This window comes from Pristiophorus japonicus, chromosome 4 (genome assembly GCF_044704955.1).
Source record: "Pristiophorus japonicus isolate sPriJap1 chromosome 4, sPriJap1.hap1, whole genome shotgun sequence".
NCBI classification, from domain to species: domain Eukaryota; kingdom Metazoa; phylum Chordata; class Chondrichthyes; family Pristiophoridae; genus Pristiophorus; species Pristiophorus japonicus.
The window spans coordinates 270,948,860-271,093,038 of NC_091980.1; the positions used below are offsets into that span (position 1 = coordinate 270,948,860).

General features: G+C 45.4%; 1 protein-coding gene across 2 annotated transcripts; it reads left to right on the forward strand.

Moving 5' to 3' along the window:
• The first annotated feature begins 235 nt into the window (after window positions 1-235).
• Window positions 236-57,104, forward strand: snapc1b (small nuclear RNA activating complex, polypeptide 1b). Of its 2 annotated transcripts, none has more exons than XM_070879473.1 (10): window positions 236-396; window positions 7,871-8,035; window positions 21,783-21,942; window positions 32,808-32,948; window positions 33,342-33,449; window positions 33,692-33,847; window positions 38,517-38,576; window positions 47,081-47,143; window positions 50,728-50,854; window positions 55,555-57,104. In XM_070879473.1, the coding sequence occupies exons 2-10, from the start codon at window positions 7,908-7,910 to the stop codon at window positions 55,581-55,583; spliced, it is 972 nt and encodes a 323-aa protein (XP_070735574.1). In that variant the 5' UTR covers window positions 236-396; window positions 7,871-7,907; the 3' UTR covers window positions 55,584-57,104. The 2 variants fall into 2 exon arrangements, with proteins under 2 accessions (XP_070735574.1, XP_070735575.1); XM_070879474.1 differs by having other exon boundaries at window positions 21,867-21,942.
• The last annotated feature ends 87,075 nt before the right edge of the window (window positions 57,105-144,179 follow it).

Consider the following 144,179-nt stretch of genomic DNA (forward strand, 5'->3'; position numbering starts at 1 on the left):
GTCGCATTTACTTTGATTTATATATTTTGCTTCATTTAGCTTTTGCTGTTTGTAAATGCAATTTATTTGACCTTTTTCTAAAAAAAATGGTGCTAGTTTTTTTGTGTCCTGCTTCAAATGGGAGTGTGTTTTGTTTTCCTTTGATTGATTGTTTTGACAATGATCAGTGTTGTGAGTTTTATTTTGCCCTGCACTCCCTCTGTCGGCCACAAACGGCACTGCGCTTCCAGTTTTCGGTCCCTCCGAGGTGCCGTAGCCTAGTGACCATTTGCGGCACCGGGTTGCCTGGAGCCGGAGCCGGAGCCTGGCCCTGAGGCGGCTGGTCAGTGCCCGGTGATCACGGGCCAGCGGGAAAGCAGCGGGCCCAGGGTGGCCGAGGCTCTGCTGCATTTGTTGGTAGGTAGCCCCGGCCTTTCGCAGTTGTGAATCCGCGGCCCGGGCCTGGCACGATTTCTACTTTGGAAACTTTAAACAAAGAGCTTATTGGTGCACACAGCTGGAAATGTTGCTGTTAAACTCTACATAATGTTAGCACTGTGCAGCAGGGTATTAGCAGACTTGTGCAGCAGGGTATTAGCAGACTTGTGCAGCAGGGCCTTGTGTTAGCAGAGCCTTGTGCAGCAGGGGCTTGTGTTAGCAGAGTCCTGGCCCCAGAGCAGCCTTCGCTCTCCAAGAAACCCAGTTGCAATCTTCAGTTTGCAGTTAAGATCATTTCTTGAAGGCAAACGTGGATGCTGGTTTCATTTTTTTGTGATCTGTCTAATTACATGGGCACGCATGCTTTTTGTTTCAGCCTAGGTGACTGGTAATAAATGTGATGGTTCGATTGTTTTTGGACATGCATAACGGTTTTGAATAAAGGTGAATACACAGGTTAGTTAGCATCTGTGGAGAGAACCGGCAAGCTAAAGTTTCGCATGTGGAGTCTTACATAGAAATTTATAGCACAGAAGGAGGCCATTTCGGCCCACCGTGTCTGCGCCGGCCGACAAAGAGCCGCATGGCCCTTGGTCAGCAGCTCTAAAGGTTACATATAAACCTATGAACAATGATATTTGAAAGGCAAAGAGCACCCAACCCAACCAGTCCGCCTCACATAACTGCGACACCCTTTATGCTGAAACATTCTACACTCCATCCCAACCGGAGCCAGGTGATCTCCTGGGAGAGGCAAAAACCAGATTAAAAACCCAGGCCAATTTAGGGAGAAAAAATATGGGAAAATTCCTCTCCGACCCATCCAGCTGTGGCTTAACCAAAGTATTATACAATTTAAGCATAGCCTCTGTGCTCTTATATTCTATGCCTCGACCAATAAAGGCAAGCATTCCGTATGCCTTCTTAACCACCTTATCCACCTGGCCTGCGACTTTCAGGGATCTCTGGACAAGCACTCCAAGGTCCCTTTGTTCATCTACAGTATTAAGTGACCTACCGCTTAATGTGTATACCCATTCCTTATTAGCCCTCCCAAAGTGCATCACCTCACACTTCTCTGAATTAAATTCCATTTGCCACTGCTCTGCCCACCTGATCAGTAGATTGATATCCTCCTGTAGCCCACGACTTTCCTCTTCATTATCAACCACACAGCCAATTTTAGTGTCGTTTGCAAACTTCTTAATCATACTTCCTATATTCAAATCTAAATCGTTGATATAATACCACAAAAAGCAAGGGACCCAGTACTGAGCCCTGCGGAGCCCCACTGGAAACATCCTTCCAGTCACAAAAACATCCATCAATTATTACGCTTTGCTTCTTGCCTCCAAGCCAATTTTGAATCCAACTTGCCACTTTGCCCTGTATCCCATGGGCTTTAACCTTCATGACCAGTCTACCATTTGGGACCTTATCAAAAGCCTTGCTAAAGTCCATATATACTACATTGAACGCAATACTCTCATCGACCCTCTTGGTTACTTCCTCAAAAAATTCAATCAGGTTAGTTAAACGCGATCTTCCCGTAACAAATCCGTGCTGACTGTCCCTAATTAATCCTTGCCTTTCCAAATGCAGATTTATCCTGTCTTTCAGGATTTTTTCCAATAATTTTCCCACCACTGAAGTTAGGCCCTGTTGTCGTCTTCACGATGCTCAGTGTTGAAGGGCCTGCACCTCCTATGTTTCTATAGCCAAAGCTAATAAGGGATATGGGCTAAAGGTGGATATATGGAGTTCGGTCGCAGATCAGCCATGATCTCAGTGAATGGTGGAAAAGGCTCGAGGGGCTGAATGGCCTACTCCTGTTCCTATGTACCTGAAACATTAACTTGTTTGTTTTCTCCACTGATGTTGGGTGATCTGCTAAATATTACAAGCATTTTCTGATTTAAAGTATCCACAGTATTTGGCTTTTTATTTGGAACAATGACAAGAAATGAAGTTGGATGGCATGCACATGACCTCAGTGCTCAGTTTAGATTTGGAAATCCTATTGTGCCATTTGCAGACATGACCGGGAAGATGCAAGGAGGATGTTTCCTCTGGCTGTGGAGTGTAGAACCAGGGGTCACAGTCTCAAAATAAGGGGTTGGCCATTTAGGACTGCGATGAGGAGAAATTTATTCACTTAAAGGGCTGGGAATCTTTGGAATTCTCTACCCCAGAGGGCTGTGGAGAATCAGTCATTGAGTATATTCAAGACAGAGATCGATTTTGGATATTAAGGGAATCGAGGGATATGCTAATAGGGCGGGAAGGTGAAGCTGAGGATGATCAGCCACGATCTTACTGAATGGCACAGCAGGCTCGACGACCCAAACAGCCGACTCCTGCTCTTATTTCTTGTGTTCTTACGATAGCCATTTTTATATTGTAAATCCCTGTCTCTAAAATGGAGTGTGCTAATTTGAATACATTATAGAATACTCACTGGAGTGGAGTTAATCTACAGGACAATCGAGAAATTGTTCAACCTCCGATACCTCCAGTCTAATTCCAAGGTTGTTCCAACCTCTTGTCTTTGAATTACAATATGCAGATGACACTTGCATTTGCGCACACTCTGTGTCCGAGCTCAAAACCACCGTTGACCCCTTCACTGAAGTATATGAGAGTCTGGGCCTTACATTAAACATCTGTAAGACAAAGGTTCTCTACCAACCTGCACCCGCCACACAGTACAGTTCCCCGATTATCAAGATCCATGACAAGACCCTGGACAACGTGGACCTCTTCCCATATCTTGGGGGCCTACTATCAGCAAGGGCAGACATCGATAACGAAGTCCAACACCACCTTCAGTGTGCCCAGGGCCGCTTGAGGAAAAGTGTTCGAGATCTCAAACCCGGCACCAAGCTCATGGTCTACAGAGCAGTAGTGATACCCACCCTCCCATGTGCTTCAGAGACATGGACTATGTACAGTAGGCACCTCCGCAAAGTCCTGCAAATTCACTGGCAGGATAGATGCACCAATGTTGGCGTTCTCTCTCAGGCCAATATCCCCAGCATCGACCACGCTCGATCAGTTATAGACGGGCTACATTGTCCACATGCCCGATACTAGACTCCCGAAACAAGCACTCTACTCTGAGCTACGTCATGGTAGACGAGCCCCAAGAGGGCAGAGAAAATGCTTCAAGGACACCCTCAAAGCCTCCTTGAAAAAATGTAACATCCCCACCGACACTTTTGAATCCCTGGCCCAAGACCGCTGAAAATGAAGGAGAAGCATTCGAAAAGGCGCCGAACACTTCGAGTCTCTTTGCCGGAAGCACGCGGAAGCCAAGTATAAACAGTGGAAGGAGCGAATGACAAATCACCCACCCATCAGTCACCTTGGAACTCATTTTAGTGTGGCAGCAAGTCATCTCGACTCCGGGGGACCGCGTCAGAGATATAGAATTGTTGCTTTCAGTGATCAATGGATGGTGCTGATTAAATGTCTTTCCATTTTTCTAAGTGTTGGTGGGGTCAGGCAAAGGCATACCTTTCGTTTAACTTTCAAACTTGAAGTGACTAATATTGGGATTTAAACCAAAGTCCCATCACTTGATAACTTTGTGCTGTCTGATATGTTAATTAACATGAGTTCCCAACACATTCTCTGGCCATAACTTTGATCAATGAGATGTCCTTGATCAGATCTGAGAATGTGCCCAATATCAAATAGCATGGTCACATCCATCCTTATCTTTCACTTAACATAAGAACATAAGAAATAGGAACAGGAAAAGGCCATACGGCCCCTCAAGCCTGCTCCGCCATTCAATACGATTGTGGCTGATCTGATCATGGACTCAGGTCCACTTCCCTGCCCGCTCTCCATAACCCCTTATTCCCTTATCGTTTAAGAAACTGTCTATTTCTGTCTTAAATTTATTCAATGTCCCAGCTTCCACAGCTCTCTGAGGCAGCGAATTCCACAGATCCACAACCCTCAGAGAAGAAATTTCTCCTCATCTCAGTTTTAAATGGGTGGCCCCTTATTCTAAGATTATGCCCCCTAGTTCTAGTCTCTTCTATCAGTGGAAACATCCTCTCTGCATCCTTCTTGTCAAGCCCCCTTCTTGTCAAGCCCCCTCATAATCTTAGACGTTTCGATTAGATCACCTCTCATTCTTCAGAATTCCAATGAGTAGAGGCCCAACCGATTCCACCTTTTCTCATAAGTCAACCCCCTCATCTCTGGAATCAACCTAGTGAACCTTCTCTGAACTGCCTCCAAAGCAAGTATATCCTTTCGTAAATATGAAAACCAAAACTGCACATAGTATTCCAGGTGTGGCCTCACCAATACCTTGTAAAACTTGTACAACTGTAGCAAGACTTCCCTGCTTTTATACTCCATCCCCTTTGCAATAAAGGCCAAGATTCCATTGGCCTTCCTGATCACTTGCTGTACCTGCATACTAACCTTTTGTGTTTCATGCACAAGTACCCCCAGATCCCACTGTACTGCAGCACTTTGCAATCTTTCTCCATTTAAATAATAACTTGCTCTTGGATTTTTTTTCTGCCAAAGTGCATGACCTCACACCTTCCAACATTACACTCCATCTGCCAAATTTTTGTCCAGTCACTTAGCCTGTCTATGTCCTTTTGCAGATTTTGTGTGTCCTCCTCACACATTGCTTTACCTCCCACCTTTGTATTGTCGGCAAACTTGGCTACGTTACACTCGGTCCCTTCCTCCAAGTCGTTAATATAGATTGTAAATAGTTGGGGTCCCAGCACTGATCCCTGCGGTACCCCACTGGTGACTGATTGACAACCTGAGAATGAACCATTTATCCCTACTCTTTGTTTTCTGTTCGTTAGCCAATCCTCTATCCATGCTAATATACTAACCCCAACCCCGTGATCTGTTATCTTGTGCAGAAACCTTTTATGTGGCACCTTGTCAAATGCCTGCTGGAAGTCCAAATACACGACATCCACTGGTTCCCCTTTATCCACCCTGTTCGTTACATCCTCAAAGAATTCTAGCAAATTTGTCAAACATGACTTCCCCTTCATAAATCCACGCTGACTCTGCTTGACCAAATTTTGCTTTTGCAAATGTCCTGCTACTGCTTCTTTAATAATGGATTCCAACATCTTCCTAACCACAGATGTTAGGCTAACTGGTCTATAGTTTCCTGCTTTTTGTCTGCCTCCGTTTTTAAATAGGGGCATTACATTTGCAGTTTTCCAGTCTGCTGGGACCTCCCCAGAATCTAGGGAATTTTGGTAAATTACAGCCAATGCATCCATTATCTCTGCCACTACTTTTCTTAAGACCCTAGGATGCAAGCCATCAGGTCCAGGGGATTTATCCACCTTTAGTCCCATTATCTTACTGAGTACCGCCTCCTTTGTGATTGTGATTTGAGTCTTTACTTTGAATTGGTAGTGATACTCAGACTACATTGTGACGAAGTAAGGTGTTCCATCTTAAGTGACAAGCTGGGCAGGCAAACAGCATATGTATGAATTCTGCATCTGGTTGCTGCATCATATTGTAATAATGATTAGGAAAAGGGGAGGTGCAACGAGACCTGGGTGTCATGGTTCATCAGTCATTGAAAGTTGGCATGCAGGTGCAGCAGGCAGTAAAGAAGACAAATGGTATGTTGGCCTTCATAGCTGGGGGATTTGCGTATAGGAGCAGGGAGGTCTTACTGCAGTTGTACAGGGCCTTGGTGAGGCCTCACCTGGAATATTGTGTTCAATTTTGGTCTCCTAATCTGAGGAAGGACATTCTTGCTATTGAGGGAGTGCAGCAAAGGTTCACCAGACTGCTTCCTGGGAGAGACTGGATCAACTGGGCCTTTATACATTGGAGTTTAGAAGGATGAGAGGGGATCTCATAGAAACGTTCAAGATTCTGACGGGACAGGTTAGAAGCGGTTAGATTGTTCCCGATGTTGGGGGAAGTCCAGAACCAGGGGACACAGTCTTAGGATAAGGGGTAGGCCATTTAAGACTGAGATGAGGAGAAACTTCTTCACGCAGAGAGTTGTTAACCTGTGGAATTCCCTGCCGCAGAGAGTTATTGATGCCAGTTCATTGGATATATTCAAGAGGGCGTTGGATATGGCCCTTACGGCTAAAGGGATCAAGGGGTATGGAGAGAAAGCAGGAAAGGGATACTGGGGGGGATGATCAGCCATGATCTTACCGGATGGTGGTGCAGGCTCCAAGTGCTGAATGGCCTACTCCTGCACCTATTTTCTATGTCTATGTCTATGGCAGACATTTTATGTCACCCAATGTCAAAACACTCAAACTTCCAGCAGTGGTTACTAGGTAGGAAACCTGAGTTAGTTTATTTTTGTTCTCCTCCTTAACCCAGAGACACTAAGGCCAGCGAACCTAACATGGACCTGCAATTGAATGTGAACCCTTCTTAATTGACTGGCTCAGCCACGCCTTGCTTTTACCATTGACAACTGCCCTGACCGATACGAACTGACTTGGCACAATCTGCCATTGAACCTTCCTGGACTGTGTGGCTCAGCTACACATTGGCTAATAAGCTTGTTGAACCACTGAGATTTCACCATGTTATTTTAAAAAGTAGGTAATTAGCTACTCGTGTTTTGCACAAACAATGGCCTGGAAATCCCGGCCTCCCCAGATCCACACTGAGTGTGTACGGACCCGGGAAGGCATCGCAAAAGCCGGTTTTCAGTGCGCTATGCGCATGCGCTGAAAACCGGCTTTTTTGATCTGTCAAGTTTCTGGCTTGACAGATCTTCCGTATCTTGGGCGCGAGGACATTCGCATGGGCAAGATTGCGGTATTTACCCATATTTTGCCCAGCAAATGTCCTCAAAACTCTTGCGCCTGATAAAAGCAGGCACATAGCCTACTTTTACAGGTGTGAGAGTTTTAAAACACACACAAACATCATAAAATAAAATTAAAAAAACACTTTTATTGTTTAAAAACCCTCCCCACTGCGGTAAGTTTATTTTAAACCATAATTAAAAAAACTTTTTTAAATCGGGAAAATATTTTTTTTTATAAGACATAGATAACTTTAATTTAAATTAATGTTATATATGTGGTGCATTTTTTATTTTTTTTAGTGTTTTGGGTATTTGGGGGGGTTTCTCAATCATAATGGGAATCCATCTTACGGAGTTCCCATTATTATGAATGCGTACATACTGTTCCTGAATTTGCTGCCTAGAGCCATGTGACTGTAGCTCCAGCTCTGCGGACATCCTGATGTGCACATGCTGCGTTGCGCAGTCAGTGGAGGCCTCAGGACCAGGATCTCTCGTGGGCACATCAGCTTCAGGTAAGTGCGCATCTTTTTTAACTTTTTTAGCCGATCGCCCGCGGGAAGCAGCTGACCGGGATTTCTAGGCCAATATGTTCACTGTTCCTCCCCCCCGCCTTAAATGTATCTTATTTTGATCTTTGTTTGCCTGCAGACTATCTTTGACTGAAGTCTTTGCAGAAGAGGAAACCATGTCATTGACAGTTGGCTTGAAGACTGATTTGGAGAGGTTGCTGTTGCACTTTCAGCAGACTGAAAGTGTGCGGTATGAGGAGTTCTCGGCTATCTGGAGGGACATGAAGTTCTCCACTATCTTTTAGTAAGAACCTTTTTGTTTTCTTGAACAATTCTCTCCCCTGAATGCATTGACTGCTGCTGGGCTATGCTTCCAAAGATGTTTGTTATCCACCAGTGTCTTGCCCAAATGACCTGTATTCATGTGTGAGCTAACGCAGTGACTGTTGACAGTCTATATAAGTGCATGATGCATCATCTCTGAGCCTGATCCAGTTCTCCCCTGATCATTCATGAGCGCATTCCAGAAGCGGTCAGGAGGTGAAGCGAGCTGATTTTTGTGCTGCCTAGATCAGAGGCTGTGAGGCCAGGTGCTCCTGTTGATTTCTGGATTCTTTTCCCTCAATCTGGTTCAGTGAAATCACTGAGTCGAATACCGATTGTGCTTTAAACAAAGCAAGCTTTTATTTAAAAAGCAAATCCCGATCGGGGACCTTATCAGACAGAAGGAATGCAACTCTGATAGATCGCACTCACTTCCTACGGACAAAGTGACGTTACAATGTAAAGGGACGATGGTTATACATTTTCGGTAAAAGATAACAAGATACAATTAGAGTGACATCCTAGTTCAGCCTATCCTCTTTGATCCCTCTTTCCCTTTGTCCACTTATAAGCCGACCTAAGTATGGTCTGATTTTAAACAAAGACCTTCTGTTAATGTTTCAGGTTAATAACATGATCTAATAAGACCTTGAGGTTTTTTGCAAGCTGTGGGGTTTTTTTTTTCAAGCTGTGTTGGTATTGTAACATTTTGCAGTCTCGAGTCTGAGATTTTCATGGCTATTCCTCCATGAATTCTTTGTTAGCTGATACTGTCCATATATAATTCCCACGTTCTCAACTTCAATGTCTCTATACACTTTCAAACATTCACATTCCCCCCTTTTATCATTCCATGATTACACTTAGGATATTTTGCTGATTAAAAGAGTTCGGTTTTCCCGTCTCTCTTCTCAGGTCACCGTTGGTGTAGCTGGCTGTCTATCACTACGGGTAAAAGTTCAAACTGGTCTCCTCGGGACCCATGTTCCAATTAGGATGCCAATGGTCTTGTTCAGCTATGGAGAAGAGGAAATCTGGAACAGAAACAGGAATTAGAATAACCAGTAAAATAGGTTCGTTAGAGGGTGGTGAGCTTGCAGTGGTGCAGGTGAACCCAAGCAGTTTTCCCCTCAACCTTGGCTGCAGTGGGGATAGTGAGTAACACCTGAAAAGGCCCCTCCCATCGTGGCTCTAATCCCTTCCGAATCCATTTCTTAATCAGGACATACTTCCCAGGTACCACGAGGGACGATTCGGGTAAAACTGGGAGGTCGAGGTGAGCCTCTCGAACCTGGTTGTGAGCTAGTCGCAGAGCCTGAGTCAGAGAAAGAACATAGGTGGTCATCAGTCGAGCTGAGATACCATAAGTAGGAACAATTTCCCTCATTAACACCTTAACAACAGTTTGAGCCTTATTGTCCAGGGTAGGGTAGGCTTCAATCCATCTGCTAAACACATCTACTATTACTAACACATATTTGTAACACTGAACTTTTTGCAACTCAATGTAGTCCAACTGAAATGTCTCAAAGGGACCTTCGGGTAGGGGCGTTTTACCCCAATCACAGGGGACTCCCTTCCCTGGATTATGTTGCTGGCAAACCAGGCAACGACTACTGATGTTCTGGGCGAGCGCCTGGAGTCTAGGGTGCCACCAAGTAGCCAAAAGTGTGTCACTCGTGGTCCTTGCTCCACAATGAGTAGCAAAATGCATACATTCAATAACCCATAGAGCCAACTCGTCAGACATGCAAGTCTGTTCCGCGGGAGTGGTCCAGAGTTTAGAACCATTGTCATAAGTACATCCATAATTTTTCCACAACAGTTTTTCTTTTTCAGGAGCGTCCTCCTGTGCTTTAATAACATCTTGGATGGTTGACATTGGTTTTTCCGAGGCTAACTTATCCTTTGCAGGATTTTTAGTCTGATTCATCATTTTGGGCGCTACCATCTGTTGGTCACGAGAGGCCTGTTTAGCCTCTTTGTCAGCACAGTGGTTCCCTATATCAACCGGGGATTTTCCGGTGGTGTGGGTGGTACTTTTAACAATGGCAATGTGCTTGGGGAGCATGAGGGCTTGCAACAAATCACATACTAGTTGCTTATGGGATATCTCATTCCCCTGTGAGGTTAGGAATCCCCTATTTTTCCATAATTGTCCGAAATCATGGGCCACCCTAAAGGCATACCTAGAGTCGGTATAGATATTGACTTTGAGGTCTTTGGCCAAGATACAGGCTCGGGTGAGGGCGAATAGTTCAGCTTGTTGGGCAGAATAGGCAGTTTCAAAGGCGGTAGATTCCAAGACCTGATTCTCCTGGTTTACTATGGCGTATCCTGAGATTCGTGTACCTTCTGGATTAATAGAAGAACTTCCGTCAACATACATAATGCAGTCTGGATCTTCCATTGGTACATCAACTAAATCTTCCCTGACTGATGAGACCTCTTGAATTAAAGATAAACAATCATGACTGGGTTCTTCCTTCAAGGCAACGGGGTCTATTTTGGAAGAGTAGTAGGCAACAGGCCTATGCTTATCCCCGTGTTTCTGAGTAAAGACAGCAGTAGCACAGTCTTTCAGGATTGTACAATACAGTTGAAAGGGCCGGTCGTAGAGGGGTCGGCCCAAAGCCGGAGCTTGCAGCAGGGCTGTCTTTAGTTCCTTAAAGGCTTGGACGTCTGCGGTTTCTATTTCAAAGCTGCCTTCCTTATTTGTATACGGGGTGAGGTGCTTAGTCATCAGGGCAACATTAGGGATCCAGGATCTGCAGTAATTGATCATCCCCAACCACTGGCGCATTTGTTTAGCCGTGCTAGGGACTGGAAACTGGCAAATTGGTTCAACTCGGCTAGCCTCCAAAGCTCGGTGGATACTTGGTATTGCCTGTGATTTCAGCGGGTACTGTCGGATAGAGGGCCAGTCCACATTGCCCTGCACTGGGATCTCAATCGGATCAATGGGAGTATAACCCACTTGAGAGGGGTCCTCTGCCCACACATGAGGATCCACATAGTCAGGTATGTCAGAGCCAGTATGATGCTGCAGAGTCGTTAAGACTTTCTCGGGGTCCCCGTGGAATTGGACTGTTCGGCCATGTTTTACAATTTGCACATCCTGGCTGGTAGGGTCAGCCTCGTCTATAGCCTGGCGCACCATAACTCCAAAATCTTTAGCGTGGTGGGGAGGTAATACTTCACGAGTAATATGTGGTGCCACCGTTGGGGGCTGTTCATCTACCTTCCCTTCCGGTCCAGTCACTCTAGCCCTTAATAGAATTTCCTTCACTTCCCCTTCGTGATCCTGATAAAAGTTCTGCAGGTCCTGATTCCACTGGGATCGTATGCTAGGGTCACGTGATAGGGTGCCTGCGGCAGGTCCAGAGACCACCACTGAGGGGTTCTAGTGGTATAATACTGCCGCTTAAGGGTTCCTTGTTTTACAATAAACCCATCATCTCCACACTCCAAATGCAACTGGAATTTGCAGAGGAGGTCTCTAGCCATCAAGTTACAGTCCAGATTGGTTGTGATAACAAATCGATGTTCCACCGATTCTTCCTGGTAACCCATTTTAACCGGTTCTGACACCGGGAATGTAGAGACTTGTCCCAGGAATCCTGACAGTCCCTGTGTTTCAGTGAAGGCGGGGAGTTTAAGCTTTGATTGTACAGAAGACATGAAGGCTCCCGTATCTATGAAGAAGGGTTGTCACTCATTCCGAATTTTTAACAATATCATTGGTTCGTCATCCGGGGAGGGTCCCTGCACAATCAAGCTACGTAGTCAATACGAATCGGGGGACGGTTGGCCAAAGGGGTTGTTCTGGGAGAAGTTAGTGTAAGATCCCCGTCCTCTTTCCCCCCTTGCCCCCCTCCTCTTCCTCCTCTTCCTTTTTCGTGCTGACGGGAGGGACAATTTCTATTCCAATGTCCTTCTTGCCCACAAATAAAGCATCCATCTCGTCTTTCCCAGCCCCGATCTCTTCCCATACCAGGCTGGGGACAGTAGGGCGGTCTGTAATTAGCAGGGCCCGGGCCATTTGGGTGTTTGGTATAACCGTATCCCTGTTTATCCACCCAACCCTGCACGCAACACTGCGGTTCCATCTGGTATCCCCTTGGGTCGGGTTTTGGTCCTTCCACCCGAGGCGGCTCTTCCTTTCTAGTGACGTATTCAGTCTTGACCCGGGTTGGGAGCGCACCTCCCCCCTCTCCTTTCTTTTCCTGCCAATAATATTTAACTGCCCTTTCCATCTGGGCTTTACTGTTATCTGCCCAATTCATATTATTTGTCCGGATAGCGTGAGCAACCGAATAGGGCAGGCACTGAAGTAGGATAGCGCAGAATTGAGGAGAATCCTCTCCTGCCCTGAAGGCATTATCTCCTGATTGACTTCCGTATATTTCAATAAATCTTTCCATGAATTCATTGGCAGTTTCTTCTCGTTTGGGTTTAGTTTCTAATACTGCGGCCATACTGATGGGCTTCTGAAGGGTCGTGGTGAGAGCATTAAAGATAGCGTTTAGGCAATCCTGGACATCGTTAGGGTGAGCAACCAACAATGCATCATGAGTAGCACATCCTAGGTGAGTTAGAAATCAGGCATGCTCAGTTGGGCTCAGGGTTTGCTTTACCAGGGCCCACAGGTCCCTTGATTCTGCATTATATCCATGCATGTCAAGGTCACTCCGTGAAATCGGAGGTCAGGGTTAAGTTGGGTTTGTGGATCCCTTTCAGCTTATTTATCTTAGTCTTTTAACTCTTCAGTTTGTTTTGTTTGAGTATCTATTTCTTTATTGTATCAGGCAAGTATTATTACATAAGCTAGTTCTGTTTTTATTTTTATTCTTACTATCGCACCATTCCTCTCTTAGGTGAGTCTTTTTTCTATTAAGAAATCCAAATTAATAATGTTCAGTATGAAATGGCTGTCAATGGAAAGGGTTAACTCCTTTACAGGTTTGTAAGAAGACCTGATGTCATTACGTGACTTCACGTAACCATTTGAAAAAAAATCTTATCAGGAAAGGCAGCATTTGATTAAACTCCAATATTTTTTAACTTCTTATTCAAGTACTTGCCAAAGATATTTTTTTAATTGATTTAAAACGAGACCACACATTTTTAATAGCTATTTGTTTACTGAAATTCAATTTCGTCATCAGCCTCGGTCAATGCAAAGCCAACCATTTTAACTACATAGTCTATCGATACCTTTCTCAGAGGTCCCAGTGGAACTCTGAGTACGTTTGTCGTGCGTGCACTCTTTCTTTAAGACGTCTACGGTTTTTAATATGTTCTCCTTCTGTCAATGAAAGCCGTAATTTAATGGAGTTTTTCTGCCAACTCGACAGGAGTGATGCATTTTTTTTCAGACTGCAATGGAACTTTTCTCATAATTTAAAATCTCAGAACATTTTTTTTTTCTTTCAGCACCTATTTAGTACGTTACTTCTTCTCTTTTTCATCTTTTCCATAACTAGAGGGAAGTCTGGCACGTAGGCTGTGGACTGCTTTTCGTTATCTCAATTGTTCCAGCCTCAAGGTCGTGTTATTTAATATAATATTTTTTTTGAATCCTTTTGAATCCATCTCAGTTGTTTTGCTGTGCCTTCTCTGAATGTTTTCTTTCAACAAGTAAGTAATCATGTCAAATCCTTTTTTAACCACTGGGACCATGTATTTTTTTCTTTTTTTTTATACTCAACAAACCTATCCTTTGTGCATTTCCTGGCTCCGTAACTTATCATCCGAATATACTTAATTCAATAAGGTTCACACTCTTAAACTTCCCACATACAGGACAACACTACGAAGGGTTAAAAAAACTTTTTTTCTCTTTGGAAAAGTGGGTGGAGCTAAAACAAACCACAACTCCCCGGCTTTTTTTCCACAGTAAAAATCACACAAGCATTTCTCATTTAAAACAGACGTTCACAAGAGTCTCTCTTCTTTTCTATTAATTGTTTTGGCCGGCTCTATTTTTGGATCCATGACCTTTCAGGGAATTCGTAGTTTTATCTAAATTACCCATCCTGTGTCGCCGCACGTTGGATCAGGGTCCTAATTAGTCCTGATTGTCTCCACGTCGCCCCATGGTGGTTTCAGTTATCTTACCCAGAGCCTAGGTGGACCAAGTGATATACAAGATCGACGCCGTACCTGGCGTAAGTACAATTTAAAATTTACACAGTCCCGCGGCTTAATTTTACGCAATTCCCTAACCTCCGCGTTTCCCTACACGGTTCGCGCGATTCTCTCTCTCTCCGCGTTGCCGCGCGGTTTTACTTGGGCCTCGAACCCACACAGACACTGGGCCTCGAACCCTGGTAGACTTACCTATTCTAACCTATCTTTCCGAGTCGCCGCTTGGTTTGTGTCACCGCGCAATTTCCCTATCTCTATCCCTATTCTAAGTTTGAAAGGTATTCACCAGATTGTCCTGGATCTCGTTCAGACACTACCTGAGAACCAGCGAGTGGCTAAACTTTCCTCAGACGTTTGAAACCGGGGGAAACTGGAGCAGTATTGAAAGTATACTTACTCCAGTGGCCACTTTCCCCTTGTCTCGTCCAAGGCTAGTCTGGCTCTTAATTCGCAAGTTTTTGGCAGTCGTCCTTTGAGATCCCACTTCTGACACCAAATGTTGATTTCTGGATTCTTTTCCCTCAATCTGGTTCAGTGAAATCACTGAGTCGAATATCGATTGTGCTTTAAACAAAGCAAGCTTTTATTTAAAAAGCAAATCCCGATCGGGGACCTTATCAGACAGAAGGAATGCAACTCTGATAGATCGCACTCACTTCCTACGGACAAAGTGACGTTACAATGTAAAGGGACGACGGTTATACATTTTCGGTAAAAGATAACAAGATACAATTAGAGTGACATCCTAGTTCAGCCTATCCTCTTTGATCCCTCTTTCCCTTTGTCCACTTATAAGCCGACCTAAGTATGATCTGATTTTAAACAAAGACCTTCTGTTAATGTTTCAGGTTAATAACATGATCTAATAAGACCTTGAGGTTTTTTGCAAGCTGTGGGGTTTTTTTTTTCAAGCTGTGTTGGTATTGTAACATTTTGCAGTCTCGAGTCTGAGATTTTCATGGCTATTCCTCCATGAATTCTTTGTTAGCTTATACTGTCCATATATAATTCCCACGTTCTCAACTTCAATGTCTCTATACATTTTCAAACATTCACACTCCTGCCACCCAGTTACAATTAGCTAACTCCACACAGACCAGCTATTGAACCTGGAATCTTCTCTGTTGAATGGCTCAGCCACACTATGATAGAATAATACAGCACTGAAGGAGGCTATTCGACCTATCGAGTCGGCGCCGGTTCTTTTAGAAGAGCAATCCAGTTAGTCCCACTCACATGCTCTTTCCACCTATCCCTGCAATTATTTCACCTTCAAGTATTTATTTAATTCCCTTTTACTAACTGGGACTCCAGGGAAGCTCCAAGAGCCCATTTGTATTATCAGCAAGTAACCAGCTTCTCAAAAGTTCAAAGATTGTTGTGTATTAAAAATTGTAGTTTTTATATAATCAAATTTAAAAGCACCAAAACCTTGAACTTTTGCTGCTGGTGTAGTGTAAAGTCAGGATTTGATATTGATATAAAATTAATGTAAATATATTGGCCTTCATTAAATAGGTATCCATTTGGATATCCAAGTACAGTAATTATGGGCACAAGCATTTTGGTTATGATACTGGACTAGCAACCCAGAGGTCAAATGTTCAAATTTTGCCATGACGAGTTGTGAAATTGAATTCAGTGAATCTGGTCATTTGTAGGCTAGCACGAGAAAGTGACCATAAAAGCTGTCGGATTATTGTTAAAATCCAATTGGTTCACTGACGTTCTTCAGGAAAGGGAACCTACCCATTTTGTAGGTTTTAAGGAGCATCTTAATGGAGGAAAGAGAAGCGGAGAGGTTTAGACAGAATTCCAGAGCTGGGGGCCTAGGCAGCTGAAAGCATGACTGCCAATAGTAGAGCAATTTAAAATGAGTAAGAGGCCAGAATTGGAGGAGTGTAGATAACTCTGCTGATTATAAGATGACACTGAAATACATTTATATGTCATTACAAATATCGTGCACACCTTCTTGCATCACTGTTTCCACTATATAAATGTGAATATAAATGTCAAATTTTCTCCGATAACACAATGTTAAATGCGCTTTATAAAGGCAAGTTGATGTCGTTGAATAAGACTTTACAATTTTACAACTTTTTTTTACTGTTGCCCTTTTGTATTAGTGGCTGGCTTAGAACTATTAAAACAAAATGCAAGAGCTTCAAATTTGAATACAGTGTTCCTGAAAACTTGTCAGTGACAAAACTCAATGGCAGTGCACCAGGAAATTTATTTTGCAACAAACTATAGCATTTAAGGCTGTAGTGCTTCAGTACTTTCTCAAAGCCATGACTCCATTTTCTAGGGATAAGAAAGTGGCAGACCAGGAATGTAGGTTACCATCACCATCAAATGGTTCATCTCTGACTCTCACCTTTCCTTCCTTGACTCCTCTTTCTCCATTTCTGGGGATAGGCTATTGACAAACATTCACTAAGTCCACAGCTACCTGGACTAAACTTCCTCCCACCCCGCTTCCTGTATGGACTCCATTCCGTTCTCCAAATTTCTCCGTCTCCGTTACATTTGCTCTGATGACACCACCTTCCATATTAGTGCTTCCGGTATGTCTTCCTTTTTCCTCAAACGAGGATTGACCTCTACCATGCTAGACATGGCCTTAACACTGTCTATTCTATTTCCTGCACTTCTGCTCTCGCCCCTTCCCCTCCTGCCCAGAACCATGATGGGGGTTCCCCTTGTTCTCACCTTTCATCTCACCAGCCTCCACGTTCAACGGATCATCCTTCGCCATTTCCGCCACCTCCAGCGTGATCCCACCACCAAAGGCATCTTCAGCCTCCTCTCCCCTCTCAGAATTTTGAAGGGACCACAATCTCCACGACAGCTTGGTCGACTCCTCAATCACCTCCAGCAACCCCATCCCTTCCCACGGCACCTTCCCGTGCAAGCGCAGGAGATGCAATACCTGCCCTTTTCCCTCCTCCTTTCCCACTGTCGAGGCCCCCAAACAAACCTCCAGGTGAACCAGCGATTTACTTGTACGTCTTTCAATTTGGTGTACTGTATTCGCTGCTCACGATGCGGTCTCCTCTACAATGCGGAGACCAAATGCAAATTGGGTGACCGCTTTGCAGAACACATCCATTCAGTCTGTAAGCGGGACCCAGAGCTTCCTGTCATTTTAAATCTCCGCTCCACTCCCACTCTTATTTCTGTGTCATTGACCTCTTAAACTGTTCTTAGAATCATAGAAATTTACAGCACAGAAGGAGGCCATTTCGGCTCATCGTGTCCGTGCCGGCCGACAGAGCTATCAGCCTAATCCCACTTACCAGCTCTTAGTCCGTAGCCCTGTGGGTTTCGGCACTTTAAATGCACATCCAAGTATATTTTAAATGTTGAGGGTTTCTGCCTCTACTTTCAGGCAGTGAGTTCCAGACCCCCACAACCCTCCTGGGTGAAGACATTTCCCCTCGTACCTTTTCTAAACCTCCCCGCAATTACTTTAAATCTATGCCCCCTGGTTGTTGACCCCTCTGCCAAGGGAAACAGATCCTTCCTATCCAGGCCTCTCATAATGTTATACACCTCAATCAAGTCTCCCCTTAGCATCCTCTGGTCCAAAGAAAACAGACCCAGCATCTCCAATCTTTCCTCATTGCCAAAATTCTCCAGTCCAGGCAACATTCTTGTAAATCTCCTCTGCACCCTTTCCAGTGCAATCACATCTTTCCTGTAATGTGGTGACCAGAACTGCACACAGTACTCCAGCTGCGGCGTAACCAGTGTTTTATAAGTCCAAGCATAACCTCCTTGCTCTTGTATTCCATGCCTCGACTTATAAAGACAAGTATTCCATATAACTTCTTAACCACCTTATCTATCTGGCCTGCTACCTTCAGGGATCTGTGGACCTGCACTCCAAGGTTCCTTTGTTCCCCTACACTTTCCAGTGTCATACGATTTAATGTGTATTCTCTTGCCTTGTTCGACCTCCCCAAATGGCACTTATCCGGATTGAATTCCATTTGCATTGTTCTGCCCACCTGACCAGTACATTGATATTTGTCTGCAGCTTTCTTCACTATTAACCACACAGCTTATTTTAGTGTCATCTGCAAACTTCTTAATCATGCCCTCAACATTTAAGTCCAAGTCATTGATATATACCACAAAAGGCAAGGGACCTAGTACTGAGCTCTGTGGAACCCCACTGGGTACAGCCGACCAGTCACAAAAACACCATCAGACATTACCCTTTGCTTCCTGCCTCCGAGCCAATTTTGGATCCAACTTGCCACTTTGCCCTGGATCACATGGGCTATTACTTTTGTGACCAGTCTCAAAAGCTTTGCTAAAATCCATATACACTACATCATATGCACTGCCCTCATCGACCCTCTTGGTTACCTCCTCTTAAAATTCAATCAAGTTAGTCAGACACGACCTTCCCTTGACAAATCCATGCTGACTGTCCTTGATTAATCCATGTCTTTCCAAATGAAGATTTATCTTGTCCCTCAGGATTTTTTCCAATAATTTTTCCACCACCGAGGTTAGGCTGACTGGCCTGTAATTATTCAGTCTATCCCTTTCTCCCTTTTTAAACAAAGGTACAACATTAGCAGTCCTCTGGCACTGCACCTGTAGCCAGAAAGAATTGTAAAATTATGTTATAGCTTCTGCTATTACCTCTTTTGCTTCTGTTAACAGCCTGGGATAGATTTCATCCAGGCCTGGGGATTTATCCACTTTCAAAGCTGCTAAGCCCCTTAATACTTCTTTGTCACTATGTTTATCTCAACTAATATTTCACACTTCTCCCTCATTGCAAAATCTGTATCACCCTTCCCTTTTGTTAAGAGATGCAAAATATTCATTAGGAATCCTACCCATGTCTTCTGCCTCCACACACAGATTTCCTTTGTGATCTCTAATAGGCCCCACTCTTTCTCTAGTTATCCTCTTGCTGTTAATGTATTTATAAAACATCTTTGGGTTTTCCCTGATTTTACTTGCCAACATTCTTTCATGTTCTCTCTTTGCTTTCTTGATATTAAACCCCTGCACTTCTTATACTCCTCCTAGAGTTTGTGCTGTGTTGAGTTCCTGGGATCTGTCATAAGCTTCCCTTATTTTTCTTTATCTTACCCTGTATGTCCCTTGACATCCAGGGGCTCTAGATTTGTTAGCCCCACCTTTATTTTTTAAGGGAACGTACTTGCTCCGTACCCTCAGGATCTCCTCCTTGACTGCCTCCCATTACTCTGACACTGATTTACCATCAAGTAGCTGTTTCCAGTCCACTTTGGTCAAATCCCATCTCAGCTCAGCAAAATTGGCTTTACCCCAATTGAGAACTTTTATTCTTGGTCCCACTTTGTCCTTTTCCATAACTAACCTAAATCTTACTGAATTATGATCACTAGCACTAAAATGCTCTCCCACTGATGCCCCTTCCACCTGCCCCTCTTCATTCCCCAAAACCAAGTCCAGAACCGCCCCCTCCTTTGTTGGGCTTGTTACATACTGGCTAAAGAAGTTCTCCTGCATGCATTTTAGGAATTCCACACACTCTGTACTATTCACACTACCTTTTTCCCAGTTAATATTAGGTTGTTGAAATCCCCCACTATTACAGCTCTATAGTTTTTGCACTTTGCAGCAGTTTGCCCACATATTTGTTCTTCTATCTCCCTCTCACTGTTTGGAGATCTATAGTACACTCCCTGTAGTGTGATCGCCCCTTTTTTGTTCTTTACTTCAACCTATATGGCCTCATTTGATGACCCGTCCAACATATCATCCCTTCTCACAGCTGTAATTGTTTCTTTAATCAAAACTGCAACCCCCCTCCTTTTTTTATCCCCCTCTCTATCCCGTCTGAAAACCCTGTAACCAGGAATGTTGAGCTGCTATACCTGCCCTTCTTTCAGCCATGTCTCAGTAATAGCTATAATATCGTACTCTCAAGTGTCAATTTGTGCTCTCAGCTAATCTGCTTTATTCCTTATACTCCTTGCATTGAAGTATATACCATTTAGTATTGCCAAACTCCCTTGTTGTTTATTTTCCAGCCTTTGTTTCCTCTGTCTTCCAAATTAACTTTCTACTAATTCTTCTCTGCTGCCCAATTCCAGCGGTCCCAATGCCTCCGAAATTTAAAGCCCTCCTGCCTGCACCAACTCTCCAGCCACGTATTAATTTCTCTCTCCTTTTTCTGTACTCACTAGCACGTGGCACCGGCAGTAATCCGGAGATTGCTACCTTTTGAGGTCCTGCTTTTTAATCTCTCTCCTAGCTCCCTAAACTCTGCCTGTAGGACCTCATCCCTGTTTCTCCCTATGTCATTGGCACCGATATGAATCACGACCTCCGCCTGTTCTCCCTCTTTCCCCCGCCCCCCCCTCAGAATGCCCTGCAGTCGCTTGGTGACATCCTTGACCCTGGCACCAGGGAGGCAACATACCATCCTGGAGTCACGTCTGCAGCCACAGAAATGCCTGTGCTCCCCTGACTATTTGTGTCCCCTACCACTATTGCTCTTCCATTCCTCTTCCTCCCCCCTGTGCAGCTGAGCCACTGGTGCTGTGGACTTTGCTCTGGCTGCACTTCCCAGAGGCACCATTGCCCTCACCAGCACTCAACAGAATACTGGTTGGAGAGCGAAATGGACTGCCTAGTACTCCTCCTCTTCTGCCTGGTGCTCACCTACTTCCGCCCTGCCTGCACATTCTTAAGCTGCGGGGTGACCACCCCTGAAATGTGCTATCCACGAAATTCTCAGCCTCGCGGATGCACCGCAGTGACTCCAGCCGCCGCTCAAGCTCAGAAACGCGGAGCTCGAGTTGCTGCAGCTGACGACACCTCCTGCACACGTGGTCATCCAGGCTGCGCGAAGCGTCCAGGACTTCCCATAATCCACAGGATGTGCAATCCACGGTTCCAATGAAGCTCGAGGAACAGCACCTCATCTTTCTTTTAGGCACTTTACAGCCTTCTGGACTCCACATTGAGTTCAACAATTTCAAACCCTAACCTCTGCCTTTATTTTATTTTATTTTCTCTCTTTCCCAAGGCAGCTGTTGATGATTCTGCCATCTCCATTTACACCCTATCTAGACTCATCTTTTGTTTCTTAACTGGTTCCATTACCATCTCCTTTTGCCTTGCAAGAAACCAGCATCCCTTTTGTCTCTCAATCTCTTCTGCCTTCCACCCTATCACAGACCTTCCCTTTTGTTCTGTTCTCCCCTTCCCCCTTGCCCTGCCCCTACACTTGCTTAAAAATCTGTTGCATCTTTAACTTTTTCGGTCAACGACCTGAAACGTTAACTTTGTTTCTCTCTCCACAGATGCTGCCTGACCTTCTGAGTATTTCCAGTATTTTCTGTTTTATTTCAGATTCCAGCATTCACAGTATTTTGCTTTTGGATGTAGGTTACCATGTCAGTTTTAAGCATGTCCCATGAGATTGCTGTATCCTTGTACTAGTTTGGTTTTGGGATGGTGCTGAATAATTTGTAGATTCACATATTGGTGCATGCACATTAATTTGGAATCCATATGAATCTGTAAAGTGATGGCATAAACATTTTTTTTTCCAGTGGAAAAATGACAAAAACTGACAGCAGGAAGTTCACCAGGGAAGCATTAGCCCTGGCAAGTCAATACTTTTTCCCCCCTTACAGCTTTCAGATCCGGTTTGGAGGCTTGTACCTTCTTTACGGACTATACAACACACAACTTTGTCAACCTAAGGAAAAGGTAAGCGCAGCATGATCCGAGTAAAGTTTGTTGAGTGACTGTTTTTTTTGCTACTTGTTTGATTATTCCAAAATGTTAAATATCACTGGAGATTCATAGCTTTATTTCACCCCCTCCGGCTATCAAAGGTACTTTAGACATGGGGGGGGGCCGAAATTGCCCCTTTCTATAAGAGCCGTGATCAACTCAGAGGCAGCCACGGGTCATAGAAACATAGAAACATAGAAAATAGGTGCAGGAGTAGGCCATTCGGCCCTTCTAGCCTGCACCGCCATTCAATGAGTTCATGGCTGAACATGCAACTTCAGTACCCCCTTCCTGCTTTCTCGCCATACCCCTTGATCCCCCTAGTAGTAAGGACTTCATCTAACTCCCTTTTGAATATATTTAGTGAATTGGCCTCAACAACTTTCTGTGGTAGATCTGGTTTGTGTACAGTAATTCATGACATCGTCTGTATCATCATAGACAGTCCCTCGGAATCGAGGAAGACTTGCTTCCACTCTTAAAATGAGTCCTTAGGTGGCTGAACAGTCCAATATGAGAGCCACAGTCCCTGTCACAGGTGGGACAGATAGTCGTTGAGGGAAGAGGTGGATGGGACAGGTTTGCCACATGCTCTTTCCGCTGCCTGCGCTTGATTTCTGCATGCTCTCGGCGATGAGACTCGAGGTGCTCAGGGCCCTCCTGGATGCACTTCCTCCACTTAGAATGGTCTTTGGCCAGGGACTCCCAGGTGTCGGTGGGGATGTTGCACTTTTTCAGGGAGGCTTTGAGGGTGTCCCTGTAACATTTCCACTGCCCACCTTTGGCTCGTTTGCCATGAAGGAGTTCAGAGTAGAGCGCTTGCTTTGGGAGTCTTGTGTCTGGCATGCGAATGATGTGGCTTGCCCAGCGGAACTGATCAAGTGTGGTCAGTGCTTTACTGCCGGGGATGTTGGCCTGGTCAAGGACGCTAACGTTGGTGCGTCTGTCCTCCCAGGGGATTTGTAGGTTCTTGCGGAGGCATTGTTGGTGGTATTTTTCCAGTGACTTGAGGTGTCTACTGTACATGGTCCATGTCTCTGAGCCGTACAGGAGGGCGGGTATTACTACAGCCCTGTAGACCATGAGCTTGGTGGCAGTTTTGAGGGCCTAGTCTTTAAACATGCTTTTCCTCAGGCGGCCGAAGGCAGTGTTGAATCTCGTCGTCAATGTCTGCTCTTGTTCTAAGAGGCTCCCGAGGTTTAGGACGTGGTCCACGGTGTCCAGGGCCGCACCATGGATGTTGATGACTGGGGGGCAGTGCTGTGCAGTGAGGACAGGATGGTGGAGGACCTTTGTCTTACGGATGTTTAGCGTAAGGCCCATGCTTTCATACGCCTCAGTAAATACATTGACTATATCCTGGGGTTCAGCCTCTATGTGCGCAGGCGCAAGCATCGTCCGCGTACTGTAGCTCGACGACAGAGGTTGGGGTCGGTAAGGACTCACCGCTCGGTCGGCGCGGAGGGACCGCCATTTTACAAATTGCCCTCGTGGATTTTCCCGGCGGAGAACGTCTCCGCTCTGCCCGTGTTGTCGACCCCTTACCGACCGGGTCGACCCCCTTTCCACCCTGCATGGGAAGTTGCCCCACGGAAAATTGCCCTGTGGGAATGGATCGCCTGCCGCTTGGTGCCCCAGTGTGAAGCTGTGTTTGGCTGGGCGGCATGTCTGCCACGGCCACCATTTTATTTTAATTAACTGCCAGGTCGGCCCGACACCGATGCCACGGGTTCGGCCAGGCTCTTTAACTAACTGAAGGGGAGGGTCGTTGTGACGCGTCAGCACGATGCGACACGTTCATGTCACATAGAAACATAGAAAATAGGTGCAGGACGAGGCCATTCGGCCCGTCGAGCCTGCACCACCATTCAATATGATCATGGCTGATCATTTTTGCAACTTTAGTACCCCTTTCCTGCTTTCTCTCCATACCCTTTGTTCACTTTAGCCGTAAGGGCCACATCTAACTCCCTTTTGAATATATCTAACGAACTGGCCTCAACAACTTCCTGTGGTAGAGAATTCCACGGGTTCACAATTCTCTGAGTGAAGAAGTTTCTCCTTCTCTTGGTCCTAAATGGCTTACCCCTTACCCTTAGCTTGTGACCCCTGGTTCTGGACTTCCCCAACATTGGAAACATTCTTCCTGCATCAAACCTGTCCAATCCCCTCAGAATTTTATATGTTTCTATGAGATCCCCTCTCATTTTTCTAAATTCCAGTGAATATAAGCCTAGTCGATCAAGTCTTTTTTTCATATGTCAGTCCTGCCATCCCGGGAATCAGTCTGGTGAACCTTCGCTGCACTCCCTCAATAGCAAGAATGTCCTTCCTCAGATTGGGAGACCAAAACTGTACACAATATTCAAGGTGTGGCCTCACCAAGGCCCTGTACAACTGCAGTAAGACCTCCCTGCTTCTATACTCAAATCCTCTCGCTATGAAAGCCAACATGCCATTTGCCGCCTTCACCACCTGCTGTACCTACATGCCAACTCTCAATGACTGATGTACCGTGACACCCAGGTCTCGTTACATCTTCCCTTTTCCTAATCTGTCACCATTCAGATAATATTCTGCCTTCCTGTTTTTGCTACCAAAGTGGATAACCTCACATTTATCTACATTATACTGCATCTGCCATGCATTTGCCCACTCCCCTAACCTGTCCAAGTCACCCTGCAGCCTTTTAGCATCCTCCTCACAGCTCACACTGCCACCCAGCTTAGTGTCATCTGCAAACTTGGAGATATTACATTCAATTCCTTTGTCTAAATCATTGATGTATATTGTAAATAGCTGGGGTCCCAGCACTGAACCTTGTGGTACCCCACTAGTCACTGCCTGCCATTCTGAAAAGGACCCATTTATTCCTACTCTTTGCTTCCTGTCTGCCAACCAGTTCTCTATCCACGTCAGTACATTACCCCCAATACCATGTGCTTTAATTTTGCACACCAATCTCTTGTGTGGGACCTTGTCAAAAGCCTTTTGAAAGTCCAAATACACCACATCCACTGGTTCTCCCTTGTCCACTCTACTAGTTACATCCTCAAAAAATTCTAGAAGATTTGTCAAGCATGATTTCCCTTTCATAAATCCATGCTGACGTCTTCAGCTATGGCCGTTCCGAAATGCCCGCACATCCATCCCGATGATGACACCACATCTGTCAAGCTCCAAAAAAAAACTCGTGCTGAATTTCCCAGGATTGCCCACCGCAGGCATTGGGACGAATGGAGCACTTAAAAATCGGTTGTTGCGCCCCATTTCAGGCGGAGGGCATTTTCTGCCCTCTGGTGTTTCCACTTGTGGGGAAGACCAAAACGAGGGGAAATAAATATAAGATAGACACTAATAAATCTAATAGGGAATTCAGGAAAAACTTCTTTACCCAGAGAGTGGTTAGAATGTGTAACTCGCCAGCACAAGGAGTTGGTGAGGCGACTATTATAGATGCATTTAAGGGAAATCTTGCTAACCCACGAGGGAGAATGGAATACAAGGGTTCATAGAAGCATAGAAATTCACAGCACGGAAGGAAGCCATTTCGGCCCATTGTGTCCACGCCGGCCGACCAAGAACTATCCAGCCTAATCCCAGTTTTCAGCTCTTGGTCTGTAATCCTGTAGCTTACGGCATAATGGGCCCAAGTTTCCACATGATTTGCGCCTGATTTTTAGGAGCAACTGGTGGAGAACGGACTATCTTAGAAATCGCAATTCTCCACATTTTTTTTTCTGCAGTTCTAGTCAGGTAGAACAGTTCCACTTTGGAACAGAATTTTTTCTTCAAAAGGGGGCGTGTCCGGCCACTGACGCCTGATTTGAAAGTTTCCACAGTGAAAACGTACTCCAAACTAAAGTAGAATGGTGCAAGTGAAGATTTTTGTAGAACTGAAAAAACCTGTTCTACACATTAAAAAATCAGGCGCAGGTTACAAATTAGGCGTCCAGAACGAGGTGGGGGGGGGAGGGGGGAAGGGAAGTCATTAAATTCTATAATAAATCCTTATTTATACTTATACAAATATTATACAAATAAATCCAACCTGAATAAACATTTATAAGCAAAGAAAAGATTAAATAAACCATCTTCCTACCTGTGTGAAAGTGCTTCAGGCAGGCCTTTCGGGACCGAAGGCTGAACGGGCCGGCCCGAGACCTCGGGCAGGGCCCGTCCCCAGCACCAGATTTACAGGTAGATGGCGTTGGGTTGGGGAGGGAGGGACGGATGGACGGACGATCCAGTCCGGAGAGGTGGGGGGGGTGGCGGGAGGTCGGGTCCAGTCGGGGGAGCAGGAACAGAAGTGCGGGTCGGGTCCAGTCGGGGGTGGGGGCGGAGCGGGAACAGGAGCGCGGGTCGGGTCCAGGCGGGGGGGGGGGAGCGGGTGTCAGGTCTGGTCCGGAGGCGGGGGGGGGGGTGAGGGTGTCGGGTCTAGTCCGGAGGCGGGGGGGGGGGTGAGGGTGTCGGGTCTAGTCCGGAGGCGGGGGGGGGGTGAGGGTGTCGGGTCTAGTCCGGAGGCGGGGGGGGGGTGAGGGTGTCGGGTCTAGTCCGGAGGCAGGGGGGGGGTGAGGGTGTCGGGTCTAGTCCGGAGGCGGGGGGGGGGTGAGGGTGTCGGGTCTAGTCCGGAGGCGGGGGGGGGGTGAGGGTGTCGGGTCTAGTCCGGAGGCGGGGGGGGGGTGAGGGTGTCGGGTCTAGTCCGGAGGCGGGGGGGGGGTGAGGGTGTCGGGTCTGGTCCGGAGGCAGGTGGGGAGCGGGTGTCGGGTCTGGTCCGGAGGCAGGTGGGGAGCGGGTGTCGGGTCTGGTCCGGAGGCGGAGGGGGGGGTGAGGGTGTCGGGTCTAGTCCGGAGGCAGGGGGGGAGCGGGTGTCGGGTCTGGTCCGGAGGCAGGGGGGGTGAGGGTGTCGGGTCTGGTCCGGAGGCGGGGGGTGGGTGAGGGTGTCGGGTCTGGTCCGGAGGCAGGGGGGGAGCGGGTGTCGGGTCTGGTCCGGAGGCAGGGGGGGAGCGGGTGTCGGGTCTGGTCCGGAGGCAGGGGGGGTGAGGGTGTCGGGTCTGGTCCGGAGGCAGGGGGGGAGCGGGTGTCGGGTCTGGTCCGGAGGCAGGGGGGTGAGGGTGTCGGGTCTGGTCCGGAGGCGGGGGGGGGGGGTGAGGGTGTCGGGTCTGGTCCGGAGGCAGGGGGGGAGCGGGTGTCGGGTCTGGTCCGGAGGCGGGGGGGGGGGGTGAGGGTGTCGGGTCTGGTCCGGAGGCGGGGGGGGGGGTGAGGGTGTCGGGTCTGGTCCGGAGGCAGGGGGGGAGCGGGTGTCGGGTCTGGTCCGGAGGCGGGGGGGGGGGTGAGGGTGTCGGGTCTGGTCCGGAGGCGGGGGGGGGGGGGTGAGGGTGTCGGGTCTGGTCCGGAGGCAGGGGGGGGGGTGAGGGTGTCGGGTCTAGTCCGGAGACAGGGGGGGAGCGGGTGTCGGGTCTGGTCCGGAGGCGGGGGGGGAGCGGGTGTCGGGTCTGGTCGCGGGGTGAAGCAGGAGCTGGCCGTGGGAGGAGCCTTATTCACGCAGCCCCAGTGAGGCCATTCAGCCAGGGCTAGGGGCTGTGTGCTTCGGGCCCCTCCCACACAGTTCGGCGCCTGGAGCTACTGCATTTGCGTGCCCACTGTAGCGCGCATGTGCAGAGGTCCCGGCACTGTTTTCAGCGCAGGGACCTGGCTCCCCCCCCCACAGCTCTTGCTGGCTGCGCTGAGGGCCAGAGGACCTGCAGGGAGTAGGAGAATACCGAGGATTCTTTTAGGCGCACTTTGTCCACTCGACTGGAAACATCCTCAAAAAATTCCAGAAGATTTGTCGAGCATGATTTCCCTTTCACAAATCCATGCTGACTTGGACCTATCATGTCACCTCTTTCCAAATGCGCTGCTATGACATCCTTAATAATTGATTCCATCATTTTACCCACTACCGATGTCAGGCTGACCGGTCTATAATTCCCTGTTATCTCTCTCCCTCCTTTTTTTAAAAAGTGGGGTTACATTGGCTACCCACCACTCGATAGGAACTGATCCAGAGTCAATGGAATGTTGGAAAATGATTGTCAATGCATCCACTATTTCCAAGGCCACCTCCTTAAGTACTCTGGGATGCAGTCCATCAGGCCCTGAGGATTTATCGGCCTTCAATCCCATCAATTTCCCCAACACAATTTCCCGACTAATAAGGATTTCCCTCAGTTCCTCCTCCTTACTAGACCCTCCGACCCCTTTTATATCCGAAAGGTTGTTAGTGTCCTCCTTAGTGAATACCGAACCAAAGTACTTGTTCAATTGGTCTGCCATTTCTTTGTTCCCCATTATGACTTCCCCTGATTCTGACTGCAGGGGACCTACGTTTGTCTTTACTAACCTTTTTCTCTTTACATATCTATAGAAACTTTTGCAATCCGTCTTAATGTTCCCTGCAAGCTTCTTCTCGTACTCCATTTTCCCTGCCCTAATCAAACCCTTTGTCCTCCTCTGCTGAGTTCTAAATTTCTCCCAGTCCCCAGGTTCGCTGCTATTTCTGGCCAATTTGTATGCCACTTCCTTGGCTTTAATACTATCCCTGATTTCCCTTGTTAGCCACGGTTGAGCCACCTTCCCTTTTTTATTTTTACGCCAGACAGGAATGTACAATTGTTGTAGTTCATCCATGCGGTCTCTAAATGTCTGCCATTGCCCATCCACAGTCAACCCCTTCAGTATCATTCGCCAATCTATCCTCGCCAATTCACGCCTCATACCTTCAAAGTTACCCTTCTTTAAGTTCTGGACCATGGTCTCTGAATTAACTGTTTCATTCTCCATCCTAATGTAGAATTCCACCATATTATGATCACTCTTCCCCAAGGCCTCGCACAACGAGATTGCTAATTAATCCTCTCTCATTACACAACACCCATTCTAAGATGGCCTCCCCCCTAGTTGGTTCCTCGACATATTGGTCTAGAAAACCATCCCTTCTGCACTCCAGAAAATCCTCCTCCACTGTATTGCTTCCAGTTTGGTTAGCCCAATCTATGTGCATATTAAAGTCACCCATTATAACTGCTGCACCCTAATTTCCTATTTGATGCCCTCCCCAACATCACTACTACTGTTTGGAGGTCTGTACACAACTCCCACTAACATTTTTTGCCCTTTGGTAATCTGCAGCTCTACCCATATAGATTCCACATCATCCAAGCTAATGTCTTTTTTCTAACTATTGCATTAATCTCCTCTTTAACCAGCAATGCTACCCCACCTCCTTTTCCTTTTATTCTATCCTTCCTGAATGTTGAATACCCCTGGATGTTGAGTTCCCAGCCCTGATCATCCTGGAGCCACGTCTCCGTAATCCCAATCACATCATATTTGTTAACATCTATTTGCACAGTTAATTCATCTACTTTATTACGGATACTCCTTGCATTAAGACACAAAGCCTTCAGGCTTGTTTTTTTAACACCCTTTGTCCTTTTAGAATTTTGCTGTACAGTGGCCCTTTTTGTTCTTTGCCTTGGGTTTCTCTGCCCTCCACTTTTCCTCATCTCCTTTCTGCCTTTTGCTTTTGTCTCCTTTTTGTTTCCCTCTGTCCCCCTGCCATATTAGTTTAACTCCTCCCCAACAGCACTAGCAAACACTCCCCCTAGGACATTAGTTCCGGTCCTGACCAGGTGCAGACCGTCCGGTTTGTACTGGTCCCACCTCCCCCAGAACCGGTTCCAATGCCCCAGGAATTTGAATCCCTCCCTGCTGCACCACTGCTGAAGCCACGTATTCATCTGCGCTATCCTGCGATTCCTACTCTGACTAGCACGTGGCACTGGTAGCAATCTCGAGATTACTACTTTTGAGGTCCTACTTTTTAATTTAGCTCCTAGCTCCTTAAATTCGTTTCGTAGGACCTCATCCCTTTTCTTAACCTATGTCGTTGGTACCAATGTGCACCACGACAACTGGCTGCTCTCCCTCCCTTTTTAGAATGTCCTGCACCTGCTCCGAGACATCCTTGACCCTTGCACCAGGGAGGCAACATACCATCCTGGAGTCTCGGTTGCGGCCGCAGAAACGCCTATCTATTCCCCTTACAATTGAATCCCCTATCACTATCACTCTCCCACTCTTTTTCCTGCCCTCCTGTGCAACAGAGCCAGCCACAGTGCCATGAACTTGGCTGCTGCTGCCTTCCCCCTGATGAGTCATCCCCCTCAACAGTACTCAAAGCAGTGTATCTGTTTTGCAGGGGGATGACCACAGGGGACCCCTGCACTACCTTCCTTGCACTGCTCTTCCTGCTGGTCTTCCATTCCCTATCTGGCTGTGGACCATCTGCAAACTTCTTGGTCATACCCCCAACATTGAAGTCCAAGTCATTGATATATACAACAAAAAGTAAGGGACCCAGCTCAGCCCTGTGGAACCCCACTGTATACAGCCTTCCAGTCACAAAAACACCCATCAACCATTACCCTTTGCTTCTTAGCTCCAAGCCAATTTTGATCCAACTTGCCACTTTGCCCTGAATCCCATGGGCTTTAACCTTCATGACCAGTCTACCATGGGAGACCTTATCAAAAGCCTTGCCACAGTCCATATATACTATATTGTATGCACTACCCTCATTGAATTTTTTGAGCAGATAACCAAGAGGGTCAATCAGGTTAGTCAAACATGATCTTCCCTTAACAAATCCATGCTGACTGTCCCGAATTAATCCTTGCCTATCCAAATGCAGATTTATCCTGTCTTTCAGGATTTTTTCCAATAATTTTCCCACCACTGACATTGGGCTGACAGTCCTGTAATTACTCTGCCTATCCCTTTATCCTTTCTTAAACAAGGGTACTACATTAGCAGTCCTCCAATCCTCTGGCACCATGCCCATATCCAAAGAGGACTGGAAAATGATGGTCAAGGCCTCTGCTATTTCCTCTTTTACTTCGCTCAACAACCTGGGATGCATTTCATCCGGGCATGGGGACTTAGCTACTTTCAAAGCTGCTAAACCCCTTAATACTTCCTCACTCGCTATATTTATTTCATCCAGAATATCACACTCCTCCTCGATAGCAGTATCTGCATTGCCCCTTTCCTTTGTGAAAACAGATGCAAAGTATTCGTTAGGAACCCTACCAACATCTTCCACCTCCACACAAAGATTACACTCATGGTCTCTAATAGGCCCTACCCTTTCTTTAGTTACCCTCTTACTCTTAATATATTTATAAAACGTCTTAAGGTTTTCCTTAATTTTACTAGCCAAGAATTTCTCATGCTCTCTCAGCATTCCTAATATCCTTTTTAATTTTGCCTCTTAACTTTCTATATTCCTCTAAAGATTCTAAAGTATTTAGCTGTTGATATGTGACATAAGCGTCCCTTTTTTTCTTAATCCTCCACTGTAGACATCCAGGGGGCTCTAGAATTATTTTTCCCAGCCTTTTTCTTTAAGGGCACATGTTTGGCCTGAACCTTTCGGATCTCCCACTGTTCTGACACCGATTTACCCACAAGTAGCTGTTTCCAATCCACCATGGCCAAATCACTCCTTAACTTAGCAAAATTAGCTTTTCCCCAATTTTGAACTTTTATTGCAGACCTATTCTTGTCCTTATCCATAACCAACTTGAATCTGACTGAATTATCGTCACTGGCACCCAAATGCTCCCCCACTAATACCCCTTCAACCTGCCCAGCTTCATTCACCAAAACTAAATCCAAGACCGCCCCCTCTCATGTTGGACTTGCTACATACTGACTAAAAAAGTTCTCTTGAATGCATTTCAAGAATTCCACACCCTCTATACTCTATACACTAAATTTGTCGCAATCAATATTTGGATAGTTAAAATCTCCTATTATTATCCTATGATTTTTAGACTTCACAGCAATCTGCCTACATATTTGTTCCTTTATCTCCCTCCCACTGTTTGGGGGCCATATAATACTCACCCAGTAGTGTGATCACCCCTTTTTTTTATTTTTCAATTCGACTCATATGGCCTTAGTTGATGATCCCTCTAACATATCATCCCTCCTCACCGCTGTAATAGTTTCTTTAATCAGTACTGCAACCTCTTTTCCCCCCCCCCCCCCACCTTTTTACCCCCCTCTCTATCTTGTCTAAAAATTCTGTAGCCAGGAATATTGATCTGCCAAACCTGCCCCTCTTTCAGCCATGATTCTGCAATGGCTATAATGTCATACTCCCAAGTGTCTACCTGTGCTCATAGCTCATCCGCTTTATTCGCTATACTCCTTGTATTAAAGTATATACCATTCAGCACAGGAAGACCTCCTTGCTTACTACATACTAAACCCTGTTTCCTCTGTCGCACAGATTCGCTTACTAGATTCTTGCTATCCAACTTCTGCTTTATTTCCCTTTTGAATTCATTCTCAGGTTCCCATCCCCCGCCAAGCTAGTTTAAGCTCTTCCCAACAGCACTAGCAAAACTCCCCGCGAGGGTATTGGTCCCGCCGATGTTGAGGTGCAACCCATTTGATTTGTACAGGTCCCATCTCCCCCAGAAGCGGTCCCAATGCCTCAAGAATTTAAAGCCCTCCCTCCAACACCAATTTTCCAGCCACATATTCATCCTCTCTATCCTTCCATTTTTATACTCATTAGCACGTGGCACTGGTAGTAACGTGGAGATTGCTACCTTTGAGGTCCTACCCTTTAATTTTCTTCCTAGCTCCCTAAATTCTTCCTGTAAGACCTCATCCCTCATTTTACCTATGTCGTTGGTCCCAATATGGACCTCGACCTCTAGCTGTTCACCCTGTTTAAATTATGTTTATATAATGAACAGTTAAATCTATATTATCTGCAGATAAGGATTGCATTGAAGGACTGGGATGAGGTGCAAAGTTGCCAACAGGAAATGGTGAATGCAGAACATTTTGATGCTGTGTATGTTCTGAAAAAACTCCTAAATGACAAAGCCTTCCATTTCACAGCAATGCCAACGTTGGTAGGTGCTAATTATTGAATTCTAACTGAGGTTCTGTTGGGCATCAAAGCTTGGCAATTCTGTACAGTACTATTGAATGAACATTTAAATGAACGTATCAAATTTTTTGAATTTAATGGAGGCATCTACCCACATCAGATTCATCTGTTAATTAAAATAGCGCACAGAGGAGTTGGTACGGAAGTGCTAAGTCTTCATTTATCATATGGTGTAATTTTTCAAGCTGCAATATCCTGCTGTAGATCTTTGTAATATTGCTACTTTCACTGATTCCTTTTTCGAACTGGACAAAAATCTCGGCATATAAAGATGTAAGAATGAATGTCCTTTTCATATGACGATAGCACTTGTCAAAACTGATATGAGAACTTGCTTTGAAAATGTTTTTTTCAGCTTGCTTACAATAAAAAGAGGAAAAAAATGCCCAATGACTCTGTTAACGAGAACTTCCGGGAGAAGTCTAATCTGGTTTCTGAGCTTGTTACTGCTGATGCTTTGGAGGTAAGGCTGTACTGGAGATTTCGGTTGAAAACTGTTGGTGACTGAGTTCTGAATGTCACCGTGGTGTAACTGATCTCGTGCTGTATCCACATTCACACATGAAACATGGGCAGTTGGCTGAGGATGACAGCACCTGTGAAACCCTGGGGGAGAAAACTGTCAGAGGGGAAGGATTTTTTTTTTTGTATTTTGAACAGTGACGTTAGAATGCATTTTTCCCCTTAAATCTATGTCTTTTAAAGGAAATAATGAATGTCCATGAGCACTATCAAACAATGAAACGCATGATCTCTGCAAACAAAACCCAGCTGGACAAGGCATTAAGCTTAATTCGCGGAGACTTCGTGTCTGATTTGAAGAACATAATGGTGGAATTTCAGCAGTGGCAAGAGAATAAGGTAAAGTTAGTTTTGGAACTGTATGCAACGTGAGGCAATTTTAATGCATGCTTGTGATTCAGTGCAAGGTGCATTGACCTTGAGATTACGGCTCACACCCCACCGTAGGCAATTAAGTCCCTACAGGAGAGCCTGGTCTCCAGTTGTCTCGGACCCCCTTGCCACTGGACTAAGACCTTGCTCTGCTAAGCCCGTGTGGTAGCCAGTGTGCAACGACCACCCCATGTTAAAAGCACTCACGCACAGGCATCTTCTACCCTTCAAAAAATTAATTCCCGTATCGGACTGTACAGTCACCTGAGAACTCCTTTTTGGCGTGGAAGCAAGTCTTCTCGATTTCAAGGGACAGCCTATGATGATGATGATGCATTGAAATTGATTTGAAATAAACAAGACCACTTAGACTGAATTCATACCTGTGTTTTTATGACTTGAACATTCATGGGTGCAGAACTAGAAATTCATATACAATTTGTTAGTGACTTTAAAAGCAATTCTAAGACTTTAGAGCATGGGTAAGAAAGAAAATGTAATAATTCTTTACTCCTTTGTAACCCCCACCCCCATCCTGTCTCATTCTGCTGTTCAGGGTTGCCAGGTGACCTTCCTGTTGGGGTCTCCTTTTTTATTACCCCCCCCCCCCCTCCCCATCCCATTACTTTGTACAGTTCATCAGATCCTTGTAATGATGCCATTGCTTATGAATTTGCCTGATTGCTCAGTGACGCATTGCCTGGTGAACCATACAGCCCGTGAAAAGTCCTAGACTCAACTGCTAATGTGCACTGAGGTAGCTAATCTCACCTGGCAACCATCTTCAGCCAGAAGTGCCGAGTGGATGATTCATATCGGCCTCCTCCTAAGGTCCCTGCCTTTACAGAAGCCAGTCTTCAGCCAATTCGATTCACTCCACGTGATATCAAGAAACAGCTGAACGTGATGGATACAGCAAAGGCTAACATCCCAGCTGTCATGCTGAAGACTTGCGCTCCAGAACTAGCCTCTAGCCAAGCTGTTCCAGTGCAGCTACAACACTGGCATCTACCCAACAATGTGGAAAATTGACCAGGTATGTCCTGTCCATGCAAAGTAGGACAAATCCAATCCAGCCAATTACCGCCCCATTAGTCTACTCTCAATCATCAGCAAAGTCGTCAACAGTGCTATCAAGTGGCACTTACTCACCAATAACCTGCTCACTGACGCCCAGTTTGGGTTCCGCCAGGATCACTTGGTTCCAGACCTCATAATATGCCTTGGTCCAAACATGGACAAAAGAGCTGAATTCCAGAGGTGAGGCGAGAGTGACATCAAGGAGCCTTAGTAAAACTGAAGTCAATGGAAATCAGGGAAAAACTCTCTCCACTGCCTGGAGTCATGCCTAGTACGAAGGAAAATGACCTCCAACCACCACAACCAATCATCTCAGACCCAGGACATCGCTACAGGAGTTCCTCAGGGCAGTGTCTTAGCCCCAACCATCTTCATCTGCTTCATCAATGACCTTCCTTCCATCATAAGGTCAGAAGTGGGGATGTTTGCTGATGACTGCAGTGTTCAGTGCCATTCGCAACTCCTCAGAAAATGAAGCCCGCATGCAGCAAGACTTGGATGGCATTCAGGCTTGGGTTGATAAGTGGCAAGTAACATTTGCGCCAATGACTCTCCAACAAGCGAGAATCTAACCACCTCCCATTGACATTCAATGGTATTACCATCGCCGAATCCCCTGCCCATCAACATCCTGGGGGTCACCATTGACCAGAAACTTAACTGGACCAACCACATAAATACTGTGGCAACAAGAGCGGGTCAGAGGCTGGGTATTCTGTGGTGAGTGTCTCGCCTCCTGACTCCCCAAAGCCTTTCCACCATCTACAAGGCACAAGTCAGGAGTGTGAGGGAATACTTTCCACTTGCCTGGATGAGTGCAGCTCTAACAACACTCAAGAAGCTCGACACCATCCAGGACAAAGCAACCCGCTTGATTCTCACCCCATCCACCACCTTCAACATTCACTCCCTCCACCACCGGAACACCATGGCTGCAGTGTGTACCATCTACAAGATGCACTGCAGCTACTCGCCAGAGCTTCTTCAGCAGCACCTCCCAAACCCACGACCTCTACCACATAGAAGGAGAAGGGCAGCAGGCGCATGGGAGCATCATCACCTGCAAGTTCACCTCCCAAGTAACATGCCATCCTGATTTGGAAATATATCGCCATTCCTTCATCGCTGGGTCAAAATCCTGGAACTCCCTAACAGCACTGTGGGCATACCTTCACCACACGGACTACAGTGATTCAAGAAGGTGGTTCACCATCACCCCCTCAAGGGCAATTAGGGATGGGCAATAAATGCTGACCTCACCAGCGAAGTCCACATCGCATGAACAAATTTTTTTTTTTTTAAATGAAGTGCTGCAGTTGGCGGTAGTGTAGGGAAAAACTAGACCAGTCATAAAAACTATCCGGTGATCCCTGCTGGCAGATGCTCAGGTGCAAATGTCGAATGAAGAGAAGATAGTGCCAGGCTAGGTTGCTGAGGTTTTTAGTTGAACAACCTGCAGGTATTAACTGGGCTGACACATGGAGTGACCATTTAAGTGAGGTAGTGGAGAGCTGCAGCTACTGTTGAAATATCCTCCAGCATGTGTCACACGGCCAGTGATGGGTGATGATTAGAGTGAGCGGAAAAAGGTTTGCTGACTATTGCATATTAGTTATTATCAAATGTATAATTTGTTAGTGACTTTAAAAGGAGGACCTGCTAAGACTTTGGGGCACGGGTAAGAAAAAAAATTGGATAGGGACCCAGTTAGAACAACGGTACATAGTGGGGGAAAAAAAGTAACGAGGATTAGATTTTATTCTTTGTTACATTCCTTCTATACTTCATTTTAGCACTGGAAGCAGTTCTGCAATATAAGTGGGGTATTGAACATTCATTCTTTGTAGAGGTGATATTGAGCATGTCGAAATCAGAGGCTTAATCCGTTTTGAGCTTTGATGTGGGGTATCCTGTTGGCCCAAGGTGAAATGGGCATATAACTTTACAGTGGGGAAAAATGTTGAAACAAATATGCAACATAAGATTGATAATGTATGTGAAAGTAGTCTCTAAGGCTAGTATTTGATAGTTTTTCAGTGACAGTGTTATTGATGAGTTCTTTCTATAATCCCAGTAGGCAATCTGCCAGCTGCCAAGAGGTTGGACGAAATGTAGCATTTAGACTGATGAGGTTGTGTCAAGTGCTTAAACCATTTGAGGCACTACAAGCTGATCTTAATGCTGCCATTCATGCCTGTGTGTTTACAGTGAAACTTTGATCAATTTCTACAGAGAAAACTTTGAATTGAATAAGGTTGTTTAACGGCAGTACAGCATTCTAGACCTTGTTCTGTGTTGAGCGTTCAGTACCATCAATCTGCTTGTGCTCTGAGTGCCGTGTTGCACAGACTCCAATGTTTTTAAAAAAAAAACTGAAATATTTTAACTGTCTCCCTGATTTATGGAGTTGCTGCATCTATGTTTGTTTTTTTTCCTCTTCCCTGTTTTTCTCCATTCCTGAGAGTCCACACATGCGTGCACTTCCCTTGATGCCATTCTTCGTGTCTGAGCATCAACATTTTGTTGGCAAGCTATTCAACCATGGGAGGGCGTCAGATTCTGCCCTTGCTGCATGTCCATCATAGCAAGTAAGCCAACCTACATCTCGAGGGAATAATGTTCCCTCAATATTAGCACGGGGGGGAGCTGTTGGTTCAAATGGTTGGCTTCGGGATGGATGGATATGAATGAAGGTCTTTCAGGTCTCAATCAGGATTGAACCAGGTTAAAGATCCTGAATAAAAACCCTGCCTAACTTGTCCTCTCTCTAGCTCTAGAACTCTTGAGGCCCACATTAGCATCCCTAATGCAACTTGTATTATTTTCACATTACTTTTTTTTTAAAGTATAAGAACACTGCATAGGTGAAAGATTAACATCCCCCCCCTTCCCACTTGTCCTTATAGCCTGCTCTTGTCAGTAACTGAACTGCCACTATTTTGGATCAATTTGATTTGTAAAACTGGTGAATTATAGGCATGCACCTACTTTCACCTATTTAATTTGCTCAGAATAAAAAAAGTTGTAGATTGTCGATGCTTAATAAAACGACATAAAAGAGCACCATTTGTTGTGCTGTATAATTGCAGTACTTTGTTACATGTGCTGACATTGTAGAAACGCGCTTGCATTCCACAAGATGCCCGACAGTTAAAAGGTGTAGTGCCAAATACAGAATTTACTGGTCCTGTATTTTGGATTTGTGGCTGTATTCTGTTTCACTGTACACTATTTTTATTGAGTGTCTTTCCTGATGCATTGATGTTGAGAGAAGTTTCTAATTTTTGGAACATAGGAATATCTTTAGTGCCATGATCTAGCAAAATACATGCAGGTGGGGGATCTGCAAATTCTTTGACTCCTGCTTTCACATTGTAGCAAGTCTATCCATGTTTGCTGTAGTCCTGATTTGTCTTTCTTTAATCTTGGAAGACAGACAAACTTTCCGATTCTATTTGGTCTTGTTGTCTCATAAATGTTCAGGAATTTCAGATGAACCATTTCTGATTATTTAAGGAAATCAAATAATACAGTTCCTTTCGCTAAAATGTTACAGAATACAAAGTTGGGTGACCAACCAGGAGTCTCCGAAGATGACGAATATAAAGACCAAAAGGTGAGATCAGTGCCACTAACATAATGACCTTGGTGCTTGTGCTGAGATTTCAGATGACTCTGATTTCCATTTACCCTTTGATCACACTTGGTATCTGTAAATCTGAGACTTTAATGCATTGATTTCTGGAATTGTGTAGCTTTGCCAAAGTTTTGTATAGTTTCTTTCTCACAGTAGAAATGTTATAAGGATAGTAAATTATTCATGAACCTTTGGCGTGCTGCATATCTGGAAATGAAAGTCGTACACAGTGCATTGTTTAAACCTGCCCAGTTTTATATATTTATATATTAGGAAGAAAATACATTTGCAGAGTTTTTAGTCTTTAACAGATTGCCAGTAAATCAGAATTATATTTGTTTCTCCTAGGCTGTACTGTAAATTCACTGATGTAGGACTGTTTTTTGTTTCTTGGTTAGGAGTTAAATACACCCCCTTGCACCAACTGTCCAATTTTGTTTGACATTTTTGGTCATGCAGAAATAGTCTTGTGTTGACTTTGTAAAAAATGTTGTTGCTTGATCTTTCATGACCATTCAGAACTGAGATTAATTTTAGCTAAAAGCAACAGTATGTAAGTCTTGTGCTTCCCATCATGCACTTGATAAACTACTTTAAATCATAAAAATTTACAGCACAGAAGGAAGCCATTTGGACCATCATATTAGGGGAAAAAGCAACCCAGCCTAATCCCACTTTCCAGCTCTTAGTCTGTAGCCTTGTAGGTTACAGCATTTCAAGTGCACATCCAAGTACTTTTTAAATGCTATGAGGGTTCTGCCTCTACCACCCTTTCAGGCAGCGCGTTCCAGACTCCCACCAACTTCTGGGTTTAAAAAAAAAAGTTCTCCAAGTCCCCTCTAATCCTTCTACCAACGACTTTAAATCTATGCCCCCTGCTATTGACCTCTCTGCTAAGGTCCTTCGTATCTACTCTATCTAGGCCCCTCATAATTTTATACACGTCAATAAGGTCTCCCCTCAGCCTCCACTGTTCCAAAGAAAACAAACCCAGCCTATTCAATCTTTCCTCATAGCTAAAATTTTCCAGTCCAGGCAACATCTTCATAATTCTCCTCTGTACCTTCTCTAGTGCAATCATGTCTTTCCTGTAATGTGGTGACCAGAACGGTAAGCAGTTCTCTAGCTGTGGCCTAACTAGTGTTTTATACAATTCTAGCATAACCTCCCTGCTCTTGTATTCTCTGCCTCGGCTAATAAAGTATCCCATTTGCCGCCTTAACTGCCTTATCTACCTGTCCTGCTACATGCACTCCAAGGTCCCTCTGTTCTTCTACATTTCTCCACATCCTACCGTATATTGTGTATTGCCTTTCCTTGTTAGCCCTCCACAAATGTGTTACCTTGTACTTCTCTGGATTGAATTCCATTTGCCACTTTTCAGCCCAGCTTACCAGTCCTTTTGATACCTTCCTGCAGTCCACAGCTATCTTCCTCACTATCAACTACATGGCCAATTTTTGTATCATCTGCAAAGTTCTTAATCATGCCCCCTACATTGAAGTCTAAATCGTTGATAGATACCACAAAAAGCGTGGGACCTAGTACTGAGCCTTGTGGAACTGGACTGGAAATGGCCGACCTGTACAAAATCGCATGCAGTTCCATGCGAAATGAAAACTGAGCTCCACAGCAAAATGAAAACTGTTGAGAACAATTCTATAAAGCAATCTATGCCTGACTGTTTCTAGTGTATAATGAATGGCGTAACAACAGGATGTAACTGGAGACCATTGTAACGAGGACAAATGGCAATCACAATCATCATCGGTGGAATTAAGTTTCTAACTTTGAATCATAAATGCAAAAATACAACCTCCTTTTATAGAAGTGGATCAGTTGGAGTAGTGAACAGTCCATTTAGTTTTGATGCATTGTTTTTGATTTCATTTAACTTGTCTTTGTTGTCCTCAAACGCCACAAACTCTGTTCTCTAGCCACCGACTCCATCACTCTCCCAGGCCACTGTCCAAGGCTGAAGCAGACTATTTGCAACTTTTGCATTCTGTTCCTCTCCCATCAAAAAGACTGCCTACTTCCAGCTCCGTAATATTGCCTGTCTCTGGCCCTCCCTTAATCTATCTGCTGCTGAAACCCTTATCTGTGCTTTTGTTACCTCCAACTCCAACTATTTCAGTGCTCTCATGGCCAGCCTCCAATCTTCCCCCTCGATAAACTTGAGCTCCTCCAAAACTCTGCTGCCCACATCCTAACTTGCATCAAGTCCCGTTCACCCATCACCCCTGTGGTGTTTTGGGCTTTACAATGTGACCATCGGTTACACTACAGACTGACATAGTAAAAAATAGAAGATTGGTTTTATCTGAGGGAATTGGGATAGATCATGTATTTCTAACAAAACTTAATATAAAACACTTGCGATAAAACACTTGCAACAAGTCCCGTTCACCCATCCTGTGCTCGGTGACCTACATCAGATCTTGGTCCACCAACGACTCGATTTTAAAATTCTCATTCTCGTGTGCAAAATCCCTCCGTGGCCTCACCTTTCCTTATCTCTGAATCTACCAGTTTTAGCCTTAATGGATGAAGAGAGGGGGAAAGAACAAGGCAGTGAAATTAATAAGTGTATCTGACTCTGATTGAAGGACTAATTGATACTTCAGACACTTGATAAATGTGAAAACAAAAAAACTAGAACAAATTTGCATTAGCAGAGAGCTGAGCAAAACCCATAATTCATAGATACAGTATTGCTCTCAGCTTGCTGAATTCTGTTTAGTCTGTGGTGAATCCAAGAACATTAGATTTGCAGCAGACCAACGATTGGTTCCAGGCTATGAATGCTCACTGCCTTATTTGTTTCTCTGAGCCGTGGAATTCATTTAAGTTACAAATGCCTTGCAGAAGTGGTTCTGCAGTGTTCGCTCAGATCCTTACTGCTGTAGGAACTGTCCTATTTATATTGTCAGTGGATTGAGCAGCCACTTGCGCAGTTGCTTTACTGTTGTAGCTGGTGATTATATATTAGTCTGCCATAATGTTACCAGTGGCTGGGAAAGGTTCCTACAGCTAGTTGCCATCAGAGGTGTCCCTGCTTTTGTAGTTACCTATGTGCAACCAAGCTCTGGAGGTGACTGGATCACCTTGTTCATGTGGACACAGTCCGAGGGACTGGACTACTCTCCGAGGGGCTGGCTTTCTCTCCAGGGCAAACTTAATCAGTGTTGGGTCATAACGATTTGACGTGCTCACACAAAATGCAACGTTCTCGCCACATTGCTGCGTGCTGGCCCATGTTTTATCGGGAGGTGCAGTTGAAGATTATCAGGTCATCCCTTCGGCCAGGGATAGGGGTGGCGAATATTGGGTCGCCCTTCGCCCAGGAATAGAAACATAGAAAATAGGTGCAGGAGTAGGCCATTCTGCCCTTCGAGCCTGCACCACCATTCAATATGATCATGGCTGATCATGCAACTTCAGCCCCATTCCTGCTTTCTCTCCATACCCCTTGATCCCCTTAACCGTAAGGGCCACATCTAACTCCCTTTTGAATATATCTAATGAACTGGCTTCAACAACTTTTTGTGGTAGAGAATTCCACAGGTTCACAATTCTGAGTGAAAAAGTTTCTCCTCATCTCGGTCCTAAATGGCTTACCCCTTATCCTTAGACTGTGACCCCTGGTTCTGGACATCCCCTATATCAGGAATATTCTTCCTGCATCTAACCTGTCCAATCCCATCAGAATTTTATATGTTTCTATGAGATCCCCTCTCATTCTTCTAAATTCCAGTGAATATAAGCCTAGTCGATCCAGTCTATTTTCATATGTCAGTCCTGCCATCCCGGGAATCAGTCTGGTGAACCTTTGCTGCACTCCCTCAATAGCAAGAATGTCCTTCCTCAGATTAGGAGACTAAAACTGCACACAATATTCAAGATGTGACCTCACCAAGGCCTCGTACAACTGCAGTAAGACCTCCCTGCTCCTATACTCAAATCCTCTCGCTATGAAGGCCAGCATGCCATTTGCCGCTTCACCGCCTGCTGTACCTGCATGCTGACTTTTAATGACTGATGTACCATGACACCAAGGTCTCGTTGCACCTCCCCTTTTCCTAATCTGTCACCGTTCAGATAATAATCCGCCTCCCTGTTTTTGCCACCAAAGTGGATAACCTCACATTTATCTATATTATACTGCATCTGCCATGCATTTGCTCACTCGCCTAACCTGTCCAAGTCACCCTGCAGCCTTTTAGCATTCTCCTCACAGCTCACACTGCCACCTAGCTTAGTATCATCTGCAAACTTGGACATATTACACTCCATTCCTTCGTCCAAATCATTAATGTATATTGTAAGTAGCTGGGGGCCCAGCACTGAACCTTGCGGTACCCCACTAGTCACTGCCTGCTATTCTGAAAAGGACCCATTTATTCCTATTCTTCGCTTCCTGTCTGCCACCCAGTTCTCTATCCACATCAATACATTATCTCCAATACCATGTGCTTTAATATTGCACACTAATCTCTTGTGTGGGAGCTTGTCAAAAGCCTTTTGAAAGTCCAAATACACCACATCCACTGCTTCTCCCTTGTCCACTCTACTAGTTACATTCTCAAAAAATTCCAGAAGATTTGTCAAGCATGATTTCTCTTTCATAAATCCATGCTGACATGAACTGATCCTGTCACTGCTTTCCAAATCCGCTGCTATTACGCCTTTAATAATTGATTCCAACATTTTTCCCACTACAGGTGTCAGGCTAACCGGTCTATAATTCCGTTTTCTCTTTCCCTCCTTTTTTAAAAAGTGGGGTTACATTAGCTACCCTGCAATCCATAGGAACTGATCCAGAGTCGATAGAATGTTGGAAAATGACCACCAATGCGGCCACTTCCTTAAGTACTCTGGGATGCAGCCTATCAGGCCCTGGGGATTTATCGGCCTTCAATCCCATCAATTTCCCTAACACAATTTCCTGACTAATAAGGATTTCCTTCAGTTCCTCCTTCTCGCTAGACCCTCGGTCCCCTAGTGTTTCCAGAAGGTTATTTGTGTCTTCCTTCGTGAAGACAGAACCAAAGTATTTGTTCAATTGGTCTGCCATTTCTTTGTTCCCCATTATAAATTCACCTGATTCTGACTGCAAGAGACCTACATTTGTCTTCACTAATCGTTTTCTCTTCACATATCTATAGAAGCTTTTGCACTCTGTTTTTATGTTCCCGGCAAGCTTCCTCTCATACTCAACTTTCCTCCTAATTAAACCCTTTGTCCTCCCCTGCTGAATTCTAAATTTCTCCCAGTCCTCAGGTTTGCTGCTTTTTCTGGCCAATTTATATGCCTCTTCCTTGGATTTAACACTATCCCTAATTTCCCTTATTAACCACGGTTGAGCCACCTTCCCTGTTTTATTTTTACTCCAGACAGAGATGTACAATTGTTGAAGTTCATCCATGTGATCTTTAAATGTCTGCCATTGCCTATCCACTGTCAACTCTTCAAGTATCATTCGCCAGTCTATCCTAGCCAATTCACGTGTCATACCATCGAAGTTACCTTTCTATAAGTTCAGGACCCTAGTCTCTGAATTAACTGTCACTCTCCATCTTAATGAAGAATTCTACCATATTATGGTCACTCTTCCCCACGGAGCCTCGCACAACAAGATTGCCAATTAATCCTCTCTCATTACACAACACCCAGTCTAGAATGGGCTGCTCTCTAGTTGGTTCCTCGACATATTGGTCCAGAAAACCATCCCTTATACACTCTAGGAAATCCTCCTCCACTGTATTGCTACCAGTTTGATTAGCCCAATCTATATGTAGATTAAAGTCACCCATGATAACTGCTGTACCTTTATTGCACACATCCCTAATTTCCTGTTTGATGCCATCTCCAACCTCACGACCACTGTTTGGTGGTCTGTACACAACTCCCACTAGCGTTTTCTGCCCTTTGGTGTTCCGCAGCTCTACGCATACAGATTCCACGTCATCCAAGCTAACATCCTTCCTTACTATTGCGTTAATCTCTTTAACCAGCAACGCTACCCCATCTCTTTTTCCTTTCTGTCTATCCTTCCTGAATATAGAATACCCTGGATATTGAGTTCCCAATCTTGGTCACCCTGGAGCCATGTCTCCATAATCCCAATTACATTATATCCGTTAACAGCTATCTGCGCAGTTAATTCATCCACCTTATTGTGAATGCTCCTCGCATTGAGACACAGAGCCTTCAGGCTTTTTTTAAACACTCTTTGTCCTTTTAGAATTATGTTGTAGTGTGGCCCTTTTTGATTTTTACCTTTTGATTTCTCTGCGTTCCACCTTTCCTTATCTCCTTTCTACCTTTTGCTTCGGCCCCCATTTTACCTCCATCTGTCTCCCTGCATAGATTCCCATTCCCCTGCCATATTAGTTTAAACCCTCCCCAATAGCACTAGCAAACACTCCCCCTAGGACATTGGTTCTGGTCCTGCCCAGGTGCAGACCGTCCGGTTTGTACTGGTCCCACCTCCCCCAGAACCGGTTCCAATGTCCCAGGAATTTGAATTCCCTCCATCTTGTACCATTCCTCAAGCCAAGTATTCATCTTAACTATCCTGCTATTTCTACTCTGTCTAGCACGTGGCACTGGTAGCAATCCTGAGATTACTACCTTTTGAGGTCCTACTTTTTAATTTAACTCCTCGCTCCCTAAATTCAGCTTGTAGGACCTCATCCCGTTTTTTTCCCATATCGTTGGTACCTATATGCACCATGGCAACTGGCTGTTCACCCTTCCCCTCCAATATACTCTGCAGCCACTCCGAGACCTCCTTGACCCTTGCACTAGGGAGGCAACATACCATCCTGGAGTCTCGATTGCGTCGCAGAAACGCCTGTCTATTCCCCTTACAGTAGAATCCGCTACCACTATAGCTTTCCCACTCTTTTTCCTGCCCTCCTATGCAGCAGAGCCATGAACTTGGCTGCTGCTGCCTTCCCCTGATGAGTCATCTCCCCCAACAGTATCCAAAATGGTATATCTGTTTTGGAGGGAGATGATCGAAGGGAGCCCCTGCACTACGTTCCTTCCACTGCTCTGCCTAATGGTCACCCATTCCCTATCTGCCTGAGTAACCTTTACCTGCGGTGTGACCAACTCACTAAACGTACTATTCACAACATCCTCAGCATCGCAGATGCTCCAGAGTGAGTCCATGCACAGCTCCAGTGCCGCAATAGGGGCGGCGAGCATCGGGTCCGGCTCACCGCCTGCAGGACACGCTGGGAGGGCGAGGAGCTACTGCGCATGCGTGCAGCACTGTTTTCGGCGCAGGGCTGCAGCTCTGCCCCCCACTCCACGAGAAACGCTGCACCAGGACCCGGGACACACAACAGAGCGGCCCGAATCATTAGTACGTTTTTTAGCACCGTTTTGAGCGCACAAAGTCGGCACATCTCGGGAGAGTGCGCTGGAAAAAGGGGTTGGGGAAATTTGGGCCCTAGGTTAATTAGAATAAATGAAAACAGTTAACCTGTAACTGGGGAGCAAAATGTATTCATTGAGGTTAATCTCTCCTCTCGGCATATAATTAATGTGAAGTATTTTAAACCAGTATTCTAAGCATCCAAGGTTGCCAGGATATGCCTTTCTTGCTGAGAATTGTGGGTAGAGCAATGTTGTCCAATACATTACCACATGTGACTCATTGGAAATCTTGATTCGTAACCAAAAAATGAGCAGTCGACACCATCGTTGGGCATGCGATCTCTACTTGTATTCATAAGGCGTGTGCATATGTACTTTAACCTTTTTGTGCATTATTTGGTAAAATGGTAAGATGAAAATCAGAATGTGCAAGTGTTTTTTGATTATTGAGTGCTTTACTTTCTTGGTTACTGAATTTTACTGAAGTAAATATACACACAGTACATTTACATTTACCTGTTTTGTGGGAGTGTATGTAAGATGTTTTTGACTAAAACGGTGTCATTATAGCCACACCTTTAGCTAGTCAGCAATTTCCATTGGACAACACTGCAATAGAAGGTACAGAGTTATTGCATGGAGCTCTCCCTACAATATCAGCTTCATTTCACAAACAAATGCTGTTGTGTTACATTGTTGCACCTTATTACTTTTAATACTAACTGAAGATCTTTAGGTTTACTGATCCATTTGTTTGCGGGAGAACTGGATGTTAAAATAATTGTACATTTATTGAGATTCTGGCTTGAATTGTATCTAAAGGCAAATTCTCCTTTCTGAAATCAATGTCCCAAAGCCTACGTAGTGTTGGAGCTAAACTGAGCTAGAATCTTACAACTTTAGCAATGTTAACCAAATGTTTGTGTTTATTACAATACATTTTAATGTTAAAACATAATAGAAAAATCTAATATAGCTGAACAAAAAGGACTGCGATTAGTAATACCTGTACCACTTTGCTCTAGTTTGTATTCTTTAAGCATGAAATGTAATTTAGAAAGTGGTTAAAATGGGTGTTTTTTTTTATACAGGGTGCCAATCGTGCACAGACCCTCGCAGAGATAAAGTCAAAATCTTACAATTCTGCAGTCAAGGTCTGTATACCAAATATTCATTTTTATTAATTATTTGGTTATCTTTTATTACTGACAATTGATAAGGAATGATTGCAGAAGCTAATGTTTAACTTTACTAGATAGAGAACTGAAGGCCTACTCTTGGTAGGTAGTGATGTAAACTTTGCTTTAGAAGACCCGAGTATTACTGTGCATTTCTTATCAAAGCCTGTTAGATGGGTAAGCGGGTTGAAGTCCTGGTGTGGCACAGAATCACTCAGTCCAGGTTTGATCCCTGGTCTTTGCTGAGCTAGCTGATCTCAATTGGCTGGAGTAGAACAGTGCAATTAGCACTGTCCCTCGATAAAGGAAAAGTTGACCAGAGTTCCCGCTTCTGAAGAATATCCATTTGACGCCTGTGGTTGTGTGCCTGTGCTTGAACAGGTGAGGACATGGTTCAGCTTGGATGTGATGGTTCTCAGAATCTAATGAGCCTGCTAATACTCGTTATGCAGGCTTGCACTTGACGACTGATCACTAATAGAAGGCACTAGAGGGTTGCTATTAGTACAGCCGAGTGCCATTTTTGGGGAGATAATTGAAAGCTAGGTGGGGGAAGGGAACAATAATGATTTTAAGGTGCATGATTTAAATCAAAGTGATTGTTTCCAGACATCATTTAAAGCATTTTAGTTAAAGAAATGATGCATTTAATTTTGGTGAAATTGTGCTTTACATATTGCCACTCGTTCAAGATATATTATGCAGATTGTCCACAATTATTTGTAGGCATAACTTTTCATGTAATTACATGACTAGAGTACAACAGAGTGATTATTACTTTGCACCAAATGTTTACTCAAAGGAAGGGGATACTGGACCGGTATTGCATTATTAGCAGGACACAGTGAGGTAGAAATTGGTATGCTTTGCAGCAGTTTTTGGGCTTAATGTAGGCACAAACTGTACCAATTTAGCATGGATTTTCAGCATTTAGCCCTACCACTGGTTTTTCGGTGGTATTTCGGTGCTATTTAAAAATCATTTTTTACCACCGAAATAGCACTTTCACTCAAAGCCGCTATTTTCATCAAACATGACCGGTGGTGGAGCTAACTATTTCATATTTTTGATTGTGCAATACTCAAAGTAAAATGGGTGATATTTTTGTGGGTGGTAAAAATGGTGGCACAGATTGAGCGTCCAAAACCCAGAGTTCCGGAATCTTCCAGACTCCGGCACAATCTGTGGTAAGGTCATCCGGACTCAGTAAAATGTTACGGAATCCGGACCTGTCGACCCTGAGCCTCGCTGCTGCCTGACCCCGTGGGGGCACCTCGCGCCCTTACCTCAGCGGGGCCACGCTCGATGACAACATCCTTGGATTCGGGACGCTCAGCTGTATTGATGAATTTACCTCTGGTGGTAATTTTCAGTGGTATTTCGGTGTGGCGTCATGGCCACAGGTAAAAGAAGTGCAGCGTGGGGACTGATGTTGTAGTTCTTGTTGTTGTTTAATTGTTGCAAAAATTTTTAAATCTAAGTTTAAAAAATGATTTATTTATTGATTTTTACTTTTTTTAAAGTTTACAACATTTTATAAAATTTTGTTAAACCTAACCATTCTTGTACTGTGTCTAACTTTTAGAAAATGAAGGGTAAAACTCAACGTTAGAATGGGCAGTAAAGGTGAAACTTAACTCTCTCTGTTCAAACAAAGCGTTGATTTGTGAGCTGCTGATGTCCTCAATGTCCTCAAATTTTCTTAAATATCCTTAACGTCCTCCAATTTTCTCAAATAATCCACTTAAAGCCTCAAATAACCTTAAAATCTAACTCTGAACTCACATAAAGATGACTGTGTAAAACTCCGTCTTCTCTCATGTGGAATGAACTGCAGCTCCATTTTTTAAAATGGCGTCCATAGCACTGGATTAGATCAGATAAGACTGCACTTTTCTCTGCTAATTTAGGCCAGTGGTAAAAATGGTGGTGTTGATGAGTTTACCTCTGGTGGTAATTTTTGGTGGTATTTCTGTTGCACACTTAATGACGACATAAAAACGGCAAAAAAATCAGATTGGTATTTTTTTTTACCATCAGTGGTAAATCACTGATGAATTTAACACCAGTGGTATTTTGGTGCTAAATTATGAAATCGGCAATATTTCGGTGATAATCTGCGATGAATTTACCACCGGTGGCATTTCTGGTGGTAAATGATCGGGAAAAAAAGACACAAATCCATCCCATAAGAAGGAGCAGGAGTAGGCCATCGGCCCTGCAAGCCTACTCCACAGTAGGACTGCTTACACCAAATCTATTTGGTGCACTGCTAAATTTGGGGCTCCATTTTTTTTTTGCATATCCTGCCAATGCCTAAAACAAATTGGGCTCCTTGAATATGTTTAAGACCTAACGTCTGTTAAAGGGCTTCTTTACAAAAATAATCACCAATTTAGGATTTTTCAGTGACTTCCTCCCTTCCCCGCCACTCCCCCTGGATGGCAACTACAGATAGGTTTATTTTTGGAGCTGAGAGTTGCAGGAGTGCTCCCCCGACCACAGTCCTAGCTATCATCCAATCCACTCCCAATGCTCGATCAAAGCTGCTTCCTAGAACTTACCTGAGGGCCAAACAATCAATCCTGGAGAAGGTAGAACTGCCGGTGGTGCCGACAGCTCGTCTGGAATATTAAAGGCTCAATTTCAGGCCTGCCACCTATCTCTCTGTTCGGTAGGGTTCCCAACCCTCCCGCTTTAGACAAGAGTCTACTGGAATGGGCGATTGGTCTCCTGAGTGCTGCTGCTGGTGACTCTGGAAAAATGGGCCTTGTATGTGTGGTTCGCGCATGCTTAGTGCGCATGCGTAGTACCCCAGCTGTTGTGGCTTTCAACCAAACCGCATTGTCTGAGCCCTGCTGGTCTCACTGCTGTTCGGAACACATTGCTTCATTGTGAGGATGACTGCATAGGGAGGGAGGGAGAGAGGGACTGATGGGGAAGAGAGAAAGAAGCAAACTGCGGGAGGTAAATGCAATAACATTTGCAAACAGTAGGCAAATGTCTTGTCATTAAGCACCATGTACAGTGTCACGTGATCGAATGTCGTGGCAAAATGTCATATGGTCAAATATCCAGGAGTTGGCAACCCTACTATTCAGGTGTAAGATGCTTGAAGCACCAAGCTTTGGCCCAAACATGGGATCAGACTAAGTTCTACCCCAATACCTTTTGCAGCATTGAGTTCCTTGCAATACCCGCTGGCATGTTGCAGGCTAAATGCAGCTTTTTTCAGACCATGAGTTGTGAAATTCTAAGACGATACTGACCTGTAACTACTTTTTTCTTTTTACATCGCAATCTTCACCTGTATCTGTACATTCTGGTCTGTTGTTATCTATTTCTGTAGGGTGGTACTGCAAGTCCAGAGACTGGCCTGGAGTAAATCATTTACTTGGGATTCTATTCTTGATGCTTAAATGCACTTGCTTAGGATTTAATTTCTTGGCGCATGTCCTTTTACATTGACATGAATATAAAACAGTGTTGTGAGGGGTTGAATTATTATTTGTTAAAAGCTAAAGTCTTTAATTTAAAAAAAAATATTGTTTTATATGAAGGTATCTAGATCCAGACGGCATCGACAAGTAAAAGTGGAGTCTTCAGGATCTGGGTCTGATTGGGCAAACGTGAATAAATCCTCAAGAAGTAAGAATTCATCAGTGAAAAAGCACAGCAGTAAAAAAGGTGATTTTCAAAGTATTCAATTGGTGTGTGTGGGTGTGCGTGCGTATGAGAGTGCAGTATGCGTGAGGTGCGCGAATGTGTACGTGTCCAGTCAAAAGTGTAAGCAGCCATTTGCAGATCATATGAATGTGATAGCTTTAACTAACGTCTGAAAATTACTGCGGCAAAATACTGTGGAAATCAGAACAAAAGGTCATCGACCTGAAACGTTAACTCTGTTTCTCTCTCCACGTATGCTGCCTGACCTCCTGAATATTTCCAGCATTTTCTGTTTGATAAGCAGCAGTAATGTTGGAATGCTAAATAGTTTAAAGCTCAGCGAAACTATGTGGCCTTCCCAGTAAACATTACTTTTAGACTTTTCACTACTGATGATGATGGGGCAAGTGACTGTCCTAATTCAGGAATAGATCTGTCTTTGCAGGTTGGGATTCTTCTCACTAGATCTGGATAACCTAACAAACTAATGCCCTAATAAGGTAGGGTGGTTCGAGGCAAACGAGCATCAGGGAGCTTGTCAGTGTTCTGTTGATTTTAGTTGGTTAAACTCCAGCTGTAACCCCTTGCACACTTGGGGTCCCTAAGCCTTGCCTACTGCTGACCACTATAGGTTCTCTGGTATAGTGAGATGACCCTACTGGTCAATATTGTGCACTTTATCTGGCAAATTGAAGCTATTGTCAGTTTGTCAGTAGTTTAGTTTCTGCACATTGGGTCTCGATGTGTGTGCACTTAAAAATAAAAAAAACCCTGAGATAGTTATTGGAGACTGAGAAATAAACAAACAAAAGGTGTTTTTACTGCGAACAGATTATTAAAATTATAAGATCAAAGTCAATTTAGGAAGGTCATTTGGCCCATCTTATCTCATCCATTTTCCCCATTGTGTCAGTTAATTGACCCTTGAATGAGCCCAAAAACCATGCAAAATGTTGATCACTCTGTTTTTAAACTTTGATTTCACCAGTTTACAAAAAGGCCAACTACAAGTCCAAGGGGAGAACTAAAACTCATTGATTGTGGCAGTTGTATATTAGCACCTCTTGTTCTATTAATTGCTTATAGTGCCATGGGTTTATCTTGTCTATTCCATTTAATATCCTGTTCAGTAGTGTCCACTGTTGAATAAGATATTAGAATAGCCCAGTTTTCCTTATAAACTTGTTTCCAATCCAGTGGGATCTTGTCAGCATTCAATGACTCTCAGCACTTCACATACTTGATTTATTGTCTCTAGGATTTGATTCTCTTTACCACACAAATATTTATCCACTTTTAAAACCTAATTATGGATTCTGTTTCCACCAGTTTCTGATTGGACATTCTATGTCCTAACAATTTTTTTAAAACCCTCAGTCACTCCACCTAACCTCTTCCCTTTGTTCTTTTGATAAATTTACAGGATGATGACTTTTTACAATACTGATGGAATCACTCACTGATCTGATGCTCAGTGTAGACTCTCCAACAGAATACAGTATACATTAGATATTTGCGATATCCCTTCTCATTTCATGCAGTAGAATTGGTTGATCTAACTGAATTATGTACTGTCATGGTCATTGAAGATTCCATTAAAGTAACTCTATATTGTCTGACATCATGCAGCTGAGGGAAATCGAGTGGTTACCTTGGAAACCAGGACCAGCAAGCTATGCATGCAAGTGATGAGTACAGACCCTAGATTTAGAATATTAGTTGGGAGGGGAAAGAGCAGGAGAACAAATATCTGTTTTGTATCATTGTTATATATTCACCGATCTTCCCCTCTTCTCTTTTTTCCTTGCCGCCCCCCCCCCATAAAGGCTATTATTCAGCTATGTCTCTCATTCAAGACCTGTAAACCACTGTGTGTCTTTATATCCCCGATATCTGGCGATATAGCAAGCTTAAGGGTTGAATAGACATTTTATCACTAGTGTGCTGAATATGTCATTAACTTTCTTGTGATCTTCTGAATCTCTAAGTGGTTGAATAAATATTCAGATTGTGGCTTAAGATATAAACCATGGAGGTTTATTGAAAGTAACAGCTAAGCAGCAGCAAAAACAATACTGCAGATTGCAGAACATAACTATTCCTTGTCAAACATAGAAAATAATAGACTCGACTCTTCAAAAAAAATCTGCATTTATATAGTGCCATTCACAAACTCCGACATCCCGAAGTGCCTTACCACCAACAAAATATTTTTGAAGTGTAGTCACTGTTGTAATATAGGGAAATGCAGCACTCAATTTTCACACAGCATGGTCCCACAAACAGCAATGAAATAATGATCGAATTATTTGTTTTTTGCTGTTGGTTGAGGGATAAATATTGACCAGGGTACCGGGAGAATTCTGCTGTTCTTCGAATAGTGCCTTGGGATCTTTTACATCTACCTGAGGGGGCAGATGGGGCCTCGGTTTTATGTCTCATCTGAAAAATGGCACCTCCAACAGTGCAGCATGCCCTTGCTGACCGTGTACCCAGATTAAGTGCTCAAGGCTCTGGTGGGACTTGAACCTACAACCTTCTGAGCCAAAACTGAAACTTCATGGATATTTAGTACTTGATACAAGATTGCTCTCCTTGACAATAAGTAATCTGTTACTCGGAGAGAAAAAATCTACGCTGACACTCCAATGCAGCTGCACTGTCAGAGGTGCCGTCTTTCAGAACTCCCACACGGCAAGCATGCCCAAGGTGGGCAGTGGAAATGTTTCAAGGACACCCTCAAAGCCTCCTTAATAAAATGCAACATCCCCACTGACACCTGGGAGACCCTGGCCAATGATCGCCCTAAGTGGAGGAATTGCATCCGGGAGGGCGCAGAGCACCTCGAGTCTCGTCGCCGAGAGCATGCAGAAAACAAGCACAGGCAGCGGAAGGAGCGTGCGGCAAACCAGTCCCACCCTTTCCTTCAACGACTGTCTGTCCCAACTGTGACACAGACTGTAATTCCCATATTGGACTGCTTAGTCACCTAAGAACTCACTTCCTCAATTTCGAGGGCCTGCCTATGATGATGATGATGATGATGCACTGTTGGAGGTGCCGTCTTTCGGATGAGACGTTAAACCGAGGCCTCGTCTGCGCGCTCTCAGCTGGACATAAAAGATCTCATGATACTATTTCGAAGAAGAGCAGGGGAGTTCTCCCCGGCGTCCTGGCCAATATTTATCTCTTAATTAACATAACAAAAAACAAATGATCTGGTCATTATCACATTGCTGTTTGTGGGAGTTGCTGTGCGCAAATTGGCTGCCGCATGTCCCACATTACAACAGTGATTATACTCCAAAAGTACTTCATTCTCTGTAAAGCACTTTGCGATCCAGTGGTCGTGAACTGTGCTATATAAATGTAAGTCTTTGCATTACAAAAATGGTGTAATAGCAAATAAAACGCCATCTTATTGACCGTGAGATTGTTCTAGTTAGCTCCAAATCTGTACAAATGTAACTCTATTCCCCACTTGTAGCGCATTTCTAGGGGGTGTGGCATGTTCCCCTGTAAAAATGTTTTAGTTCATTTTAAACACTTTATGCTTGAACTGATTTTTAACTTTTTTTTAAAATTAAAAATCTATAACAATTCGAGCTTCAGCAGACCAACTAGACTTGGCTTCCCCAAAGCTCCCAGCTGCCCTTTCTTCTTTATCCCTCCACCCATCCAAATAAAACAATGCCTCAGGCTTCTTCACCTTCCTCCCTTCCCCCAAGACCGCTAATCCCTCTTTCCCAAGTGCCACTTCTGAATTCTTGCTGTTTGTGATTGGCACTGTATGCTGTGAGCAAGAGTTCCAAATCTCCTGTTTGGAGGATTTTGCTCCACGATCGCTGACTGTGTCCACAGAATGCTGGCTGTCCACATGTGGCATGTATGGTTTATTTGTTCTATCCCTGGCAGACAGTCGGCCAATCTGCTCCCAAATCACTGCTGTGACACCAGTTGCTGAGAGGTACGAGAGAGCAGACAGGACTGTCTTCCCCATTCTTGGTGCTCCATGTGCTGCTCTGTTCAGTTAGCTGCAGCAGCTTTAATGACAATTACCGGATCTTCATTTATATGCTCCTGTTTCAACCATGCAACGAGTTCACCCCAAGTTAAGACCAGCATTGTGAACCTGTGGAATTCTCTACCACAGAAAGTTGTTGAGGCCAGTTTGTTAGATATATTCAAAAGGGAGTTAGATGTGGCCCTTACGGCTAAAGGGATCAATGGGTATGGAGAGAAAGCAGGAATGAGGTACTGAAGTTGCATGATCAGCCATGATATTGAATGGTGGTACAGGCTCAAAGGACTGAATGGCCTACTCCTGCACCTATTTTCTATGTTTCATGACTGGAGGTGGAAACCCTAGGAATTAACTTGTTTATTTCCTATGCAATGACAATTGTTGAGGGATGAATGGTTTTGGGTTTGTATACAGACTGAAAATCCAACTCTGGGGGACTGCACGCACTTTGTTAGGTCACTGCTGAGATTATTTATTTAGCAAATAAGCTTTCTATGGTCCTCACTGCAATACTTAGACATAGGAGTCAGCCCATCAATTTATACCATTTAAGGAGATTCTGGTTGGGATTACAGAGGCCTAATGGAGTTGAGGCCGAAGATCTTATTGAATGACAGAGCAGGCTTGAGGGGCCATATGGCTTACTTCCCCTAATTCTTATGTTCTTGTGTTATAATAAAGTTCTGTTTGTTTGTAGATTCTCCACCATCCAAGAGGAGACGATAATAATGAAGATAGTGTTGAAAAGTGGAAATAGAATAACTTGAGCTAATACAATTAACCTTTGCACCGTCTGCAGTTCCAATGCTGTGGCCAAGAGCGAAGCTACCCTTTGTTAAAACCAAATGGATCAAAGCACCAAGCCTGAACAGTGGTTTTCTAATTCAGTAATGCACAGTAAAATGCTATTGTTTCTTTTTCAGTAAAAATGAATCAATACCAATTCCTTGTGTTTTCTGGTTCTATGCATTTTGCAACAAGCCTTGAATTGTGCCCAAGTATTGAATTGTAAAAAGGTGCTTAATTTGTTTGTAAGCCCTGTACATGTGATGCATGGGTTCTGTTCAGTATTAAATATAGTAAAGTATGATTGGCATACTTTTGATTTCTCATCACTTCTGATTTTCATCACTTGGTATTTGGACAACCTTATGGAGAAGTGTTATTTCTACTCATCTGTTTCTGTGGTATTATACTTATCAATGCATTGCTCCTTGCTGATCAATACAAGGCTTTTTGAAACTTTATTTTGGATGTGTACAAATTGCTTTTGGGGTGTTTCAAGCCAATGTGTCCAAGCTGATTCTTGAAAACCAAAACTAGCACATCACTCCAGCTGACCCAGTGTGGTCACTGTGGTCTTGTATCTTTGCTCACTTTAGCATTATTCCATCCTGTGCATGCAGTGCTGTGCTCAACTATAATAGCATCTCTTTTAGTCAACCCTTAGCACATGCAAGTGGGCTAGCTCACACTGGCCCACATTTTTAAAAAGGTTCAGTATCAGCAACTAACATTTTAAAAATGACCTCCCTCTCCTAAGCTGTAGCCCCTTCATACAATTTTGGTACGTAAGAGTCAGTGTGTTATAATGAAACATGCAATACAACTTTGAATTTCAGTAGATTGGTCAACATTTCAGATTAAAATTGATGCACATTTATACAACTGTATATGTATTTATTGGGCTGCATAATAAGCCAGTAAGATTGAGATAATGTAAATGATATTTCCCAATACTGTTGCAATCCATTTGTTACTGTAATGCAATATACTTTTATTGATTTTTAAAAAAAAATTGTGTGGGTAGATGTCTTGGCAGAGAGCAGTTGTTGCCACAATTGTAATGTGCATTGAACAGTGATATGGACATATGGCATGTGTGTCATCCTATTTCTCCCCCCCCCCCCCCCCCCGGGCCAATCCCCACTGCTCCATCTTGGTTTCAGTTCCTACATTACAATAGTGACAGTACTTCATTGGCTGTAAAATGCTCTGGGATGTCTGGTGGTTGTGAAAGGCGCTATATAGATGCAAGTCTTTCTTTCCCTCCCTCCCTCCTTCCCTCAATCCATCTGTCCTTGTTTCAGTTTATACTTGATTGATTTTCCTTCCAATTCTTAAATTGTAAGTAGCTGTAACTGCTGCAGAAAGAATATACAATGTGATAAACTTCTGAGACTGAAGCAAAATTGAATCACCGTCTTTTAATAAAATCAGCAGAATGCATGACCGGTTTACAAGAAATAGTTTGCAATCTCTCAAACATTTGTTCGGTGGCGTTATGTCCATCCGGTTACAGATGGTAAGGTTAGGAGAAATGGAACTCCCTGCCTCCTCTCCCTCCCTTTGAACACATGAGACACTTACAGGTCAGGTATCATGCAATCCGAGGCCGAGTAAAGCTCCCTGTGCTGTGCCCCAACACCCTCTGCTTGAGAAGAATATCCTCAGCTGCACCAGTTTGACATTTTTCTTTTTTCTTAAATCCAACCTTGTTGAGTGAGATTGTACTTCTGCACCAGTCAGTCATTTTTATGCTGTGTTCTCGTGCTTAATAGGAAGTGGATGGCGGCTGTTCAAAATGATTTAACTCTAGAATTTTACTGTTACACAAAGAGATGTTCATTACATCAGTTTGCACTGGATTCAAACTCATTCTAACTCGCTTCACTCCCTGCTATTCTTAGTCTATCAAATATTTCAATGCACCGCCTTGACTCTCCTAAATATGAATTCCTGAATATGTTTACATTTATAGCATTGTTTACAACTTAATTTTGTGATGCGACAAGCTACTAGTTTATTTTTACTGTGACCTAAATTGTCTATAAACATTTTTGCAGTTGAATGAGAACATTGTAGCATATGGGTTTTTTGTTTTTAACAACTAATTGCCTCTGCCACTTCCAGCAGTGTTTAATAATGTAGTCATGGTTACCACTTTCAATTAGTGATTTATTTATTTGGTATATCGAGGTGCAGTCAGTGACAACAGGAACAACACCAGGTGCCCCTCGAATGTGGTGTGTTGGTTGTGGAAGCACAAAGCAGGGGAGCAATTGTACCAGCATGTTGGAGAATCCCAATAGCCCTGGTTTAACAAGTGATTACATTTGCACTGGGGTTTTCAGTTAACAAGGGTTGGTATTTCAGGTGACAGTACTGTGGGGAATTATTGTACTGTACAGTCCAGCTGCTGCTATTCTGTGCTGGTCTTTATGGGTTGTTGCAGAAGGTTGAGGTCCACCTGTAGTAGCTCTTGTTCCTGACATAAACATAGAGGGTTGGCTTAAATAAGGCAACAACAACAACTTGCATTTATATAGCCCTTTAACACTGTCTACAGCAAGCCAAAGGAGGATGACCAAAATCTTAGACAAAGAGGTGGGTTTAAAAGAGGAAAGGTGGAGAATCGGAGGTATTAAGAGGGGTCACAGTCTAAGAATAAGAGGTAAGCCATTTAGGACCGAGATGAGGAGAAACTTCTTCACTCAGAGAATTGTGAACCTGTGGAATTCTCTCCCACAGAAAGATGTTGAGGCCAGTTCATTAGATATATTCAAAAGGGAGTTTGATATGGCCCTTATGGCTAAAGGGATCAAGGGGTATGGAGAGAAAGTAGGAATGGGGTACTGAAGTTGCATGATCAGCCATGATATTGAATGGTGGTGCAGGCTCGAAGGGCCGAATGGCCATCTCCTGCACCTATTTTCTATGTTTCTATGAATTGTGGACTGAGCGCTTAGATGGCTGAAGGCACACTTGTCAATGACTGGGTAAAGGAAGGGGCAAGCCAAAGGGGCCAGAGTCGGATGAATGGAGAATTTGGGGAGGGGTTGATTCTAGGGCAGGAGGCAGTTGCCAAGGTAAGAAGGGGCGAGGCCGTCAAAAAAATTATACATGCAGATGAGAATGTTAAATTTACAGGCATTGAGAGAGCGGGAGCCAAAGTAGGCCAGCGAGGATAGGGCTGATTGGGACTTGGTGGAGGATAGGAGGCGGGCAGTGAAGTTTTGGATGAGAGGCTGGCCAGAAAATTATTGGAATTGTTGCGTCAAATAACAAAGGCTTGGATGAGGGTTCCAGAACACATGGGCTGAAGTAGGCGTGGAATTGGGCTAAACATCATGTTCTGTAAAATGATGGCAATGGTAGTTAACCTCAAAATGATGCAATGTGTGTCTGTGTTTCTGATTGATTCTCAATGTGTTTTTGTAATGCTGGTATTGAACGGATGTGACATGCCTTTGAATGCTGTAACGCTATTCAATGTACGGTAATACTCCTGCACACAATGTATGTAGAAGGATAAATTTAAGTGCAAGGATTTTTAGACCGAATTTTAACATCAAAAAGTGAGTGAGTTTGGGAGTGGGTGTTTAAAAGCGCTGAATTTGACAGCAAAGCCGGCTTCTGCAATTAACTGGAGCACGTTCGGCTGCAAGCGAGAAACCCCCTCGGGAGCGGCGGGGCAGCTATTTAAAGCGGTTAACAGGCTATTCCCAGCCTTTTTTACCTGGGGTTTGAACTTTTATTGTGTCCATGGCGTCCCTGGGCTTCCTCAACCTCGCCGGTGAAAGCAAAGTGCGGGCAGAACAGCAAGTGAGGGGGCTGAACGTGACAGTCAAAAATCCCATAAATACTGAGCCCTCACGCCTGCTTCCTGAGGAAGGGAAACTTGGTCTGAGAGTTTGCTTTCAGGAATTTGCAGATGATTTATGCAACTTTGGCGGTCATACAGTTCACTGGAGGAATGTGCATCTAATCTCCAATTTACATCTGTCATATGTCAGATCAGCATGGGTGCTGTTTCAACTGTTTCACCTTGGATCTCAGATGAGGACCAAGATGACCACTAGCAGCAGCAGCCTTGTTCTTCCCCACCTGCCGCTCCACAGGGGAAGAGGGCTGAGCACGGGTGAACCTTGGGTGATACTCCCAACAAACCGTATATAGGCAGAGAATCAGCTTCCTGGACATGACTGAACACTAGTGCCTCAGGAGGCACAGGCTATCGCATCAGCTCACGACAGACATTTGTAGCCTGCTGGAAGAAGTCCGGCTGCTAATTGGACCTTGTTAACTCAGGTTAGCAGTGGCTGTCAAAGTGACCACTGCCCTGGAGAGCTACCACCGATTCTCTCTGCCTCTCCCGAATGTTCTGTACTTTCTTCTACAAGGAGGGAAACGAGACCTTTTTGAGTGAGACTCATTGAAACATAGAAAATAGGAGCAGGACTAGGCTATTCGGCCCTTCGAGCCTGCACCACCATTCAATAAGATCATGGCTGATCGTTCACCTCCGTACCTCTTTCCTGCTTTCTCTCCATACCCCTTGATCCCTTTAGCCATAAGCGCCATATCTAACTCTCTCTTGAATACATCCAATGAACTGGCATCAACAACTCTCTGCGGTTGGGAATTCCACAGGTTAACAACTCTCTGAGTGAAGAAGTTTCTCATCTCAGTCTTAAATGGCTTACCCCTTATCCTTAGACTATGTCCCCTGGTTCTGGACTTCCCCAACATCGGGAACATTCTTCCTGCATCTAACCTGTCCAGTCCTGTCAGAATGTTAGGTGTTTCTATGAGATCCCTCTCATCCTTCTAAACTCCAGTGAATACAGGCACAGTCGATCCAGTCTCTCCTCATATGTCAGTCCTGCCATCCCGGGAATCAGTCTGGTGAACCTTCGTTGCACTCCCTCAATAGCAAGAATGTCCTTCCTCAGATTAGGAGACCAAAACTGTACACTCTATTCCAGGTGAGGCCTCACCAAGGCCCTGTACAACTGCAGTAAGACCTCCCTGCTCCTATACTCAAATCCCATCACTATGGAGGCCTTCTTCACCACCTGCTGTACCTGCATGCCAACTTTCAATGACTGATGTACCATGTTACCCAGGTCTCATTACACCTCCCCTTTTCCTAATCTGCCGCCATCCAGATAATATTCTGCCTTCGTGTTTTTGCCACCAAAGTGGATAACCCCATATTTATCCACATTATACTGCATCTGCCATGCATTTGCCCACTCACCTAACCTGTCCAAGTCACCCTACAGCCTCTTGGCGTCCTCCTCACGGCTCACACCGCCACCCAGCTTCGTGTCATCTGCAAACTTTGAGATATTACACTCAATTCCTTCAATTCAATCATTAATGTATATTGTAAATAGCTGGGGTCCCAGCACTGAGCCCTGCGGCACCCCACTAGTCACTGCCTGCCATTCTGAAAAGGACAAGTTTATCCCGACTCTCTGCTTCCTATCTGCCAACCAGTTCTCTATCCACATCAGTACATTACCCCCAATACCGTGTGCTTTAATTTTGAATACCAATCTCTTGTGTGGGAACTTGTCAAAAGCCATTTGAAAGTCCAAGTACACCACATCCACTGGTTCTCCTTTGTCCACTCTACCAGTTACATCCTCAAAAAATTCTAGAAGATTTGTCAAGCATGATTTCGCTTTCATGTAAGTGGAACGGATGGATGGGCAACATCTGTAGAGGGTGACTATGAGAAGCAGCGTGACATTGCATTAAGATGAAGTGAGTGTCAGTGGTGGATGGTCAGATGGGGATGTGAGTAGGTGCATAGAGGGAATGATGGGTGTACCTGCAAGGTAGATTGGTGTGAGCAGTGCTGTGCAGGAGTAGGCTTGGGAAGGCAGAGTGATGGGGTTGGGGTGACACACACACATTTGGATGTGGCATTGTACTTGCCTTTCCTGACTGCCTGAGGTCATTAAATTTCTTCCTGCACTGTATCCAGATACTCGCCACCACACTCCTGATGCTCACTTCTGGCGCTATCTCCAGTCATGACTTTTTGGTGTCTGAGGCTGGCCTCTTCCTCCCGTCAGTAGGGAATAGGACCTCCCTGTGGTCCTAACTCCTTGTAGCAGGAGTTCCAGGGAGGCATCACTAAATCTAGGGGCAGATTTCAGACACTCAGACTGCACTTCTTTTTCTGCAATAAAACCAATCCCTCTACAAACAACCCATTCTCCCATCAATGTCTCTCCAACCTTCACCTGTCATCTTTGCAGTGCTCCTTTAAGTACCTGCACTGAATTGGACTCGTGCAGTGACGTCATCACGACGGCTCCTGTTAATTGGTTTGGAAACCTGGAAGTCAGATGCAAATGCAGTGGCTTCGTTAAAAAGCCACTGCAAAATGCGCTGCTTAAGCATCCGGGTTCGCCCATTGCCATTGAAAGGTAAAAATTCCGGCCTTGGTGTTTAGTCTAGTCGTACCTAGGGTGCAGTTATTTTGTCAGTTTTGTGTTACTGCAAAATGGTTTCCACTTCACAGCAATGCAAAGATGACAATATAACTCTGGAGTTAGACTCCATTCTGATTCCAGTGTAGAGAGTGGGTGACCTCCACAAGATCATCTCTACTACATGGGCCTGACACCACATGTAGTACAATTGAAGTGCAACATCAAACTGGGTCCTCCAGAGTATTTTATAAATTTATGCAAAGTTTCTATTATTCTTCTCAAAAGTTCTATTGGGTTAGCCAAACCATATGGACTATTTCTAATTGGTCCTTGACCTTCTAAGTATTTATTTAATTTATCTCCAACTTCGATCTTGTAATTTTCCTACTACTGATGTAAGGTTAACTGATCGACACTTATGCCTTCTGAGCAGAGGTTTAACGTGCCACCTTCCATTCCTTTGACATAGCTGGTCTAAAGAGTTTTGCAATACCATGGTTAATTCCTCTGCTACTTCCTCGCTAATCTCCTTATTCTGGGTGCATATTACTGTATGGTCCTGTATATTTATTTAGCACCCTCAGCCTCAGTTTCTTTGTTAATGTGTGATCTATTGACTATATATTGTTTTCGTACTCCCTCTTAGCTTTCACAATGACTTTTGTTTCCTATTGTAGATTATGGTATTTTTCACAACTCTGTTCTGTGTCACTAGCCATTTTGAACCTAATCTGTTTATTTGCGCACAGAGCAATGATCCTGGAAATTGCCTCTCTTTTCCCTCTTTGGAATATTATCAGACTGTATTATATCAGGGTTGTGTCATGTATCCTACATGGTTACTGCTTGTACTATTACAGGGTGTGCCACCTCAGTGCGAGACTTGTAGGTTACCTGTACAGGTGTGCCAGGCCTAGTATAAAAGGCAGGCCACCAGGTGTGATCCTCACTCTGGAGTTAGCAATAAAGGACTAAGGTCACTACAGTTCAAGTACAACACATTGCCTCGTGGAGTAATTATCAGAGCATCCAAAGACATAACAATTGGCGACGAGATTACGGACCTTCACGCGAAAATGGCTAACCTTGGTACCGATGGTGATGATTGGAATGCCTTTGTGGAGAGGCGCGACCATTTCTTCACAGCAAACGACCTGGCAGGCGACAATCCGGCCACACTGGCTGATAAGTACAGAGCTATCCTGCTAACCAGTTGTGGGCCCACTGTCTATGGCCTCATTAGGGACTTGTTGGCACCAGCGAAGACAACGACCAAGAACATCTCAAGCCCAAAGCGAGCATCCTCACAGCCAGACACCGGTTTTACACCAACCAACGGCCTGAAGGCCAGGAAATTGCGACATATGCTGCAGACTTCAGGAGGCTGGCGGCACCGTGTGATTTCGGCAACCACCTCACCGAAATGCTGCGGGATATCTTTGTCATTGGAATCAGCCATGAGGGCCTTCTTCATAAGCTACAGTCTGCGGATACCACAGTCACACTGCAGAAGGCCATCTCGTGAGCCAAGCAATCATGACCTCGATCTGTGGCTCTTGGCAGATGACTCATCCTCGGGACTCAAACCCGGCAAGTACTGTGCATAGAGTGGCACCTTTTAGAGGCTGGACTGTAGAACGTGAACCTCCTCACGGAAGTGAGAACAGGCCCCGAGTGCCTTAACTCAGAGTCCGCAGAGGGGGGCTAACCGAGTAGCTCCATGCTGGCATTGCGGAGGGAATCACAGGGCTCAACAGTGCCGCTTTAAAGACTGTGTGAAAAGGCTGCAGCATAAAGGGCCTGCTCCAGCGAATGTGTAAAAGAAATATGACTCACTGTGTTAATGAAGAGTCTGCAGATGGCCATGAATCAAGTGCGGATTATGAAATGATAGCCAAAGAGGCAGCCCAGCCCCACGATGAGGTATATAGCATGTTTACCTGCACCACCGAGCGTTCCTCGTTGAGGATGGAAGTCAAGATAAATGGCGTTCCAGTGTTCATGGAAGTGGACACGGGGGCGAGCCAGTCAGTAATGAATCAAGAAGCCTTTGAGAGGCTATGGGACAATCAAGCTGAACGACTCAAGTTGGTCCCGGTTCAGGCAAAGCTGCTCACCTACACCAATGAACTTATCCCAGTCATTGGTAGTGCGGATGTAAGGGTATTCCATGATGGCACGGTGCACAGGTTACCTCTGTGGATTGTTGCAGGTGGTGGACCAATGCTACTCAGAAGAAGGTGGATGGAAAAGATCCGTTGGAGTTGGAAAGATTTCATCCCTCCAGTGATCGACGTCCTCCGCACTTAGAGGCAAAGCAATCCCTCACTTGAGGGTGGACCCAGCACCAGAGATCAGACCAGCACAGCATCCCAGGCACAGACCGCTCAGCACAACTGCGTGGAGATTATCCAGCCGAGACGACCTGAACGCACCTTCCAGGCTCCAGTGGCAGGATTCTGGAGGAAGAAAATCGGATCCAAAGGCAACTTCCCAGCTTCGGTGGCAGAACCAGGGGGGAAGAGGATCACTGCAATCGACATCGTGTATGGAGGAAAGATGGCACCCAAACCACGAGGTGAAGCGTTGAAGGAAAAGATGGCGGCGGCCAGACCACGAGGTGTAGCGCTGATGGAGCAACACGTGGCATCAAACAAAGAAGAGGACTGGGGGTAAAGATAGCAAGGCTCTCTTAAAGGAGGCCTGCAACTCACCACACTTCGAGACAATTCCACACTCTCAATCAATGTAAGAGCAACTGAGTTAGATATAAAATGTGTAATTGATGATCAGAGCTGTCTACATGCAATAAGCAAAGAAAAGTCACCCGATCGCGATTGGAGCTACTGGTTATTTACTATGAGTAATGAAACGTTGTGCGATGTATACAGTCAATACAGCGGGCAGGCACCCCTCGGGAGCACACAGGTCCAACGAGCTACCCAATGTAGTAGCCTGCATCCCTGGGACCAGAGTTATGCACCATGGAGTGTGGCCACAAGCAGCCAATACATACAAGCTGCAGAGCAAGCGATCTCAGAGGGCAACGGCACCGGTATCGATATCCTGCCCCTGATCGGCTCCACCTCTCGGGCAGCGAATGGCACCAACCACCATGAGCTTGAAAGGGAAGACTGCGCTAAGGCGCAGCTCCCAGACCCTACTGCCACCAAGGCTACACCCGGGAACGAAGGGTCACCCGCAACGGTTCTCCCAAATGGGACCGGGACCAGCCAGGATCCCAAACCAAATAACGCTCAGGCAAGCGAGTCAGCAGTTTCCTGTGCACTGCCAGACGACTGCTCCTCAGGGAGCAGCAGTGACGTAGGGTGCAAGGAAAGGGCAGGGAGTTCACAGGCATCTATGAACCTGCCCAACGCTAGGAGCAAAGGCCCCAAAAGCAGGCACCTTGAGTCAACTGGGTTCTCACTGCCAGCACTGGGCACCGCACCACCTCCAGACTACCTGGACACTATCCAGCAGTTCTGGTACTAGTTTGTCCTCACACACCAGTACTGATTCCAAGTATATATCAAGTATGTACCTCACCAGTCAAATGTACTTGCCTCATAACTGTACCACAAAGGTAATGATGTAAATGCAATTTTTTTTTCTGGACTTGAATGTATATGAATGTAATGAGCCACCGACATAATCTATATGTGGGTGTGAGGGCGGGGGGGCGGGGGGAGAGAATGGAGTGGCCATGGATGCACAAAAAGAAACCACCAGCACCTCCACTGCCAACAAAACACCACCTACTCACCTAAAATGGAAACGCCCCTTCAAGGATCAACCAGATAGAGCTAAGCCCAGAGCACAGTCAATGCATGAAGGAGATTTGCACTAAAGACTTAGGGGAGAGTGATGTCGTGTATCCTACATGGTTATTGCTTGTACTATTACAAGGTGTGCCACCAGGGGGCACCACAGTGGGAGACTTGTAGGTTACCTGTACAGGTGTGGCAAGCCTAGTATAAAAGGCAGGCCACCAGGTGTGATCCTCACTCCGGAGTTATCAATAAAGGACTAAGGTCACTACAGTTCAAGTACAACACATTGCCTCGTGGAGTTATTATCAGAGCATCAAAAGACATAACAGGTTGCACTATGTTTTTCCAGTTAACTTTTCCTACTAACTTACCCAGATTAAATTCTCTTGCATTCTACTGTTTTTGACACTTTTTTCCAATTATAATTGCTCCTCATTAATTTTTCTCTTGCCTTCATATTGCTGACTACTGCACTGGTTTATTATGCAGAACAAAGGCCAGTATTGTATCTTTCCTTTCAGTGCTTGTTATTTATTAACTCGGATTCACTTGGGCCTTGTTTAATAACTACTATTCAGGGCTATAGCTATATTATTTTCAAAGTGGGAATTAGTCTTATAAGGGCCCAAAGGATATGTGGTTCCTTTCCCAAAGTATCTGTACATGTAACTGAACTGGATGTTTTCTATGCAGCAGAAATCATCCTGCACCTCTCCGACGTTTGAAGCTGCTTCTTTGTATTGTATTGTGGTTATGTTTATAGCTGTAGTTGTTGCAGCTAATCTTTATGTTTTAACTTTTTAGTTTTAGGCTTTTCCAAGCCAGCAAAATTTCAGTGACCTCCTTAAGCCTTGTCTTGCACTGTTTAATAGGTTTGTCCGAGGGGACTTCTAAGATGAAAAATCAATGCTAATGTGTTTACATAATGCAATAGCTGCCATACGATGTAGAGTGCAATTGTGGGGTTTAACTGTGTGTAAGTGCAGGAACTCTGCAGCATTCTGCATGGTAACGCTGTAACACAATGTGCTGCTGCTATCCCTTAAATTCAGTTGTGTATAATTCCTGAAAATAGTGAAAGGAGCATTATTCTGTCATGGAAAGCTCGAAACCACATTTGCTAACATTTCATGTGAGTGTGCTGGTTGCTCACACAAGCACTTCTGAATTCGGGTCAAGTAAAGGCAGAGCAAATGTGTTGTGTAGAGGTAGGTAATGAGCCACACTGCATCATCTTGTTTATTTCAGCTGTGCGGAGGATTATATTTGTTGGGAGATCATTGCAATTTGTTTAGAAAGGATAGGTGGTAACCAATACGTATTGCCTCAATATAAAAGCAACTGCAAATCTGAAGCAGAAACAGAAAATGCTGGAAATTTTCAAGACTGAGAGCAATGCATTTTTGTTAGGTAAGAGTATCAAAGGTGGGTAAATAGAATTGAGGCACACATCAGCCATGATCTAATAGAATGGTGGAACAGACTTGAGAGCCTGAATGGCCTACTGCTGTACCTATATATGTGCACAGTAAAACCACTTTGTGATACGAAATGCATTGTTCTAAAGTTTGTTCTTTGTGTTTGAGAGGATGTTGGAGGTCAGCTTTCAGTGGGACAAAGTTCCCTTACTGCCTCCTTACTTATCTGCTGCCTCCTTAAGCAGACCTTTTCTGAGACATTCTAGAGGAAGCAGCATGGTCTGCAGACTCTGCGGAAGGGAACCTCCTAGTTGTTCTCCTTTGGTGTAGCCTTATCCTGAGTGTGTTTCTCATTTCCTCTTCCTCTATCATAAGGATATATATATATATATGGAAATGTTCATAGTGAGCCCACATTAAGGGCTCCATGACAGAAGGGTGGGAAGGAAAAGATCTCTCTCTCTGAAACTGTTGACATGCAGTTTGCAAAAACTAGCTTTGAAAAATTAGCTTTTAAGTCAAAGCTGATATTTCAGACTGATTATAGACAATCAGAACCTATAAGCTCAGCCACCTCCTGGTTTGACAACTTATGTAGGTGGCCAATCCTCCTTTCCCACAGGCTTTAGTTAAGTCTAGTGAAAACCGAGCCTAAACTTTGCCCGATTTGTCTTATCATTTGCATACAGCCCCCACTTTTAGATGAGGGGGGAGTAGTGGGTGGGTGGATGCAGCTTCTACAGCAACCACTTCAACTGGAATTTATTGTGTATTTTAGAACAGATTTGGCTCTGCTATATCTGACTCACATCAAAATAAATTATTTATTCTATCTAGTTCTGATGATGGGTCTCCAGCAGAAGCATCAATCTATCCTTTTTCTTTTCATATAATGAACCTGCATATTTCCAATTTAAAATTCCTAGTGAGAATATAAATCCACTGGATTATTTTAGCCTCAAATACTATACCATGTTTGCCCAATAAATTAAAATCATTGCACCAACGCTCTTCTCGATCTTCCTTGCTGCAATGCTCCATCTCGCCCTCAGTAAGCTCCCCGCTAGAGTGGAGCTAATCGACAGAACAAACGGCAAACTGTTCAACCGCCATCGCCTCCAGGCCAGATCCAAGGTCATCCCCTCCTCTGTCATTGAATTACAGTACACAGACGACACTTGCGCCTGCGCACACTTGGAGGCCGAACCCCAAGCCATCGTCAACACCTTCACCGAAGCATACGAGAGCATAGGCCTTGCACAAAACATCCGTAAGACAAAGGTCCTGTACCAACCTGCCCCCGCCATGCAGCACTGCTCTCCGATTATCAAAATCCACGACGAGGCCTTGGACGACATGGAACATTTTCCATACCTCGAGCCTAGTGTCAACAAGGGCAGATGTCGATGACGAAGTCCAACACCACCTTCAGTGTGCCAGTGCAGCCTTCGGTCGCCTGAGGAAGAGAGTGTTTGAAGACCAGGACCTCAAACCTGGCATGATCTACAGAGCAGTAGTGATACCCACCCTTCTATATGCTTCAGAGACATGGACTATGTTCAGCAGGCACCTCAAAGCACTGGAGAAGTACCACCAATGTTGCCTCCGCATGATCCTGCAAATCCATTGGCAGGATAGGTGCACCAATGTCTGCGTTCTCGCTCAGACCAACATCCCCAGCATTGAAGCATTGACCACACTCGATCAGCTCCTTTGGACGGGCCACATTGTCCGCATGCCCGATATGAGACTTCCAAAACAAGCACTCTACTCGGAGCTCCGACACAGCAAGTGAGCCCCAAGTGGGCAGAGGAAATGCTTCAAGGCCACCCTCAAAGCCTCCTTGAAAAAGTGCAACAACCCCACTGACACCTGGGAATCCCTGCTCCAAGACCACTCACAGTGGAGGAGAAGCATCTGGGAAGGTGCTGAATACTTCAAGTCTCTATGTCTGGAGCAAGCTAAAGCCAAGCGTAAACAGCAGAAGGAGCGCATGGCAACTCAAGCACCCCACCCACCCATTCCTTCAACTGTCTGACCCATTTGTGACAGACACTGTAGATCCCACATCGGACCCATAATTATGTCACCTGAGACCTCATTTTTAGTGTGGAAGCAAGTCATCCTCAACTCCGTGGGATTGCCTAAGAAAATGATTAATATCAACTTTCATTCATATAGCTCTTTTAACAGAGTAAAACATCCCAAGGCACTTCAGAGATGCATTATCTACAAAATTGGACATCGAGCCACAGAGATTTTAGGACAGGTGACTGAAAGCCTAGACAAAGGGGTAGGTCTTAAGGAGCGTCCTAAAGGAGGAGAGAGAGGCAGAAAGATTTAGGGACACAATTCCTGAGCTTAGGGCTTAGGTAGTTGAAGGCACCGCTGTCAATGGTACAGCAATGGAAATCGAACATGAACAAGAGGTCAGAAATCTTGGAGGTTTGTCAGCTTCTGTTAATGAAGTAGAGATTAAATGTAATGTGGCTGAAATATTTTTGTCAGAGCAGTTGTTCTATTCGTTACACTGTGGTGAAATTTATTTTACATTGGCATTACACAGAATTTTACAGCACGGAAACAGGTAATTTGGCCAAACTGGTCTATGCTGGTGTTTATGATTCACATGAGCTTCCTTGCACTGTACTTAATTTATCCCCATTGACATATCCTTCAATTCCTTTCTCCCTCATGTGCTTATCTAGCCTCCCATAAATGCATCTAAGTTATTCGCCTCAACTACTTCTTGTAGTAGACAGTTTTACATTCTCATCACTCTCTGGGTAAAGAAAGAGGTTTTTTCTGAATTCCTTATTGGATTTTTTGGTGACCATTATATATTTATGATCCAGAGTTTTGGGACTCTCCCACCAGTGGAAACATTTTCTCTATGTTTAAATTGCTAAAGACACATCTATCCCAAGGGCTTGTGAACCAGGTTTTTCTGGGTGTGGGTGAATATTTGCTATCACAGATGGAGAGCACATAATTCACTGTAGAATAAAGCTTCGGCTCTTTCTCAACAATACGAAGCACTAGGATACAGCTCTGGACTTGTCAAATACTAGATATCATAGGAACTGGAGTAGGCCAGTCAGTCCCTCGAGTCTGTTCCGCCATTCAATGAGATCATGGCTGATCTGTATTCTAACTTGGCTCCATATCTTTTTTTTTACCCTAGTCTAGCAGAAATCTATTGATCTCAGATTTAAAATGATTAATTGAGTTAGTATCTGCTGCTTTTTATGAGAGAGACCACTCTTTGTGTGAAGAGGTATTTCTTAACTTCTCCTGAATGGCTTGGCTCTGATTTTAAGGTTACGTCCCCTTGTCCTAACCCTATCAATTCCTTTCAAAATTCTAAAAACCTCAACCAAATCACCCTGTAACCTTTTATATTCCAGGGAATACAAGCCTAGTTTATTTAATCTCTCCTCATAATCTAACCCTTGGAGCCCTGGTAACATTCTGGTGAATCTGCACTACACTCCTTCCAATATATCCTTTCTAAGATGCGGTTCCCAGAACTGTACACAGTACTTCAGATGTAATCTAACCAGGGCTTTGTATAGCTGTACCAAAACTTCCTTCCCTTTTATATTCTAGCCCTCTAGTTATAAAGGTTAACATTCCATCAGGCGTATACTAAGGCATTTAGGGGATTCTGATGTAGATTTGAGCCATCTGCATATAAAAGGGGAAGCTAATCATTCAGATGATACTAAAGGCAACATTTGTTCAACGATACAAAGATAGTTTAATACCTTTATTCTCACTGTACAGCTTCCAGTCACATACATCTGAATTCACAGCAAAAATATTAAAATGTAAAGCTGTCCTGGATAAAATATAGTTTTTGAAAAATTTAATATTACACATTTCCTAAGTTTCTATTTGTTTCAAAGGGAAAGGGAGTGATTAGAACTTAAAACAGCCTGCAGGAACGTGAAGTGAAAGGATGCAGTAACAGGTTCCTACCACTGATTGAGATTCTTTTTGAGGAGTTTAAGATGAGTTGATATAAATAAACTGGCCAGCTGGTCAGGCAGCATAGGATGTGTGGAAGTCTTCATACGGTACTTCAAAACAATATGCAGGCGTGAATGCATGTATAGGAAGAGAACTGGGAACTATTGCTGTGAATAACATTTGATTCCACATTGATGAGAATGAAATATATTTAAATGGCCAACTAACAGATGGCAAGTCTGGTTGTTGAATGCCTGTGAGATACTTCTTGTCCAACAATGCAACCGCATCATTTTAATTAGGTTTAGAATAACATTAAATATTTGCATTTAACGTCTTTCACATCCTCAGGACATCCAAACACTCTTTACAACCAATGAATTACTGTTTTGAAATGTAGTCACTGCTGTTTTGTAGTCGAATGTAAACACCTGCAGCCATGGATCACTAAAGGGCCAAATGACAATCTTAACCCAGCGCCGTTCCTTGTGTTACTATTCATCACATGAGAATATCAATGAAGAGAGAAAGGAGATCGGACGAAAGAGATTGGTGCTGACTGGAGTGGGAGGCGGAGCTCGAGATATTGCAGAGATCGCAGTGTTGCTCGGGGGGGAAGCTGTTGGAAAGCGGCTGCTGTGTACCTGGGATCTGACTGAGGAATTTCCATCGAGTAGCGGGTGGACCGGAGGTGCCCAGATTATGGCGACAGATAGTAAGTGACCAGTGTGCAAAGTCTATAAATGTGAAACACAAGTGGGGTGCAGCTGTTATCTGATGATTTCAAACATCCATCCTTAGTAAGATGTGATTAAACCAAATGCAACAATAAAAACGAATCAGATAGGTGCTGGGTTGCAGGAACCACTTTGAAGATTGCAGCGACGGTTAGCGAAAGCCCTGAAGATATTGTGCGGATATGCACGTCTATCTTGCTGCATTTGAATATCGGGAGCTTGCAATTGAGACAATGCAACTGTTGGTAAGACATGGGGGATCGTTTTAGAAATTGTTGGCAGAACCGATAATTTGATGTAATATTGTGCAAATTATAGATACTGGACCGCCAAGCACTTTGTCCTAGGGCGATGAAATCAAATGAGTTGCGTGCAGTGCAAGGATGAACTAAGACTAAAAATGAATGGCAGAGTTTCTGTTATTGCATTGCAGAGGAATGAGTGGCAGTTATCGACCAACACCCTGTACTGCAATAGTCCACCAGCTCCAGCCTACACAACGTTTATTTCCTGAATTTTAATTTGGAGCGAGTTCATCTGTGTGTGGGTGGGCGTGTGTGTGTACCTTCCCTTACCAAACCTGCATTCTGTGGGACGACTAATTAAACTCTCTCAACTATGTAATGGTGTAAATGTACCGTTGGAGGATTATTTTGGTGCCCACAAATAGCTTAAAATAAAGTTACCTAGGAGTGCAGAACAAAGTTATAGTGAACAGAAGTTTGCTTTCAACCAATCGCCGTACATTAGATGGATAAGTTACACACCAATATGTCTGATAAATCTCTGAAGGATTTGAGTTCCTCACCACTCCACTGGAGGAAAGGAAATGATATCTCGTCACCTTAATAATGAAAAATGGCTGCAGCCTTTAACCAAAATGACTGGTACAGTCTATTCAGGTGCCTCATTCATCTACTGTGATAAACTCTAGGTGACCTCTGTAAGTTGGAAGATGCCTTTTTGTGTTTTTGCCAAACATGATGAGTGAGTTCCTTTTGTGATAGCCAGCTTTTCTTTGCAATCTGTCCGGCAGTTGCTACCAGATGGGAGAAAGGAATAGAAGGGTATGCTGACAGGATGACAGGAAGTAAATAGAGTGGGAAGAGGCTCATGAACAAACGGCCCCTTTCTGTGCTGTTAATTCTATGTCGGAGTGAGAGAGAGAGGTGTTTGAAGAATCACTGTTGAAGTGAGCACTCTTTAGGAAGCCTTTCAAGGCATGTAACAAGGCAACATAGAAATTGCTAGATTAAAAAAAAAAGGCCCACCTGGTCGGCCTTCCACCATCCTGATAGTTCCATGAATCTGAGGCAGGAAGTTCTAAAGCCTGGGGCATAGTGGCTGAAGGAACAACTGCTGATGTTAGAGCAGAATGAGTGGGAATGAGACCTAAGCCAGTGTTGGAGGAGGGAGGTGTGAACAGGGATATACGGTCAGAGACGATTACAGAGACCGGGAAAGGCAAACCCATGAGGAAATTTGAAGGTGAAGACGAGAATCGTAGTCAATTCTCTCAGGCACGGGGAGCCAATGGAACTTGGTAAGAATGGGGGTGATGGGATTATGAGTGCAATTCAAGCCATGGTGTTCTAGATCATTTCTGCTTTATGAAGGAATAAAGTGGAAAAGCATTGGAAAAGTCCGACCTGAAGATGGTGATGGTGTGGATTAGTGTTTCATTGGGAGAGGTAGCGGTTATGGTGGGCCAAGTTTCAGTGGTGAAAGAAAGTAGTCTTGGTGATAGATTGAGGTGGGGAAGGCCATTGAGCAGAGTGCCGAGGTCTTAGTCTGAGGTGACTTACTTAAAGAAACTGTCATGGTGGTTAATATAAGTGATATCATCATCATCATCATCATCATAGGCAGTCCCTCAGATTCGCGGAAGACTTGCTTCCACTCTTAAAATGAGTTCTTAGGTGGCTGAACAGTCCAATACAAGAACCACAGTCTCTGTCACAGATGGGACAGATAGTCGTTGAGGGTAAGGGAGGGTGGGACAGATTTGCCATACACTCTCCGCTGCCTGTGCTTGATTTCTGCATGCTCTCGGCGATGAGACTCGAGGTGCTCAGCGCCCTCCCGGATGCACTTCCTTCACTCAGGGCGGTCTTTGGCCAGGGACTCCCAGGTGTCGGTGGGGATGTTGCACTTTATCAGGGAGGCCTTGAGGGTATCCTTGTAACGTTTCTTCTGCCCACCTTTGGCTCGTTTGCCGCGAAGGAGTTCCAAGTAGAGCGTTTGCTTTGGGAATCTCGTGTCTGGCATGCGAACTGTGTGGCCTGCCCAGCGGAGCTGATCAAGGGTGGTCAGTGCTTCAATGTTGGGGATGTTGGCCTGGTCAAGAACATTAACGTTGGTGCGTCTGTCCTCCCGGGGATTTGTAGGATCTTGCTCAATGGACCAACGATGTCTCTGCAAGATCCTATAAATGATAATGGTGCTTTTGGAAGACCTCAAGAACTAGCCATAAAATTCAGTAGACTATTAACTATTTCATATAACTACATTTGTAATCCAGTTAGCACCATTATAAGCTCAGAATCAATGATGACAGTGAAAGTAGCTGCTACTTAGTGTAAATCTACAGAATCTAAATAATGCAATATAAGCAATAGCTGCAATGCAATGCTAATAATAACATTCAGTTTCCAACACTACAACATGTAGTTTGCAGAGTTCAGAGTAGAGCTGGTGTACTTTTAGATTAAGTTTCTAACTTTGATTCGCAATTGCAAAAATACGACATCTTCTCAATCAAAACGGATCAATTGGAGCATTGAATAGTTCAGTTAGTCTTGATGATGAGTTGATTTTGGTTTCGTTAAGAGTTGTCTTTGTTGTTGTCCTCTTTTCTCCCGAAAATCTTTTAGGTGAACTACTACTTCAAGCGATTAGACCGATATGGCAAATAAATCCATTGTCATCAATGAGATGATTCAGGTAGAAAAGCCACCTGTACAATTATAGATACCAAAGTATTAGTATAATAGCAAAACTTTAGTTTTGTTTTGATAATTTCAAGTTGGATCCAAAATGAGCTCCGAGGCAGGAAACAAAGGGTAATGGTTGATAGATGTTTTTGTGACAGGAAGGCTGTTTTTAGTGGGGTTCTGCAGGGTTCAACACTAGGGGCTAGAGTTTCCTCATTTTTTGCATGCTTAACGCCCATATATCGCCCATTTTGCCACAAAATGAAAACTGTCGGGCATTTTTCGGAAACCTATCGCCAAGCGTTATTTTCCCCATGTGCGTAACGCTGGGAAACAATAATACCGCCTGCCCACTTTCTTTTGGGCGGAATCATCAGAATGGGCGAAATCAACGGCCACAATATCACCCAGCGTTACTTTCCGCACTGAATTAATGTCGAGATTCAATAATACCACCCATTTTTTTTTGTCGTAAAGAGCACATTTGGCGAAACTAACGCCCAGCAGATCGCCCACTGTCACTTTCACCACCTCGCACACATATCGCCCACAATATCGCTCGCCCAAAAAAACGCCCAGAAAAAATGGAACTGTTCTGAACTAAAGCCATCAGAGTGGTTACCATTTTTAAGATTGCAGGTCGCTTCATTCAAAAGGCTGCTTCAACTTCGGCGAAGTTTGCATTGACTCTGGAGTTCTTCTCCGGTGAAGTGACCATCTCAACAGACATATTTTAAGACTCTGGACTATTGGAGGTTTACTCCAGGTGTATTTTAGTGAGGAAATTATTGCTTCTGATCAATCGCTATTATACTTTCATTGCAATGGGGCCAGCCATTTCTCAGCCTGCATTGATTAATATGCAGATGCTGCAGAGTTTAGATGGCTCAATGTGTGATGCACATCATTATGTCCCCAATTTAAGACGTGCAAGAATGAGGAGGAGGGCTAGACCATACACACCCGACACATACAGAGAAAAGAGGTCTTACCTCGACGTGTCTGACTACACCTGCCTTCGGAGACTGCGCTTCTACAAGGTGATGATCAATGAAATATTTGAGCTCATCAGGCCACATATGCAGCCTGCCATCAGGACATCAGTGTTGGTTGAGGTCAAGGTCACCGCTGACTTTCTACACGTCCAGTTCCTTTCGTGCCTCTGCGGTCGAGATTTGCCCTCTGCCTCACTATGCCACCCTTTGCTGCATTAGACAGGTCACAGAGGCCCTGTACACGAGAAGGATGGACTTTATTGGCTTCCCCATGATCATGGAGGCTCAGACTGACAGGGCTGGAGCATTCTACCACATTGCTAAGTTCCTCAGGGTGCAGGGACCTATACGGTGCACTCACATCGCCATGCAGCCACCTTCTCAGGACCCGGAGCGTTTTCGTAACAGAAAAGGATTTCACTCCCTTAAGATCCAACTAGTTGTTGACGACAATCAGATCATAATGGCAGTGAATGCCAAATGCCCGGGCACCTTCGATGAGGCTCACATCCTGTGTGAGAGCGCTGTCTCTGACATCTTTAAGAGTCAGCCACAAGGACAATGCTGGATGCTTGGTGATAACCGATATGGCCTAGCCACCTGGCTAATGACCCCCATGCATGACACCCACACCGAGGCCGAGAAGTGATACAACCGGAGCCACAGAGACACACGCAATGTGGTCCACAAAACAATAACTGTGCTTAAGCAGCGCTTCAGATGTCTGGACCACTCAGGAGGGGAGCTACAATACAACCCTGAGCAAGTAGGTAAATTTGTAGTTGTATGCTCCATGCTGCACAATCTGGCTATCAGGAGGGGCCAAGAATTGCCAGAAGGGACTGATGCTCCACCTCAGGAGAGAGAGGAAGAGCATGACGAGGGGCTGGACGCTGACCTAGGGTCAGACAATCAGGCTGGCTATGCAACCATGTCCACGACCCCCTCCAGACCGCAGGAAAGGGCCCGTGGTGGCTACATAGCTGCAAGACTCTTACATAAGGAGCTGATATCTGAACAATTTGCCTGAACGAACGTTGCTGAGAGTGACAACGCTAACACAGTGTGCTGTGTGTGTGCAGCTCGTACATCAATGGTGTCCATCACCTTAGTGCCAGTTAAAGTTTACGTTGATTGAAGTTAAGTTTTATTTAACCCTTTCATGTTAAGGAAACACCAGAGTGTAATGGTCCAGCTATCTGAGACAACGTGCAACAAGGTTATGGTCAATAACAAAAATTTTATACCACCATTGGTCTGAAATCATAAGTATCACAGGCAAAAACCTCGCCCACACCTCATTTTTTCCACCATTGACATCAATCAAATGTTCAACATGTCCAGCAACACAGAATACAAAGGCAAAGCAGGAGGGTGGTCCCCTCCCCTCATACATTACAACAAATTGCATACACCCAGATGGAGACATAACACAGCCATCACCTGCGGACATGCAACTCATTTTCCTTTCCCCCTCCCCTTCTTTTCCCCACCTCTACCCCTTCCCCTCCTTGCTCCACGGAGCCTGGCCGAGGAGCTCTTCAGGCGGTGCCTCATTGGGGGGGGATGAAGGCAGAGGCGGTGGTGGTACGGGAGTGTGGGGTGCCGAGGAGGCAACATTCTCTGATGCAGAAGCAGGATCTTGGTCCTTGTTCTTATCTGTCGTTCGTAGTGCTGGTGCGGAACCTAGGGGTGGAGTGCCGTGCTCTGGGACCACTGGGAGGCCTGTGCTATCGCATCCAGGGCCTCCGCCATCCGCACAATGTACACAGTCATGGTGGCCATCTGTCGGGATATGCCCCCCAATGCTTTGATGAGCTGGTCACCAATGTCTACAGTCCTCCTGGACAACTGTACCATCTCTCCGCTCTCATGTGGCGCTTGTGGATCTGATCTGCCGCGTCCACGAGGCCTTCGCGGGGTTGGCGCTGTCCTGGGGACAAATGGGGTGCCCTGTGGCAAGATGTTTGGGGCCAATACCTCCGGAGTGGAGGCGGGAATGACCGGAAGATCACTAGATGGCCTTCGGGTGGAATGGCTTTTGGAGTGTCGCGATGCAGGTTCCTTGAAGTCGGCGCTCCCATCCATAGAGAACAGACCCAACGGATTGACGGGCGAGAATCAGAGCTCCTCAGCAGATGTAGGATCGTCCGGTGAGTCCAGCCCCGTGTCCCCACCTCCTGGCCTCTGTGGTCTTGCCTGGGGCCATGCTGCTGGCTGAGCTGCAAAACACAAATGAGGTTATTAGAGGAGAAAGGGGTGCTAGGGTCACAAGGTGAGACCAGCGCTACACACAGCATATGCATGACAAAAGCAGCATCGCTATCAAGATCATCACAGACATCACATTTCATGACCATCAACACATTTGTATTCCAATGATTTTCATTAGGCCAGCATTATTTCTAGGACAATTTTAGAAATCATCTATCATATATGATTGTTCGGATAAGAGTGGGTGTGACATCTATTGACTTTACATCACGCAATGGTGTAAACATGTGGCATCACTTCAGGGTCTGCAGATGCTTCCGTGGCTGTCCGGGTCTACTTCCCCACGAGTGCGAGCACCCGCTCCTCCGCCTTAGTGATGTCGCTGGGGACTGGTGGCCCCCCACCCGTTCGTCTCTGCACGGACCTCATCGTCGGTAGCTTCTTCTGTAAAAGATGACAGGACGACATGGCATGAGATCATTGCGTGACTGATATAACACATAACCGACAGATTTAATCATGCTTATTATGATAATTATCATTCTTTACCTAAAGACGTGCACCATGACCACAGGCTTTGAGTAAAACATTCCCGGTAAAAGTAAAAGACCTCACATCTGATGTTAGTCGCTTATGACTGTTGCAAAGCAAATTATATAAATACATAAGTACATATAAATAAATGTAATACTTACTCTTGCAGATCGCACAAGGTCGTTCCACCGTTTGCGGCATTGATTGCCCTCATGCACCTTGTTGATCGCCGGCGAGACCACCTCTGCTATCTTGGCCCATATCTTCTCGTAGACCTTTGGGGTGGGCTTCCCACGTCCTCCCTGTGTCAATCATCCCAGCGCAACTCGACATCCTGCAGGAGGGAGGCATTTGCCTTGTCTGAGAATCTCCTCGCTCTTTTGCGACCTCCAGTGTGCTCCTCTCCCACCTCACTGCTCTCTCCAGCATCAGTCTCCACAGCGTGCTATGATGCCTCCTCCTCTCCCTCCATTATAGGCCAAATTTAGGCAAATATGTGGCTGGTAACGGCTAATTTTTGTTTCCCTATTTGCTGTGAAGCTCTAAAGTCTTCCTCCTTCCTGCCAAAGCAGCCACATCAGACCCAGACACGCCTTCAGTCCCTCTCAGCTCCCTCTCTCTGTCTCCTCTTCTGCGCATGTCATGATGACCCTTTAACTTCCTGAATCGCGGGAATCGAGTGTTGCCATGCCGTTGCTAAGGATGGCGACACTTTACGGCAGAAGGTCAGCGAGATTTAATGCTACCGCCCATTTCATATCGCTCGCGGTAACGCCCAATTTAAAAAATGGAGACTAGATGCTTTGACAATGGACGAGAAGCCGGTGATCTGAAAACCCATTTTTACTGCCCACGCCGGAATAACGCCCATTTTTGGCCGATAAGCACAAAAGTGTAAAATCTAGCCCAAGGTCCCTTGTTTTTTTGTGGTATATGTCAATGATTTAGACTTGAATGTAGGGGGTATGATTAAGAAGTTTGCAGATGATGCTAAAATTGGCTGTGTGCTTGATAATGAAGAAGAAAGCTGTAGACGGCTGGAAGATATTAATGAACTGCTCGGGTGGGCAGCACAGTGGCAAACGGAATTCAATCCGGAGAAGTGTGAGGTAATGCATTTGGGGAGGGCTAACAAGGCAAGGGAATATACATTAAATGGTAGAACACTGAGAAGTGTAGAATGACAAAGGGACCTTGGAGTGCATGTCCACAGATCCCTGAAGGTAGCAGGCCAGGTAAGGTGATTAAGAAGTCATATGGAATGCTTACCTTTATTAGCCGAGGCTTGTCCTCCTTGTGCTTCTAAGTAGTAGATGTCGCAGCTTTGGGAGATACAGCTGAAGAAGCCTTGGCGAGTTGCTGCAGTGCATATTGTAGATGGTAAGCACTGCAGCCACGGTGCATGGTGGTGGAGGGAATGCATATTTAAGGTGGTGGATGGAATGCTAATCAAGCGGGCTGCTATGTCCTGGATGGTGTCGAGCTTCTTGAGTTTTGTTGGAGTTGCACTCATCCAGGCAAGTGGAGTAATGCATCACACTTCTGACTTGTGCCTTGTAGATGGTGGAAAGGCTTTGGGGAGTCAGGTGGGATACTCGCCGCAGAATACCCAGCCTCTGACCTGCTCTTGTTGCCACAGTATTTATGTGACTGGTCCAGTTAAGTTTCTGATCAATGGTGACTCCCAGAATGCTGATGGTGGGGGATTCGGCGATGTTGAATGTCAAGGCGCGGTGGTTAGACTCTTGCTTGTTGGAGATGGTCATTGCCTGGCACTTGTGTGACGCAAATGTTTCTTGCCTATTATCAGTCCAAGCTTGAATGTCGTACAGGTCTTAGAACATAAGAACATAAGAATTAGGAACAGGAGTAGGCCATCTAGCCCCTCGAGCCTGCTCCGCCATTCAAAAAGATCATGGCTGATCTGGCCGTGGACTCAGCTCCACTTACCCGCCCGCTCCCCATAACCCTTAATTCCCTTATTGGTTAAAAATCTATCTATCTATGATTTGAATACATTCAATGAGCTAGCCTCAACTGCTTCCTTGGGCAGAGAATTCCACAGATTCACAACCCTCCGGGAGAAGAAATTCCTTCTTAACTCGGTTTTAAATTGGCTCCCCCGTATTTTGAGGCTGTGCCCCCGAGTTCTAGTCTCCCCGACCAGTGGAAACAACCTCCCTGCCTTTATCTTGTCTATCCCTTTCATTATTTTAAATGTTTCTATAAGATCACCCCTCATCCTTCTGAACTCCAACGAGTAAAGACCCAGTCTACTCAATCTATCATCATAAGGTAACCCCCTCATCTCCGGAATCAGCCTAGTGAATTGTCTCTGTACCCCCTCCAAAGCTAGTATATCCTTCCTTAAGTAAGGTGACCAAAACTGCACGCAGTACTCCAGATGCGGCCTCACCAATACCCTATATAATTGCAGCAGGACCTCCCTGCTTTTGTACTCCATCCCTCTCGCAATGAAGGCCAACATTCCATTCGCCTTCCTGATTACCTGCTGCACCTGCAAACTAACTTTTTGGGATTCATGCACAAGGACCCCCAGGTCCCTCTGCACTGCAGCATGTTGTAATTTCTCCCCATTCAAATAATATTCCCTTTTACTGTTTTTTTTCCCAAGGTGGATGACCTCACACTTTCCGACATTGTATTCCATCTGCCAAACCTTAGCCCATTCGCTTAACCTATCTAAATCTCTTTGCAACCTCTCTGTGTCCTCTACACAACCTGGTTTCCCACTAATCTTTGTGTCATCTGAGTAGCTTTCTTACTGTAAGAGTTTGTGTCAGCGTCTGTACATGAGCTGAAAATAAAGCAACTGGGGTCCCAGTCATTTCCCTAATTCCCTAAATATGTGGCAGTCTATGGGTTAAGAAGTTAGATCCAAAAGCCTTTTATAATAATTGGCTACTGTTCAGCTCATCAGACTCTTGGACTGAACTCAAAGTTGTATAAGTAACCAATCAAAGTTAAACCAGTGAGTGTTCAGATAGCTACAGATCAATCAGTGGTGGGATTGGGGAGATCTCAATTCTACCAAGGAAACGACCAAATATCTCCCCATTTATTGTGCACTGCTTTGTAAAGCACATTGTACAGTACATTCAGATATAGAGTAAAGCTTCTTATACTTTGCCACAGCAGTGTACCTTAATTTCAGATGTCCCTTACTTAACCAATATGATTTGTTCTATTTTGCCTGTCAGCCTTCTTTATGAGGCTGACAATTTGTACAGGATTGTTGGCCATTTAGTATTGTCAACCTGTACACCCCTTTCATGCAGAACCTTGCTAAAGGGCAGAGGGAGTATTTTCAACCCATCAGTTTAGCCTGAATTTTAACCGAGGTCCTAGAGTATGTTAACTCAAATCAAACTATTCAACACCATCATTATATAAAAGGAGCAAGGGACTCAGATCTCTCGAATATTTGGGGTACGGTAGCATAGTGGTTACGTTACTGGACTAGTAAGCCGGAGGCCTGGATTTATGATCTGAAGACCAGAGTTCAAATCCCAACCACGCCCACTGGGGAATTTAAATTCAGTTAATTAAATAAATCTGGAATAGAAAGCTAGTATCAGTAATGGTGACCATGGAACTACTGGATTGTTTTAAAAACCCATCTGGTTCACTAATGTCCTTTTAGGGAAGGAAATTTGACGTCCTTACCCGGTCTGGCCTCTATGTGACTTCAGACCCACGGCAATGTGGTTGACTCTTAACTGCCCTCAGAAATGGCCTAGCAAGCCGCTCAGTTGTACAGGTGTGACATCCGAAATCTGGAAACCTCGGGACCGAGGCCGTTCCGGATTCTGGGTATTTCCGGATTTCGGAACGTCTTTGCCTGGGCCGAGGTAGGTAGGGGAGGGGAGGCCGAGACGGGTGAGTCCAGATTTTGGAACATTTTCCGATTTCTGGATTACTCTGCCACGGATTGGCCCGGTGTCCGGATTCGGAACATTCTGAATTTCGGAACTCCGGATTTCGGACGCTTAAGGCAATAAATGCCGGCCTTGCCTGCAATGCCCACATCCTGTGAATGAATAAAAAAGTTTAAAAACTCATCAAAGAGAGTTCAAAGACTGAAAACCTATGCCCTTTGTGTTTAATTGTGGAAGACTGGCAAGGTGATTCAAAGCAGGACCAAACACAAAAACTCAACAAAGTACCAAACAATCTAGAGTATGAAAAATTGGCCTTGAAAATTTGCCTTCCTTACCCCTGATCTGGTGTGCATGATGCATTTGCTACTCCCTTTAGTCTTTGCTTCACATTCAACACGTTTCATACTATGGACAAGAATGACATCCGTTGGATTTGTTCAGATCTAAAGCACAGTGCTTCAAAACCTGAAACTTCCATCTGTGCCGAATAAATGTCTTGGGCAATGAAGCAAGTTGTGTTGCCTTGAGACTGAAGTACATGAACATGCTCCATCAATAGACAACGAGGTAAGCCACTTTCCTGGCATTTTAACATATTGATATCAAGGTTATATATTCTGGTGCAGAGCAAATAAGATGGAAAGATAAACAATGGGGAATTTTCCAAAAAGCAAAATATGGCTTAAAATATTTTTTGATCTTTACTGGTTGAAGTGAAACATTTAAGGAATGGTGCTCTGTTTTGATGCGTGCGTACTTTAAAAATAATTGAATTCTATTTTCCACTCTTTTATGCCTGGTAAAATGATTGGAATTGTTATTTTGCGTTCCTTTCTTACAGCATGCGCCATTAGTTTGTGGCTGTGAAGGAATTTCTGTATTGCTAAGATGCTTTCTGTAAGTTCAATTGTCGAGGGGCTTGCGTGTCGATGGTAGGTGCTCCAGCTTCGAAACATTGCTTCACGAGCATCTGTCTGAGCAGCTATACAAATGTTCCATTCAACTGAGTGTTCAAGATGTGTCTGTGCTCATTTCAAGAGTATTTTCCATCTGTGTCTGTCTGAATTCAGGATGAAACTACTTTTGCATGTGGTCTATTTTGCCTTAATCACAGACCGAACTGAAGTGATTTGAGATACAGAAGACAATTCAGAGATATTTTTGAAAATACAAATTCTGATGGGACCTTTGAGGAGGGAGGAGATGGTCTGCCCCACCTCTATTTTTTGGCCATCAGATATGGCATGCTTACCTCCTTACCAAAGCAGGGGGGCGAAATTCAGTCACGCCACGTTTGGGGGTGGTAACCAAGGGGAGGTGAGGTGAGTCGGTGCGGAATGGCTGCCGAGTTGTGGCGGACTGGCCGACGTTTGTGGATATCTGCCCCGCTCCCCCCCACGTCTGCCCCGTTCCTGCAGATGCGCTGTTAATGACGTCATCAGAGCACGCGCACTGCCACGGACCAACTCCGGAAGGTAGATTCACCTCAAATAGTCTTCCGGCCGCCTGTCGGTGCTAACGACAGGTTTTTTGAGTCGGTACACTGTGCTTGCTCAAGACCGCCAGCAGCCTTTAAATGCATGGTGTGTGTAGCAGCATTCTTATCAGCAAGATTTTTGGGGACTTTTCCAAACAGCGGGATTGAGTCATATTGGGCCAGGCTCTTCAATTTCTACAACAGAGAGGATTTTTTCAGACTTTTCCAAACATTGCGAGTTGCCTTGTTGACAGCAGGATTGAGTTATAGTGGGAGAGGCTCTTCAAACTCGACAACTGAGAGCCATGATTGAGGAGGCTGGGCTTGCAGAGGATAACTAAATGGGGTCAGTGCTGCCAGCGGAACGCCTCCTGCACACTGTACGTGGCAGGGAGGCACGCAGGAGAAGGTGGCGCCGGCTCCAATGACTGGAGAGGCTGCAGGCAAGGGACGCAGCACACATGGCTGAGGAACATGCAGTAGTCCATGGAAATGGCAGCAGAGCTGAACATAGAAACATAGAAATTAGGTGCAGGAGCAGGTCATTCAGCCCTTTGAGCCTGATCATGGCTGATCATTCAACCTCAGTACCACTTTCCTGCTTTCTCTCCATACCTCTTGATCCCTTTGGCCGTAAGAGCCATATCTAACTCCCTTTTGAATATATCTAACGAACTGGCCTCAACAACTTTCTGCGGCAGAGAATTCCACAGGTTAAGCACTGTCTGAGTGAAGAAGTTTCTCCTCATTTAAGTCCTAAATGGCTTACCTCTTATTATTAGACTGTGACCCCTGGTTCTGCAACTCCCCAGCAACGGGAACATTCTTCCTGCTTCTAACCTGTCCAATCCCGTCAGAACTTTATATGTTTCTATGAGATCCCCTCTCATGCTTCTAAACTCCAGTGGATACAAGCCCAGTTGATCCAGTCTCTCCTCATATGTCAGTCCTGCCATCCCGGGAATCAATCTGGTGAATCTTCGCTGTACTCCCTCAATAGCAAGAAAGTCCTTCCTCAGATTAGGAGACCAAAACTGAACACAATATTCCAGGTGAGGCCTCACCAAGGCTCTGTACAACTGCAGTAAGACCTCCCTGCTCCTATACTCAAATCCTCTAGCTATGAAGGCCAACATGGCATTTGCCTTCTTCACCGCCTGCTGTGCCTGCATGCCAAACTTCAATGACTGATGCACCATGACACCCAGGACTCGTTGCACCTCCCCTTTTCCTAATCTGTCACCATTCAGATAATATTCTGTCTTCCTGTTTTTGCCACCAGAGTGGATAACCTCACATTTATCCACATTATACTGCATCTGCCATGCATTTGCCCACTCACCTAACCTGTCCAAGTCGCCCTGCAGCCTCTTAGCATCCTCCTCACAGCTCACATCGCCACCCAGCTTAGAGTCATCTGCAAACTTGGAGATATTACATTCAATTCCTTCATCTAAATCATTAATGTATATTGTAAATAGCTGGGGTCCCAGCACTGAACCCTGCGGCACCCCACTGGTCACTGCCTGCCATTCTGAAAAGGACCCATTTATTCCAACTCTCTGCTTCCTGTCTGCTAACCAATTCTCTATCCACGTCAGTACATTACCCCCAATACCATGTGCTTTAATTTTGCACACTAATCTCTTGTGTGGGACCTTGTCAAAAGCCTTTTGAAAGTCCAAATACACCACATCCACTGGTTCTCCCTTGTCCACTCAATAGTTACATCCTCAAAAAATTCTAGGTGATTTGTCAAGCATGATTTCCCTTTCATAAATCCATGCTTACTTGGACCGATCCTGTCACTGCTTTCCAAATGCACTGCTATTTCATCTTTAATAACTGATTCCAACATTTTCCCCACCACTGATGTCAGGCTAACCGGTCTATAATTCCCTGTTTTCTCTCTCCCTCCTTTTTAAAAGGTGGTGTTGCATTAGCTACCCTCCAGTTCATAGGAACTGATCCAGAGTCGATAGACTGTTGGAAAATGATCATCAATGCATCCACTATTTCTAGGGCCACTTCCTTAAGTACTCTGGGATGCAGCCTATCAGGCCCTGGGGTTTTATCGGCCTTCAATCCCATCAATTTCTCGAACACAATTTCCTGACTAATAAGGATTTCCTTCAGTTTCTCCTTTTCTCTCGACCCTCGGTCCCCTAGTATTTCTGGAAGGTTATTTGTGTCTTCCTTAGTGAAGACAGATCCAAAGTATTTGTTGAATTGGTCTGCCATTTCTTTGCTCCCCATTATAAATTTACCTGATTCTGACTGCAAAGGACCTACGTTGGTTTTCACTAATCTTTGTCTCTTCACAAATCTATAGAAGCTTTTGCAGTCAGTTTTTATGTTCCCTGCAAGTTTCCTCTCATACTCTATTTTCCCCCTCCTAATTAAACCCTTTGTCCTCCTCTGCTGAATTCTAAATTTCTCCCAGTCCTCAGGTTTGCTGCTTTTTCTGGCCAATTTCCTTGGATTTAACACTATCCTTAATTTCCCTTGTTAGCCAGAGTTGAGCTACCTTCCCCGTTTTATTTTTACTCCAGACAGGGATGTACAATTGTTGAAGTTCATCCATGTAATCTATAAAAGTTTGCCATTGCCTATCGACTGTCAACCCTTTAAGTATCATTTTCCAGTCTATCCTAGCTAATTCACATCTCATACCATCGAAGTTATCTTTCCTTAAGTTCAGGACCCTAGTCTCTGAATTAACTGTGTCACTCTCCATCTTAATAAAGAATTCTACCATATTATGGTCACTTTTCCCCAGGGGGCCTCACACAACAAGGTTGCTAATTAGTCCTCTCATTACACAACACCCAGTCTAGGATGGCCAGCTCTCTAGTTGGTTCCTTGACATATTGGTCTAGAAAGCCATCCCTAATACACTCCAGGAAATCCTCCTCCACTGCATTGCTACCAGCTTTGTTAGCCCAATCTATATGTAGATTAAAGTCGCCCATGATAACTGCTGTACGTTTATTGCATGGATCCCTAATTTACTGTTTGATGCCATCCCCAACCTCACTACTACTGTTTGTTGGTCTGTACACAACTCCCACTAGCGTTTTCTGCCCTTTGGTATTCCACAGCTCTACCCATACAGATTCCACATCATCCAAGCTAATGTCCTTTCTTACTATTGCATTAATTTCCTCTTTAACCAGCAACGCTACCCCACCTCCTTTTCCTTTCTGTCTATCCTTCCTGAATGTTGAATACCCCTGGAGTTTGAGTTCCCAGCCTTGGTCACCCTGGAGTCCTGTCTCCTTAATCCCAATTATATCATAATCGTTAATAGCTGCCTGTGCAGTTAATTTATCCACCTTATTACGAATACTCCTCGCATTGAGGCACAGAGCCTTCAGGCTTGTCTTTTTAGCACTCTTTGTCGATTTAGAATTTTGCTGTAATGTGGCCCTTTTTGATTTTTACCTTGGGTTTCTCTGCCCTCCACTTTTACTATTCTCCTTTCTATTTTTTGCTTCTGCCCCCTATGTCTCCCTGCATAGGTTCCAATCCCCCTACCATATTAGTTTAACCCCTCCCCAACAGCACCAGCAAACGCTCCCCCTAGGACATTGGTTCCGGTCCTGCCCAGGTGGAGACCATCCGGTTTGTACTGGTTCCACCTCCCCCAGAACCGGTTCCAATGTCCCAGGAATTTGAATCCCTCCCTCTTGCACCACTCCTCATGCCACATATTCATCTTAGCTATCCTGCTATTCCTACTCTGACTAGCCCGTGGCACTGGTAGCAATCCTGAGATTACTACCTTTTGAGGTCCTACTTTTTAATTTAACTCCTAGCTCCCTAAATTCAGCTTGTAGGACCTCATCCCATTTTTTACCGATATCGTTGGTACCTATATGCACCACGACAACTGGCTGTTTGCCCTCCCGCTCCAGAATGCCTTGCAACCGCTCCGAGACATCCTTGACCCTTGCACCAGGGAGGCAACATACCATCCTGGAGTCTTGGTTGCGACCGCAGAAGCGCCTATCTATCCCCCTTACAATAGAATCCCCTATCACTATAGCTCTCCCACTCTTTTTCCTGCCTTCCTATGCAGCAGAGCCACCCACGGTGCCATGAACTTGGCTGCTGCTGCCTTCCCCTGGTGAGCCATCTCCCCCAACAATATCCAAAGCGGTGTATCTGTTTTGGCGGGAGATGACTGCAGGGGACTCCTGCACTGCCTTCCTACTCCTGCTCTGCCTGATGGTCACCCATTCCCTATCTGCCTTTGTAACCTTTACCTGCGGTGTGACCAACTCACTGAACGTGCTATCCATGACATCCTCAGCATCGCACATGCTCCAGAGTGAATCCATCCGCAGCTCCAGTGCCGTCATGCGGTCTAACAGGAGCTGCAGCTGGATACACTTCCTGCACACATAGTCATCAGGGACACTGGAAGCATCCCTGATTTCCCACCTGGCACAGGAGGAGCATGACACGGGTCTGGGTTCTCCTGCCATGACTTAACCCTTAAAATAACCTAATTTGGCAACAATGCCAAAGGGTTCTTACTGACAAGATATGGAAAAAAGAAAAACTATTCACCCAGCCAATCATTTACCCTCTTGGCTGTGACGTCACACTTTGTTTTCATTTCCTCCCAGGTCGGGGAGTCAGCACTGGTGGAGAAAACAAGACAAATTAACACCTCCCGCTCCCACTTGCCCAAACTTTCCCACTTATCAAACTCTTACCTTTGCACTCTGACCTGCCGCTGCACTCCGAGCAAGTCTGCAACAATCCAAAGAGGTGCCCCAGGAAGGACCTCGGGAAGGGCCTGCTGTCAGGGGGAGGCTCAGGTACGCAGACCCCCAGCACAACATTGTGGGGCAGATGGACAGGAGGCAGCATGCATAGGAGGCAGAGGCTTGCCAGCAGCAGGCTGCAGAGGGTGAGGACCAACAAGAGCAGGAGAGAGAAGGCAATGAGGCATCTGTGAGAGGAAGACGCCTCCATAGACGTGGTGGCAGAAGGCCTTTTTGTCAAAGGGTCCACAGACAGCAGTTCTCGTACATGACCTGATGGATGACCAGTATCTCCGGAGACTGCAATTCTGCAAGGATATCGTGACAGAGCTGTGCAATCTACTGCAGCCTCAAACAAGGTTGAGGACAGCTCTAACCGTTGCATAAAAGGTCACCATGGCACTCAATTTCTACGCAACTAGATTTTTTTCAAGCTGCAGCAGCAGACATCTTGAACATCTCCCAGTTCGCCATGCATAGCTCCATCTGTCAGGGTACAGATGCTCTGTTTAAGAAGAGGGAGTACATATCCTTCCCGATGAACAGGGAGAAGCAGGTGGGGCTGCGACCAGATTCGTGAGGATAGCGGGCTTCCCCAGGGTTCAGGTTGCCGCAGACTGCACCCACGTGGCATTGAGGGCACTGCAGAACAATCCCGAAATGTTGCGTAACCACAAGGGATTCCACTCCCTCAATGTCCAGCTGGTGAGTGACCACCACTGCAAAATCATGGCAATTGATGCCCGGTATCCTGGCAGCAGCCACGATGCTTTCATCCTGCGCCAGACCAGTGTGCCCAGCGCGCTTGCTGGGCCAAACTAAGATTGCGGCTGGTTCCTTAGAGACAAGGGCTACCCACCGTGCACTTGGCTGCTGACTCCCCTTCGTCACCCCAGGACTGCAGCATAGCAATCATACAATGATTCGCTTTCAGCCACCAGGTGCATCATTGACCCGACCATCGGAATCCTTAAGTAGAGGTTCCATTGCCTGGATTGCTCCGGAGGGGTGCTGCAGTACTCGCCTGAGCAGGTGTCCCCATGCGTGGCCATGTGCTGCATGCTTCACAACCTGGCAATCATGAGGGCACAACCATTGGAGGACGAGGCAGCAGTACCACCTGAGGACGAGGACCAGGAGGAGGAGGAGGCGCAGGAGCATGAGTGCAGCAGGAGGAGGAGGAGGTGCCCGAGGAGGACCAGGATGCGGGTCGCAGGAGGCGGCGTTACCATCCAGACCCTGCAAGGGAAATCCTAAACTGTCTCATTGCTGCTCGTCTGCGCTGAGTTGATGCACACTTTAGCCTTCAGACTCCTCCACGCTCCTGACCACTTGCAACAGGCTCTCGGGCATCCTTGCCACTGCCTCCAACATCTGAGAATACATAGCCACCACCCTTCTTTCATAAGCCCCAACATCGATGGGCTCGTCTGTACTCTGCAGCAGAACCTGCGCGCGAAATCGCCCCCCCCCCGGAGAAATGGGTCGGTAAGCCCTCACCGCTCGGTCGGTGTGGAGGGGCCGACATTTTGAAAATTGCCCTCCATTATTTTTGGAGCGTTGTATGGGACCACCCTGTCCATCTTCCCGCGCCATTGGGCAGGCGCTGACCCCTTACCGACCGGCGGCGATCCCCTTTCCACCCCCCGTGGGAAATTGCCCGCAGGAAATTGCCCCGCGGAAACGGATTGGCCGCCACTTGGTGCTCCCGACAGCTTTCCCCGGCGGGAAGATTCTTGTGGCTGGGCGGAGCACTGCCGCGGCTGCCATTTTGTTTTCATTGTCGGCGCTGATGATTTGGAGCGATGGCCGTTCCAACCCGCCGGCACTTCCGCCCTGCTGATGATCCCATTTGGTCCGAAAATGGTGTCCATCCCGTTGCAAAAAAAAAAATAAAGAGCTGAATTTCGCCGGACTGCATAGGGTGGAGAAAACACATTAAGAAACGGTAAGTATGCCCCGTTTGGGGCGGAGTCCATTTCGGCCCATGGTGTCCTGGCCAACATTCATCCCTCAACAACCACTGCTAAAATAGATTATTTATTTCATTGCTCTTTGTGGGACAAATTGGCTGCCATGTTTGCCTACATAACAACAATGACTATACCTCAAATGTACTTCAATAGCTGTGAAGAGCTTTAGGTCGCCCTGACGATGCTATATAAGTACAAGATCTCTCTTAATCTCTGGATTACAAGATTGTTGCATCCATCAGTTCAGATCAGTAAAATCAGTTAAGTTAAAGCTGCTTTGAAGTGTGAATGGAATCTGTCTAATGTGGGTTGAAATCTTGTCAATTGGAGCAAACCAAGCAATGTTTATTTTTATAATGTATTTGTTCGTTGGATGTGGGTGTCACTGGTAAGGCCAGCATTTATTGCCCATCCCTAATTGCCCTTGAGAAGGTGGTGGTGAGCCACCTTCTTGAACCGCTGTTCTTTGGTACAACTGAATGGCTTGCTGGGCCATTTCAGAGGGCAGTTAAGAGTCAACCACGTTGCTGTGGGTCTGGAGTCTGGGACCAGACTGGGCAAGGATGTCAGCTTTCCTTCCCTAAAGGACATTAGTGAACCTGATGGATTTTTACGACAATCTGGTATTTTCATGGTCACCATTACTGATACTAGCTTTTTATTTCAGATTTATTTAATGAACTGTATTTAAATTCCCCAGCTGCCATGGTGGGATTTGAACTCACGTCTCCCGATTATTAGTCCAGGCCACTGGATTACTAGTCCAGTAACATAACCACTATGCTACCGTACCCTATGTTTATGCAAATTATCAATCTCAACCCATGTCTTGCAGCTATGGTTTGCAAAGGTGGTTGATATTGTTCAACTGTTCATCAGTATCTGACCAAACAGTCTTTAAAGGAAGTGTTTGCGATTCACAGGAATTGAGAACATATTAACAAGCACAGTTTGCATATTAATGATTCAGTTTGTTTTCCTATGGAGCACAGGGATTAATTAAATTCCGTAACCTTGCGCTTTTGTAATTTTCCCTTTGATCTCAAGTTCCATTATAAGAATTCAAAATTTCTTGGTTGGCTTTTTGGATTAACTACTTGTGAACTGTTTCTAGACTTCTACTACCATTGGACTGTTCAATATCGTGCCAATATTGACCGCTACTGTAAACAATTGTATTTAATATTAAACCCACTTAGTAGTTCAGCCTCTTTTTGTATTTACCTGGTGTCAGTCAAAAAGAGCGAGTTGGTTTGGGAGTGTGTGGGTGGCTAAACGTGTGGAAATTGACAACGTGTTGGGAAGCCGGCTCCACCTGCATTTAATTGGAGTGCGTTCGGCTGCATGTGACAAACCCACTCGGGAGAGGCAGGTTGCCAATCTCAATGTTTAGAGGTAATTAATGGCTTTTTTAAAAAAGGGGTTTTAGATTTTAACTGGCTGCATAGGTTTCCCGGGCTTCCTGGACCTCGCCAGCAAGGACAGAGCACAGCGGCAATTGAGGGGGCTGAACAAAATCCCATAAATACTGAGGCCTCACGCCTGCTTCGTGCCAGAGTGAAAGACATTTGTTCACAACACATGTTCCAAGAATTTGCTCTCAGTACTTTTCAGGTGATTTCTACTACATTGGAGGTGAATTCCACGACTTTGGAAATTTGTCCGTCTGATCTCCACTTTCCATCTGTCATATATCAGATCAGCATTGTCATGTATGTAACCTTCATGTAACAACACTGCAATACTGTATATACTTGAGAAATGCACACATTGACCACAGGGGGTGAACTTGTGGGAGACACTCCTCACCTGGTCATCCAGGTATATAAAGGGAGGTCCCACGCAGGGTCATCACTTCTTGGTCCTGTTAATAAAGGTTCAGGTCACAGAGTGACCTTGTCCATAGAATGTGCCTTGTGTGGATTTGTGGTATTGTGTAAGGACTTTACAGTGGCGACGAGAAATGGGAATCAACGACCCACGAGAATGGCCACCAGCAGCACAGAGGAACGGTACTGTGTTGGTGAGGACTGGGACAATTTCATTGAGAGGCTTCAGCAGAGCTTTGTCATGAAGGACTGGCTGGGAGATGCAGCGGCCGACAAGCGAAGGGCTCATCTACTGACCAGCTGTGGATCTAAGACTTACACGCTCATGAAAGACCTGCTAGCACCTGAGAAGCCGACGGACAAAACCTTTGAAGAGCTCAGCAAGCTAATCAGTGAGCACCTAAAACCGCCGAGCAGCATACACATGGACCGACACAGATTTTATACCCACCGACGTTGGGAAGGACAGAGCATACCGGACTTCATTGCGGACCTCCGGTGCTTGGCCAGCCTCTATAAGTTCACAGGCGCCTGCAGCGGGGAGATGCTAAGGGATTTCTTTATTGAGGGCATCAGTCATGCCGGGATTTTCTGAAAGTTAATCGAGACCAAGGACTTGACCCTGGAAGTGACGGTGTTGCTGGCTCAGATTTTTATGGCGGGGTAAGAGGAAACCAAGATAATATACGCGCGCAACTCTGACTCCAACGTGGTGATGGATCAGGGGGTCAATATCATAAATGCGACTCAGAGCCCAGCAGGCAGGCAAGGGCAGTTTGACACACCCCAGGCAGCAATAGACCCTAGAACAGGTTTTCAACACAGACAATGGCAGGCTGAATGGACATTTACGCCCCCCGCAGTGGACAATGCGTTCTGGGATGGGGCCATTGACATCCACTAACAGGGTGCTCAAGAGCAGTCAAAGGGACAATCAGCGAGGAATGCCTGGTAACAGCTCTTTTGTTCACAACAATGGGAATCTCAGTTCATGCTGGAGGTGTGGGGGCAGACATGCTGCCAGGACTTGCAGATTTCAACAGTTCGCCTGCAGAAATTATAACCTCACTGGCCATTTAGCCAGAATGTGCAGGAAGCCTGTGACCAGGCTAATTTACGAGGCGGATGAATCAGAAGAGGTGTCTGCGAGGCAGGATGACGCGTGGGGCAAATCAAGGGACGCTGAAGTTCAGCGGGTTCATGTGGCAAACATTCACAGCTCATATACCAAAATGCCACCTATGATGATGAAGGTCCTATTAAACGGCATCCCGGTACGCATGGAGCTGGACAAGAGGGCCAGCCAGTCACTCATGAGCGTTCAACAATTCGAAAAGCTATGGCCACTCAAAGCCAGCAGATCCAAATTAGAATGCATTGAGACTCAATTACGGAAGTACACCAAAGAAATCATTCCAGTGCTAGGCAGTGCAATGTTAGCTGTCACACACAATGGATCAGTGAACCGACTGCCGCTCTGGATTGTCCCAGGCAATGGTCTCGCACTGTTGGGGAGGAGCTAGTTAGCTGAGATGAATTGGAAATGGGGGGATGTGCACGCAGTGTCATCTGTGGAGCGAAGTTCATGCTCACAGGTCCTACAGCAATTTGAGTCGCTATTCCAACCTGGCGTCGGGACTTTCAAAGGCACTAAAGTAGTGATACACTTCACCCCGGACGCCAGACCAGTGCACCACAAAGCCAGAGCTGTGTCGTATGTGATGCGGGAGAAAATTGAAAGCGAATTGGACTGTTTGCTGAGAGAGGACATCATCTCGCCCGTTGAATTCAGCGACTGGGCGAGCCCCATTATTCCTGTATAAAAGCGGATGGCTCGGTCAGGATCTGTGGCGACTACAAGGTCACTATCAACCGGGTGCCCTTAAAAGACCAATACCCGCTTCCGAGAGCGGAGGATCTTTTTGCCACACTGGCAGGCGGCAAGCTGTTCACCAAGTTGGACCTCACTTCAGCCTACATGACCCAAGAACTGGCCGACGAATCCAAACTACTGATCACAATCACCACGCACAAGGGACTGTTCGTTTACAACAGGTGCCCGTTTGGCATTCGATCAGCGGCCGCGATCTTTCAAAGAAACATGGAAAGCCTGCTCAAATCCATTCCTGGAACGATCGTATTCCAGGACGATATCCTCATCAAAGGTTGGGGCACCGAGGAACACCTCCACAACCTGGAAGAGGTGCTACGCCGACTGGACCGGGTAGGCCTGCGACTCAAGAAGCCTAAGTGTGTGTTTTTGGCTCCCGAAGTCGAGTTTCTGGGCAGGAGGGTTGCTGCAGACGGGATTCAGCCCACCGAATCCAAACAGAGGCGATTCGACGAGCGCCCAGGCCCTGCAACACATCAGAGTTGCGTTCATTTCTGGGACTCTTGAACTATTTCGGGAACTTTCTGCCGAACTTAAGCACATTGTTGGAGCTGCTACATGTGCTCCTGCGTAAGGGTTGCGATTGGTTTTGGGGGGACTGTCAAGAACGGGCTTTCAATTGGGCGCGTAACCTACTCTGTTCAAATAAGTTGTTGACCCTGTACAAACCCTGTAAAAAAATTGGTTCTGACATGTGATGCATCGTCCTATGGGGTTGGGTGCATGTTGCAGCAGGGCAATGCTGAGGGGCAACTCCAACCTGTGGCTTATGCCTCCAGGTCGCTCTCTCAAGCAGAACGTGGATATGGGATGGTTGAGAAGGAAGCACTCGCATGTGTCTATGGGGTGAAAAAGATGCATCAGTACCTTTTTGGCAGGAGGTTCGAATTAGAAACGGGCCACAAGCCGTTAACATCCCTGTTGTCAGACAGCAAGGCTGTCAATGCCAATGCGTCAGCTCACATACAGCGATGGGCTCTCACGCTGGCTGTGTATGACTACACCATCCGGCACCGGACGGTCACCGAAAATTGCGCTGAGGCGCTCAGCAGGCTTCCATTGGCCACCACTGAGGGGGCAGCGGAACAAAGTGCTGAGGTGGTCATGGCCGCTGATGCCTTTGACAGCGCAGGCTCCCCCATCACAGCCCGCCAGATCAAAATCTGGACCAACAGAGATCCCTTCCTATCTTTGATTAAGAAATGTGTCCTGACTGGGGATTGGCGCCAGCACACGGAGCATACACTGAGGAGGTCAGACCATTTCACAGGCGGATGGATAAGCTCGCCATCCAAGCCGACTGTCTACTATGGGGCAGCCGGGTAGTCGTGCCCCAGAGGGGCAAGGAAGCTTTCATCAGAGAACTCCACAGCGAGCACCCAGGCATCGTGCTGATGAAGGCCATTGCCCGGTCACACGTTTGGTGACCGGGAATTGATTCAGACCTGGAACACTGTGTTCGCAGGTGCACGACGTGTGCTCAGCTGGGCAATGCCCCCAGGGAGGCCCCGCTCAGCCGTGGCCCTGGCCCACCAGGCCATGGTCACGCATTCACGTAGACTACGTGGGCCCGTTCATGGGGAAAATGTTCCTCATTGTTGTTGATGCGTACTCGAAATGGATCGAGTGCATCATTTTGAATTCGTGCACGGCATCCACCACTGTGGTGAGTCGCCGTGCGGTCTTTGCGACCCACGTTTTGCCGGACATCCTTGTTAGCGATAATGGCCCATGTTTCACTAGCTACGAATTCCGGGAGTTCATGTCGGGTTAATGGCATCAACCATGTCAGGACAGCACCGTTCAAGCCAGCCTCCAATGGTCAGGCGGAACGTGCGGTCCAAATCAACAAGGCATGCTCAGGATTCAAGGACCCTCCCTTCAGTGCCGCCTATCGCGCCTCCTGCTGGCCTATAGGTCCCGACCGCACTTGCTCACGGGGGTCCCGCCCACGGAGCTCCTTATGAAACATACACTTAAAACTCGGCTGTCCCTCATTCATCCTGTCTTGTTGAAGGCAAGCGCCAGTCCCAAAATGAGTACCATGACCGTAATTCAAGGGGGAGAAGTATAGAAATTGATGACCCAGTATTTGTTCTCAATTGGTGACCCAGTATTTGTTCTCATGGAATACAATGTCGGAAAGTGTGAGGTCATCCACCTTCGGAAATAAAACAGTAAAAGGGAATATTATTTGAATGGGGAGAAATTACAACATGCTGAGGTGCAGAGGGACCTGGTGGTCCTTGTGCATGAAACTCTTTTAGAGTCGGAAAGTGTGAGGTCATCCACCTTCGGGAAAAAAAACAGTAAAAGGGAATATTATTTGAATGGGGAGAAATTACAACATGCTGAGGTGCAGAGGGACCTGGAGGTCCTTGTGCATGAATCCCAAAAAGTTAGTTTGCAGGTGCAGCAGGTAATCAGGAAGGCGAATGGAATGTTGGCCTTCATTGCGAGAGGGATGGAGTACAAAAGCAGGGAGGTCCTGCTGCAACTGTACAGGGTATTGGTGAGGCCGCACCTGGAGTATTGCGTGCAGTTTTGGTCACCTAACTTAAGGAAGGATATACTGGCTTTGGAGGGGGTACAGAGATGATTCACTAGGCTGATTCCGGAGATGAAGGGGTTACCTTATGATGATAGATTGAGTAGACTGGGTCTTTACTCGTTGGAGTTCAGAAGGATGTGATCTTATAGAAACATTTAAAATAATGAAAGGGATAGACAAGATAGAGGCAGAGAGGTTGTTTCCACTGGTAGGGGAGACTAGAACTCGGGGTCACAGCCTCAAAATACAGGGGAGCCAATTTAAACCGAGTTGAGAAGGAATTTCTTCTCCCAGAGGGTTGTGAATCTGTGGAATTCTCTGCCCAAGGAAGCAGTTGAGGCTAGCTCATTGAATGTATTCAAGTCACAGATAGATAGATTTTTAACCAATAAGGGAATTAAGGGTTACGGGGAGCGGGCGGGTAAGTGGAGCTGAGTCCACGGCCAGATCAGCCATGATCTTGTTGAATGGCGGATCAGGCTCGAGGGGCTAGATGGCCTACTCCTGTTCCAAATTCTTATGTTCTTATGTTCTTATGTAAATGGCTTGAATGTACTGTAATAGACAAAGAGGAGAATAGGGTCATCATGATTAAACTTAACAATGAGCAGATATGCCGCAAGCATCTGGACCAAGTAAAAAAAAAAGGTTCAGCATGGACTCTGAGGAACCGGAGGAAGATCATGAGATGGTATTCACACCACCGCCAATGAACGAGCAACAAGAACATTCAGCAGCATGCACAGTGCCTGCGGTCAGCCCAGACAGGCCGGAATCACCACAGGGGACAGATACGCAGGTCAAGGCTCAACAGCCAGAGCCCCAACTGCGGCGCTCTATGAGGGAGCGCAGACCACCCGAAAGATTTAACCTGTGATCCCAATAAGACGTTGGGGGGAGGTGATGTCATGTATGTAACCTTCATGTAACAACACTGCAATGCAGTATATACTTGAGAAATGCACACATTGACCACAGGGGGTGAACTTGTGGGAGACACTCCTCACCTGGTCATCCAGGTATATAAAGGGAGGTCCCACGAGGGTCATCACTTTTTGGTCCTGTGAATAAAGGTGCAGGTCACAGAGTGACCTTGTCCATAGAATGTGCCACGTGTGGGTTTGTGGTATTGTGTGAGGACTTTACAAGTATGGCTGTCGCTTATGCTGTTTCAGCTTGGACCTCAGACGAAGACCAAGATGAACAGCAGCAGCAACACCACCAACAGCAGCACCTACAGGAGCAGCAGCAGCCTTCTTCTCACAGACCTGCCGCTCCACAGGAGAGGGGTGGAGGGGGGTGAGCACAGGGGTGAACCTCGCAGGAGGCAATACACGCAACACCGTGTATATGGGCAGAGGATCAGCTTTCAGGACATGTCTGAACACCAGTGCCTCAGGAGGCTCAGGGTGTCACGCCAGGTCATGGCAGAAATTTGCAGCCTGCTGGAACAAGACCTCCTGCCAAGTGGACCTGGTGGCCATGTGGTCTGTGTAACTGCAGTGCCCCAGTCCTTGCATTTCCCTGGGTTAGTGTAATTACGCTCACTGCAGAGCTCTCAAAAACAAGAGCCAGTCACTCATTACTTCCAGTCCATGAACAGGACTTCAAACCATCAATTAATTGTGGAGCTATGTGTGCAAACATTGATAGGTTTCTAAATATGTGAAATCCATTAAAAAATATATTAAAATTTAGTTCATAATAATTAACTATCATATTTAAGGCAATCTTCTCCTTTAAGGTCACAATACTCGATGATTAAACTGTAAATAGGATTGTGTCCCCCACATTACAATGAGCCTTCAACTCATTCAGTGTTGAATACATTTAAACTGTTACATGTTTGGGTTTATTGTAAAAGATTTCCCAAAAATGGCCTGAACTGGAGAAAACTTAATCCACGTCATTTTAAAGAGAGTCTTGGTCACAGATTTTGAAGCAAAGCTTTGTGAAACACGGGCAATAAAGTCACTAGGAAGTGAATATGATGCTGTGGGAAATGGAAAGCTACATAATGAACGAAAGAAAGAACAAAAATACACAGTATCTTTCACATCTCTAAGCAGTTTGCAGTCAATTAATTACTTTTGAAATATAGTCACTGTTGTATTGTGAGCAAACACAGCAAAGACCCCTAAACAGCAGTGAGATGAATGGCCAGTTTATCTGTTTTAGTGGTGTTTTAGAGATAAATGTTAGCCAGGACATTTGGAGAACTGCTCTTCTTCAAATAGTGACATGGCATGATTTACATCCACCAGGAGAAATCCGAAAGGGTCTCAGTTTAATATCTCACCTTAAAGATGGCACCTCCTACAATATGACACTTCCTTAGTACTATATTAAAATGTTAGCCTGGATTCATACAATCATAGAATGGTTACAGCACAGAAGGCCATTCGGCCTGTCGAGCCCTCTCAGCTAGTCCTACTCCCCTGCCCTTTCCCTACAGCCCTGCAATTTTTTTCCCTTCAGATACTTATCCAACTCCCTTTTGAAAGATAAAATTGAGTCTGCCTCTACCAGCCTTTCAGGCAGTGCATTCCAGATCTTAACCACTCGCTGCATAAAAAGTTGTTTCTTATGTCGCCTTTGGTTCTTTTGTCAATCACCTTAAATCTGTGTCCTCTGATACTCGACCCTTCTGCCAATGGGAACAGTTTCTCTCTATGTACCCTGTCCAGACCCTCATGATTTTGTCTACCTCTATCAAATCTCCTTGCAATCTTCTCTGCTCCAAGGAGAACAACCCCAGCTTCTCCAGTCTATCAATGCAACTGAAGTCCCTAATTCCTGGGAAACCCAGACACTGCATTTGCATCTGACTTCTGGGTTTCCTGATCAATTAGCGTGAGCGAGCATGATGACAATTAGCATGACTCGATTTCAACTCCACTATTTAAAGGGACATCATCATCATAGGCAGTCCTTCGAATCGAGGATGACTTGCTTCCATGCCAATAAAAAGGATGAGTTCACAGGTGTTTCAAATGAAGAACCTGAACTATATCCTCAAGGGTGGAAGATGCCTGTGTGCGGATTTTTTAATGTGTAGTGACCGTTGCACACCAGCCGCCACATAGGCTTGACAGAGCTAGGTCTTGGTCCAGTGGGAAGGATTACTCAAAACAACTGGAGACCTGCTCTGCTGCACGGGCCTAGTGCGCACACATATTGCAGTGTGGGCTGGCCCATGCTGCCCCTGGGCCTCTGGCCCCGAACTCACGCCTCCCCTGGGCCCGATCACATCCCTCCACAGTCTCTCACAGCTCCTTCGCTCCTCTCGACGCTCCTGCTGCTTCTACCCACGCTCCAATCACCGACCTGGACCTTGCTGACGTCACTCTTTGCTGTTGTTGCCCTCCTGCACCAACTCGCGCTGTACCCTATAGTGGCATGCCTCCTCGCTGCTCCCGGGCTGCATACCGCTCCTTTTATGGCCCCGATCTGCCGCTGATGGTTTCTCGCAGGTCGAGGCCTCCACGCAGAGCACACTGCAGCAATGGTAGTTGAAGGATTGTGGAGGTGTGGAAAACAGAGCAATGATCTGGAGTGATGGAGTCACAATGTTCCAAGGCTGTGCCATGTTTTTCAGATGCCTGCCTAGAACTGGTGCTGCAGTGTGTAAAGCTTTTGTAATAAGGAGAGCATTTATTATTACCTGGAATGTTAAACCTCTGTCATCCAATAGTGGCTTTTGCTGTAACCTTACAATTTCCGGCTGAACTGAACTTTTCCCCCAGGCTGAACATACTGTGCTTTATATAGTGTTGAGAAAGAAGCTTTTCACAGTGTATTTGTGCATGCAGATGGGCCAATGATCAGGAATCTTGGCTAGTAAATGGCTTGTGGTGTGGGGACGATCTAAAATCCTCTTTATTTAAGCTGTTGCACAATCAAACATTAGAATATGCATCTTGGAAGGATATTTTATGTTCAAAATGTGACACTTTTGTATTTTACTCTTCTGACACTTTCTATGCCCTTTCTATGATATTCAATGATTAATTCCAATGTACATTATTTAAAGATTGTGGGATCTCCACTTCCTGATAGTAAACCATGTGTCTCGAACTGTGTTATCTGTAATGTTCTTTCAGATACAAGGCTTTTAAAAAAAAATATTGTAATAGTAAGAATGCTTAATGCTGCGTCTTTTTTCACTGCTATTAATAATGTAAAGTCAGTGCTACTGGAAGACTTGAGGGGGCTACAGCACCCACCCCCCATACTGGATCCCATCACGCTTCTTGTAACTAGAATCACTTTATAATAATTGATGCCACATTTGGACCCATCCAGCAGCTGCAGCTATTGACAACATTTGGTTAATATCAAACTCTAGTCAGCTCAGGCACATAAACCAGAGCTAGAGAATTTAATTGTCTCGACCACCCAATTTAAGAAGCAACGTGGAATGGAATCGTCCTTCCCACGATGGTGCTCATCACAGAATTGTCCTGATAATGCTGCATGGCTAGGTTGATTGCTGCTGAGCTGCATTTAACATTATTAATGCATTGCTGCTGTGGTTAATGAACACACAAGTAATGAATCACCATCACTTTTTAATCAGTCACTAGTGCGTGGAGCTGGCTAAACCTACTTTAATGTTCCATTAGATGGCCTAACTTGCTGTTGGCACTAAGCTCTTTATTGTGAACTACCTTGTAAAGACATGTTAAAGTGCTATATATAATTTGGAGAGTTCAGGGGTAACTACTCTGCATTTATTGCAGTATGGTAAGGTTACAGACGAGATGATTCTACAGGCTAAAATTTTGGGTGCTATGTGTGCCGTTTTGCTCCGAAATGGTGTCCGAGCAGTGCACGCACATTTCTGCTGCGGGTCGTGCTGGACGCCATTTTGATGAGGGCGTTACAGTCGGTGCTGGGAGCGTGCACCGAAAGTATTCAGAGTGTGTTACACGCTGATTGACACCAGCACTGCCTTTTTCGACCTCAACGTTGGAACTAACGTCCTCTCTTAACCTCGCTCGGTTCAGCAACAGGAAGGACCCCCCCCCCCCCCCACCACCAGTGCTATTTAAAGGGAGCATCACCTACTTATGGGTTAGTTGCTGATTGATTTCTACTGGTTGCTGTTGAACTGGTAGAAGTGTGTGGTGATTTCTAGACTTATTTAAAGTTGCCGAAACTCTACAAGGAGTGGTGTGGCACATGCTCAAGGACTTGCAAAGGGTCTTCTCAGACCAGCTTCTTCCAGACATGGGTACAGTAGTTTGTATCCCCCTTGGCCTGCAGCATGATGGGGAGAATGAACAGAGACGACACAGAGCAAGACAAGCTGCTGGAAAAGGCAGGAGGCAGAGGGGGAGAAGGGCTCTCAATAGGAGACCATATCCACGCAGAGCTTTCAGGGAGCAATTCTCCTACCTCCATCTCAGCGAGGAACTGTGTATGTGGCATCTCTGCTTCACTAAGGAGGTGTTCACTGAAACCTGCCACCTGTTGCAGGCAGACCTGCAGCCTCATTCTAGGGCGAGGTTGGCATTGCCAGTGGCTGTAAAGGTGACCGTGGTCTTTAACTTCTTCGCATCAGGCTCCTTCCAGACTGGAGCAGGTGACATCTGTAACATCTCCCAGTTCACCAACCACTCCTGTATAAGGGAGGTGAGTGAGGTTCTATATGCAAAGAGAGGTGAATACTTTTCATTCTCTGTTGCCAGAGAGAAGCAGGCGGGGCGAGCATGTGAATTTGCCAGGACAGCAGGTTTCCCCATGTTGCAGGGTGCCATTGACTACACACACGTCGCTTTGCAGGCGCCGCATGTCAATTCGGAGATGTACCGCAACCGGAGGGGATTCCACTCCCTCAATGTCCAGCTGGTGTGTGACCATACTCAGTGCACCATACTGGTCAATGCCCAGTATCCTGGCAGCAGTCATGATGCATTCATTCTGTGGCAGTCCATTGTACCATCAGCATTTAAGCCGCCACGATAAACCAGAGGGTGGCTACTGGGCAACAAGGGCTATCCGTTGCCCACCTGGCTCTGCGCAACCCACGCTCACGTGGGCAGCATGCATATAACGAGAGCCACGGTACCACATGCAATCTAAGAGCAGACCATCGGCCTCCTTTAAACAACTTCTGCTGCCTGGAGCATTGCCTGCAGTACTCACCAGAGCGTGCCTAAATTTGCGTTGTGCTCTGCTGCAAGTTCCACAACCTCGCCATCATGAGGGCACAGTCCTTGCCACCAGGCATATGGCGACCAGCTGAGGAAGAGAAGGAAGGAATCTCCTGGGAAAGGCAAAAACCAGATAAAAACCCAGGCCAATTAGGGAGAAAAAAATCTGGAAAATTTCCTCCCCAACCCATCCAGGTGATCGACACTAGTCCAGGAGATCACCCTGGCCGTATTCAATTCCCTGCAGTGCTTACCAGTATATCTGAGCCGTCCAACAAAAGGTCATCCAGTCTAATCCCAATTAACAACTCTAGGTCCATAAACCTGCAGGTTACGGCACTTTAAGTGCCCATCCAACCATCTCTTAAAAGTGGTGAGGGTTTCTGCATCCAGCACTCTTCCAGGCAGTAAACTCCAGATCCCCACAACCCTCTGCGTAAAGAAGCCCCCCCTCAAATCCCCTCAAAACCTTCCACCAACCATCTTAAAACTATGCCCCCTCGTAATTGACCCCTCCACCAATGGAAATAGACCCTTACTATCCACCATGGCCAGGCCCCTCAATATTTTGTACACCTCGATGAGGTCTTCTCTCAACCTCCTCTGTTCCAATGAGAACAAATCCAGCCTATCCAATCTGTCCTCATAACTATGATTCTCCATTCCAGGCAGCGTCCTAGTAAATCTCCTCTGCATCCTCTCTAGTGCAATCATGTTCTTCCTATAATACGGCGACCAGAACTGCACACAGTACTCCAGCTGTGGCCTAACCAAAGTATTATACAATTTAAGCATAACCTCCCTGCTCTTATATTCTATGCCTCGGCCAATAAAGGCAAGCATTCCGTATTCCTTCTTAACCACCTTATCCTTGGCCTGCTACTTTCAGGGATCTGTGGACAAGCACTCCAAGGTCCCTTTGTTCATCTACACTATTAAGTGGCCTACCGCTTAATGTGTATACCCATTTCTTATTAGCTCTTCCAAAGTGCATCACCTCACACTTCTCTGAATTAAATTCCATTTGCCACTGCTCTGCCCACCTGATCAGTCGATTGATATCCTCCTGCAGCCCATGACTTTCCTCTTCATTATCAACCACACACCCAATTTTAGTGTCGTCTGCAAACTTCTTAATCATACTCCCTATATTCAAATCTAAATCGTTGATATATACCACAAAAAGCAAGGGACCCAGTACTGAGCCCTGCGGAACCCCACTGGAAACATCCTTCCAGTCACAAAAACATCCATCAATCATTACCCTTTGCTTCCTACCTCCAAACCAATTTTGGATCCAAATTGCCACTTTGCCCTGTATCCCATGGGATTTAACCTTAATGACCAATCTACCATGTGGGACCTTATCAAAAGCCTTGCGAAAGTCCATATGTACTACATCGTACGCACTACCCTCATCGACCCTCTAAGTTACCTCCTCAAAAAATTAAATCACATTAGTCAAACACGATCTTCCCTTAACAAATCCGTGCTGACCTTCCCGAATCAATCCTTGCCTTTCCAAATGCAGATTTATCCTGCCTTTCAGGATTTTTTCCAATAATTTTCGCACCACTGAGGTTAGGCTGACAAGCCTGTAATTACTCAGCCTATCCCTTTCTCCCTTCTTAAACAAGGGTACTACATTAGCAGTCCTCCAATCCTCCAGCACCATGCCCAGATCCAAAGAGGACTGGAAAATTGATGGTCAAGGCCTCTGCTATTTCTTCTTTTACTTCGCTCAACAGCCTGGGGTGCATTTCGTCTGGGCCTGGGGACTTATCTACTTTCAAAGCTGCTAAACCCCTTAATACTTCCTCTCTCACTATATTTATGAGTATGGGTGGAGATAAGGAATAACAAGGAGCAGAAAACACTGGTGGGAATATTTTATAGGCCCCCTAACAGTAGCTATAACGTTGGACAGAATATTAATCAAGAAATAGTAGGAACTTATAACAAAGGTAATGCAATAATCGTGGGGAACTTTAATCTTCACATAGACTGGACAAATCAAATTGCCAAAGGTAGTCTGTAGGACGAGTTCATGGAATGCATTTGGGACAATTTCCTAGAACAATACGTCATGGAACCAACCATGGAACAGGCTATTTTAGATCTTGTATTGTGTAATGAGACAGGGTTAATTAGCAATCTCATAATAAAGGATCCTCTGGTGCAGAGTGATCATAATACAATAGAATTTCACATTACTTTTGAGAGTAAATCGCCTAAGTCCGAAACTGCTTAAACTTAAATAAAGCCAATTACATAGGTATGAAGGGCGAGTTGGCTAAGGTAGATTGGAAAAATAGATTAGTAGATAAGCAGTGGCTAGCATTTAAAGAAATATTTCATAATTCTCAACAAAAATACATTCCATTGAGAAACAAAAACTACACAGGAAAAGTGATCCATCCGAGGCTAACTCAAGAAGTTAAGGATAGCATTAGATTGAAAGAAGAAGCTGATAATGTTGCGATGAATAGTAGTAGACCTGAGGATTCTGAAATCTCAGGTTTCCAAGGATGCCGAAAATATTGATAATAAGGGGAAAAATAGACTATGGGATGGATTTTCCAGTCCTCTGCGCTTCATTTTTTCCCTGGAGGAGCGGCAATGGCGGCGGTGAGGTCTGCTGGGCGGGCGGAGCATCTTAAGAGAAGTGGCTATAGAGATAATGGATGTATTGGTTGTAATCTATCAAAATTCCCTGAATTCTAGAGAGATCCCAGTGGATTGGAAAACCGCAAATGTAGCGCCCCTATTCAAGAAAGATGGGAGACAGAAAGCAGGAAACTGTAGACCAGTTAACCTAACATCGGTCATTGGGAAATTGCTGGAGTCCATTATTAAGGAAATAGTAGCAGGACATTTAGAAAATCATAATGTAATCAAGCAGAGTCAACATAGTATTATGAAAGGGAAATTGTGTTTGATAAATTTGCTTGAGTTCTTTGAGGATGTAACGAGCAGGATGGATAAAGGGGAACCAGTAGATGTAGTGTATTTGGATTTCCAGAAGGCATTCGATAAGTTGCTACATAAAAGGTTACTGCACAAGATAAGAGCTCATGGGGTTGGGGGTAATATGTTAGCATGGATAGAGGATTGGCTAACTCACAGAAAACAGAGAGTCGGGACAAATGTATCATTTTCAGGTAAGCAGGTTTTCAGATGGGGAACACAGTCCCAGTGATGGGCAACACAGTCCCAGTGATGGGGAACACAGTCCCAGTGATGGGGAATGCTCTCCCAGTCACTGAGAGTGTGTTCCCTATCACTGGGAGTGTGTTCCCCATCACTGGGACTAGTGGGGTGCCACAGGGATCAGTTCTGGGTCCTCAACTATTTACAATCTATATTAATGATTTGGATGAAGGGAGCGAGTGTACTGTACCCAATTTGTTGATACAGGTAATACAAAGATAGGTGGGAAAGCAAGTTGTGAGGAGGACACAAAGAATCTGCAAAGGAATATAGATAGGTTAAGTGAATGGGCAAAAATTTGGCAGATGGAGTATAATGTGGGAAGTTGCGAGGTTATTCACGTGGTAGGATGAATAAAAAAACAAATTATTATTTAAATGGAGAGAGACTACAAAATGCTATGGTACAGATGGATCTGGGGGTTCTCGTACATAAGAAGAACATAAGAACATAAGAAATATGAGCAGAAGTAGGCCATACGGCCCCTCGAGCCTGCTCCGCCATTTAATACGATCATGGCTGATCCGCTCATGGACTCAGGTCCACTTCCCTGCCCGCTCTCCATAACCCCTTATTCTCTTATCATTTCTGTCTTAAATTTATTAAATGTCCCAGCTTCCACAGCTCTCCAAGGCAGCGAATTTCACCGATCCACAACCGTCTGAGAGAAGAAATTTCTCCTCATCTCAGTTTTAAATGGGTGGCCCCTTATTCTATGATTATGCCCTCTGGTTCTAGTCGCCCCTATCGGTGGGAACATCCTTTTAGCATCCACCTTGTCAAGCTCCCTCATAATCTTATACGTTTCGATAAGATCACCTCTCATTCTTCTGAATTCTAATGAGTAGAGGGCCAACCTACAAAAGGTTAGTATGCAGGTACAGCAAGTAATTAGAAAGGCAAATGGAATGTTGGCCTTTATTGCAAGGGGGTGGAGTGTAAACGTGTAACAGGAAGCTCTGCGTCACGCATACTGAATGGAGGTGAATATTTATAAAGGCACACAGTGTCTGTTGAAGTGTTTAGAAAATCTCATTTATTTCTCACATACTATGGCACAATGATATAATTTGCCTTGAAACATGCATTGTCTTCACATACTTTATATGTAATGCAATAGTGACAAACATAGTGTGGCATTCATAGCTGTTCTTTCTCAGGACAGGAGGGCGGGAAGAAGAGTGGAAGAGCGATAGTGATAGGGGATTCAATTGTAAGGGGAATAGATAGGCGTTTCTGCGGCCGCAACCGACTCTCCAGGATGGTATGTTGCCTTCCTGGTGCAAGGGTCAAGGATGTCTCGGAGCGGGTGCAGGACATTCTAAAAGGGAAGGAGAACAACCAGTTGTCGTGGTGCACATTGGTACCAACGACATAGGTAAAAAAAGGGATGAGGTCCTACGAAACGAATTTAAGGAGCTAGGAGCTAAATTAAAAAGTAGGACCTCAAAAGTAGTAATCTCAGAATTGCTACTAGTGCCACGTGCTAGTCAGAGTAAGAATCGCAGGATAGCGCAGATGAATATGTGGCTTGAACAGTGGTGCAGCAGGGAGGGATTCAAATTCCTGGGGCATTGGAACCGGTTCTGGGGGAGGTGGGACCAGTACAAACCAGACGGTCTGCACCTGGGCAGGACCGGAACCAATGTCCGAGGGGGAGTGTTTGCTAGTGCTGTTGGGGAGGAGTTAAATTAATATGGCAGAGGGACGGGAACCAATGCAGGGAGACAGAGGGAAACAAAAAGGAGACAAAAAACAAAAGACAGAAAGGAGATGAGGAAAAGTGGAGGGCAGAGAAACCCAAGACAAAAAACAAAAAGGGCCACTGTACAGCAAAATTCTAAAAGGACAAAGGGTGTTAAAAAAACAAGCCTGAAGGCTTTGTGTCTTAATGCAAGGAGTATCCGTAATAAGGTGGATGAATTAACTGTGCAAATAGATGTTAACAAATATGATGTGATTGGGATTACGGAGACATGGCTCCAGGATGATCAGGGCTGGGAACTCAACATCCAAGGGTATTCAACATTCAGGAAGGATAGAATAAAAGGAAAAGGAGGTGGGGTAGCTTTGCTGGTTAAAGAGGAGATTAATGCAATAGTTAGAATGGACATTAGCTTGGATGATGTGGAATCTATATGGGTAGAGCTGCAGAACACCAAAGGGCAAAAAACCTTATTGGGAGTTGTGTACAGACCTCCAAACAGTAGTAGTGATGTTGGGGAGGGCATCAAACAGGAAATTAGGGGTGCATGCAATAAGGGTGCAGCAGTTATAATGGGTGACTTTAATATGCACATAGATTGGGCTGACCAAACTGGAAGCAATACGGTGGAGGAGGATTTTCTGGAGTGCATAAGGGAAGGTTTTCTAGACCAATATGTTGAGGAACCAACTAGGGGGGAGGCCATCTTAGACTGGGTGTTGTGTAATGAGAGAGGATTAATTAGCAATCCCATTGTGCGAGGCCCCTTGGGGAAGAGTGACCATAATATGGTGGAATTCTGCATTAGGATGGAGAATGAAACAGTTAATTCAGAGACCAAGGTCCAGAACTTAAAAAAGGGTAACTTTGAAGGTATGAGGTGTGAATTGGCTAGGATTGATTGGCGAATTATACTTAAGGGGTTGACTGTGGATGGGCAATGGCAGACATTTAGAGACCACATGGATGAACTACAACAATTGTACATTCCTGTCTGTCGTAAAAATAAAAAAGGGAAGGTGGCTCAACTGTGGCTATCAAGGGAAATCAGGGATAGTATTAAAGCCAAGGAAGTGGCATACAAATTGGCCAGAAATAGCAGCGAACCTGGAGACTGGGAGAAATTTAGAACTCAGTAGAGGAGGACAAAGGGTTTGATTAGGGCAGGGAAAATGGAGTACAAGAAGAAGCTTGCAGGGAATATTAAGACGGATTGCAAAAGTTTCTATAGGTATGTAAAGAGAAAAAGGTTAGTAAAAACAAACGTAGGTCCCCTGCAGTCAGAATCAGGGGAAGTCATAACGGGGAACAAAGAAATGGCGGACCAATTAAACAAGTACTTTGGTTCGGTATTCACTAAGGAGGACATTAACAACCTTCCGGATATAAGAGGGGTCAGAGGGTCTAGTAAGGAGGAGGAACTGTGGGAAATCCTTATTAGTCGGGAAATTGTGTTGAGGAAATTAATGGGATTGAAGGCCGATAAACCCCCAGGGCCTGATGGACTGCATCCCAGAGTACTTAAGGAGCTGGCCTTGGAAATAGCGGATGCATTGACAGTCATTTTCCAACATTCCATTGACTCTGGATCAGTTCCTATGGAGTGGAGGGTAGCCAATGTAACCCCACTTTTTAAAAAAGGAGGGAGAGAGAAAACAGGGAATTATAGACCAGTCAGCCTGACATCGGCAGTGGGTAAGATGATGGAATCAATTATTAAGGATGTCATAGCAGCGCATTTGGAAAGAGGTGACATGATAGGTCCAAGTCAGCATGGATTCGTGAAAGGGAAATCATGCTTGACAAATCTTCTAGAATTTTTTGAGGATGTTTCCAGTAGAGTGGACAAGGGAGAACCAGTTGATGTGGTATATTTGGACTTTCAGAAGGCTTTCGACAAGGTCCCACACAAGAGATTAATGTGCAAAATTAAAGCACATGGGATTGGGGGTAGTGTGCTGACATGGATTGAGAACTGGTTGTCAGACAGGAAGCAAAGAGTAGGAGTAAATGGGTACTTTTCAGAATGGCAGGCGGTGACTAGTGGGGTACCGCAAGGTTCTGTGCTGGGGCCCCAGCTGTTTACACTGTACATTAATGATTTAGACGAGGGGATTAAATGTAGTATCTCCAAATTTGCGGATGACACTAAGTTGGGTGGCAGTGTGAGCTGCGAGGAGGATGCTATGAGGCTGCAGAGCAACTTGGATAGGTTAGGTGAGTGTGCAAATGCATGGCAGATGAAGTATAATGTGGATAAATGTGAGGTTATCCACTTTGGTGGTAAAAACAGAGAGACAGACTATTATCTGAATGGTGACAGATTAGGAAAAGGGGCGGTGCAAAGAGACCTGGGTGTCATGGTACATCAGTCATTGAAGGTTGGTATGCAGGTGCATCAGGCGGTTAAGAAAGCAAATGGCATGTTGGCCTTCATAGCAAGGGGATTTGAGTACAGGGGCAGGGAGGTGTTGCTACAGTTGTACAGGGCATTGGTGAGGCCACACCTGGAGTATTGTGTACAGTTTTGGTCTCCTAACCTGAGGAAGGACATTCTTACTATTGAGGGAGTGCAGCGAAGGTTCACCAGACTGATTCCCGGGATGGCGGGACTGACCTATCAAGAAAGACTGGATCAACTGGGCTTGTATTCACTGGAGTTCAGAAGAATGAGAGGGGACCTCATAGAAACATTTAAAATTCTGACGGGGTTAGACAGGTTAGATGCAGGAAGAATGTTCCCAATGTTGGGGAAGTCCAGAACCAGAGGTCACAGTCTAAGGATAAGGGGTAAGCCATTTAGGACCGAGATGCAGAGGAACTTCTTCACCCAGAGAGTGGTGAACCTGTGGAATACTCTACCACAGAAAGTTGTTGAGGCCAATTCACTAAATATATTCAAAAAGGAGTTAGATGAGGTCCTTACTACTAGGGGGATCAAGGGGTATGGCGAGAAAGCAGGAATGGGGTACTGTAGTTGAATGTTCAGCCATGAACTCATTGAATGGCGGTGCAGGCTAGAAGGGCCGAATGGTCTACTCCTGCACCTATTTTCGATGTTTCTATGTTTCTATGAACTGATTGATTGGCGGTGCAGGCTAGAAGGGCCGAATGGCCTGCTCCTGCACATATTTTTTATGTTTCTATGTTTCTCCCTCATAGGACCATGCCTCTTTAAAACGATTGAAAATACCATGCCCCAGATTCTTATGCTTTTACAAATCTTGCTACCTTTATGAAAAATAAAGGAAAATTTATGCAAATATGAGCATCTTCCCCAGCTTCATTTAACATCCTTTACAAAAACACCTCTAATGTTCGAAGTGAACTGTTCATAATGTTACAGCTGTGTTTAAAAAAAAATGTATTTTATTCCTGTACTTGGACATGCAATTGTAGTGACAGGTGACTGGAAGCTGAGGTTCACGCTTACAGACTGAACGGAGGTGTTCCGCAAAGCGGGCACCCAATGAAGGTGAATATTTGAAGGGCAATTAGGTTTGTTGAGATGAATATTTAGAAAAGCACAGTGTTGAAGCATCTAGAGCCGCAATTCTACTCCGATATGTTCCACTTCCTGAGGGCAGATCTGGTCACTAGCCATTGTGGATTTTGTTTTTAAACTGAATATAATTAAAACCAGTAGTGTGAATTTGTTATAATTGGTCGTCTTTGCTGCATTCTTTTTAATAGCAGACTATTACGGGATATGTTTCCACATACATTGATCAACCTCTAGTACCTCAACCAAGCCGGCCTTATTTGTGTGGCAGCCTTGGCATTGAGTGTGGCATTAGATCTTGTCCTCACTTGATACCACCACATGCACCCACTCTTCATCTGGATTCAGTGGCAATTAGAAAGGGGAATACTGACTGATTCTGCTGATCTGAGTCCAGTGATACACCAATTAAAGCTGAGAGCCTGCTGCTGTGCTGGCTGAAACCAATTATCTCTGCGAAAATCTATTTTGGATCGGAAATGTTTCAGTCAATCTACAGAGCTCCTGATGAAAAAACTTTGCAGTGTCTCTGCACATTTCACGAAAAATGTTCTTTAATGTTCGCAGCAGAGGAAAAGAAATGGAAAATGCATAAGGAGGACCAGTGCAATACCCAGCTCACTGTGTGAGTGTGTAAAGAACTCAAGTGTCGGTTGCGCTACTAAATTATGCAAAGCTTCCTTGTGCATAGAAGAAAATGGCTTTTGCACATTTGCCTATTATATAAACACAATTTGCCCAGTAGGTTAGTTGCTGTTTGTTAAGGGAAAAAGCCACTTTATCATTGTTCCATCATGTTCTCTTACACATTAAACAGTGATTACACTCCAAAAGTACTTCATTGACTATAAAGCACTTTGAGACGTCTGGTGGTCGCGAAAGGCGCTATATAAATGTAAATCTTTCTTTCTTCTATTAGTCCCATCCAGAGTGACTCAGCTATCTGCCATCTTGAAAATGTTGTGGGAACCAGAATTGCTTTAGGCCTAAATATTACTTTCATAAGGTAGTATTGATATATTTAGCTCATTGGAATCGATAGTGGCCGTTGTCGGGGCGCTGAGGTGCAGTTTGGGGACCAAAAAGACTTTGATGTGTGCGCGCATACTTCTGCCACAAATTGTACCGGATGCCATCTCGGTATAGGACAAACGAGGTGTCCTTTACCCACGTCCGAAGCAGAATTGAGTCCATTTGCATATGCAAATAAGGGGCTTAACGGCTACTTCTGGTCCCTGTTGCAACTTTACTTTGCTCTGAGGCAGCCAGCGGCACTGCTGATTGCATCCGGGAAAACCAATGCTAAGCACCATGTAAGTAGAAAAAGGTAAGAACTTACCATAATCACCGCCGCTCCAGGTCCTGAGATATCCGACCTCACTCCCGACTCTGATCTACCCCTGGCCCTGACCTCCTACTCCATTGGGAGCCTCGCCAGGCTCCTCTTAGTCGTCCTCCTCCTCCTGAGGTGGGCATGTAATCCCCACTGGCAATGCCTGACCCCTCATGATGCCTAAGCTGTGCAACATGCAGCACGCCACAATCAATTCGGAAACCTCTTGATGGGAGTACAGAAGGTTGCCTTCAGAGCAGTGCAGCATCATTCTGCCTGTAGGCGATAGCATGTCTCTGTCAGCACTTCTGTTAGGAAGCGCAGCCTTATCACACACTGCTCCTCAGAGAGCTGGAGGTATGAGCGTTGGTGCCTGTAAACCCGTGGGGGGTAAGCCCTTCTCCCTGGACGTCTTCGGCCTCTCATCATCTGTGGGCCAGCAAGGCCAAGAGTCCTTCCTTTAGCTTGACACCATCTGGCAATAGCATGGAGCATGATACGCTGGCGAACTAGTAATGCCCCCATTAAATTCTCTCACTGAAGTTGTAAAAGTATTGTAATGACAAATAAAAGTGACGTTTGCAAGTTGGCACTTCACACAGCATTATGTGCACAACCGTTAAAGTCAATATGACCTGCGATGTAGGATCTGCATCCCTCCCTTTAAAAATGCTGCCATTACCACCTGCCGCACCCTGGGACCACCTAGTTTTTTCAGGCCTTTCCTGGGACGGGCGTTAAATGAGGCATTAAGGCCGAATGTTCCATCCGGGGCACGAGCGCAGCGTTGTACGATGATTGATGTCATCATCACACTAGAAATGGAGGGCGGGGCGGTACGTTTTTGCACCGGCGCAAACCAATAGCCGAATCTTCCGGCCGGGCGCTAAATCCAGGACGCCCGGTGTAACGCCCAGAAACACCTTTTAACGCCCCACTGGGGCGCTAACCGAGGCACAAATGAGCCGAAAATCCAGCCCATTCAGCACTCAAAAGAGAAAGAAAGACTTGCATTTCTATAGCGCCTTTCATAAGTTGAGGATGACCCAAGGTGCTTTACAACCAATGAAGTGCTTTTGTGAAGTGCAGTCACTGTTGATTTAAGTCTGGGTACTGCATTACAAAACAATTTGATTTGATTTAAGAACTTTTAATATGCCAGTATATAATATCATCCACTATACTAATGTCCTCTTTATTCAATAGAGAATTCTGTGGCACATACTTTGATTCCAGAGTGGATGTCTGGGAGGAGCGCCGTGAGGATTTATCATATTCCTGCCCTGAACCTTTACACTGTTTAACGGGACCACGTCGCTCCTAATTACAGGGCATTGCTCTTCCAATTGTAACTCTGATTTGCAGCTCGATTTTATTTTACTCATCTGTGAAATGGATGGTTTCTGATCCGACGTTATTGATTAGAATAGGATGATTGATGGAAAGGCTGAATTGATAAGATGTACTTCAACTCTCCTCAGGGTGATCTTGACCATCATTTATTTCAAATGGTTTAGAATTTGGCATCTTAAAATAAAACCTTCCAAAATATGAACAATCAAAATACAGCTTGTGTTAAATTTCCTTGTGGCATCTTCGTTACAGTATAAATTTAGGCATTAAGCGGCTACTTTCTGATGTCTCTGCCAAGACCCAGGATATTATTGTTAATCCATTACCTGAGTCTGTCACCAACTGTGACAATCAGGGCAGAACACTTTTTAATGAGATCTTAGCCCTCCCGATGGTGTAATTAGGCTGGGCTTTTATATATATGATAAAGCCAAGAGTTTTAACTAGGTGAACACAGAGTGCCGATCTAGACAACTGAGAAATTTTCCCAATAGTGAAACATAGAAAATAAGTGCAGGAGTAGGCCATTCGCCCCTTCAAGCCTGCACCACTATTCAATAAGATCATGGCTGATCATTCACCTCAGTACCCCTTTCCTGCTTTCTCCCCATACCCCTTGATCCCTTTAGCCGTAAGGGCCATATCTAATTCCCTCTTGAATATATCCAATGAACTGGCATCAACAACTCTCTGCGGAAGGGAATTCCACAGCTTAACAACTCTCTGAGTGAAGAGGTTTCTCCTCATCTCCCTCAATAGCAAGAACATCCTTCCTCAGATTAGGAGACCAAAACTGACCACAATATTCCAGGTGAGGCCTCACCAAGGCCCTGTACAACTGCAGTAAGACCTCCCTGCTCCTATACTCAAATCCCCTAGCTATGAAGGACAACATACCATTTGTCTTCTTCACCGCCTGCTGTACCTATATGCCAACTTTCAATGACTGATGTACCATGACACCCAGGTCTCGTTGCACCTCCCCTTTTCCTAATCTGCTGCCATTCAGATAATATTCTGCCTTTGTGTTTTTGCCACTAAAGTGGATAACCTCACATTTATCCACATTATACTGCATCTGCCATGCGTTTGCCCACTCACCTAACCTGTCCAAGTCACCCTGCAGCCTTTCAGCGTCCTCCTCACAGCTCACACCGCCAACCAGCTTAGTGTCATCTGCAAAGCTTTATCTGAATTCCTTTATCTAAATCATTAATGTATATTGTAAATAGCTGGGGTTCCAGCACTGAGCCCTGCGGCATCCCATTAGTCACTGCCTGCCATTCTGAAAAGGACCCATTGATCCCAACGCTCTGCTTTCTGTCCGCCAACCAGTTCTCTATCCACATCAGTACATTACCCCCAATACCATATGCTTTAATTTTGCACACCAATCTCTTGTGTGGAACCTTGTCAAAAGCCTTTTGAAAGTCCAAATACACCACATCCACTGGTTCTCCCTTGTCCACTCTACCAGTTACATCCTCAAAAAATTAAAAAAGATTTTTCAAGCATAATTTCCCTTTCATAAATCCATGCTGACTTGGACCGATATGTTATTGCTTTCCAAATACGCTGCTATTTCATCTTTAATAATTGATTCCAACATTTTCCCCACTACTGATGTCAGGCTAACCAGTCTATAATTACCTGTTTTCTCTCTTCCCCTTTCTTAAAAAGTGGTGTTACATTAGCTATCCTCCAGTCCATAGGAACTGATCCAGAGTCGATACACTGTTGGAAAATGATTACCAATGCATCCACTATTTCTAGGGCCACTTCCTTAAGTACTCTGGGATGCAGACTATCAGGCCCCGGGGATTTATCAACCTTCAATCCCATCAATTTCCCTAACACAATTTCCCGGCTAATAAGGATTTTCTTCAGTTCCTCCTTCTCACTAGACCCTTGGTCCCCTAGTATTTCCGGAAGGTTATTTGTGTCTTCCTTCGTGAAGACAGAACCAAAGTATTTGTTTAACTGGTCCACCATTTCTTTGTTTCCCATTATAAATTCACCTGAATCTGACCGCAAGAGACCTACGTTTGTGTTCACTAATCTTTTTCTCTTCACATATCTATAGAAGCTTTTGCAGTCAGTTTTTATGTTCCCAGCAAGCTTCCTCTCATACTTTATTTTCCCCCTCCTAATTAAACCCTTTGTCCTCCTCTGCTGAAGTATAAAATTCTCCCAGTCCTCAGGTTTGCTGCTTTTTCTGGCCAATTTATATGCCTCTTCCTTGGATTTAACACTATCCTTAATTTCCTTTGTTAGCCATGGTTGAGCCACCTTCCCCGTTTTATTTTTACTCCAGTCAGGGATGTACAATTGTTGAAGTTCATCCATGTGATCTTTAAACGTTTGCCATTGCCTATCCACCGTCAACCCTTTAAGTATCATGTCTCATACCATCAAAGTTACCTTTCCTTAAGTTCAGGATCCTAGTCTCTGAATTAACTGTGTCACTCTCCATCTTAATAAAGAATTCTATGATATTATGGTCACTCTTCTCCAAGGGTCCTCGCACAACAAGATTGTTAATTAGTCCTTTCTCATTATGCATCACCCAGTCTTGGATGGCCAGCCCTCCAGTTGGTTCCTCGACATAGTGGTCTAGAAAACCATCCCTAATAAACTCCAGGAAATCCTCCTCTACCGTATTGCTACCAGTTTGGTTAGCCCAATCTATATGTAGATTAAAGTCGCCCATGATAACTGCTGTACCTTTATTGCACGCATCCCGAATTTCTTGTTTGATGCTGTCCCGAACCTCACTACTACTGTTTGGTAGTCTGTACACAACTCCCACCAGCGTTTTCTACCCTTTGGTATTCTGTAGCTCCACCCATACCGATTCCACGTCATCCAAGCTCATGTCCTTCCTTACTATTGCGTTAATTTCCTCTTTAACCAGCAACGCTACCTGACCTCCTTTTCCTTTCTGCCTATCCTTCCTGAATATTGGATACCCCTAGATGTTGAGTTCCCAGCTTTGGTCACCCTGGAGCCATGTCTCCCTGATGCCAATTACATCATATCCGTTAACAGCTATCTGCGCAGTTAATTCATCCGCCTTATTACGAATACTCCTCGCATTGAGACACAGAGCCTTTAGGCTTGTCTTTTTAACACACTTTGCCGCTTTAGAATTTTGCTGTACTGTGGCCCTTTTTGCTTTTTGCCTTGGGTTTCTCTGTCCTCCACTTTTACTTTTCTTCTTTCTATCTTTTGCTTCTGCCCCCATTTTACTTCCCTCTGTCTCCCTGTATAGGTTCCCATCCCTCTGCCATATTAGTTTAACCCCTCCCCAATAGCACTAGCAAACACTCCCCCTAGGACATTGGTTTTGTCCTGCCCAGGTGCAGACCGTCCGGATTGTACTGGTCCCACCTCTCCCAGAACCGGTTCCAATGCCCCAGGAATTTGAATCCCTCCCTTCTACACCACTCCTCAAGCCACGTATTCATCTAAGCTATCCTACGATTCCTACTCTGACTAGCACGTGGCACTGGTAGCAATCCTGAGATTACTACTTTTGAGATCCTACTTTTTAATTTAGGTCCTAGCTCCCTAAATTCGTCTTGTAGGACTTCATCCCGTTTTTTACCTATATCGTTGGTACCTATGTGCACCACGACAAATGGCTGTTCACCCTCCCCGTTCAAAATGTTCTGCAGCTGCTCCGAGACATCCTTGACCTTTGCACCAGGGATGCAACATACCATCCTGGAGTCTCGATTGTGGCCGCAGAAACGTCTATCTATTCTCCTTACAATAGAATCCCCTACCACTATAGCTCTCCCACTCTTTTTCCTGCCCTCCTGTGCAGCAGAGCCACCCCATGGTGCCATGAACTTGGCTGCTGCTGCTCTCCCCTGATGAGTCATCACCCTCAACAGTACCTAAAGCGGTGTATCTGTTTTGGAGGGAGATGACCGCAGGGGACCCTTCCACTTGCGTTGTGGCCAACTCACTAAACGTGCTATTCACGACATCCTCACCATCGCGGATGCTCCAGAGTAAATCCACCCGCAGCTCCAGTGCCGCAATGCGGTCTGTCAGGTGCTGCAGCTGGATACACTTCCTGCACATGTAGTCGTCAGGGACACTGAAAGCGTCCCTGACTTCCCACATAGCACAGGAGGAGCATGACACATTTCCGAGCTCTCCTGCCATGACTTAACCCTTAGATTAACTTAATTTGGCAACAACAATGCTAAAGGTTACCTACTGATAAAGAAAAAGAAAAAGAAAAACAACTCACCAATCACCAGCCAATCACTTACCCCCTTGGCTGTGACGTCACCGTTCGATTTCTTTCTACTTTTTTTATGCCTTCTCTCCCTGCAGCTGCACCAGCTGGCCGCCTCGACGCTGCCGCTCCGCCTCCTCGATGTCCCGCTAGCCTCCTGACGATGATGGGCCTTTTATAGGCCTCCCCACGCTGCCGCTCCGCCTCCTCGATGTCCCGCTGGCCTCCCGAAAGCCAAGAGGCTGGATTTTGCGGGGAGTCAGTGAATGGGTCGGGACCCTGCTGTGAACCCACCACCATGTACCTTTCCCAACTGTCGGATCTGTCAGCGCTGAGCAGACCCGATACACAGCGGTGGGGGAGGCAATTAAAATCATGAGTGGCTTGTTTACAGACACTTAACAATGCTTTATTCCCAGCTTTTTGATTTTGATAGGTCGCCCACCTGTTTCCCACTGTGCCTAGGCTTTGGGCTAGACTTTCGGCACATCATCGCCCATTTATTATCCATATAAGAGCTGAGCTGCAGGCTTATCGCCCTTTGGCTGTGAAGCTGAGGCGGGAGGTCACTGGTTGATGACGCGGCATCAAATGACGTCATCAGACCCACTTCCTGTAATTGGTCGGGAAACGTGCTGGGTGGGCTTAACAAGCCCAATCAGGGGAAAATCATTTCTATACAGCGGGCTGGAGCCAGCAGCGAGGCCGGGACCCGTGCCACGGACCCATCGAGGTTCATAAAATCAGCCCAAGAAGTCCGACTGTAATAAAATCCTTTATAATTGGGTTTCATTTTCCAGGATGAGAATATATTGAGGTACATCCTGTGTTTGCAGGAGTCCCAGTAGGCTTAGTAATCCTGACTTAAACTTTCAGACCTGTGTTTGTCAGGGTGAAGCAAACTTTCCAGCTTGACATGATGATCTTCTGAAAAGCTCAGAATGCAAATGCAGGTCATGGTGACAAGCTTCATCGAGGACGTTGTTCTGCCATCTTGCTACCTATTGTATTACTAGAGCAGGTTACTTTGTCTGTGTCCTTGAGCCTCACATCACCTCCCAGCTCCATGCTCCTCTCGCCCACAGCTCGCTGCTTGAATCCATTCAGTTGTTTTGCCAACCTGGTCAGAGACCGCCCTGGTCAGAGTTTTCTGTGACTTTGAATGCATTGTACTGTCTGTCCCTCCTTGTCCTTCTCATGAGTTGGGTATGCTGCAATGCTGGTCTGGGTTACTGGTAGCTAAGAAACAAACATTCCGTGCGTCACGATCACCCACCACATCTCAGCCACGATCCCTCATCAATCCTCCGCCCCGATCACTCGTTGCAAGTCTGCCACGACCTTCCCACTCCTCTGCTGTACCTGGGCCCCGCTGATGCTCCTGCCCACGCTCCAAACGGTGATCTGAGTCCTGATGACGTCACCCAGTCACCCACCTCGAAGCTGTCGCACATTTGTGTCAGCTCACGCTGGAAGCTGCAGTGGCCTGCTCCAGCTCCTTTTATAGCCCCGACCTGCTGCATAGACATCTTCCACCCCCTCAATTGGAGTTCAGGACTGGAACATCGGGTCCTTCATTGAAACATCTGTGAACTCGTGGATGCAAGTCATCCTCGTTCAAGGGACCGCCTATGATGATGATGATGATTCCGGGCGTTGTAGTTGTTTTTCTGCGTTATCTTTCTGCAATACTGTTCTCCTTTTGATGGCAAAGTCTATAACATGCTACGAGGGCATTGTGCTATGCCTTGCAAGTTAAGTAGTTCCTGCAAGCTGTTTCAACTAGCCTTATACGGGGACTTCTTTGAGAACAGCATGTGAGAATATCAGCTCTACCCATATTATAAACCCAGCAAATGTACTGTTTGCTGTATAGGACCTGTATCATGATGCTTGAAGTTCCTATGCAGCTATATTTATTACTGAAATTACTTGGGTTATTATTATGCTGCTTACTTAATTTCTCAGCAATCTGCAATCGTGCAATAAAAGCCCTGAAGTATTGTCGGTGGGGATTTTGTTAAATACACCACTGGGCTGTTTGTTGAATGTTTACTGAATAAAGTGCACAATCTTTATAAAATAAACAGCACACTAATAACCTGTGAAACACAGCTCCAGGGATTTTCTTTTTCTAAAACCTAGTTTTCCTCTAGACAGCAGTTGAATATACTGTCAGCGGGAGCAGTCGGGTAGAATCATTTTGGCCGGGCAGTTTAATTCCCTATATATTGTAATACTGCCACTGCTGTGCTATAGAGAGAGCTAAGATTGGGCTTGTTGCTTTATAGTTTCTAGGCACGGCCAGTCCATTGTTAATGTTATGCTGATGTTGACCCTGAATATCACTTATTTTTACCGTACAATAGCAGCAGTCGTAATGAACTGAATGCCGAGAAATGACCTATGAGATAAGAACATAACAACATAAGAAATAGGAGCAGGCCATTTGGCCCCTCGAGCCTGCTCTGCCATTCAATAAGATCATGGCTGATCTGATCATGGACTCAGCTCCACTTCCCTGCCCTCCCCATAACTCTTATCGCTCAAAAATCTGTCCATCTCCACCTTAAATATATTCAGTGACCCAGTCTCCACAGCTCTCTGGGGCATAGAATTCCATAGATTTACAACTCTCTGAGAGAAGAAATTCCTCCTCATCTCAGTTTTAAATGAGCGGCCCCTTATTCTGAGAATATGTCCCCTAGTTTTAGTTTCCCCTATGAGTGGAAATATCCTCTCTGCATCCACCTTGTCAATGATGCCTCTAAGGGACAAATGCATTTAGACGGTCTTCTGGGACTCCTGCTGTACATGTAAAGTGTTGGAATGATTTCGACCCTTTGGCTTGAGTTATTCGGTTCACAGCAATATGTCCTTACGATGCAGTATAAATGCACACAAGGCCCATATTTGAGAGAAGATCACTCTGTGACCAGTTACCTTTATTACCAAGACCGCAAGAGGCAGACGGTGGGTGGAGCTTCCCCTTTTATACTGGAAAGTTCAGGTTAGGAGTGTCTCCCACAAGTTCGCGCCCTGTGGTCAATGTTCTCAAGGTGTACAACTTAGGTCAGCTTATACATGGGTTACAATGATAGTTGAATACATGACACCACCTCCCCCCCCCCAAAGTCTTATTGGGATCACAGGTTAAGTCTCTCTGGTGGTTTATGCTCCCTTGTAGAGCGCCTGAGTTGGGGCTCCGGTTGTTGGGCGCTGGCCTGAGTGTCTGCTGTTTGCGGTGCCTCAGGCCTGTCCGGACTGCCCACAGTGACTGGGCTCTCCTCCACTTGGTTCCGGTGTTCGGTCACCTGTGGTGAAGTAAACTCTACGTCATGTTCTTCCTCTGCTTCTTCTATGGGGTTGCTGAACCTTCTTTTAGTTTGATCCAGGTGTTTGTGGCAGATTTGTCCATTGGTAAGTTTAACTACCAAAACCCTATTCCCCTCTTTGGCAATCACAGTATCTGCAAGCCATTTGGGCCCTGCAGCGTAATTAAGGACAAAAACAGGGTCATTGACATCAATACATCGTGCCCTCGCATTCCTGTCATGGTAGTCACATTGTGACTGACGCCTGCTCTCAACAATTTCTTTCATAGTAGGGTGTATAAGGGATAACCTGGTTTTGAGCGTCCTTTTCATTAGCAGCTCTGCGGGTGGAACCCCTGTGAGCGAGTGTGGTAGGGATCTATTGGCCAACAGGAGGCGTGATAAGCGGCTTTGTAGGGAACCCCCTTGGATTCTGAGCATCCCCTGTTTGATTATCTGCACTGCTCGTTCCGCCTGGCCGTTTGAGGCCGGCTTGAACGGTGCCGTTCTGACATGGTTGATTCCATTTCCTGCCACGAAGTCCTGGAATTCAGTGCTTGTGAAGCACGGGCCATTGTCACTGACCAAGACATCCGGTAGACCATGGGCAGCGAACATTGCCCGTAGACTTTCTACCATGGCAGAGGATGTGCCTGAATTTAAACTGGCACACTCAATCCATTTGGAGTAGGCGTTTACTACAACCAAAAACATTTTTCCCATGAAAGGACCTGTGTAGTCCACATGGATGCGTGACCATGGCTTGGCGGGCCAGGACCATGGGCTAAGGGGGGCTTCCCTGGGTGCGTTGCCCAGCTGAGCACACGTGTTGCACCTGCGAACACAAAGTTCCAGGTCTGCATCTATCCTTGGCCATCAAACGTGTGACCTGGCAATTGCCTTCATCATGACAATGCCCAGGTGCTCATTGTGAAGTTCTCTGGTAAACACCTCTCTGCCCTTCTGGGGCATGACTACTCGGTTTCCCCACAGTAGGCAATCGGCCTGAATCGAGAGTTCATCCTTGTGCCTATGAAACGGTTTAAACTCCTCAGGGCATGCCCCATACGTGGCTGCCCAGTCTCCATTCAGGACACATTTATTAACTAAAGACAGTAGCGGGTCTTTATTTGTCCTGACTTTAATCTGACGAGCTGTTACAGGTGAGCCTTCGCTTTCGAAAGCTTCAACAGCCATGACCATCTCAGCATCATGCTCAGCTGCTGGCTAGTGGTAGCCTGTGAGTGCATCGGCGCAGTTTTCAGTGCCCAGTCTGTGCCGAATTGTGTAGTCATAGGCGGCTAACATAAGTGCCCACCTCTGTATGCGGGCCGATGCATTCACATTTATGGCCTTGTTGTCGGCCAAAAGGGACGTTAAGGGTTTGTGATCTGTCTCCAGCTCAAATTTCCTTCCAAACAGGTGCATTTTTTTTACTGCATATACACATGCTAGCGCTTCCTTTTCTACCATCCCGTAGCCCCTTTCTGCCCGGAACAGACTTCTGGAGGTATAAGCTACCTGCTGTAACTGGCCATTGGCATTCACATGCTGCAACACACACCCGACTCCATAGGACGACGCATCGCACGTTAAAACTAGTTTTTTACACGGGTCATATGACGTTAACAGTTTGTTGGAGCATAACAAATTGCGTGCTCTATCAAAAGCCCTTTCCTGGCTGTCCCCCCAGACCCAATCACGGCCTTTGCGTAGGAGCACATGTAGCGGCTCTAACAGCGTGCTCAATTTGGGAAGAAAGTTGCCAAAATAGTTCAGGAGCCCCAGGAACGAATGCAGCTCTGTCGTGTTACAGGGTCTGGGCGGCCTCTGGATCGCTTCCGTTTTGGACGCAGTAGGTCTGATCCTGTCTGCTGCTACCCTCCTCCCCAGGAATTCTACCTCTGGAGCTAAGAAGATGCACTTCGCCTTTTTCAGTCGCAGCCCTACCTGGTCCAGTCTGCGTAGCACCTCCTCCAGGTTGTGGAAGTGTTCTTCAGTATTGCGACCCGTGATGAGGATGTCATCTTGAAAAACCACGTCGTCCTTGGAATCAACTTGAGGAGGCTTTCCATATTTCGCTGAAAGATCGCGGCGGCCGAACGAATCCCGAACGGACATCTGTTATACTCAAACAACCCCTTGTGTGTCGTGATGGTGGTCAGCTTCTTCGACTCACTCGCCAGCTCCTGAATTCGACTGGCGAGTTGATGCCTTCCCTCAGCAGGCGGTCCAATTCGCCTTCTATCTTTTCTCGCATCACGTATGGCACCGCTCTGGCCTTGTGGTGTACTGGCCTGGCGTCTGGGTTTATGTGAATCACTACCTTGGTCCCCATGAAAGTGCAGATGCCGGGTTGCAATAATGAGTCAAATTTGTCCAGGACCTGTGAGCATGATACTCGTTCCACAGAAGAAATTGCATTGACATCGCCCCATTTCCAGTTCATGACAGCATGCCAACTTCTCCCCAGTAGTGCGGGACCGTCCCCCGGGACAATCCAGAGTGGCAACTTGTTCTCCTAATCTTTGTGGGTCCCGACTACCGTGACGTTGCCTAGCACCGGAATGATCTCCTTTGTATATGTCCGTAGCAGTGCGTCAATCGGCGATAATTTTGGCCTCCTGGCCTTGGACACCCACAACCTTTCGAACTGTTTGATACTCATCAGAGACTGGCTGGCCCCCGTGTCCAGCTCCATTAATACTGGGATGCCATTGAGGAGCACTTTTATCATTATTGGTGGCGTCCTGGTATATGAACTGTATATGTGCTCCACATGAACTCGCTGAACTTCAGCTTCCAGAGATTTCCCCCAGTATTCATTTGGCCTCGTAGGGCTTACATCGGGCCCGCCCTCCTCGTACATCAACCTGGCTGCAGGCTTCCTGCATATACGCGCCAAGTGACCGCTGACGTTGCAGTTTCTGCAGGTTTATTGCTGATATCTGCAAGCTCTGGCTGGGTATTTGCCTCCACACCTCCAGCATGAGCTAGAGGCCCCATTGTTGGAAACAAAAGGTCCATTACCAGTCGATCGTCTCTGACTGTCTCTGTAACTGCCCTTAAGCGCACCATTAACAGGTGTTGATGGCCCCATTACTGGCTGCATTGTCCATTGCGATGGCATGAATCGCCATTCAGCTAGCCATTGTCTCTGTTGAATTCCCCCTTTGGGTTCGACTGCATGCTGGGGCATGTCCGATTGCCCATGTCTGCCTAGAGAACTGTGTGCTGCGTTAACAATGTTGACTCCCTGGTCATTTGCTGCATTTGAGCCAAGATTTTTGCCATAAATCATTCTGGTCTCTTCCCCCCCTGAGATAATTGTCTGGGCTATCAGAGCCACCGCTTCCAAGATCAAGTCTTTGGTCTCAATCAGTTTCCTGAAAACCCCAGCGTGCCCGATGCCCTCAATAAAAAAGTCTCACAGCATCTCTGCTCTGTATGGATCTGTGAACTTACATAGGCTCGCCAGTTGCCGGAGATCTGCCACGAAGTCTGGAACGCTTTGCCCTTCTCGCCGCCGGTGCGTGTAAAACCGGTGTCTCGCCATGTGCATGCTGCTCGCCGGTTTAAGGTGTTCCCCGATCAACTTACTGAGCTCTTCGAACGTCTTGTCCGCCGGCTTCTCTGGCGCTAGAAGGTCCTTCATCAGGGAGTACGTTCTGGATCCACAAACGGTCAGGAGATGAGCCCTGCGTTTGTCGGCCGTATCCTGTCCCAGCCATTCCTTAGTGACAAAACTTTGCTGCAGTCTCTCAATAAACTCGTCCCAATCATCACCAACACAGTACCTCTCTTCTGTGCTGCTAGTGGCCATGCTCGCGTGGTTTAAATCCCAGTTTCTCGTCGCCAATAATATGTCCTTACTATAGTATAAATGCACACGAGGCCCATACTTGAGAGAAGATCACTCTGTGACCAGTTACCTTTATTACCAAGACCTCAAGAGGCAGACGGTGGGTGGAGCTTCCCCTTTTATACTGGAAAGTCCAGGTTCGGAGTGTCTCCCACAAGTTTGCCCCCTGTGGTCAATGTTCTCAAGGTGTACAACTTAGGTCAGCTTATACATGGGTTAGAATGCCAGTTGAATACATGACACACAGTTTCATCGTCAAAAACTGTGTTTGAAGCACTGGCACCAGCAGCTGCAGAATGAGAGAAAAAGAGAGAGCGATCTGAACAGTAATTAAATGTTGTGTAAAACAGAGGGACAGGAGTTAACTGGTACCCTTGGGTCTGTCTATTTAATCTATTCCCAGAACAGTCTCTGAAGTCAGAAGCAACAAACTGCATTTGAATAAATGTTCGTTTCTTAGCTACCAGTAACCCAGCCCAGCAGTGCACCGTGCTCAACTCATGAGAAGGACAAGGAGGGACAGATAGCACAATGCAGTCAAAGTCACAGAAAATTAGTGCTAATACACCCTCAGGGTTGCATGAAAATATTAATACAACAAATGTAATTTCATAACACTGTTGGCATTGAAGCCATTGGTATTCTTCATTGAGGTGGTTAATATAATGGCACTGCACCTAATGTCCAGGAGTGCCCACTCTTTGGGAAATTGGGCACGGAAGCCTGAGGCCTATAACACACCTGAGGCACTCAATGCTCCCCGATACAGGTGGTGAGTGCAGAAGGAGCAGGAAACCTACAAAAAAGGTTCAATTGGCCCTGACTTCAACGTAAATTAGGTAGCTGCCTCATATTGCAGCCCTCCAGTTGAACCGTGCCCATTTTGAATGGGTGCTGAAAAAAAAGGTTGCCATTAAAATTCAAAACACACACCTCAGTGCCCCTTCCTCCTGTGTCAGGCCACTGCTGTGTGCATAACCGGCAGCCAGAAGCCCTTCACTGGCTGCTGGTGTCTGACATTGTGGTTCTGGCATTCCCCTTGTGTCATGACAGACACGTCACAAATGAATGCAAATTCTGATCTGTGCTCAGGCACCAGTTTCACAATGCACGTGGCAAATTATTGACCCTGTTGAGCCATCTAAGCTGCACTTCTAATTATGTATTGAATGGGCTAGTTTGCCTGAGTTGCCTTGTATTTCACCTAATTTGCAGTCACCATTTCAATTGTCAACTGTTGCTAAGCTATCTTAGTTTTTAAGAAAAAAATAGTTCTTGTACACCAGTGGGTTTGATTTTCTCTGTACTAATTTTAGCGCAATGGTTAACACTTTTGTATTAAATTCTTATCTGCACTATATTAACAGTCATTAACCTGTTCACTTTAAATGCAATGCAGACAGAAATTGAACATGAATGTGATACTTCGGGGTCGAAATTGGCCTGTTGTGCGCCTCCCGTTGACACCTCCAGGGGGCGCTAATGGGGCACGAAAATGTTTTTTGCTACTGGCTCCCGTGAAATTGTGTGGGAATTAGTGGAGGCGCAAATCCAGTAGCGCCATGCCTTCGCTGGTAGCGCCCCGGGTTGCTGTGCCTCTGGATTGGCACCTTCGCCCCGCGGCAGCCCGTTTCCGCCCACGGTGAAAATTGTGCAGCGCCCCCATGAGGCTGTCATGGGCGAAGTTAGCGCCAGCCTTGCGGATCGCATGGCGGGTTGCTCTCTGCTTGCAGCGCAAACGTTAAAGGGGAGGTACGCTGTGCCGCGTGTCGCCATTGTTTTTATCCGACTCACCGGTCGGGCGTTGTCCGCTGATTTCGTGGGGTCCGTACCGCGATCGTGCAGCCTGGCACTCTGGGAGGCTGAGTGGAGGTCCTTCAAAATGCCTGCAGAGCTCGCAGCATCCCTTCCCTTTAATGGAAGGGGAGGGGCCTTGAAACATGTCGGCGTAGCGCTCCGGATCCCGCCCCAAGAGAAAGTGGGCCGCGCAACATTGCCGGACGCAGAAGTCCCGCCTCGCGAGGGTTACTCTCCCACCAATTTCTAAGCCTTAGTGTGCGAAGAATATAGCACAGAGGTAATTAAACACACATATGCAAATTACTCTGTTTAATGCCGGAAACATTGGGACAGTTTTATTTAATTATTGCCAACAACATAAGGCTCAGAAATGTTACTTTGCCAAGAATCTGGTTCTGTTTCTGAATTTATTAATTTGAATGTAATGCCATTGTGTCACTGGCTTTTGTTCATGAATGTTCCATTCTGCATCATTGCATGGTCCCAGAACTGGAAAACTGAGGGATAAACTGTTTACTCGACAGTGGTGATTTCTAAACTGTTCTGGCTCTGTGTGTTTTGAATCTATCCCAGTGTCCAGAAATGTTGTGGCTGTTTGCATATGGTGTCATGAATTTTAAATTGTAAATTTGAGTGACCCTTTAGGATACTGCATTTTGGAAACTGGAGCTTCATTACCTGATGTCTACAAGAATGATTTCCAGTAAAATTCCCAATGCAGTCTACTTTTCTTAATTTGAAGTCGCTTAACTCAAATTACATTAATTCAATTGTTTTTAAAGCAAAAACAAAACCTCCTGTGCTGTTTTAATTAAATTGCTTCATTTGAATTACTAGATAATTCAATTATTTTAAATAATTTATGGTGTAGATTACAGAGTGATTGAACATAATAACATAAGAATTAGGATCAGGAATAAGCCTTACGGCCCCTCGAGCCTGCTCCGCCATTCAATAAGATCATGGCTGATCTGATCTTGGCCTCAACCCCACTTTCCTGTCTGTTCCGTTTGCAACCCAGTGTAACATTGGCACTTTACAATCCTGCTCCACACTTTAGTATTTGCCTAAGTTGGAGACAATATGGGTTGGACTGATGGGCTACCCGTATGGATGTAGAGCGCTGTTTTGTATATTGTAAAAACAAGAATGAAGATAAGAAAATATCAACCTTTTGAATCAAAAAGGTGAAACTGGAGTCAAGCCAACTGGATTATTTAATAAGAAAACATTTACAAATTCTGGAAATATGAAACAAAAGCAGCACCTGCTGGAGTTACACAGCATGTCCATCAGTACCTGTTAAAAAGAAACGACAGGTTAATGTTTTTGGGTATGACCGTTGCCACACTTATCTGTCTTTACTCATTTTACAGATGATGAAGGACCTGTTGTGGAACTGCAGGATTTTCTGTTTTTGTTAGATTATTCAGTAATTGGATATTCTGAATTAAAATTACGCTGTACGCTGATGACACCCAGCTCTACCTCACTCCCACTTCTCTCGACCCCTCCACGGTCTGTAAATTGTCAGACTGCTTGTCCGACATCCAGTACTGGATGAGCAGAAATTTTCACCAATTGAATATTGTGAAGACCGAAGCCATTGTTTTTGGTCCCTGCCATAAACTGCGTTCCCTAACCACTGACTCCATCCCTCTCCCCAACTTCTGTCCAAGGCTGAATCAGACTGTTCGCAACCTTGGTGTCATATTTGACCCCGAAATGATCTTTCAACCACATATTCACAGCATAACTAAGACCGCCTATTTCCACCTCCGTAACTTCACCCGTCTCCGCCCTTGTCTCAGCTCATCCGCTGCGGAAGCCTTCATCCATACCTTTGTTACCTCTAGACTTGTCTATTCCAATGCACTCTTGGCTGGCCTCCCACATTCTACCCTGCCTAAACTAGAGGTGATCCAAAACTCGGTTGCCCGTGTCCTAACTCGCACCAAGTCCCGCTCACCCATCACCCCTGTGCTCGCTGACCTACATTGGCTTCTAGTTAAGCACGCCTCAATTTCAAAATTCTCATCCTTGTTTTCAAATCTCTCCATGGTCACGCCCCTCCCTATCTCTAATCTCCTCCAGCCCCACAACCTCCCGAGATGTATGCGCTCCTCTAATGCTGCCCTCGTGAGCATCGCTGATTGTAATCGCTCAACCATTGGTGGCTGTGCCTTCTGTTGCCTAAACACTAAGCTCTGGAATTCCCTGGCTAATCCTCTCCGCTTCTCTACCTCTCTTTCCTCCTTCAAGATGCTGCTCAAAACCTACCTCTTTGACCAAACGTTTGGTCACCTGCGCTAATTTCTCCTTATGTGGCTCAGTGTCAAACTTTTTGTCTCATAATACTCCTGCGAAGAGCCTTGGGATGTTTCACTACGTTAAAGGCGCTTTATAAATACAAGTTGTTGTTGTAGTAAAATTAATTATGTGTTCAGCATCACTAGTTAAGCTCCAATTTCACGGCTAACTGCTTGGGGACACCCAGCATGTGTTTGCAACTCACCGTTCTCAGTTAAATGAGGCCCAAGGCCTAATATCAGGTGCACCTTGGGCCTACCCGTTAAGGCGCAGGGATCGTGCCCTCATGTCTGCCGGCGGAAATACATTTCCAGGCCTTGGACTTATGTCAGCGCATCTTTGCCACATATATCATACCATGAGCTCACTTGAAGCTGGCTGACTAATAATGCCAAATGAGTGTTAAAACAGGTATAATATTACCCTGCGAGAGACCATCAGCGGCAGGTCGGGATCATAAAAGGAGCGGTGAGCGGCGGCCATGGGCAGAGTGGAGGCATGCTACTACAAGGTACAGCGCGAGCTGGTGCAGGAGGGCAACGGCAGCAAACAGTGACGTCAGCAAGGTCCAGGTCGGTGATTGGAGCGTGGGTAGGTGCAGCAAGAGCAATGAGATCGGAGCGGAGGAGCTGTGAGAGACTGTGAGGGATGTGATTGGGGCTCAGGGGAGGCGTGAGTGTGGGGCCAGGGGCCCAGGGGCAACATGGGCCAGCCCACACTGTGATATGTGTGCGCACTGGGTCCGTGCAGCAAAGCAGGTCTCCAGTTGTCTTGGATAATCCTTGCCACTAGACCAAGACCTAGCTCTGTCAAGCCCGTGTGGTGGCTGGTGTGCAAAGGCCACCCCACGTTAAAAAAGTCCACGCACAGGCACCTTCCACCCTTCAGGATGTAGTTTGGGTTCTTCTTTCGAAACACCTGTGAACTCGTCCTTTTTTGGCATGGAAGCAAGTCATCCTCGTTTCGATGGACCCCCTATGATGATGATATACCTCTGTCGATGCAATACCTGAAGCAGACTATAGTGTTGACATATCCTGCTATCAAATGTTGATAAGGTAGCTGTAAAATTTCACTCAGAAAAATGAAGCAGGAGTATTTTGTGAAACCGAGTGAGTTGTTTCTGGGCCAGTAGAGTGGAGATTGTTGGCACTCATGTTTATTTTATTCAGCCCTACTACCGTATTACCATGTTTTTATCACCAATCGATGTGAGTGCTCTGAGCCATCATCCAGACAAATATCCCTATTTCTGGATTCTTTCAATCTCATTGAAAATAACTTTTTTAAACCATTATTTCCTTCACACTCCTAGATGTCTGAGAATCTAATTGTGCCATATATTGTTGGGATTTGATTCAGTATGTCGAGTAGCTGTGACTCAGTGGGTAGCAGGCTCACCTATGATCAGAAGGTTGTGGGTTCAAGTCCCACGCCAGAGACTTAACCACAAAATCTAGGTTAATGCAAGGTTAAACTGAGGTCCCTCTCAGCTGGCTATAAAAGATTCCATGGCGCTCTTTCGAAAAAGAGCAGGGGTGTCCTGGCCTATATCTCTCAATCAACGGTATTAAAACAGATTATCTGGTCATTATCATACTACTGTGTGCAAATTGGCTGCCAAGTTTCTGAAATTACAACAGTGACTACACTTCAAAAAGTACTTAATTGGCTGTAAAGCACTTTGGGACATCCTGAGGTTGTGAAATGCGCTATATAAATGCAAGTCTTTCTTCTCTGGACGCAGTCTATAAGGAATTCAGGAGAAACCTATTTACCCAGAGTGTGGTTAGAATGTGGAACTTGCTCTCACATGGAGTAGTTGAGGCATTTCTGAACTTCAAGCGCAAGGCATTTCTGAACTTAAAGCAGCAACCCAATTCGGGAGCAGCAAAGCAGCTCTTCAGGCGGCTGAAGGCTGAGGTCCAACACAAAACCCGCGATCTAAAGAATAGATGGTGGGTGGAGAAAGCACAGGAGATCCAGCAGCTGGCCGACAACCATAATGTGCGAGGTTTCTTCACTGCCGTCAAGACCACCAACGGCCCAAGCACCCAAGGCCCCACCCCACTGCTGGCCAAGGACGGAGAGGCACTTATTAAGGAGACCGAGGCAGTCAGTGCCCACTGGAAGAAGCACTTTGAAGATCTGCTTAACCAAGACTTTGCCTTCGAGACGACTGTCCTCGACTCCATCCCGCAGTATGCTACCCGCCACCATCTCAGCAAATTCCCAGCACTGCACGAGGTAGAAAAGGCCATCTGTCAGCTCAAGCACAACAAGGCATCAGGAGCAGATGGAATCCCCGCTGAAGCACTAAAGTATGGGGGAGAAGCACTACTGGCATGAACACATGACCTCCTCTCTCTTATCTGGAAGGAGGAGAGCATGCCGGGTGATCTCAGAGATGCAGTAATTGTGACCATCTTCAAAAAAGGGGACAAGTCCGACTGCGGTAACTACAGAGGAATCTCCCTGCTGTCGGCCACTGGGAAAGTCATCGCAAGAACCCTCCTCAACCATCTTCTCCCTGTGGCTGAAGAGCTCCTCCCGGAGTCACAGTGCGGACTCCGTCCACTAAGGAGTACAACGGACATGATCTTCACAGCTCAACAACTACAAGAGAAATGCAGGAGACAGCATCAACCCTTGTACACCTCTTGGCCTCACAAAGGCCTTTGACACTGTCAACCATGAGGGCTTATGGAGTGTCCGCCACCATTACGGCTGCCCCCAAAAGTTTGTCGCCATCCTTCGCCTGCTCCACGACGACATGCAAGCCATGATCCTAACCAACAGATCCACCACAGACCCAATCCACATCCGGACCGGGGTCAAGCGAGGCTGCATCATCAGACCAATGCTCTTCTCGATGCTCCTCGCTGCAATGCTCCATCTCATTCTCAACAAGCTCGCCGCTGGAGTGGAACTAAACTATAGAACCAATGGGAATCTGTTCAACCTACGTCGCCTCCAGGCTAGACCCAAGGTCCTCCCATCCTCGTTCATCGAACTAAAGTACGTGGATGACGCATCGTCTGCATGCCTGACATGAGACTCCCTAAGCAAGCGCTCTACTCAGAACTTCTACATGGCAAGCGAGCCCCAGGTGGGCAGAGGAAACGCTTCAAGGACACCCTCAAAGCCTCCTTGATATAGTGTAACATCCCCACCGGCACCTGGGAATCCCTGGTCCAAGACCGCCCAAATTGGAGAAAGAGCATCCAGGAGGGTGCTGAGCACCTCGCGTTTCATCGCTGAGAACATACAGAAAACAAGTGCAGACAGCGGAAGGAGCATGCGGCAAACAAGGCTCCCATCCACCCTTTCCTTCAACCACTGTCTGTCCCAACTGTTACAGAAAATGTAATTTCCATATTGGACTGTACAGCCACCTGAGAATTCATTTTCAGAGTGGAAGTAAGTCTTCCTCGATTTCGAGGGACTGCCTATGATGATGAGATCAGTACACGAGGGAGAAATGACTCAAAGGTAATGCTGATAGGGTTAGATGAAGTAGGGTCAGAGGAGGTTTATGTGGAACATAAACACCGACATGGACCAGTTGAGCCGAATGACCTGTTTCTGTACTATTAATACTTGTAGCACTCCAGTGCAGTACTAAAGGAGTCTCTTGGATGAGATTCTAAACCAAGACTCTGTCTGGCCTTTCAGGTGGGCGTAAAAGATCCCATGGCACTATTTCAAAGAAAAGCAGGGGAGTTCTACCTGGCGTCCTGGCCAAACTTCAACCAACATAAAAAAAAAGATTCTTCAGTCATTATCACACTGTTTGTGGGAGCTTGCTGTGCGCAAATTGGCTGCTACGTTTCCTACATTACAACAGTGACTACACTTCAAAAGAACTTAGTTGGCTGTAACGTGCTTTGGGATTTCCCGATGTTGTAAAAGCCGCTATAGAAATACAGGTCTTTTTTTCCTTTTAAAGCCATTGAAATTAATTTCTGCTACTTGCCAGCTCTAGGATTACAATTATAAATTTGTGCAACACAAATTTGAGGTTTCTCTTGATTTTTTTTAAAGCTAGAGAAATGAAAAGGTTAAAATGTTTGTATAGTTGGAGGGAAACAGGAAGTGGACTGTTTGAAGGGGATAAGCTTATGCTTTGTTCCAAATGTTATTATTCTTCATCCTCTAATCAAAATTGCAATCAGTAAACAAACTAATTGCTGGGCGGCTGTGTCGGTGTCAACATGGGTTTCCTGACCTGCTATCAATGCTTATCCACAGCTTGTTTTACTGGTTCTGAACATTGTGCAGAAGGTGCTAGAATAAAATGAATATCCAGGGTATTTGAGCTCACAGTGGGGATATTTTGTTGTTGCCGTAATGTAGAAAAGGGCATTTCACCTGCTTATCAGTAAATACATCCATCAAAAACTTTATCTGGCCCGTCAGGATGCTATGGAGCATTCTCGGTTGTTCACGACCTGTTTCTCAGTATTTTACAACAGAAAAGTACGAGGTTTTTAATGACTTGAGAACATCTGTATCTACAATATGCTGGGTCCATTTCAGGCCAGTATCACCACTCCAGAAACAATTGCTCCTTGTACATACTGGGTGACCTAGACCTGGAGATGGTCACTAAGAGTGACTAACTACAGTAAAATGTCAATAAAACTACAAAAGAAAATCGATCAGGATGAAAGTCGGTCAGTGGTTGGGTTATACAGGACCGCGCTATAGTGTGGTCATAAATCATGGCAATTCTGTGCTCGCGGCAGTTATGTTTGCAGTGTTCTTTTAACCCTTAAAAATAAGGATGGGGCTAACAAATACACATTAAATGGTACGACACTGAAAAGTGTAGAGGAACAAAGGGACCTTGGAGTGCAGGTCTATAGATCCCTGAGGGTTGCAGGTCAGGTAGATAAGGTGGTTAAGAAGGCATATGGAATACTTGCCTTTATGAGCCGAGGCATGGAATACAAGAGCAAGGAGGTTATGCTTGAACTGTATAAAACACTGGTTAGGCCACAGCTGGAGTACTGTGTGCAGTTCTGGTCACCACATTACAGGAAAGATGTGATTGCACTGGAAAGGGTGCAGAGGAGATTTACAAGAATGTTGCCTGGACTGGAGAATTTTGGCTATGAGAAAAGATTGGAGATGCTGGGTCTGTTTTCTTTGGAACAGAGGAGGCTAAGGGGAGACTTGATTGAGGTGTATAAAATTATGAGGGGCCTGGATAGAGTGGATAGGAAGGATGTGTTTCCCTTAGCAGAGGGATCAACAACCAGGAGGCATAGATTTAAAGTAATTGGGGGGAGGTTTAGAGGAAATATGAGGGAAAATGTATTCCCCCAGAGGTTGTTGGGGGTCTGGAACTCATGCCCGAAAGGGTGTTCGAAGCAGAAACCTTCACCACATTTAAAAGATAATTGGATGATCACTTAAAGTGCTGTAACCTACAGGGCTACGGACCAAGAGCTGTTAAGTGGGATTAGGCTGGATAGCTCTTGATCGACCGGCGCGGACACGATAGGCCGAAATGGCCTCCTTCCATGCTGTAAATTTTGATTCTACAATTCTATGAATACCTTGTGACTTCAGCATCTTCCAAAATGTGCACAGTTGTGAAAAGAGAATGGTCTGTGAATTTGTAACACTGAGAGAGTTTTCAAAAGCTAACAGCACTGAATATTTTCTAAAGCATAGTACGTTCTACATAAACTAATTATTTTAATGACAGTTATGTTGAAATTCTCCAAAGAATAACATCAGTGAACAATAGACCAGTGAGTTTAATGTCAGCGCTAAGAAAGACAGTAGAATCTTTGCTGGAAGATGAGATAACAAAACATCGAGAGGTGGAGAATATAACAAAAAGGTCAACATGGATTTCTAAATGGAAGGTCATGTTTATCAACCTTATTGAATTCTTTGAAGAAGCAACAGGAAGTGTAAACAAAGGCAGTGCAGTGGATGATATATTCATGGGCATTCAGAAAGTGTTTGATAAGGTGCCACGTACAAGACTACTGACAACGATCAGGATGTATGGAGTCAAGGTTCAGGTAGCAGAAAAGATGGAAAGATGGTTACAAAACAGAAAACAGCGGCTAGACGTTAAGGGAAGTGTTTCAGACCGGCGGAAAGTAGGAAATGATGTCCCTGGGGGACCCGTGCCTGGATCACTGCTCTTTCCCCTGTTTCTCTATACTGTATTTAAAAGTATAAAGTTATAAGAGGTCTTAAATGTTTGACAGTCAGTTACCTCTGGACATGAGCTGGAATTCCTCTCTGACTAATGGGATAAAGGTCCCCTCTTCTTGCTGGATGTGTAATACATCAAATTATGAGTTTGTGGCTGTGTTTATCCAGGTTTAGTAGAAGTGCACCCACAGCAATAAACTGCTGAAAGTTTGGTATAAATTGTTAATCTTAATCTTGGTTGGTTAATGGAAATATTTATCCTGGTGCATAAGCGAAAGTTGATGTTCTAAGGTTGGGGCAAGGGAAAGGTACATTGTTAGAACAGTGTAAAGGGAACTTTACTCTGTGTCTGAAAGTTTTAGATGCTGACGCTGGTGACTGAAAGTGGAAAGGATTCAATTTCCCAGCACTTGCACCTCTCGGCTTGGTCAGCATAATTGGAACAAATTTGTCGGGCGAAGTGACTTGTACTCTCTAAGGTGAAGCACGCCACCATTGCCAACTGCTCCATTAAGTAACTCACCTAAAACTGATCCAGTGCACTCCCAATGGACGTGTCTGTGCCTGCAAGACTCAAATTCAAAACCTGTCTGGCCTAAAGCAAAGAGTTCTGTTTACTGATCCAGCTATATTGTTGATGGTACAACAGTGACAAATGGTGAAAGAATTAGTATGCTTTTGGCGAAGGATTGAAATACAACATAAACAATATCAGACTTCAGATACAATATTCTTCCCAATTCTATGTGTAATTCTATGGTGTAATAATTTTAATGGAAATAGGTCAATCCTTGCTGGAAAGAGCCAGCACTCATTCTGTACTGAAGTTGAATGTATTGACACAGAAAAGGGTGGTGAGGCTGTTGGAGCTGATTTTGCCAAAGCAAGCCGTGTGAGAAATGACTGAAGGAAAACTATCTGTCAACAAGGAAATTCTGTCCCACTTACAGCATGACAGTCCTAGCTCTTATCTCCTGCTCTTGAATATATTAGAGCCTTCCTGGAATCTAACTCTTTTGTAATGTCCATGTTCTGTCTCGTGGCAGTGAATGATGCTTTGAAATGTTGCCTCCCTCTTGTCCCCAGTAACAAGAGATTGTAAATTATAAAATGGATGTTTTCTCCCCTTGTTTTTTTGTATGAGGTCCTCTGTGTCACCCATTCAATTCTGATTGAGTGGACGGACAAGCAACTATTTCCCAGGATACCATAGTGCCACTTGTAAATAGCCAGTGGTCAAAGTGCTGTGACATGAGTTGTGTCTCTGATTTGCACTGCTTCCATCAGGAAGAAGGAACTTTCTTCCACTTAGTATCGTTCTGGATAATTGGATAAATGGCACAAGTAACTTTCAAGCCAATAAATATTTGAATAAAACCTAGATTGTGTTCCTATGAAAAGATGTTTTAGTTCTATATTTCTGGTTCAGAAGCCGGCAAATAAGATTGTGATTTTTCAGCTGTTTGAGATCATTTCCTTTCTCCTCTCCTGGACTTTGATAGCTCAGGCTGTTTCAGTGCAGACATACGACCTATGGGATCAAACATGATTACTGGTGCAGTAACAGAGCTTTGTATGAGGCCCACCCTACAACATAAATTACACTTTAACACACTTTGAAAGAGATTGTAAGCTACTTTCGAAGTTGCTGCCCCTCTGGGTGCTACTTTTCTTTGGGCTTTCTTGTAAGCTTCACAGTTGACAGATCTGATGTACTTTGCAGCTCAGTCCTATTAGCAACTGGCTGTGTCTGAATATTGCTTCAGGTATGTCAGGAATTGCCATGGATTTTTTCCCCTTGATGGGGACAGTTTCCTAAATCAATCAGACCTGAATTCTGCTGTGTTTATGCTAAACCAAGAGTGAACTGCTTTCAGAAAATAACTAGCTGTAACCTCCTTCCAATTATTGCTTGAATCAGGAATTCTGTACGTTGGAGGTGAATGGGAATTGGTGTGTTAGAATTCTACATTTGGATTCCTTTGAGCTTATCTGGGGTTCATTGTGGCAGCAAGGTTTTTTCAAAAAATGTTTTGTTTCAGAGAGGAAATGATTCCCTCTGTTTGCTTGCCATCTTTCCCAAATCAGTTCCTCGTCACCATTTGATCTCACCACAAACTCCATATCTTTCCATTGACTATATCCCTTCTCCGGCCACTGTTTCAGACTGAGCCAGATTGCTCACAATCATAGCATACTATACCATCCCAAGCTGAGCTTCTGACCCCATTACTTCTCCATCGCAAAGACTGCCTACCTCCAGCTCCATAACATCAGCCACACCGACACTTGCTGTAGCCAATGTGCTCTTGAAACCCTCATCCATGATTTTGTCATCTCTAGACTCGACTATTCCATTGCTCTCCTGCCCAGCCTCCCATCCTCCACAGTCCATAAACCTCAGCTCATTAAAACGCCACTGACTGCAACCTATCCCACACCGAGTCGCGCCCACCCAGCACCCCGGTCCTTGCTGGCCTACATTGAGTCCTGGTCTCTCAATGCGTACAGTTAAAATTCTCCTCGTCATGTTTAAAATCCCTTCATGGACTTGCCTCTCCCTATCTGTGTAATCTCCTCCAGTCCACCAACTTTCTCCAAATTATCCATTCCTCTGACTCTGGCCTTTTGTGCATCCTTTCGCCCCACCTTTGGTGGCCTTACCTTCAGATATTTAGCGCTCATGCTCTGGAATTCCCTCCTTAAACCCTTTCTATCTCCTTCTGATATTTTAGACTGTACTTAAAGCCCACTTATTTGACCAAGCTTTGGTCATCCTTCTAATATCTTCTTCTTTGGCTCAGCATCCATTTTTGTCTGATTGCACCATGGGTGCTCGGGGGTATAGTTTCAGAATAAGGTGCCGCCCATTTAAAATGGAAATGAGGAGGAATTTCTTCTCTCAGAGGGTCGTGAATCTTTGGAATTCTCTACCTCAGAGAGCTGTGGAGGCTGAGTCATTGAATATATTTATGTTGGAGATAGACAGAATTTTGAAAGGTAAGGGAGTCAAAGGTTATGGTGAGTGGGCAGGGAAGTGGCGTTGAGGCCAAGATCAGATCAGCCATGATCTTATTGAATGGCGGAGCAGGCTCGAGGGACCAAATGGCCTACTCCTGCACCTATTTCTTATGTTCTTATGTGCTATTTAAATCAAAGTTGTTGCTGTTATTTCTACCCTGGGCCAATGCTACTTTGCAAATAGGAGGAAGATGAATCTACTTGTGGGCAATTCCCTTTAATTTTCTTTCCATTCCCAGCATCTCATCTATCATCTCGTAACTAAGATTTGTTAATGTGAATTGGATATTTAGGGAATCAAGGGATATGGGGATAATGCAGGAAAGTGGAGTTGAGGTCAATGATCCGCCATGATCTTATTGAATGGCGGAGCAGGCTCGAGGGGCCGAGTGGCCTCATCCTGCTCCTATTTCTTATATTCTTATGAATCCATGTCTGGCTAATTTATGACAGAATTGATACACCAATACACAGCACTACTCTTGTGGTTTCTACCATTTCAATAAATCTATTGCCATTACCACAGTGTCTTACAATAGATCTATTATCAAAGCTTTGAGATGTGATAATGGGGCATTTTGATTCTTACATATAAGATTCTGAGGGAGATTGCCAGGGAAGATGCTGAGAGGTTGTTTCCCTTGGTTGGAGAGTCAAAACTAGGGGGCATAGTCTCAGGATAAGGGGTAGGCCATTTAAGACTGAAGCGAGGAGGAATTTCTTCACTCCGAGGGTGTGAATCTTTAGAATTCTCTGCCCCAAAAGGCTGTGGATGCTGAATCATTGAGTATATTCAAGGCTGAGGTATAGATTTTTGGACTCTAGGGGAATAAAGGGATATGGAGATCAAGCAGGAAAGTGGAGTTAAGGTTGAAGATCAGCCATGATCTTATTGGCTGGCGGAGCAGGCACGAAGGGCTGTATGGCCTACTCCTGCTCCTAATTCTTATGTTCTTATGATTCTAGCACTTTTTACTTACAGATATCAAACATTTATGGATTTTTAATCAATCATTTCAACAGGAACATTTCTTTTAATCTCTTGACTTCTAGTCAAATTTTCTAATAAAAAATCAGCAAGCTTTCTAACTCTGTACGTGTGAATGGCTGTGGGAATGCTCAATGCACCTGGGCTAGGAAAGAAAAAAGATTATGTAGGCTTCCCACTCCTGATTATGCTGGAAAGTGTATTACAAAGCATTAGAAACAGGCCATGCGGCCCAACAGGTTCATGCCAGTGTTTATGCTCCACACAGGCTGCCCTTGTCCTTCCAGCTGGTAGAGGTCGCAGGTTTGGGAGGTGTTGTCGAAGAAGCCTTGGCGAGTTACTACAGTGCATCTTGCAGATGGCACACACTGCAGCCATGTTGCGCCGATTGTGAATGTTTATCATCGTCATCGTCTTAGGCAGTCCCTCGGAATTGAGGAAGACTTGCTTCCAATTTTAAAATAAGTCCTTAGGTAGCTGAACAGTCCAATACGACAACCACAGTCCCTGTCACAGGTGGGACAGATAGAATGTTTAAGGTGGTGAATGGGGTACTGATCAAGCTGACCACTTTTTCCCGGATGGCGTCGAACTTCTTGAGTGTTATTGGAGCTGCATTCATCCAGGCAAGTGGAGAATATTGCATCACACTCCTGAGTTGTGCCTTGTTAGGTAACGGAAAGGTGGAACGATTTTGAGGAGCCATGAATCACTTACTGCAGAATACCCAGTCTCTGACCTGCTCTTGTAGCCACAGTATTTATGTGACTGGTCCAGTTAAGGTTCATAGGAACATAGAAACATAGCAATTTACAGCGCAGAAGGAGGCCACTTTGGCCCATCGTGTCCACGCCGGCCGACAAAGAGCCGCACGGCCCTTGGTCAGCAGCCCTGAAGGTTACATATAAACCTATGAACAATGACGGAAAGGCAAAGAGCACCCAGCCGAATCAGTCCGCCTCACACAACTGTGACTCCCCTTATACTGAAACATTCTACACTCCACCCCAACTGGAGCCATGTGATCTCCTGGGAGAGGCAAAAACCAGAATAAAAACCCAGGCCAATTTAGGCAGAAAAAAATCTGGGAAAATTACTTTCGAACTCATCCAGGCGATCGAAACTAGTCCAGGAGATCACCCTGCAGTACTTACCATTATATCTGCACCGGCCAATAAAAGGTCATCCAGTCTAATCCCAATTACCAGCTCTAGGTCCGTAACCCTGCAGGTTACTGCACTTTAAATGACCATCCAGCCATCTCTTAAAAGTGGTGAGGGCGTCTGCATCCACCACTCTTCCAGGCAGCGAGTTCCAGATCCCCACAACTCTCTACGTAAAGAAGCGCCCCCCTCAAATCCCCTGTAAACCTTCCACCAACCACCTTAAAACTATTCCCCCTTGTAACAGACCCCTCCACCAATGGAAATAGGCCCTTACTATCGACTATGTCCAGGCCCCTCAATATTTTGCACACCTCAACCTCCTCTGTTCCAAAGAGAACAAACCCAGCCTATCCAATCTGTCCTCATAACTAAGACTCTCCATTCCAGGAAGCATCCTAGTAAACCTCCTCTGCACCCTCTCTAGTGCAATCACGTCCTTCCTATAATACAGGAACTGCACATAGTACTCCAGCTGTGGCCTAACCAAAGTATTATACAATTTAAGCATAACCTCCCTGCTCTTATATTCTATGCCTTGGCCAATAAAGGCAAGCATTCCGTATGCCTTCTTAACCACCTTATCCACCTGGCCTGCTACTTTCAGGGATCTGTGGACAAACACTCCAAGGTCCCTTTGTTCACTATTAAGTGGCCCACCGCTTAATGTGTATACCCTTTCATTATTAGCACTCCCAAAGTGCATCACCTCACACTTCTCTGAATTGAATTCCATTTGCCACTGCTCTGCCCACCTGACCAGTAGATTGATATCCTTCTGCAGCCCATGACTTTCTTCTTCATTATCAACCACACCGCTAATTTTAGTGTTGTCTGCAAACTTCTTAATCATATTGCCTATATTCAAATCGAAATCGTTGATATATACCACAAAAAGCAAGGGACCCAGTACTGAGCTCTGCGGACCCCCACTGGAAACATCCTTCGAGTCCCAAAAACATTACCCGTTGCTTCCTACCTCCAAGCCAATTTTGGATCCAACTTGCCACTTTGCCCTGGATCTCATGGGCTTTAACCTTCTTGACCAGTCTACCATGTGGGACCTTATCAAAAGCTTTGCTAAAGTCCATATATACTACATAGAAACGTAGAAAATAGGTGCAGGAGTAGGCCATTCGGCCCTGCGAGCCTGCACCACCATTCAATAAGATCATGGCTGATCAGTCACCTCAGTACCCCTTTCCTGCTTTCTCTCCATATCCTTTGATCCCTTTAGCTGTAAGGGCCATATATCTAACTCCCTCTTGAATATATCCAATGAACTGGCATCAACAACTCTCTGCGGTAGGGAATTCCACAGGTTAACAACTCTCTGAGTGAAGAAGTTTCTCCTCATCTCAGTCCTAAATGGCTTACCCCTTATCCTTAGACGGTGTCCTATGGCTCTGGACTTCCCCAACATCGGGAACATTCTTCCTGAATCTAACCTGTCCAGTCCCGTCAGAATTTTATATGTTTCTATGAGATCTCCTCTCATCCTTCTAAACTCCAGTGAATACAGGCCCAGCCGATCCAGTCTCTCCTCATATGTCAGTCCTGCCATCCCGGGAATCAGTCTGATGAACCTTCGCTGCACTCCCTCAATAGCAAGAACTTCCTTCCTCAGATTAGGAGACCAAAACTGAACACAATATTCCAGGTGAGACCTCACCAAGGCCCTGTACAACTGCAGTAAGATTTTCCTGCTCCTATACTCAAATCCCCTAGCTATGAAGGCCAACATACCATTTGCCTTCTTCACCGCCTGCTGTACCTGCATGCCAACTTTCAATGACTGATGTACCATGACACCCAGGTCTCGTTGCACTACTGAAGTTAGGCTGACAGGCCTGTAATTACTCGGCCTATCCCTTTCTCCATTCTTAAACAAGGGTACTACATTAGCAGTCCTCCAATCCTCCGGCACCATGCATAAATCCAAAGAGGACTGGAAAATGATGGTCAAGGCCTCTGCTATTTTCTCTTTTACTTCGCTCAACAGCCTGGGATGCATTTCATCCGGGTCTGGGGACTTAGCTACTTTCAAAGCTGCTAAACCCCTTAATACTTCCTCTCTCACTATACGTAGCGCTGCAGCGTAGGAGGGGCCCTCCCCTCATTAAAGCTGCAGAATCTGCTGGGCCCTACCTGAATCACCGGGGAGCAGGGTGCCGTGCCATCAGCCCGGCACTCAAGCGGAATGCCGGGCTGCCAGATCGCCCGTGTTAAACAACAACAACAACAACTTGTATTTATATAACGCCTTCAAGGTAGTGAAATGTCCCAAGGCACTTCACAGGAGTATTATGTGATAAGAATTTGACACAGCCGCATAAGTAGAAATTAGCACAGGTGACCAAAAGCTTAGTCAAAGAGATATGTTTTAAGGAGCGTCTTGAAGGAGGGAAGAGAGGTAGAGACACGGAGAGGTTTAGGCAGGGAGTTCCAGAGCTTGGGGCCTAGGCAACAGAGGGCACGGCCACCAATGGTTAAGCGATTATAATCAGGGATAAATCAGGAGGGCAGAATTAGAGTAGCGCAGACATCTCGGGGGTTTGTGGGGTTGGAGGAGGTTACAGACATAGGAAGGGGCGAGGCCATGGAGGGATTTGAAAATAAGGATGAGAATTTTGAAATCGAGGCGTTGCTTAACAGGAAGCCAATGTAGGTCAGGGAGTACTGGGGTGATGCGAGAGCGGGTTTTGGTGCGAGTTAGGACACGGGCAACTCAGAATTGGATCACCTCTAGTTTATGTAGAACATAAGAAATAGGAGCAGGAGTAGGTCATTTGGCCCCTCGAGCCTGCTCCACCATTTAATAAGATCATGGCTGATCTGATTATGGACTCAGCTCCACTTCCCTTCCCGCTTCCCATAAACCTTTATTCCCTTACCGCTCAAACATCTGTCTATCACCGCCTTAAATCTATTCAATGAACTAGCTTCCACAGTTCTCTGGGCAGAG

What these genes read in the sequence shown, in the direction of transcription:
- snapc1b (XM_070879473.1), top strand. Translation starts at nt 7,908, where the DNA reads ATGTCATTGACAGTTGGCTTGAAGACTGATTTGGAGAGGTTGCTGTTG. An exon ending in TTTGTCAACCTAAGGAAAAG is followed by an intron (nt 21,943 to 32,807) that starts GTAAGCGCAGCA and finishes TATTATCTGCAG; the next exon opens with ATAAGGATTGCATTGAAGGA. An exon ending in AGCAGTGGCAAGAGAATAAG is followed by an intron (nt 33,848 to 38,516) that starts GTAAAGTTAGTT and finishes AAAATGTTACAG; the next exon opens with AATACAAAGTTGGGTGACCA.